Source organism: Gopherus evgoodei, chromosome 4, assembly GCF_007399415.2.
Source record: "Gopherus evgoodei ecotype Sinaloan lineage chromosome 4, rGopEvg1_v1.p, whole genome shotgun sequence".
NCBI classification, from domain to species: domain Eukaryota; kingdom Metazoa; phylum Chordata; order Testudines; family Testudinidae; genus Gopherus; species Gopherus evgoodei.
This window is the reverse complement of record NC_044325.1, coordinates 148,931,356-149,036,025: the sequence shown is the minus strand read 5'-3', so window position 1 is coordinate 149,036,025 and position 104,670 is coordinate 148,931,356. Positions and strand designations below refer to the sequence as shown.

The 104,670-nt window shown below is 42.7% G+C and overlaps 2 protein-coding genes across 2 annotated transcripts; both read left to right on the top strand.

Annotated features, from left to right (window-relative positions):
• Nucleotides 1-997: 997 nt before the first annotated feature.
• Nucleotides 998-10,785, top strand: BCAS2 (BCAS2 pre-mRNA processing factor). The gene is made up of 7 exons (XM_030561795.1): nucleotides 998-1,128; nucleotides 2,566-2,658; nucleotides 2,909-2,979; nucleotides 6,204-6,365; nucleotides 8,373-8,423; nucleotides 9,712-9,792; nucleotides 10,369-10,785. The coding sequence occupies exons 1-7, from the start codon at nucleotides 1,036-1,038 to the stop codon at nucleotides 10,493-10,495; spliced, it is 678 nt and encodes a 225-aa protein (XP_030417655.1). The 5' UTR covers nucleotides 998-1,035; the 3' UTR covers nucleotides 10,496-10,785.
• An 8,126-nt stretch (nucleotides 10,786-18,911) lies between these two features.
• On the top strand, nucleotides 18,912-91,279 carry TRIM33 (tripartite motif containing 33). Its single transcript, XM_030562222.1, has 20 exons — nucleotides 18,912-19,329; nucleotides 42,814-42,932; nucleotides 43,128-43,275; nucleotides 46,116-46,248; nucleotides 58,067-58,183; nucleotides 58,944-59,058; nucleotides 64,308-64,454; nucleotides 67,892-68,009; nucleotides 70,664-70,908; nucleotides 71,192-71,356; nucleotides 72,365-72,565; nucleotides 75,924-76,056; nucleotides 79,394-79,457; nucleotides 79,870-80,029; nucleotides 80,954-81,300; nucleotides 81,702-81,825; nucleotides 82,783-82,857; nucleotides 83,555-83,707; nucleotides 86,033-86,083; nucleotides 86,167-91,279. The coding sequence occupies exons 1-20, from the start codon at nucleotides 18,912-18,914 to the stop codon at nucleotides 86,377-86,379; spliced, it is 3,246 nt and encodes a 1,081-aa protein (XP_030418082.1). The 3' UTR covers nucleotides 86,380-91,279.
• The last annotated feature ends 13,391 nt before the right edge of the window (nucleotides 91,280-104,670 follow it).

The following is a 104,670-nucleotide window of genomic DNA, read 5'->3' as shown; positions in this document are numbered from 1 at the left end:
CAGAGCTGAAGTGGAGGTTTCAAGCATCTTTCATACCTGGCTGATATTTGTTTTGACAAGAAACTTTAGATGTTAACTCACTTTTAATCTTTCTTTTAAAACAGAATTGGAAAATCTTTTGGTTAGGTCAGAACTAGTTATCTGACAAGCTTAGATTTAATCAAAAATTAGCGTAAGTGTTCAGGTCCAAAGTGTGACAATACTTAACACATTAAAACAACTGCCTTTAGGGCCCCTGTTGACTTGTTACTGTGGCCTTTTGGGTAATGGTGACCCAGCATAAACTCAGCATGCTGGAGCTAGATCAGGGAGGCTGGTTCTAAATGGAGGCTGCAGCTACCTGTATCTTGACAGTCATCCTGCCACCTCCTCAGGCCAGCGTGATGGGGGTGGGTAAAATGAGGGAGATGTCTGCACACAGGGACTTATGTCCCTTTAGGAACTTTGTGAATGGAGCCTTTCCACACCGCTGCCTAGGAACTTTTGTGAATGGAGCCTTTCCCCACAGCTGCCTTGTGCGGCTACAGCCCTGAGAGTGGGGCAAGCAGGGCTCCTTCAGGCCAGGCCTATTACCACCAGTGGAGCTCTGATAAACCAGCCTCTGGGGGCTAAATAAAGTACCAGCTTGTGGGGGGCTAGCCACCAGCTCGTTTGTGCATCTCCCCCGTGCCAGCACTGACACTGGGCCCTGGCGCATGGGCGGTAAGCACAGAGCCCATCCTGCTGTCCGCAGCCCCTTGCTGCAGTAGGGCCGGGAACAGCCCCTCCATGGGCCAGCCTAGGGCAGCAACACACCCCACTGCCCCAAGGGCGGCTCCTCAACTCCCGGCCTCTGAGGAGACACCACGTGCGAGGGGCGTGGCCGCCCGGGAATTGGCGGGATGAGGCGCTCCAGGTTGCGCGTGCGCGTTGGGTAGCGACGGAGCTCGTGTCTGTGCGCCTGCGCACCGAGGGCAAGGGGCCGGCGCAGGCGCGCTGAGAGCAGTGGCGTGGGGCCACCACGCAGGCGCAGGGGGGCGCGCGGTCAGTGCTGCCATGTCGGGGCCGGGGCTGGTGGCCGGGGAGGTGGCTGTGGATGCGTTGCCCTACTTCGACCAGGGCTACGAGGCGCCAGGCGTACGGGAGGCGGTGAGTGCTGGGCCCCGCCCCCTGGGGACACTGCCGGTGTCGTGGGTGTACGGGGGGGGGACCTGGGTGCGTGTGTGTGTAGGGGGGACCGGGGTGTGTGTGTGTGTGTAGGGGGCACTGGGGGGGGGACCTGGGTGTGTGTGTACCGGGGTGTGTGTGTGTGTAGGGAGGACCGGGGGGGGACCTGGGTGTGTGTGTGTAGGGGGGACCGGGGGGGGACCTGGGTGTGTGTGTACCGGGGTGTGTGTGTGTGTGTAGGGGGGACCGGGGGGGACCTGGGTGTGTGTGTACCGGGGTGTGTGTGTGTGTGTGGGGGGGACCTGGGTGTGTGTATTGGGATGTGTCTGGGTGTGTGTGTGTAGGGGGGACCTGGGGGTGTGTGTACCGGGGTGTGTGTGTGTAGGGGGGACCGGGGGGGGACCTGGGTGTGTGTATTGGGATGTGTCTGGGTGTGTGTATGTAGGGGGGACCTGGGGGTGTGTGTACCGGGGTGTGTGTGTGTAGGGGGGACCGGGGTGTGTGTGTGTGTGTAGGGGTGTGTGTGTGTAGGGGGGGCCGGTGTGTGTGTGTGTAGGGGGGACCGGGGGGGGGACCTGGGTGTGTGTATTGGGATGTGTCTGGGTGTGTGTGTGTAGGGGGGACCTGGGGGTGTGTGTACCGGGGTGTGTGTGTGTGTGTGTAGGGGGGACTGGGGTGTGTGTGTGTGTGTGTAGGGGGGACTGGGGGTGTGTGTATCGGGGTGTGTGTGTGTAGGGGGGACCTGGGTGTGTGTGTATCGGGGTGTGTGTGTGTAGGGGGGACCTGGGTGTGTGTGTGTGTAGGGGGAACTGGGGGGGACCTGCAGTTTCACTCAAGGTGAGGGCAGTGTCGCTCCCTGTCATGTGGAAGGTGACTGGCGCTGGCCCGTCATTCAGCGCCTCCCCGTGGGCCTCGCCTCCCCAGGGTAGGAGCCTCCCGATTAGGGTGACCGGACAGCAAGTGTGAAAAATCGGGACGGGGCAGGTAATAGGCGCCTATATAAGAAAAAGACCCAAAATCGGGACTGTCCTTATAAAACCAGGACATTCTGGTCACTCCCAGTCGGGCTCTGAGGCCCTATGGCGGGACAGGTGTCTCTACTTATCTAGCTGGGCGGGCAGGACCCAGCAGTTGTGATACGGGGGAGGGACCAGTCGAGGCTTGGCGACAAAGGGCCATAACCAGAATGGGGCAGCCGCCCTGTGCGCACAGCTGTGGGGACAGAGAAATGGTGGGGACCCAGCAGCAGAGGGCGCAGGTGTCTGCGGCTCAGTCTGATTTGCAATTAGCAAAGAAAAATCCTGGACATTTCTTTACGTTTCAAAAATCGCACGGACAGAAATCAGAGGACCACTAAAGAGCTCATGTGCAGGAAAACCCAGTACGCTAACCCTGCTCCACTCTGCGCTCTCTCTCTAGGCTGCTGCCCTGGTGGAGGAGGAGACGCGACGCTACCGGCCCACTAAGAATTACCTCAGCTACCTGCCCACGCCTGACTACAGCGCCTTTGAGGTGAGTCAGGGAGATGCCGTGGGCGGCCAGAGCCAAGCCCTGAATTCTCCTGGTTACAGGCTCCTGCCAGGAGGCTGCTGCAGCACAATGCCAGCTGTGCCCTCACTGTGGGGCTGGGGTGCAAAGAGAACTGCCACCCTCAGTCACTGCGTTACAGTCTCCAGTCTCTCTTGCCATTGGGGGTGGGAGCACTCTGGGACTCTCCTTCCCCGTACTTGGCTGTGGGTAACTGTCTGCTCTGCACCAACAGACTGAAATTATGCGGAATGAGTTTGAGCGCCTGGCAGCCCGGCAACCCATAGAGCTCCTCAGCATGAAAAGGTGAGTGAGAGTCCGCACAAGTGACTTCTATGAGGCAAGTGGGCAAGGCCTGGTCTCAATGGGATCGTTCCAGACCCTGGCAGGCCTGCTCCTGCTGACGGATGCTGTGTAGTGCACAATTCTTAGGCCAGGTCTACAGTACAGACCCATATTGGTATAACTAAGTCTCTCAGGTCAGTGGTATGAAAAATCCACACCCATAAGCGACATAGTTATACCTACCTAACCCCCTGTGTTGACAGCATCAAGTCAATGGGAGAGATTCTCCTATTGATACAGCTACTGCCTGTTGGGGAGATGGATTAACCAGGGGAAAAGCTCTCCTGTTGGCGTCTTCACTTAAGTGCTACAACGGCGTGGCTGTATTGGTGTAGCTGCACCAAAGCAGCATTTTTAGTGCAGATCTGTCTTTATTTGTGAAGCTGCTTTTAATAATGCATTGTTTTGTTGTTGAAAATGTTGCAGCTTTAATTAGGGATACTACTTTTCTTTAAAACACATAGTCATCTTTTCTAACAGGAGGGACAGAGAAGCCAAAATCACATCTTTTTTTAGATGATGCAGCCATGGAGCCTTAGACTTCTTGGCAAGTTCAAATAGCTTCAACCCCTCTTTATTGGAAACTCAGGATTGCCACAGTGGAGAGAGATCCAGCCGAGACACACGATGGGCTGACCACCCTTAAGTTTCAGCAGATAACCTTTTCCATTGTGTAAATATACTGACAATTTGAAATGGGAAGCTACTATTTTATTTCTAGCAATAACATGCTGTACTTCACACATTACATTTATTTTGACAAGTAGTTGCACGTTGCATTGTTTCTTACTAAATAAAAGTGGACTACAAGACTCCTTCCTGTATTTTCTCTATCTTGATGGCTGGTTCTGAGCATTACTCTTTGGATTCTAGTCGCTGGTAAACAGTAGGTAACACAGACTCAGCGACGACTAGGCATGTGGTAACTTTTCTAGGCCTTAGAATTCCCCTTCCCATCTTCATCTAATATGATCATGATGTGAAGTTCGTGCTTTATAGAAAGTCTGTTTCAAATGTAATAATACTATAGGGCTTCATTTTTCAAATTTTAGCAACCTAAGGACCCTATTTTTATTTTAAAATGTTTGCGGACCCCCAAACTCCCTGCTCAGCTCTAGACCCCACCCCCATTCTAGCCCTTCCCCACTCTACCCCTTCCCCCAAGGCCCCACCCCACTTCTTCCAGCCCCACTCCTCTCCCTCCCTCCCAGCGCCTCCTGCACCTAGAATCATAGAATATCAGGGTTGGAAGGGACCTCAGGAGGTCATCTAGTCCAACCTCCTGCTCAAAGCAGGACCAATCCCCAGCTAAATCATCCCAGCCAGGACTTTTTAAGCCTGACCTTAAAAGCCTCTAACGAAGGAGATTTCACCACCCTCCTGTTGAAAAAGTTTTTCCTAATATCCGACCCAAACCTCCCCCACTGCAACTTGAAACCATTACTCCTTGTTCTGTCACCAGCTACCACTGAGAAGAGTCTAGATCCATCCTCTTTGGGGAGCAGCTGTTCCGCAGAGACTGCAGGGCTGGCCTTAGGGAAAGTGGCACCTTGGGCGAACTTGCATTTTGGTGCTCTAGCCCCCGTGTGCATGGCGTGCCCCCCATTGCCCCTGGCCCCCATGGGCTCCCCACCCAACCTTTATCCTCCCACACTATGTCCCTTTGCCCCTAATTCCTGTGCTCCTAATCCTGAACGCCCTTCACTCCTACTGTTGCACTTCCCTCTTGTGCCCCTAACCCTGCACTGTGCCCCCTTCACCCCAACTCCTGTACTCCTCTCCTGTGACCCTAATCCTCCTGCACGCCCATCACTCCTGTCCCTTGCACCTGGGGGGAGTGTGTGTGTGCCTGAGTGAATGTTGAACGCGCTCTCTTTAAGAAAGCACTCAAGGTCAGGTGCCTGAAGGTTTGTTCAGACACCAGCAGCTGCTGCGGGACCCAGAGAGGCAGCAGAGCACAGAGATTCCCCTTGTCCCATCACCCCAGCTCAGTGGAGACACCATGTACATGGGTGGAGGGGAGGGTAACACGCCACCATCAGCCTCCCCCTGCACAGCAGATAGGAGGGTGCTCCCAGTACAGAGTGGCCACGGGCTCAGGGAGGGTGTGGGGAGGAACAGGAGCAGCTGCACATGGCAGTGGAGCAGGGGGAAGGAGGGGCAGCCTTGCTCTGGAGAAGTCACATGGCTCGGCTTTTTTGTCCAACTGCCCCCCTGCAGCTTCGGTCCCCCCCCATCCAGACGCTGCTGCTCCGCCTGCTGCCTCCTCCAGCCAGGCTGGCTCTCTGCAGGTCAGATAGGAATCAGGCAAACCCTGCACACGGTGCCCCTTTGGCAGGCCACCTGGGCCACCAGCCATACTGCCCACCTGGTGTTGTGCAGAAGGTGCTGGGAGGGAGGGGGAGGAGTTGATCAGCAGGGTCCATGGACCCCACTTTGAGAGAAACTGCTATAGGGTTTATTTAAAATGCACACCTGTGGCTTTCAAAAGAATAAAAGGGTGACATTTAGGGTCTACATTATTAGTGCAAAAATGGTCAGTGTCCAGCAGCAGCTTCTTGATGATCTTTCCCTGCTGGAAAAAGAGTTTCCATAGGTTTACTGTGTGTATGCCTACACTGTAATTAAACACCTGTAGCTGGCCTAGGTTTGGGCTGTAAAATTGCTGTGTAGCCATTTGGGCTCAGGCTCTGGGACGGTTCCCCCCTCGCAGGGTCTCGGAGCCCTGACTCCAATCCAAGCCCAGTGTCTGTACCGCAATTTTACAGCCACATAGCGTGAGTCAGATGACATGGCCAGCCATGGGAGTTTAATTGCAGTGTAGACATACCCTGTGATTTTAGGAGCTGCCTGCGTCTGTTCACTGAGAAATGTTGCTGTAGAAAATTACAAAATCTCAGCAAAGAAGACTGACAAGAAGTAGAGAGAAATTAGGTATTTAGTGACTGCCTGCGGTTCTCAGCCAGCGACATTTGAAATCATAATAATTGAGCAAATAAAAGTTGTTCTGTATCCGGAGTGTATTAATGACTAGTTCTGAGCTGATGGCTTTCTCTGCATTAGGTTTGAAACTAGGTCAGTGTTTGTACCTCTGAGCAAAAATGGTTCTAGAAGGTCTAAATGGAATGACCTTAATTGTAGTTGAGGTGTGTGGAGACAGATTTTTCTGGTTGGCTTTATTTCAGGTATGAACTGCCTGCTCCATCCTCTGGTCAGAAGAATGATATCACAGCATGGCAAGAATGTGTTAATAACTCAATGGCTCAGCTGGAGCATCAGGCTGTTCGGATTGAGAATCTAGAGTTAATGTCTCAGCATGGCTGCAATGCTTGGAAAGTGTATAACGAGTAAGCAGTCCCTTCTTTTCTTCTGAAAATATTGGACAAAAGTGGTGTCAGTTTTCAGTTCTCAGGTGTTTTCCATACAACTTCTTCAGAATAATCATTGAATTCTATTGAAATGTCTCTCACAACTTCAGAACCTGTCCTGGAACCATAGTAGAGTTCATCTGATCAGGCTGTATGCTGATGATGATGGAAGGGAACTCTCCCCACCCTTCCTATTGAGACCACAGAAGTGGTTGCATAGCCTGCTGCAGTAGCCCTGCTACTGCCACAACCCTCTCTGTGCTGGAGAATGATCCAGTGGAGCCATGCACCTAACAATCACATCCCATATTCCAGCCTCTCCCACTGCTCCAGATACAGTGGGGTCCAGGGAGCCCAACAGAAGACAGCTGCAACGTGTGCTGGTTTTGTGCCCATCTGTTCAGGGTCCTGAGATCTTGCTCCTCCCTTTCTGCAGAAGAAGTTTAGTTTTACTAGATGGCAGATTGGAGGAGGGGGACAGGGTTTTAGCCCTTACAGTGAAATCTGTCTTAAGTGACTATCAAAGGAACCAGCCAGAATATGCTTTCCTCAGTGGTTCTCAAACTAATTTGTGTAGCCCTTCCTGGGTGGTTTGCAGAATGGAGTATGTTAAAACATAGGCAGAGGCAGGATTGAGGCATCTGCAGAGATGTCTGAGAGAAGCTCTGAGTTCTACAGAATGAATGAGGTTGGAGAATTCCTGGTAGATGTTTGTGTCCTTAACTGAAGTGTAAGGTAGGAAAGTGAAGCATGAGTCCACCCAATTTATGCTTAGTCAGGTTTTGTATTTGATTCTATCTGAAAAAGTACAAATATTGTCACTTACAGTTTCTGATCCTATTTATGTGACAGATGACAAACAGGTAAAAAGGAACAGGTAGGGTCCCAAGTTACTGAGTTCCAGGAGACCAGGAAGCTTTTCTCCACTTCTTGATGGTCATCTCAATCTCTGAAAGATACTCTACAACTTCAGTTCTTGTTCACTTTGTATTTTTTTTTATAATTTTCAACATCACACATGCATTAGCTTTCTTCCAATCAACATTAAGCACTGTGTCTTACATAACACATAAGTACACGTGCACAAACTTCAGTGGATGTAACTTATGTTGTCCACATTATCTTCGTGTCACCTTACTCCTGTTTTTCCCAATCTGGGACTTTTTAGCATGATGTTTTGTGTATTTTATGGTACTGATTAACTTTCTCTTGTCTGTGTCCTCCAACACAATACATTCTGTGAACAAAATAAAATGTCCTGTCAGCTGTGAACATCATTTAAGCCAGTCTTCCTAAGAGAGAAATTGGCAAGACTCATGTCAAGCAAAGACTAGGCCAAAGCCTTAGCATAAGCATTACACTGATCTATCCATCTCATTCTCTATACGTGGTCATAAACTATTAACATTAAACTAACAAAATGTAAACTCTTTTTTTTAACATTCAACGATTTTTCATCTTTGGATATTATTGTTCAATATGTGTGTGTCCTAAATTATTCATTATTCATCATAATCCTTTATTTTTCTTATTTGAGTAGGAAAATTATGGCGAATAATGTGCCCCGAATTTGAAGCATATTCTTATCTTTTCAAATGCAATGGACTTTTTGCTCAAAGTTTAGCATCATGCTTGTAAACCAATAAAAAGCCTTGTCAGTAATTTTTCCTGTTGCATTTTGAGGTGCATTTTTCAGCTTAGGGCCTATGTGTTTAATTGTTCCCCAGCAGCAGGTCAACCCAAATCATGCAGGTTTACTGTAAAATGATTGTATAAGATACAGTGTGCCTCTTCACGGTGAGGTACAAATATCAGACATCTTGGCCTGGTTGGGGAGTATGACCATCATGTTTGTCATTTTGGAGAAATAAATGACACACCAATCTTTGTTTTTCCTTGCTTCCCTCTATTGATCATATAGTGCTGAGTGAGCTGATAAATTCCATGTGTTCTCCTGTTTTTACACTTTTCATCTTTGTTTATTAGACACCTGGTTCATATGATCGAACAAGCTCAGAAAGAACTACAGAAATTGAGGTAAGTGCTGCCCTTTCTCATCCTTGTGTTCAAACTTAGAAGGAACTCTAAAGGGAATTCCCCAATAACAGGTATAGAAAGGCCTCCACTCATCCTTAGGCTGCTGCCAGGGTTGTAGAGAAGAGGACCTGGTCATATTTTGGTTTTGTGCTGAAGCAGCAGGTGGTGAATTAGTCCATCGTTTTTGGACAAACTCACTACAATTCCTCCTGTTTCCAGTCCATACAAACTGTTTCTTCCTGGACCCCTACCCAGCAGTAGTAGGATCCTCCTTGAAGAACAGCTACTGGTAATGGGTTCTGACTGCTTGGAGTTATTTTTGTCCAGAGGATTCCAGTAGTCTTGGCAGGTCTATGTGGTGGCTAGTGTGAGGTTTGGCTTGTTGATTGCTTTGATCAGGGCCACAGCCTTGAATAGACAGCAAATGCAGATTGGTCACCTGTGGAGAGTGTAGGGAACAGGGGTGATCTGATTATTACAGCTCATCCTGCTGAGATGGACTGGTGCATTCCGTACAAGCAGGAGCTTTTTCGTTGATTTTACCTTCAGACTCAGATACAGCAAATTACAGTAGTCCAGTCTGAAGGTAACAATCTCATGAAACACTGTGTGGATCCTTGTCAGAGGGAAGGGCAACGTTGCCTAGCAAGCCATTTCTCACCACTGCCTGTTTTTCTTGGGCAATTTAGGATTAGTTTCTGAGATACAGTGAGTGTGGGAAGCAGGGGTGATAGGGCTCTTTGCAGTACTTTGGGAAGTGTTCCAGAACAAACTTGGATATGCAGTCTGGGTATTGAGACTGACAAAAGCAAGAACCTCATCAGTGTTCTAATTTTATTTGATGCAAAATCTAAATGGTCTCTGTGTATCCAGTTGTTCCTAGCCTCAGTCTGGAGCCACTTCCATCCAAAAGTATCATTGTTGGCTTCATGAGAATGGTGCAGTTTTGTTTAAGCATCCTGATTTTTCTCAGAGTGGACAAAACAGAACTCTGAGCTCAGACACTTTAACACTCTGCTTTTCCTGCCCTACTAGCATATTTGAGTTTCATTTTACAGAATTTTATGTCCACAGTCTGCTTTCTCTTTGACTTAGTTTTAGTTTATATGCATACCTGTGACTGAGCTTCATGCTTCTGGTGCTGTGCATTTGGGTATCCAGGATCCTTTCCAGTAGCTGAGTAAGGGAGTTGGGCTGCATTTCAAGCACAATAGCAAATGTTAAACTTCCAGGGCAGCAGAAAAAGTGAATGCAATTGTGTTGTTAAACAAGTAACATTTTCTCCCAGGAAAAACATTCAAGATCTCAACTGGCAGCGAAAGAACATGCAGCTCACAGCTGGGTCTAAGCTACGAGAGATGGAGTCAACGTAAGTGTCTAAAATCTCCTTCTCTTAATCTAATTCTTCCCCAGATATACATTCTGCATGATTTGTTTTTTTCTCCGTTGGAGAGGATAGCCTCTGACAGGCTTTTGGTGACCCAGTTAGATGCCTTCACAGGATTGGCATCACCTTGCGCATCTTTTATCAGGTAACACTAGCTGCAGGTAATAGTTGTTTAACTGGGTAATTCAGGTGTGGCTGCTTGAAACAGTGACTGAATGGGGAGGGCAGAGGACACATTAGCAATTTGAAATCACGTGAAACAACTTACTTCATTTCTAAAACTCTTAGTTTTCTAACTGTCAGAAATCTGAATGCGTCAGGTTTTGCACATTGTGGTTTAACATCAAGTAAATAGAATGAAAGTTCCATCACTTAGTCTATTTAAATTGGTCATATGTAGTGGCTAAAGTTTATCAGATATTGAGAAACAACTTCCTTGTTTGTATCTAATGGATTGATCCAAAGGTGCAGCTACCTTCCTTTATTATAGAAACAGTTATTGCTCTGAACAGGTTTAATTGGTATTTAAACTCGGGGTTTTTATATGTTCTGTTCCAGGTGGGTGTCTCTGGTCAGTAAAAACTATGAGATTGAGCGAACGATTGTGCAACTAGAAAATGAAATCTTACAAATTAAACAGCAGCATGGGGAGGCCAACAAGGAGAACATCGAGCAAGACTTCTGAGGTCTGACCCCTACCATTCACCGCAGCACATTTGCAACTTTTTTTTTGTGTGGAGAGGCCACGTGTCCTTAGGCTCTCTAATATCTGCATGTGTAATGAGATGGAAAACCATCATCAGTGCTCAGTTTCTTGTTTTAAAGACTAGGAGGAGGTAGAGCAGATTCAGGAAAATCCTGCTCCATAGACTGAATGCACAAGGATTTCATGTGTGAATGAGTGGTTCTTGGACAGAACCATATCTAATTGTTTTTGTATTTCTTGTACCTGAAATAAACATTTTTTTAACTTTCTTTGTCTTCTGATAGCTGTAAACATCTGAGCATTGTCAGATACTAAACCTCATGCAGGTACCTGAGGCTTGTATGCATGCTTCATTTCATAAGAGCCATTAGAGGGCATTATATCATCAAGGCCATAGATGGAACAAGTTCTTTCTTGGGGCAAGGTTTTGAATTTATTGATGAAAGTGGATTCATTGCTCTGGTTACTACGTCCATGACCTTTAGAAGGAGCTTTTGCTGGTCTTTGCAAAAGCTGCTGTTTGCATTTCCTGGCACTTTGGCTTGTCTGGCAGATCCAGGGTTTGCTGCTTTGATCTCATTCTTTCTCTTGGCTAGGCCATCTGTCTTTTTCAGTGTATAAGGCATCTGTCCATAGTTCTAGCTGCAGTTTTTAAATGCACATAGGTTTTGCTGCAACTACCCAAAGGGCAAAATGCTGTCCAGCATTTTTCAGCCACATACGACATCATGGCACAGATGGAAGAAACAACCCTGACTAGTGACAGTGCAAGAAAAGTTAACATTAATAGTTTAGTGCAAGTCACTAGGCTGTTCTGTAAGAGTAACTGGAGCTTGTATGTAATCCAAAGGAATGAATGAATGGCCATATTCTAATAGCAAGTGTGCATCACGGATTCAAACTGAATAGATTTTCCTTAGTAATAAACAGGATGCAATTATGTGTAAAGCAAAAAGGGAAATATATTTGCTTCTTAACACTATAGTTAAAGCTTTCTAAAGAGATTAAAATTCTTGCCTTATTTATATTTGTATTATCCACAGACTTCAGCATAATGTCTGCATCTTTGTTTGCCATGTGGATGATGATGTCAAATATAGCTGTCAGAATATTGCTTTCCTGCTGGAAGCCTGGGTGACTTCTCTCCTATTGGCAGCCTGACCTTCTCTCCTGCTGGTAGCCTAGTGTGGTTCCCTGCTGCCCTCATCCCTTACTGCTGTGAATTGCCTCTTAATCTGCATGTCATCCCTTTTCAAAATATGAACAAAAAATCCAACTACAGTGGATTAATATAAAATATCCATGTTGTTAGCTTCTTAAACCAAGATTTGACATTAACAAGGTGCTCTGCTCTTTGTGAGTCAATTTATCTGACAGAAGAAAATTTTATGTGAGATCACTGGCTAAGTTGCCAAAGGTAACTTCTCTTCCCTCATGGGGATAGATACCCATCCCTTTACCCGTTTTAAAATACAGAATTCACTGCCTCAAACTAGTCTAATGCAGTCGTTTCTACAACTGATTCTTTGCTTTTTACTCAAACCCAAGTATTTGCTATGCTTGTTCCTTAGTTTCTGTTTCAGAACTAGCACTCTTGAAATTTTATGAAGAGAGTGTCTTACATTAATCACAGTTTGTCCTAGGCACTCTAGGATATAATGAAATGATCAGACCTTATACCAAAGTTCTATGCTTCTGCTTCAAAATATAACTGAAGTTTCAGGTACTGTGATGCTGTTCCTTCCTTTTTGTCCTGATAGCCATACACACAGTCATTGCATATGTGTTATTACAAGTAAGTCCTTTTCTTTCTAGGCATTTTAAAATTTGGCTTTCACGGTGGTATTTTGAATGCCAGAGATCTGCTTTTGTATGGCAACTACTGCTGAAAATTATTTGTATTGCAGCGGTGCCTTGGAGCCCCAGTCAGGGACTAGTCCCCATTACACTTGGCATTGTACCGACACAACAAAAATTGGTATTCAGTTTTCTTTAAGTCCACATGCATAACTGAAATGTGCAACTACTCCCATGTCCAATATCCTGTTAACTTTAGCCCTCCTACAGGATACAGGCTCCCTCCTATATCCTGAGTATTTGTAGATGGGAAAGGGAGACATGATAAACTACAGAAGAAATATAGTGCCCAGTGAGAGTCTTTCAGTATGCTGGGGTGAGGAAGTGCAAAGGAAGGTTGGCACCTCAGTGTGAACATATCTTAAATCCAAACTTAAGCATTCTTAAATGGAGTCTTTATCTCATTTGTGTTAATGAACAGGGCACCTTGCTGCTTTGGCTGCTCGATGGAGAAGTAGGTGATTGTCAGTGTAAAAGTATAGGGAGCCCTCTTTAATAGCCCCACCACACTTCCATGGAACTGTGGTCATTTGAATAGGAGGGGAGGAAATTTCCCTAAATCACATCAGGCAGCTTGGTAAGTTTTTGCTCTGAGACGCATCATTTTGGGATCTTCACCCATTGCAAGCCCCAGTTGATTTGCTCAGAGAAATTTATGTAATGTATTGCCAGTGATGCTGTGACTCTCATGGGAAGCAGAGAAGTCTCTCATAAGAACATAGGAATGGCCATGTTGGGTCAGACCAAAGGTACATCCAGCCTAGTATCCTGTCTACCGACAGTGACCAATGCCAGGTGTCCCAGAGGAAGTGAACCTAACGGGTAATGATCAAGCGATCTCTCTCCTGCCATCCATCTCCACCCTCTGACAACAGAAGCTGGGGACACCATTCGTTACCTATCCTGGCTAATAGCCACTAATGGATTTAACCGCCATGAATTTATCTAGTTCGCTTTTAATCCCTCTTATAGTCCTAGCCTTCACAAACTCCTCAGGCAAGGAGTTCCACAGGCTGACTGTGTGCTGTGTGAAAAGGAACTTCCTTTTATTTGTTTTAAATCTGCCCATTAATTTCATTTGGTAGCCCCTAGTTCTTATATTATGGGAACAAGTAAATAACTTCCTAATAATTTTAGTTGCCCTTTTCTGAACCTTTTCTAATGCCACTATATCTTTTTGGAGATGAGACGACCACATCTGTATGCAATATTCAAGACGTGGGCGTACTATGGATTTATATAAGGGCAATAAGATATTCTCCATCTTATTCTCTATCCGTTTTTGAAAATAAGTCTCAAAAATAAGTTTCTTACCTTGTCCATATGTATTCCACTCCTGGCTGTCATGTGCTCTGCCAATAGTTTCTGATCTCAGTGATGTCTATTGGAGCTGCGCCTGTGCCTTGATTGCCTTCATTCCCCTCCCCCAAGGGCATAAAGGGTGAAGTAGAACCAGCTATCGCTCAGTTCCTTTGCCAATGCAGAATCCAGGAGTTACCAGACTCCTTAGTAGTGGGAAAGGAGGCTGGATTATGGATTACATATTGACAATGCATCTTGAAGAACCTCAGTTGTTACAGAGTAGGTATCCTTTTTTTTCATATCGGTGACTAACAAACAGGGACTTGATGTGGAGGAGGTGAGTGCTCAGAATCTACAAAACCGGTGATTGTAAGACAGCTTTGCCAAAATGGGCATCCAACTGGAAAGCTTCAATGAGAGAATAGTGTTTTGTAAATGCATGTACTGATCCCCAAGTAGGTGCCCTACAGATGGTGGAAACACCTTTCAAAGAAACCACAGATGCTGCCTGCGCCCTAGTTAAATGGGCTGTACCCTGACTTAGTGGGTGGGTTTCTAAACTAGCTAGTGTTGAGATTCCCTCTGAGACTTTTCCATGTGGCTTATCCAGAACACCTGGCCCAGTTCTGGAAGAAGATTTCATCCAGTTCTCTAGTATCCAAAACCTCAGTTCAGCTCCAGCTCATCATTCAGGTTACTTTATTACAGGCCTGCACAACATGTGGCCCGGGAGCCACATGCGGCCCACGTGGGCTCACTGTGTGGCCCATGAGGGGTGAGTAGGCAAGCGGCGGGTGAGGGAGGGGGGCTGAAGAGGTGGGTGGGCAGTGGCGGGGGGTGAGGAGGCAAGCGGGTAGGCAGTGGCAGGGGAGGCAGGTGAGCCTGCAGCGGGGGGGGGGGGAGGGGCGCTGAGAAGGTGGGTGGGTGCACGGGCAGTGGTGGGGGCTGAGTAGGCGAGCTGGCGGTGTGGGGGGGCTGAGGAGGCGAGTGAGAAGTCAGTGGCTGACCTGTTCTACTCATCTGGTCTGGCTCCCATCCCCTCTCTAAGGGTTGCAGCTGTCTGGAGGTGCCTGCCTTCCACGCCTCCCTCAATCACACCTTGTTCATTCAACAGGGCAATTGATTACAAAGTTGGGAGAAGATCTTATTCTACTTCCAGCAAAAGACATTTTTCTTTTACCTTAATTATACTACCTTAGGGGCCCGCTATAAAATATTACCAAGGTTCAATACCGCTGTTTTGGTGGGGCAGTGCTGGGGAAGGAGAGTTTGTTTCTGCGGGGCGGGCGGTGCTTGGGGTGGGAGTATTTCAGGGGAGCTAGGTGCCGCTGGGGGGCTGTTGTGTTTGGGGGGGGCTTGGGGGCACTGGGGGGAGTCAGCGGAGCCAGGGGGGTTTGGCCCTCAGCTGTTTTCTTTGGAGTAATATGTCCCTCGCAGCTTTACGAGTTGTGCAGGCCTGCTTTATTAGGTACTTAATAGCTTTTTGCCCAGGCTGGCCAGACGAAGGTGCTGGGAGTTTAGGTACAGGATGAGCCATAATCCCAATTCGTGTGTCACATTACACAGTTTATATACATCCTTCCTAGCTACTTATAGCTATACTTTTTGCATGTGAGAACCAATCTGCAAAGTGATTGGTCAAGGTAAACTTATCAGTTCATTGTGTTTCTGCCTACTTGGTTTACTATAAACACACCTACAATAGTTTCATTAATTTCTCTCTTCCAATACTTACTGTAAACGTTCACAATAGCTAGTGGTGTCAGCAATTACTTGTTTGGGCTTGTTCTGTGGCAACTTGTTCGGGCTTGCAGAGACCCATTTTGAAAGCCTTTAGGATGATGTAGCTTGACCCTTAACCCTATTTGCAGTAGCAAAAGCAATACAAGGTAAGTGGAGAGAGTTCTGAGTACATCTAAGGTATGAAGCCTAGCCTAGCCTCCCCTTGTTCAGTATGTGATTTTAGGAAAGAACACAGGTAAGGTGGGCCATCTGGTTTAGATGAAGTCAGAGATCACATTAGGTAAAAACTCTTGTTGGGGTCCTGTGGAAGACAGTGTATGGTGGGTCTGCCACAAGTGCCTGCATCTTCCCTAACATTTGGGCTGATAGTGATTGCCACTAAAAAGGCTAACTCTATTAAAAGGAAGTTTATCGAGCATGATGCCAAGCACTGAGAGGGAACCCATCAAGCTAGCTGAAACCACATTGAGATCTCAGGCAGGAGGGGGATTCTAGGACTGGAAGATACACATGAACTAGTCCTCCACCTACTGTTAGTCTTGTGGAGTCTTTTCTGCTTTGAATTAGAATGTTGAAAATATCAGCAGAGCAGCTTCTTTCCACTGTGGTTAACCAGCCAGCATCCATGCTGAGATACTGAGGGGATGGATCTGGATGAAAAATCTGTTTTGGGAACTCGTCAGGAATCAGAGCTAGCGTTACTGGTGTGTGTGAGTTAATGAATTTGTTTGGAACAAGCAGTATAGCCACATTACGCTTTGTAATTGCTTCTTCCAAACAATGTCTGCATGGTGATATGAAGACAGAACTGCATTTTGTCTAATTTTGTATGTCTTATGGTTTAATTTTCTGCCTTCTGTATTATATTAATGTGCAGCAGAAAGATATTATGTACTGAAATGACTATATATTTTATTTAAAAGTGAACAGCAAAGCAACCTGTCACCAAAGCCTGTTCACAATATGAATATTTATGAAGCCTTAGATTGCTGGCAAGAGGGCCAGTATAACCACACCCATTTTTAGGTAGTTATGAAAAACTGTCTGAACCAGTCAGCAGGGAAAACAAAAGTCTGACAGCTGATGGAGAACATGAAACACTTGGTGGGATATGGGAAAACTGATACAAGCAGGAAGGAACTGAGGAGCGAGCTACAGTGTTGGTCCTAAATTTAACAGTTTTGATTGATTTATTCTAGACTAATTTTTAAGTCTTATCACTTGGATTAGTGATGAGGGACCACAACCCACTATTTCAATGCTGTACTCATCCAGTAAATTATTTTTATAACTCAGATAGTAATCTTAAAAGCAAGTCTGTTGCTTATTTTTAACCAATTAGTATTTATTCATTCACCACAGACAACAGGGGCTGTCAGTAACAGTTAACAGTATTTTAATCAAATGAGCAAATAAGCTAGGCGTATAACAAAATACAGCTTGAGACAGGAAAAAGACAATTATTATAGTTTCTTTGACAAAAATTAACTACAATAAAACCCAAATGAAAAATTATGTTGTAATCTATGAACAGGTAATGTCTTAGATGAGGTAATTTATAAGAAATAAGGAGCTGGTCAAATTGACCCATGGTAATTCACACTATTTATCATTCTCTACAAAATGAAACCTTTTAGGTTTCATCCTAATATGGGGGAGAGATGAATAAGTACAAGAAACTGCTTAAGAGGAAGTGGTGTTTTTCTATTCCCTGCCAAGTTTATCTAGGCTCATAAGATAGACAAACCACTACATGACTTGGCCTATAGTTAGCCCCCAAACTTACTCACTTTGTAACTGAAAGACCCAAATAGAATGACCTTACCTATAATTTAAAAAAAAGTGAACAAGAGGCAACTTTTAAATTTTACCATTCTTCTTCTCAACTGCTGGTTCATGATGCAGGGGTCAAATTCTTCTTTTTGGTTACTGCATGGTGGGGGTTTGGCTTCAGCTCATTTTTTCAAAATCCTTTTTAGACTTTACGCAAGCACTATCTCCCACATGTTGATTCAACCTCAAATATAGAACCAAATCCTGTTCATAAAGGAGCAGCCTCCATTAACCAAAATGAAATGCTAAATGTGTAGCCACTGTTTTTTTTAAACAGAACATCCAGCTTCACTTCTAAGAACAATGGTGCATATAAATTCATTCCAATAATTCCTGATATCTTTACATTAATTTTTATATATGTATTTTTTAAACATCGTATCACAAGTGAGCAGGAGTGTTTGAACTCTCAAAACCTCAGTACTTCCTGCTTCCCATTCAGCTATTGGAGCAACTAGTATGGATTTAAGTATCAGAGGGTAGCCGTGTTAGTCTGGATCTGTAAAAGCAGCAAAGAATCCTGTGGCACCTTAGAGACTAACAGACGTTTTGGAGCATGAGCTTTCGTGGGTGAATACCCACTTCCTCAGATGCATGCATCCTTCCACTACATGCATCTGACGAAGTGAGTATTCACCCACGAAAGCTCATGTTCTAAAACGTCTCTTAGTCTATAAGGTGCCACAGGATTCTTTGCTGCTAGTATAGATTTGTCATGCTGTTATGAACTTTATGGGCCACCCCAGGGGCAGAGCAGGGCAACATGAATTGCCTGGCCAGTAGGTGACCCACAGTGTGTAAGATGACAGTGGGATGCTGGGCATTGGGCTTGGTTTCTGTGCGTGGTGCAGGGCCTGCCCTGGCCTTGCCCAGCACTGTGATGCTGTGACAAGTGGGCTCCAGCGGTCACAGACAGCGAAGCCAAATGTAACTGTGCCCCTGGACAGGCCCAACTGATGGCAGGCTGGGTGGGCAGCCCGGCCTGGGCACTACCCACCCTCTCCTGGTTGGACCCTGCCCCTGGCGTTGCTGAAGGGGGGTAGAAAAACCCGCCTCCTCTGGGCCATGAGGGGGCAGTGCCACTGTCCATCACGTTCTCTGCGATGGCAATTGGCTGCCACGGCCAGGCAGCCTATTTCCACCCGGGGAAGCTGATTGGCTGCAGCCCCTAAGGGAGCCTACGGCTCAGCCAGTCGGGCGTCGAGCTGAGAGTGGAGCCTGGAAGAGGAAAGGAAGCCCCGCCCCTCATTGTCCCGCCTTTCTCCGTTCCCCGCTGCTGATGCTGAGCCGAAGAGCGAAGCCGCTTCGTTACGCCTCCCTGTTTCAGCCAGCGGGGAACACTATGCGCACGCGCCGCCGCTCCCCTGGGCCATGCCGTATGCGCTCCCTCCGAAGTCGCGTGCACGCTGGGCAGGCCGTGCGCGTTCCCTTGAAGCGGCGTGTCCGCCGCGCGCTCCACGCTGCCCGCAGGCTATAGCCGTTGCGTGCCGGGTGCGCGCCTCGCTTGGGCCCATGCCCAGCCCCGTCCCTAAGCCGCTCGCCGCGTACCTACCGGGCACGAGCACGCAGCCTGTGCGGGAGCCCCGTGACGCGGGGCGTGCGGGCGCAGGCGCGGAGCTGTGCGTGCGCGGAGCGGGGAGTCGGGTTCAAAGGAGGAAACATGGCGGAAAACAAAGGAGGCGGTGGGGAGGGGGCCGCGGAGCCCGGCCCGGACGGCGGCGGTCAGGAGCCCGCGGCCACGTCCCCCTCCGGCTCCGCCCCGCCCGCGCCCGCCGTCGCCCCGCCCGAGGAGCGCGAGAGCACCGGCGCGGCGGCCGAGAAGGGCCCGGCGGAGGCGGAGGCCGCGGCAGGCCCGGGCCCCGGCCCCAGCCCGGTGCCCCCCCTGCCGGCGGCCGCGCCGGGCCCGCTGTCGCTGCTGGACACCTGCGCCGTGTGCGCGCAGAGCCTGCAGAGCCGGCGGGAGGCCGAGCCCAAGCTGCTGCCCTGCCTGCACTCCTTCTGCCGCGGCTGCCTGCCCGAGCCCGAGCGCCAGCTCAGCGTGCCCGTGCCGGGCGGCGCCAACGGCGACATCCAGCAAGGTGAGGCCGGGCCCGCCCGTCCGTGGGGCAGGGAGCGGCTCGGGCGGCGCCTCGCCCGGCGCTCCTGGGGCCGGGGCTGTGGGGGTGCTGCTCCCCGCCCTTGCCCACAGCTGGCGGCGCAGGTCGGGGTTTGGTTCTAGACGCGCTGTTCGCTACCAGCCCGGGAACCCCCGGGCTGGGGGGATGGGCCGGGGTCCGAGCTGCCCGGAGCGCCAAGCGGGACCCGGAGATCCCTCCCCTGCAGTGTGTTTGCATGTTCAGCACCCCGGCTTGGGGCTGGCAGGTTGTCCCTGCTCAGCCTCCTTGGAGTCTCTGGGAAACACGCAGCACATGCCTGGTGTGCAGACCGAATCCCTTCCAGCAAAGCGCCCAGGGCTGCCTGCCTTCCTCGGGCCCCTAGTGCGGCTGCTGAGCCCTGAACTTGGTGGCGGGGGAGGTAAGGCTGAGTCCCTCTGAACAGAGGGAGAATCCCGAATCTGTCATGTGAGCCTTTGGGGGCTTATTAGCTACAGCTCTGTTGAGAACTACCCACTCATAGTCTCGAAAAATAGACTCGTTTAAAAGCCTAGAGAGCTTCATGCAGCTTGTTTTTTCAGTTTGGAACAGCCTTTGTTTGCAAGTAGCGGGGCAGGTTAAGAAGTAAAATCTATGCACCCTTATGCTGTTGTTTGGATGTAGTTTGTTGGTTCCATCATTTAAAGAAAGTACTGTAATATGCAATCCCAATTTTATGGTAATTTTATGTTTGGTTTGGGAACGATTAAGTGTGTATTTTGGGCTACCTTTAGTTTACCAACCTGTTCATTCACAGAGTGCTAAAACTGCATCTTTGTTGTCATCCATTTTGGCACAGTTAGATGGAATGAGGATGGCAAAACTCATGTAATACGTATGGTTGTTTCCTTATCTGTACCCCTTTTTTGAATGACCTATGTGATAGTATATATGACACTCAGTACTGTATGTCCCTGGAAGATGACAATCTTGGCCTTGTAGTTAAACAGACACTGAAAACTCTTGGCTCGTCTTCTCAAATAATTTTGTCTCTGGTAGTTATAATGTGAATGCCAAGCAGCAATTTGGAGAACTTAACTTCATTTGAATCCTGATTACTACTTGGTTTCTTTCTAGAGGAATCTGCATATGCTTGTTAGAGATGCTATGTCCATTGGTGTAATATTTCCATGCCTAATTAAAATGGGGATACACAATGGGATTTATTTCTAAACTTGATTAAAACTGTTTTGAAACTTTCAGGTTTTTAAATATTTAAATTACCATTTTAAAAGCAGTTTCTACAAATAGTTACTTTTGGTTTGGTTATAAGGAACACTATCTTGGGGGCACGTTCATGAAAGGGCCCATTTTCCAGTTTTACAACTGTTTAAAAAGTGCTCATTTAAATGAAATCTAATGCAACTTCTTGTAAAACGCCATTTATTTTCATCAGTATTCAACAATAAGAAATGATGTAGGGCTGTCAAGCAGTTAAAAAAATTAATCATGATTAACTGTGCTGTTAAACAGTAATATAATACCATTTAATTATTTGGATGGTTTTCTACATTTTTTTAATATATTGACTTAAATTACAAAACAGACTACAAAGTGTATTGCTCACTTTATTTTTGATTATAAATATTTGCACTGTAGAAAAATACTATTTCTTTTGTTTCACCTAATACAAGTACTATAGTGCAGTTCCTTTATCATGAAAGTTAAATTTACAGATATAGAATTGTGTACAAAAAAAACTATTCAAAAATAAAACAACGTAAAACTGTAGAGCCTACAAGTCCATTAAGTCCTACTTTAGCCAATGGCTCAGACAGACAAGTTTGGTTACAATTTGCAGGAGATAATGCTACCTGCTTCTTGTTTACAATGTCATCCGAAAGTGAGAACAGGCATTTGCATGGCACTGTTGTGGGAGGAGAGGAATAGCTCAGTGGTTTGATCATTGGCCTGCTAAACCCAGGTTGTGAGTTCAGTCCTTGAGGGGGCCATTTAGGGATCTGGGGCACAAATCTGGCTGGGGATTGGTCCTGCTTTGAGCAGGTGGTTGGACTAGATGACCTCCTAGGTCCCTTCCAACCCTGATATTCCATGATTGTCACTGGCATCACAAGATATTTACATGCCAAATGTGCTAAAGATTCATATATCCCTTCATGCTTCAGCCACCATTCCAGAGGTGTCACATCCTTCAAGATGACAGGTTCTGCTCAATAATAATGAAAAGCAGTGCAGCCCAACATATGCTCATTTTCATCATCTAAGGGTATGGCTACATTTGGAATTTCAAAGCGCTGCCGCGGCAGCCTTTGAAGTGTGAGTGTAGTCAGAGCGGCAGCGCTGGGAGAGAGCTCTCCCAGCGCTGCATGTAAACCACATCCCTTACGGGTGTAGCGTGCAGCACTGGGAGCCGCGCTCCTAGCGCTGCTGCCCTGATTACACTGACGCTTTACAGCGCTGTATCTTGCAGCGCTCGGGGGGTGTTTTTTCACACCCCAGTTGCAGCGCTGTAAAGTGTGAGTGTAGCCAAGCCCTAAGTCAGAGGCCACCAGCAGAAGGTTGATTTTCTTTTTTGGTGGTTCAGGTTCTGTAGGTTGTGCATCTGAGTGTTGCTCTTTTAAGACTTCTGAAAGCATGCTCCTCACCTCCTCCCTCTCAGATTTTGGACTGCACTTCAGATTCTTGAACCTTGAGTCAAGTGCTGTAGCTATTTTTAGAAATCTCGCATTGGTACCTTCTTTGCATTTTGTCAAATCTGCTGTGAAAGTGTTCTTAAAACAAATATATGGTGGGTCATCATCTGAGTCTACTATAACATGAAATATATGGCAGAATCCGGGTAAAACAGAGCAGGAGACATACAATTCTCCCCCAGGGAATTCAGTCACAAATTTAATTAACACATTTTTAAAACAAGCATCGTCAGCATCAAAATGTCTTCTGGAATGGTGATCAAAGCATGAAGGGGCACTTGAATGTTTAGCATTTCTGTGGCACGTAAATACCTTGCAACGCCAGCTACAAAAATGCCATGTGAACACCTGTTCTCACTTTCGGGTGACATTGTAAATAAGAATCAGGCAGCAGTATCTTCTGTAAATGTAAATAAACTTGTTTGGCTTAGTAATTGACTGAACAAGAAGTAGGACTGAGTGGATTTGTAGGCTCTAAAGTTCTACATTGTTTTGTTTTTGAGTGCAGTTACTTAACAAAAAAATCTACATTTTAAGTTACTCTTTCACAATAGAGATTTCACTACAATACTTGTATGAGGTGAATCGAAAAATACTATCTTTGCACTGTAAAAATGATAAAAATATCTGTAATTAAAAATATGAAGTGAGCACTGTACACTTTATATTCTGTTGTAATAAAAATCAATATATTTGAAAATGTAGAAAAACTTACTAAATATTTAGTAAGTTTTAATTGGTATTCTGTTTAACAGTGTGATTAATCACAATTAATTTTAATCAGTTAATATTTTTTAGTTAAATCACTTTAAATCGCGTTACCTGCAATTAATCGACAGCCCTAAAATGTTGTCATTCTTTTCATCACTGAAACTTTTCAGACATTTGTATTCACAACTCAAGCTGCTTCTTTTTAATAAAACTTAGTTTGGCCTTTGTCTTCAATAAGAATGAGTGCTTTGAGCATGTTTGAAGAATTTTAGATTAGAAATATCATTAGATATTTGTATATGGTGTGCACATGATATGTAATACGCACTGAGATGCAGAGCTCCAGCTACATACATATGATCTAAAAAGTAGTAGCTCTCAACCTGGGGTACCCCTAGGGGTACATCAGCTCATCTAGATAGTTGTCTAGTTTTACAACAGGCCACATAAAAAGCACTAGCAAAGTTAGTACAAACTAAAATTTCATACAGACAATGACTTGTTTATACTGCTCTGTATGCTGTACACTGAAATGTAAGTACAATATTTATATTCCAATTGATTTATTTTATAATTGTATGGTAAAAATGAGAAAACAAGCAAGTTTTCTGTAATGTGCTGTGACATTTTTGTCTGATTTTGTAAGCAGATAGTTTAAGTGAGATGAAACTTGGGGGTACAGAAGACAAATCAGACTCCTGAAAGGTGTACAGTAGGCTGGAAAGGATCAGAAACTCTCAACTACAGTATAAACCAATGAATACAGTAGTTCACCCTTTGTTTACCCGCTGGTCCACCTTAAGCTTGCCTGTTCTTAACACTGCCTATACATCTGTCCCATATGGTTATGTGAATGAGAGGGCTAAATTTGTGCATTCTGTGCTGTGTACTGCTGCAGTGTGCACAACTTGAATTTGATGTCTTCGGGGGGTACAGGAAAAGAGTAGAGCCTGAGCAAATGGCATCGGACAGTCTATCTTAAAATGAAGGTTCATTAAATCTTATTTAGACTCATAGAAGGACTCTGACACATCTGGCGTTTTGCTGAGGCCAGATTCTAAATCTTGCATGCTGTATAGGTTGTACTCTACTAAAGGATGTAGATTATCAAACCAAATTTTGCATGCTTTATCTAATAATGGCATGTTCAGATAAACAAGTGTCCAAGTATAGAGAATTAGTAAAGAGTAACTTCTGCAGAAAATAAATAATTAAGCATGGAAAACAAATTCCAGTAACATTCTCTTAAAGAACACTAGGCCATATTCTGTGCTGATGTAAAAGGCACCTTACCTATTTGATGAGGCAACTTAGACACCTAACTGATGTGTAAATTGACATGTGCAAACATCCAGTACTGTGGTTCATCTGGCAAAGGGTATATAAATGGATGGCTCTGAAAAATGAATCAACTGCATGGTCAAGGAAATACACCTCTACCCAGATATAGCATGACCCGATATAACACAAATTCGCATATAACATGGTAAAGCAGTGCTCTGGAGGGGGGGGCTGCACACTCTATTGGATCAAAGCAAGTTCAATATAATGTGGTTTCACCTATAACACAGGAAGATTTTTTGGCTCCCGAGGACAGCGTTATATTGAAGTAGAGGTGTATACAGCCCTGTTGGAAGCTGTGGAGGACAGTGCGCATCATTGCATGGTCAAGCTTCCATCAGCCCAGCAGGTTCCCTAGGAATTGAGTAAAACCAGAGGGCTTTAGATATTTGAACAATTCTAGTGTTCAATGGACACACATTCCTAGACACTACAGATGGAACTAGCTAGATGGCAAGAAAATCATGACATTTGTGGGAATAGAACATTCTTGCATCAGAGGCAACTACAGCATTGCTGAGCAGTGTGTGATGCAATCATGGGCAATGTAAGATACCTTTGCAGAAGCTCCATTTCTTTTATATATAATTCTGCAATCCATATGGTCTGTTAGCTTGCCATGAGCAGCTACTTTCCCTGTCAGTCTTGATAGTTAGCCATGCCCACTGCTACACTTGAAGCATCCTGTGCAACTGCAGGATACCACTTTCAGATTACATGCTCCATTGTGTTTATTTTACATATATCTTAGTTTACATCGTGCTTAGATGATATTTACAAGATTTTGCCCACCTAAGCTAAAAGATTCTTAAGGGCTAATGAAAACTATTGGTTATATATTTTTTCCTTGGGAGGAGTGGGGTAGAGTGACATTTTTTCTTGTCTGGTAAATTTGTCCTGTTACTGTTGCTAGTTTGTTAATCTCATTTTTTGCTCCTTAGATTTCTTAAAGGATCTGAAGTTTTAAACATTAAGTAGGATATAGGTCCATAATTTCACAAATTGGCCACGGGGCATGAGAGAGAATGTCTGGTTTTACTCTACCCTTGAGTATAAACGAATACTACAAAAGAGCCATTTTCATGTATTTCTGAAAATGACTCATGTGAGTTCCATTTTATTATCTAGATGGTAAAACAATGACCCAAACATGCACCTGCTCTATTTAAAAAAGGAGTACTTTGAAGCATGTTTAATTTTGTCCTTCCAAGTGATGCCTAATTCTGAGTGATATACTTGGGGGTTTAATATATTTCACAGTTGATAATGAGTTGAAGATATTTAAATGATGAAATGTTGGATTTCCAAATCTAGAACAAAAATAAACTAAAAAGATACTTGTTTTTAATGTCAGCACTTCAGTGCCTCATTGGGTGATGGTTTGAGTTCTTGTAGTTTTTACTGTCCAGATGGAGGCAGTTTCGTGCAAGACTGGGTTACTGGTCATCTGCACAACTGCTTGTTTACATTTTGACAGTGATATTTGAAATGTGGAAAAATAGAAACTTCTGTTAAATAACAGACTGTTGAAATTGCAGAAATGGTTGTAAATTAGTTTACTCAGTTTATTTGCATTTAATTTAGCTCAGACACTGACACAATGGCTGTTCTCTCTGCCTGGGTAGACAGACGATCTAGCTCTACCTGAACTAGTGCACTAAAAATAGCAGTTTGAACCTGGTGGCACAGGCAAGCCACCTGAGTGTAAGCCTGCCTGACCTTCTAGAACAGGGGTCGGCAACCATTCAGAAGTAGTGTGCCGAGTCTTCATTTATTCACTCTAATTTAAGGTATAGTGTGCCAGTAATACATTTTAACATTTTAGAAGGTCTCTTTCTATAAGTCTATAATATATAACTAAGCTATTGTATGTAAAATAAATACGGGTTTTAAAATGTTTAAGAAACTTCATTTAAAATTAAATTAAAATGCAGAGCCCCCCAGACCGGTGGCTAGGACCCGGGCAGTGTGAGTGCCACTGAGAATCAGCTCGCGTGCTGCCTTTGGCACATGTGCCATAGGTTGCCTACCCCTGCCTTAGAATCATATTTAGGTGGCTAGTCCATAGCAGCGGCCTTGCTGCAACATGCACATTGCTATTTTTAGGGTGCTAGCTTGAGCAGAGCTGGCATGTGTTTGTCTCCTAGGCTCTCAGCTGCAATGTAGACATACCCTCACTTTCTTTCTTGTGCATTATTAGGAAGGTGCTGTGTGCAATGTTGGCTAAACTTCAGTGGAGGGTTAATTCTAAAGAATGTTCAATGAAATCCTTTCTTTTAGGTTTTGTATGATTTCTTATACTAGTGAAATACAAATTTCTGAGCTCTTTCAGTTTAATACATTTTCATACATGAGTCTGATTATTTGTAACCTGTGTGTTGCAAATAATGTTTAAGATTACTATAAATTACCAGTTCCCATACTTTTTAATACGTAAGTGTCATGTGAGCCACCAGTCATTGCATTGATTGTTTTGTGGATAACAGCTTTTCCTGTTCACAATCACATAACATCCTCGTGGCAACTGTTTACATAAAAAAGTGATATGAGAACGAAACATGAAATTCTAAGTGTCTTTTAATGAATTTGGCAACTGGAAATCAGGGGGAGCGGCCAACACCACTGACCAGTCAGCCAGCTATCTATTGATGACACTTTGGGAACTTCTGATAATATAACTGATGTGTTTTTTCTCCTTCTCAGTTTACTTTATATATTTGATAGCACTTTGTGCCTAGTCAGTTTTGCTATTTCCCATTTGGGTCCCAGCCTCAACTGGGCTTTCTTGGACCTAGTGCGATATCACTGTTTCTCTTTTGTACAGGTCTTTCAAATAGCTGTAAAGGAAGGTAAAACTTTTTTTAAAAGATAAAGTGCAATACCATGAATATTGCCGGAGACATTTAGGTGTAGAATTTGAAATTACTTATATTTTGTTTAATGTCAGGCTGATGGTGTGACATTCTAGTGACTTGTGTGGGTTTATTTGAATGTCTAATCAATTCAGTTAGCACGGGTATTTTGATGTGTGGCTATCAGATATGTGCATTTGATGAGCCTTGTAGCCAGCGAGGGAAATAATGACATATTATACATGTGCAAAACTTATTCATTTTGGCTATCTCAAGCAATCTATCAAACTTGGAAAAATACTCATTCTTCAGAGGGCTACATGTATGCCAAGTTTCAACTTTAAAACAGAAGTTTGAGTTATTAGAGAACACAAATGTCTAAAAATGTTTCCTGAAGTGTGTAACACTATTTTTATCATGCTTATTAAAAAAAGTAAACAGCTGAAAGGATTTTCTTTAAATATTGTGATGAAAAATTCATCTTTGGGTTGAAAACAAGCTTGGGATATTTCAAAGGGTAAATTTGCTGGTTGAAAATAGAAGCTTAAAATGGGGGACCATTGGATACACAGCTATAGCTCTTTAGGCCAGTGTTAACTAATGTGGCATCTCCTATGCATCAGTGAAAAATTCGAATCCACTTCTCTAAAGTGAATGTTCTTGGATACTTGCTATATTAAGTCAGTCAGTCCTGAGAATAGGTCTCTTCCAAAATGTGTGATCTCATTTGTTTTCCTTTTTTTCATTTTTCCATTCTGTATTGGATTTTTTTGTAAAGTACAACAATGAAGAAACATACGAAGAAATGTTGTTCATTTTAATTTTGGACTTGTGTATATATATGTAAATAATTACAAAGAATAGGTTACATAAATAAGCCACATTATTCAATAAAATAAGAAATATGCATTTTACTTATATGTAGTAAGCATCTTTATGCAGTGAAGTCCAGGCTTGAATTCTTTACAAGCCTTATAAAAGGTACAAGACAAGCCTTATAAAAGGTACAAAACTATCTCTTCTGACTGGCCATACCATCTCTGGTTATGATCTCATCTGAACCAATGCCTAAGCATGATGCTGAAGAGTATGTGTTCTGCTGGAGAACATAAACTTTCTGCCAAGATGTCAAAGAAGGCCCTGACCACGTGTGATTTTACAAAAAGAAACTATCTTTAACAGAGAAGGAAATGTTAACTCTGTTGTCCTGCCTCAGTTTACCTTCTATTTAGAAGAAATAGGTGTGAGAATACTGGGATGTTAAGGCTTTGTTTGTAAAATATCTTGAGATCCAGGAATGCAAAGTACTTGTGACAGTGCTTTGCAGTCGTGGGTCCTCTTTCATTTTGCGTACAGTAATACATTCAGGAACAGGCTGCAGCATTTTCCTTGCCCTTTCCCCATATGCATACTCTCACTTTACCATTCTTTGCTTTTTAAGAGGTCAGATTAGCTTCCTTTGAGTGCTCCAGCTAGTAGTATTCAGGAATGTAAATCAGTGTCAATTCTTCTTGGATTAAATAAATTTCTTGTCAGTTTACAGAAGAACACACCTGATACATATGTCATGAAGTTTTAAGTGGAGCTGCATGTAAATTACAGAATATAGGTATATGTTCTGTGGGCCAAGGAATATTTCAACTCCCTAGCAGTTCCAAGTGTTTTCTCCATGTTGCAATAAAGTGTTGCTCTGCAAGACTAGATTTTTCCTTTCTAACTTCTTCCCCTGCATACCCCTTCTCCCCTGCTTCCTAAAACCACTAAGACCTTGTCTACACTGGCAATTTACAGTGCTGCAACTTTCTCACTCAGGGGTGTGAAAAAACACCCCCCTGAGCGCAGCAAGTTTCAAGGCTGTGAAGTGCCAGTGTAGACAGTGCACCAGCAGTGGTAGCTACGCCCCTCGTGGAGGTGGGTTTTTTAGAGCGCTGGGAGAGCTCTGTTCCAGCGCTGCGCCACCACCACACAAGCCACGTTAAAGTGCTGCCAGTGTAGACTAGCCCTAAATAAGTAAATTCCACTACAGAGTTCACATACAATAATGTATTTAAATGACCTTGGCACTTCCTCTCTGTGATCATGGGTTAGAAATAAATATCAGTAAAGTGATGCTCTTTGGCTTATTGCTGCTGTGGTAAAGGGAGGATCTCAAACTCTGGTTTTCCCAGCTGTCATTTAAATGTTTTTTTGATGGAAATGTGGCATCAGGTCTTAGACTCTGTCCTATGGGAGAAAAAAATGAGTTTCCTTAATTGAGTTAGAGGAACAACTTGAGTTGCTCCTCCTCTTTAGGGGAAAATTGACTTTGAATTCTGTTATGACCCTAATTGTGTCAAGAGGGAAAACTGGGAAGAAATTCCACTACATGTCACTAGTTCATGTAATCATCACTTACTTAATGGCAGTGTCCATCTGTCTTTGAGTTTGATCCAGTTATGCTAGAAATTATTCTGAAAACATATTCAGTGGAAAAGTGGAGTTCTTGTTCAGTTGACTGAGTCAGACCCATGGGTCTGAACTCTTTCAGAACTCTTTCAAAGCCATGTCCATCTCTTATGGCACTGAACATTCTGTGCAAGGCTGCTTAAAGGTTGGACTGGCTAATAAGATTTAAGAAGCTTCTGTAGTAGACTCTTCCTGGTGACTGAGAGACAAGAAAATTTTCTTGATTCTCCTGATCTACTATATTTATGCTTGTTAAGCTTCTGATGATTAGATTTTAATACTAAGACAGTGTAATTTTTATGTGGTGAAAGAATAATGGATGTGTGTAGTTAGTTACTAGGGAACAGCAGAGGTAGTTGAAAATACTCCTCCTTGAATGCTCTAGCTATCATTAGGCAGTGGCTATAGTACTCTAGTTGGAGCTGGTAAACATGTGGTATACTTTTACCCTGCTACTTTTTAGAACAACAAAAGAAAAATTATAAAGGCCATTATTACTGGAAATAAGCCGTTATATATTTACTTGTTTGGTTCCTTTGTCATACTTTGGTTTCAGATTCATAATATACTGCTTTATTTTGTGAATTGTAATTGTTGCACATCATGAGTTTTTAGCTACTGCCTGCTTTATGCATGTTCATGTCTAAAGTGACTATAACTCCAGTCTGCTATTGCATGCTACTTCATCCTGTTTCAGGAACGGGGAAATTTGAAACACGAAGAGGATCTGACACCATTTTTGTGTGATTGCAGCTAATTAGCTGTTACCCACTGTATTTAGTATTAACATCAAACTTAATGTTGATTTCTGTAATTTAAGCCCTTCCATCAGGGAGCTGTAAACATGATGGGACACCTGCTATCCAAAGTGAGATATGAGAGACTAGTATTGGAGAACACGCTAGTGAAGTTCATGGGAAGTGCCGCCTTTGCTGCTGTTAGTGAGCGTGAGGGGTGTGGGGGTTTTAAAGAAGGATGGTTCAATGCATGGGGCATTAGCTTAGGACTTGGAACCTAGGCTAGATTTAAGTTACTGCTCCACCAGATTTCCTGTGTGACCTTGGCAAGTCAATCACGCTGTGCCCTAGTTGCCCATCTGTAAAATGGGGATGATAGCCCTGTCCGGCCTCTTGGGCTTTGAGTATAAATACATGCAAGGTGGTGAGCAATCAGATACTGCAGTAAAGAGCTACCATACAAATACCTAATACATTTATAGCAGGGTGCTTTTCTGGCTCATGGAGTCTGAAATCTGAAGTTCCAACACCCCTCCTTCCTTACCCACATTCTTGCCTTTTCAGCAGCTAGAGCTTTATCTGCTCTCACATCTTCAGAGCCTCTTGGCTGCTGTCAGAGGGAAGGGAGGAGGTCTCTGCTATACCTCTTCCTTAGCAGATGTTGGAGCTGCTTTCCCAAGTAGTAGCAGCAGCTGTGTGAAACTGACATCATCCATGACATTTTCACTGGTGTTTGAGAGAGAAGCCCGAAGGTTGATCAGAATAAACTTCATTGAAGCAGGCTGTGCACATGCCACATACACTGGGTACTGTCATTGTACTATATTTAGTGTATTTGATTAGGTCAGGTTAGGAACATTTTACATATGAAAAAGAGGCAAAGAGTCTCGCCTTGTTCCTCAAGGAAGTTTGTATCAGCAGAAGGAGTAAAGGGATTCCTAATGTTTGGTACAGTACTCAAGTGTCCGATTGTTTCTCCTCTCCAGTGTGTTTCATTGGCACTGGTGTAATAGGAGCAGCTGAAATTATTTCTGTAGTGACTCTTTTTATATTGGACAAAATCCATTGGATAGAGAAGTTTTGTGAAACGCTTTCTTCCTTTAGTCTAGAATTGTAAGTACTCTTTGGAAGAAGTTTTCTGTTACAAAGATTCACTGATATGCAGTCTGTTTGCTATTGGATCAGGTATCACTCTGACTTGCTGAATCACTATAAAAATAATGAAATACTAAGTATTGTGATGCTGTTTTAAGTGGCAGCAGCCTTAAAGGGGAACTGTCAAAGTGTACTTTCCAGTTGAATTTCCAGTGTTTCTTTGATACTTGCTTTATGCTGTTCAATTTTTAGCTCCACTAAATGTTTAAGTCTCATCTAAAAGTAATTAAATTTTGAACAGGTAATATTTGTGCGTCCCAGGGATCTCAGGGTACCAACTGGCAGAGGGTACAGGAGGGAGGTAGGGATCCCCTGTGTTAGATGTATGCTTAATAGATCTCCAAAAGGTGATGTGAAGTCTTACTGAAAGCCAGTAGCCTACTTGTCGTAATCACTGTAAAATGTACTTATAGATAATTAATTAATATATCTATATTGAAAATTGTGTTAAGGTCTGGGAGTTAAGGCAGGTCATTCAGAAGTGACCTCTGGGTGACATGCCTCAGACATGTACCTTTCAGGCAGGAGGTAACAGACGCTTATCACCCTTTCTGGTCATATGTGAATTGTGTATTGTCTGCCTCACAATGGAGGCATATTTGCATACTGAGCCTGGTGCTAGCCAAAAGGTTGCAAAATCTACAAGAGAGCATCTGTAGGAAGAAACAAACGGGGGTGGGGGGAGGTCTGTCTCCTTCTGTGTCCCCTTTATGCATGAGAACAAAGGCTGGGACTTGTTTATTTTGGGAGGCAAGGGAACAGGCTAGGTCCTTCACCCAGAACAGGGGTCAGCAACCTTCGGCATGCGGCCTATCAGGGTAATCTGCTGGCAGGCTGTGAGACATTTTGTTTACGTTGACCATCTGCAGGCACGGCCCCCCGCTGTTCCCAGTGGCTGTGGTTCGCCATTCCTGGCCAATGGGACCTGTGGTAAGGGGCGGGCTGGTGCTGACCACCACTTCCTGCAGCTCTCATTGGCCGGGAATGGCAAACCGCGGCCACTGGGAGCTGCGGGGGGCCATGCCTGCGGAGGGTCAGTGTAAACAAAATGTCTCATGGCCCGCCAGCGGATGATCCTTATGGGCCACATGTCAAAGGTTGCTAACCCCTGACCTAGAAGGAGACAAGCTTAACTGCATGTCTGTCTCATGAGAAGAGGCTCACAGCCAAGCCTGGCTGTAAAGTTCTTCAAGGACTTTGGGTATGCATTACTTTATCAGACATGAGTGTCTAGTTAATTCAGTCTAGGTTCTGCAATGAACGTTCTGATTTTTATTTTATATGTAACCACTCTTGTTTCCAATACTACTTCTTACTTATCGCTAACCTATCAAGAAGCAGTGGAGCAGGGCCTGTGAAGCCTTGAGGGGAGTGCTTGTGTTACCCATGGCCACTAGGGTTAGGGAGCTGACCCCAGGCAGGCACAAACAAGGCTTCTTTACGCTGATGGCAGGTGGTAGCAAGGTGCCTCACAACCCTTGGTATACCCCAGGAAGTATCCTAGTGGCATGGTTGACAGGAACTACACCCTTGCTGTTTAGCCAAGGGTCACGCTCCACACACTTATATACGGGATAGCACAGATACAAAAAGATTCTAACGTGAGAAGGTTAGAAACAGGTAAAGAAAAAGATTTCAGTTTATTTTGGGTAAGGGAAATAGAAGAATGGCGAGGACAGAATGGCTAAGCCAGAGATATATGCTAAGCATACCAGACCCCAGCTGGGGAAAACTGTGTGCGGACTACGACTTGGAAGCTACAGGAGAAACCGGAGAGGGGATGAAATCTCTACTCGTGGAATATCATAAACATCAGGGACAACTGATTAATCCATTGAAAGTGCCTGTGGTCAAGGGAGGCATCGGCTTAGGAAACCAGCCTGGCACAAGTCCCAGTGGGGCAGTCCTGCAGTCGAACTGGACAAGATAGAGATCCAAAAGCTGGAAATAGCAGAGAGAGCTAGAAAGTAGGGAAACAAAGCAGAGTGCCCAGGACAGGGAGATGCTAGCAGAGAAGCGAAGGTGGTAGCCACAAACCAGGCTTCCTCAGGCTAAGGGCATGTGGTAGCAAAGTGCCTCACAATCCTGGGTACCCCTGGGAAGTCTGAGTTTAGCGTTGGTTTATATGGTCTCATCTAAGTGTTTGTATCAGTTCTAAACTGTACGGTCAGTTGTTTCTTACTGGGCACTTCACTAGTTTTGGATTGGGTTAGTGCTGTGTTCTGAATCTTTTCATAAGTTTGCTCTTGTGGTATGAATGGCATTGCATTTCACATGGAAAATTCATTACAGTTCCCCAAGTTTAGGTGAATACTGTTGTCAAGTATGTTTAGACTGTAGTTCCTGCTGAACACATTGTGGCAATTTAAGTAAACATATACATATAAATTGTTAAGGATGAAACTCTTTAATAGGAAAGAAGAAAGATAGATAGTTATGGGTTAGTCCTCTCTAATATAATTGAGTGGTTTAAAATGTAACAACAGTACTATTTCAACACTTAATGCATCTTCAGCCAGAATTGTGAAGGAGGAAGCCTTGGTTACCTATCACAAGTATTAATCTACTCTGTGTGAAACAGAGCCCTTGTTAAAAATGGTAATTATATTTAACAGGATGGACTTTAGTGCAGATGTCTGAAAATTGTTTGGTGCTCCCCACGTTTGCTATTCCCTGAGCATGTTGAGTAGACATTCTGGGAAGCAGCACCTTCTGTTACTGAATCAGTACTGCTAACATGAAATGGATTGTTTGCAGCAAAACTGGCAGCTCTTTTGCAGCCATCAAAGCTTGTGAAGTTCTGAAGCTTAAGTATATGGTTTTTATCTGAGAACAATTAAGATTAAATTTAATCAATGTAAAATGTAAACAGATTTTTCAGCTTTCTAATTGTGTTTAATTTTTGTGTTTATGGGATTTTTTTCCATCTTGGATATTATTGACATCTTGCTTATAAGCAAATATGTAATGGCCGTTTAGTCACATTTCTTCTGTGTTTTATTTTTACTGACATCATTTTCATTACATTTTTCAAAAGTTTAATCCAAGTTTAAATGTCCAAATAAAAGCAATTTAGCCAGGTTTATGCTCAGTGTTTGGACTCTCATAATTTACTTTCTATACCCTACTTTTATCAATACAGCAAATAGGTGTATTTTGTAGCCAGAGCTTTTTGTTCCAATCTAGTTTTGCTTTTAGTAGCAAGAATTTTTTATTTTTAATTCTTCTGTTTGCATGGTAAGATGAAAATTTTCCTTAGCAACACACTTAGCTTGTTCCCAGAGGAGGCGGAGTATTTAAGGTTTGAATTTTACCTTTCTTTGTAGCATAGTGCAGTGGTTTTACTTTGGTTTGAATTGTATATTTTGTCTGGTTTAAATTATAAGTAAAATTAGGTTTTTAAATAGAGAAAACTAGGTACCTTTAAGTTTGACTAATGTTGAGCTCATAATATTATCAGTACTTCACGTTCTGTTGTCAGCTGGATAATCAGTTGGATCAAAAATGAGTCTAGGAGCAAGCTTTAAATAAAATAAAGCTGCAAGGGAACATGGGAAACTTATCAATACTGAAATCATCTAGGGAGAAGAGAGGAAATGGCACAGTTCACATGATCTATTCTCTCAGGAAACAGATTTATGATGTTTATGGTTGACCAAAGTAATTTAAAGGGGGAATTCCCCTGAACAAGAAATTTGTCAAGGCACATGGTCTTGGAATGGGGAGAAACATCAGTTTATAGCTAAAAATGGTCAGACTTAACCTGCTAATCTTCTTATACCACATTTATGGTCAAAAGGCTCTACTAGGATCAGAAAATTCAGCAATTTTGAAATAACTTCTCAAATAATCTTGTGCCCATTGGGCTAAAAGTCCTCTTTATTCAAGGTCTCCTAAATGTTCACTGGCTCAGTGGGCAACCTCTTTCTAGGAAAAGAATCCTTATGTGCAAATTTCTTGTAAAGAGTTGAGAAAATCTTGTAATGAATCTTTTTGCTCCAAACTTTTTGAGGCTTTTAGCAAATATTCAGAGCTTTTCATGAAACAGAACATAGAAAATGGGATTTTCAGCTAAGTTATCTTTCCAGTCTCCATGAAACAAGATTCTAGAAGTCCTACTCATACTGATTATTCTCAAACAACTAAAATGGTCCCGGCCCATAGACTTATTCCTGTGCTAGCCTGCCTGAATTGCAACTTCTCTAGAAATCTTATTCACATTGACTTGGTCTGTGAAATCAGGGCAGATAGGACGGACACGGACGGGGACACACACAGTTTTTGGGTAAAATGTATTCAAATAGAGCAAGGTGCGCTGGTTTGGATTACTGTGTTTGTGGACTGGAACTCTTTTTCCTCCTTTTCATACAAGTGTTTCACAAATGCCTTAAATAACAGCTTGACTCTTTTTTACCCCTCGACCCCAAGTCAGAACATTGTGCTTGGTTGATAATGGGTAGGAGACTTACCCTAATGAATGCTGTCTTGAAAAGATTTAGCTAACTTTATCCCACAGCATGAAAGGTCTTTGTAGAATTCAGCTTTTTTTCTGGCTGTTTTTCAGATCTTCTAAAACATTAAAGAAATAAAGAACTTTTTATGAAGTCATAGTAAAGAAGGCAGAATCTGAGTAAAGAGTTAGATGCAGTTTATTTAAAAGGACAAAATTAATTTGAAATCTAGTAAATTTATAATTAAAAGTACTTTTGGGTGTTATACTTGCCACCTCTATGGTTTATGTAAGTACATTTTTTAATTAAAAAATTCTCTCCTGTATTTGTGAAAGACCCATACAAGCAGCTATCAGGGGAATCTGACTATTCTGAGAAAACGTTGATGCTAACTGTAGGCAAAATACTCATGTCAAATCACAAAATAAAATGAAAAATATGTTTAAAGACATTTTAGATGTTACTTGACAGTGGCAGGTAAAATTTCAGATGGGTATGGTTTTTATGTCAATGTTTCTTTAATACCCTCCAATGTAGGTTAGTGTGGGATTTTAGAACCTATTGTAGGGGTTAATGATCTTTTTTTACTTCTTTGAAAATAGGAATAGTGACTTCCTTTACTATTGTTTTGAATATTTTTGAATCCTTCTATAGTAAAGCCAAGGTTTTAATTTAATATACTCTGTTACCTGAGTTATAAACAATTAAAAGGGCTACAAAAAAAGCTTCATGCATTGATATTCTCTTAATAAAATCTTTTTGACCCCAACAAAATGAATGTGTAACATGAGCTCTAAGCAAAACTTGACTTTTCAGCCTTTTTGCAGTTATCTAACAATGTAACACTCCTGGTATATAGTAGAACTTCTTCTGCTTGCATCTTTTGCTTCATCTCAACAAGGCTTTCCTTCATCTGGATGTTCTATCTTCTATTTCAGTCAAGAAGGTGAGGAAATAACTTCTATCTCTTAAAAATATCATTCAGATAGCTGAAGAACCGTTAAGATGTCCTAGCTTCTCACGCTACCGTTTCAAGATTGTAATTCGTTATCTGATGGAGGCTCACATTCCCTTTCTTGGGTCTGGCAGTGACTGGAAGGATAGTGACAATTCTTAGAAAGTGACAAGAATTCCCTTCATCCATCCTCCAGTGGATTCTTTTTTTGAGTAGTTGTAATAAGTCAGAGCATTGTCAGTATGCAAAATCTACAGAGCAGTTACACAGGACTGAATTCCTTGATTAAACACTATGTACTCTAGGTCTTCTCACTCACAGGTGCCTCCTTGACCACACAGTTTTAGGGGCATATTTTCCCACTTTTCTTCCTTCATGATTGCCTTCTGCCCATATTAGTGTGTTAGGTGAATCACTTCTCCTATTGGGGGTCACTTGGCCCTTGTTAGGAACTTGTCACAAGGGATCTGGGAGTTTCTCTTCTCCCTCTGTTGCAGGCTTTGGAAACACTCTCTCTCCTGGTGCCATGACAGGGAGGAGTGGCTCATGATGCGAGAAGATGGCAAGTGAAACCTATCTCCATTTGAGTGTGGTTGACAGTGCCAGGCAGGCTTTCCCTACCTGCTGGATTGGTGACTCAAACCAAATTTTCAGGTAAGAAGTTATTCCTGCTCCTTGATTAGATCAGACTTAGCTAGGGTTACAGGAGAGAAACAAGAACCACCATTATCTGTGGTACTAATTTACATAGCAGCTGTGTGGTTTTGTGTATGATACAATGAACTCTTAAGGTATATCTATATTTTAGTGTAAGCCCAGGATTAGAGGGACTCAACCCAGCTGACCCTGGGTTAGAGAACCCAGGGCTTTAGGGTCTACACTGATTGTTAACTCTACGTTAATGAATTTTCGAACCTGTGTTCGAACCAGGGATTCTGGCATCCACACTGCAGCGTGCAGATCCAAGTCAAACCAGTCAGATCCCAAACTACCTAGTGGCCTCCCACAGTGTGGCTGCTCTAGCTATTTGACCGTGGTGCACTGCACGAAAACATCACTGACCACCCTGCACATTACAGGAAGTTTGAACAGCTGCTAACACATTGTGCCAAGCACTCAGTTCCGTCTGTGATGGTTATAGCATCAGCAGCTAGTTTGAGTCTGACATGTCTGTGTTCTGCTCCATCAGAAGCTCTGTTATGTGCCTTGGGTGGATCGGAAAACGCCACCAAAATGTCCACCACCACCTCAGGGAAACGGCCTGTTTCCTGAAAGCTCTACTTGTTTCCTGACAGGAGAGAAAGTTGCCTCCTGTTGGAATACTGGAAAGGAAAACCTCCTTGTGTTCTTCTGGCTTTGTGATTAAAACATTGAGCCATAGATAGCTTAAGTACTAAAATATGCTTGTTTTTCTGTTAATTTGGTTTTGATGGGAGTGACCAGTTCCTCCTGCTTTTTCTTTTCTGTAAAATTAACATCATTTCCACATTTTTCTTACACAGAAAGCTTATCAACGACATTTGGGAGAATGGAACTTGGAGTCTTAATAGTTAAGATAACGCATAGATTTACTGATAGATATGTATTCTGACTGGAAGAATGCGGGACACAGGCTGATGCATTTTGCATAATATTGCACAGGATGTATGAAAATCACTATTATTGAAATTAATGAAATCTGAAACACGAAAACGACATTTAATGCGGAGGCTGAGAAGATAAAAACTTTTTTTTAGAAGGACTCTGTAATCCACTGAGTATATGATTGCACTCTTACTCTGGCTCTAATGAATGTAATCAGGAGTATAAATCTAGTGTTTCAAGAAAAATTCTGATATATCCTCCATACCCATTACTTTGTGGGCACTACATATGCAGTCACGTCTTTGCTTGCTCTACAAGGTCCTTCTTGTGATCTGAAACTGTAACTTATTGTTTCTACCTCCTTTCATAGGTGGTAAGTTTTTTTTGTCTCTTTTTTAAAATATTGGCTTTCTGCAGGTCACCCTAAAAATGATGTGAAAATAGATTTTGTTTCACATGGGACCTCAAGAAGGGTTTGGCTCTTTACGTGAAAAATCCTTGAAGTACAACTGTTTTTCTTGAGTCTTGCAATATCACCCTAACCAAGATTACACATTTTTAGTTGGCTAAATCCTCTAGAAACATTTGATGCTTGTTTATTCCCCCCTCATTTAATTTTCACAGTGAGAACCAGCGGCTGTTTTTCAAGAAGTGTATTAAAGTGGTGGGACCTGACTACAGAAAGATCAGAGATTTGAGACCTCTGGTTTTATTAGTTGTTCTTCCACTGTCTTGTGATGAGCCTTGGAGAACTGTAGTAAAACCGAGGAGATATATGTGATCTGTTTCAGTTTGTCAAGGGGATGGTGTTCCACTGAGAATACTTGTAGTGGTAATTGTTTAGTGAAGCCATTTTTTTCCTCTGTAATCTAGACTCTTGGTTTAAGTACCTTTTTGGAATTCTCAAATAGTTGTCCATAATTAACTTAGTATGAAGAAAAAATCAAGGCTCTCCTCACCTTGGAGACTTCATTATATAAATAAGTGAACACTTGTGCACTTAGACAATATGAAACCATTGGTTATTTCTGCAAATCTAACCCTTGCAACAGTCCTGAGTTTGGGTTGATGCAAGATCTTGTCATCCTCAATTATTTCCCCAGAATAAATTCAGTTGCATGTCTGCATAATCCCAGCTATACATATAAAACGAGGGGGTCTAAATTAGTTATCACTCAAGAAAGAGATCTTGGAGTCATTGTGGATAGTTCTCTGAAAACATCCACTCCATGTGCAATGGCAGTCAAAAAAGCGAACAAAATGTTAGAATCATTAAGAAAGGGATAGATAATAGGACAGAAAATATCACATTGCCTCTATATAAATCCATGGTACTCCTACATCTTGAATACTGTGTGCAGATGTGGTCTCCCCATCTCGAAAAAAGATATATTGGAATTGGATAAGGGTCAGAAAAGGGCAACAAAAATGATTAGGGGTGTGGAATGGCTTCTATATGAAGAGAGATGAATAAGACTGGGACTTTTCTGCATGGGAAAGACACGACTAGAGGTCTATAAAATCATGACTGATGTGGAGAAAGTAAATAAGGAAGTGTTATTTACTCTTCATAATACAAGAACTAGGGGGTCATCAAATAAAATTAATAGGCAGCAGATTTAAAACAAACAAAAGAGAATTTTTCTCACAATGCACAGTCAACTTGTGGAACTCTTTGCCACATGATATTCTGAAGGCCAAGGCTACAATAGCATTCAAAAAAGAGCTGGATAGGTCCATCAGTGACTGTTAGCCAGGATAGGCAGGGATAGTGTCCCTAGTCTCTGTTCGCCAGAAGCTGGGAATGCGTGATGGGGCATAGATCACTTGATGATGACCTGTTCTGTTTGTTCCCTCTGGGGGACTTGGCATTGACCACTGTCAGAAGACAGGATACTGGGCTAATTGGACCTTTGGTCTGATCCAGTATGGCCATTCTTATGTACGTCAAGAATTCTGAGGCGGTGACCATTAATTCTAGACTAATCTGAAAGCTAGTCCCTCAAAAGGTAGATATAATAAAGTAAATTCATAGATTTCTAGGCCAGAAAGGGGGGGCGGAGGGGTATTGTGGTTATTCTGTTTTGACCTTCTGTAATGCATGGACCATCGAACTTCCCCAAAATAATTCTTTGAACATAACTTTTAGAAAAGCCATCCAATCTTGATTTAAAAATCATGAGTGATAAAAAATCCACCACGACCCTTGGTAAATTGTTCCAATGGTTAATGTGGTTAGATGTTTGGCTGCATGTGTGTGTTCTCCCTGTGTGCTGCCCCAGCTCTGCGCAGACAGCTGGCACAGCAGACTTAGAGCGAACCACCCAATGACCACAAGATCCGTTAAGGTACGAAGGCGCCAGGCCAGATTTATTGTCGTCAAATCACGGTAATAGCACCTGGCAGGCTCTACGAGGATGCTAAGACATATGCACGTGACAGTGGATGCAACTCTGTTCATGGCAGGACTTTCCATCCGCCACTCAGCAGGACAAAGATATTCCCTCTGAGATTCATCTTTATACCCTGATACAAACAAGTTAGTACTGCTGTCTGATATGGCTAGTTTTTACCCATCACCTTGTACATGGTGGTTCGATCAAAACATCTCTATTACGTACTGTCATGCTGACCTGATCTTCTAGGAGGAGTCAGTGTGTTCCTGTTATCCTTGTGGAATGTTTTTGTACCATCCTTGATATCTGGATGTGTTTGTGTTAGTACTAGTTTCTCGGGCCTATGGCTCATACCATGTGCTTAGCACTTCTGACGAATGTGTATTTCTGCAGTATTAGCCCTGTTCTCGCCAGATTTTGTGGGAAGGGCCTGCCTCATAACAGGCCTCTGATACAAGGGCTTATGTCTCAGGCTCTCTTCTTACTACATTCCCCTGCTTTTTGTCTTTCTATGGGGAGAATGTTTACCCATTTATTTATTAACCAGTTTATTAAATATTGCTGTGTTAGTATTGATACCCGGACACTGAACAAGATTGTTCTGAATAACATGTGCCTTACTTAGGATGAAGTGTTACTGATCCCAAAGTGTTACTGCTACTACCAGCGAATTTGTTTACCCTGTTTGTAGTTACCATGTGGCTTGCGTTTTTTTTTTTAACCAATTGGGGGTTTGGTTTTTTTGGCCTTTGTTTGCTTCCATTTGCTTGTTGATATTTATTTGTGTGTTGGTTAAACAGTTTAGCAATGTTATGCACATTGTAAATGGTGTACAACAATACAGTCAGAATTGCTAGAAATAGATCATGCTAGAAAACATCCCTTCTTGAAGTTGGGTGGAGTGTTGTAATGCCCTACCAAAGTTCCTGAAAACAGGAAATTACTAATGTGACATCAGATTATCTAGCTACATTCCCATTTAGTTTAAATTCTGTATCTTCCAAAACCTTGCTTCCAAGTGCTTGGACTTCTAGGTTTCGTTCTTGATGTCTTTCTGCTGTGGCAGTGACTTAACTGATCTCCACTGAAATAGCAACATCATCTTTTTTCCTAAAGTTCCCAGCTCAGTAGTTAAATATCAGTTTGCTCACTTAAATATACAGGATATTTCATCTGAAAATTCTTCCATCTAAAAAATGAAATAAAAAAATTTAATTTAACTCTGAGGCATGACCATCCAAAATGTCAATGCTTTATTCCAGTACTAACGTTAAGCTTATGTAGGGAACACCTTTAGTCTGCTCTGAGATTTCTTTTCTTTTTCTGGTAGTTTCATTGCAGTTCGTATTAATTCATAGTGTAGAACGTAGCAAGGCTAATACTGCTAGGGTAATGGCTGACTTTTGTGCTGTTAAGGAAAACGCTGGTTTGGGGCTTAAAAATCAAAAGTTTTTTAGAATATCCCTGTGGTATTCTGGTAAATCTTGATGGAAACGTGATTGAGGTTCCGTTGCCTGCAATATTGCAGCAAGGAATGGTCTGCTGGACTACATTGTAGGCATTTAAAATCCTTAATGTAGTGTGGAATGATTGTATCCATATGACAAGAATTCAGATTGGAGAATATGGGGACGAAGTCGCTTGGTCTTAAGGCTCCTTTGACATTTAAATTTGTGTAATGAATCTGAGATGTAGGGTAGGGATGCGATAAGTAAAATAGTTAACCTTGCTTAGACAGAAAAACCCATGTAGCCAAGACCAAGTAATTTAACTAAATGATGTACTATACTTGGATCTTGTTGGGCAGGTCTCTGAATGATTGCATCACAATTCATACCAGCTGGGCTTGGCCCCCTAAAGGGAGGAAAGTCTCTTTAGTGGTGTTTGGGCCTTCGTTCTAAAGTTTTGGCCGAAACTTCACCATGTTTAGCCCAGTGTGGGTTTGTTAGGGTGTTGATGTTAATCCTGGAGTCTGGTTTTCACTTAGCCAATCACATTAAGCACTCAGAAGATGGTTTTCTGTGTTCATTCTGGTCACTTGTCTTTTAAACCCACTTGATTCTGGCACATTGACTGTTATAAATTTAACTTTCATCGCTTTATTTCTTGATACCAAGGGAATGTAAAACATTTCTTTTGTGTGTTGCAGTTGGTGTGATCCGGTGTCCAATATGCCGCCAGGAGTGCAGACAGATAGACCTGGTGGATAACTACTTTGTGAAGGACACTTCAGAAGCACCAAGTAGCTCTGATGAGAAATCGGAACAGGTATGTCTTTCTGCTTTTCTTACTGCCGGTTAGGTACTGTTTGGTGTATGTATGTGCATCTTGTAAGTATATGTGATTGAGCATCTAAAGAAATGAACACTTTTACTGGACTTTATTTACATGCATATTAAAGCCCCACAGGGAAACTGAATCTTTGTAAATAACTATGTTGACTTGTTTTGTTCCTGGTTTTAGGTGTGCACTAGTTGTGAAGATAATGCTAGTGCTGTGGGCTTTTGTGTGGAATGTGGGGAATGGCTGTGCAAGACATGCATAGAAGCACATCAGCGAGTAAAATTTACTAAAGATCATATGATCAGAAAAAAAGAGGATGTCTCCTCAGGTAAGTTTGCTGATCTTTTGCCCAATCCTACCTGTAGCCTAGGAATAAAAACTATTTGGAGGTTTCTGGTGTGGGTGAGTGCATGTGCCCAGACAAACCAAGAGAGGAAGGATGAGTTGTATGTACTTATCCTTAGCCTATGTCTTCCCTGGAAGGTTTTTGAGAAAGGTAGGGGTAAGCCAACATGCAGTCAGTGAGCCTTGAAAGTGGAAGAAACTTGTACATGTTAAATGAATTAAAATGGCTTGGTCTGGTAATACTTAATACTGTTAAAAGGGTTTGTGAAGGAAATACATGAGTATAGAACAGAAAAACAGGGCAAGGCTTCTCTTTTTGTTTGGGTTTGGTTTTTTTAAAAAGTATGAGAGGTGCACCATCTTAATGAACAGAACTGACGTGTGTATTCTCAATCATACCAGATTACCTTAGTGACACATGTTTTTATTAACTCTGCAGAGCTAGGACAGATATGGGCGCGTGAACTGGGTTCTGTTTTGGCTTAAGTATCAATACAATTACTAAGTTCCAGTTGCAGAACCTTTCTGGTTCTCTCATTGCTAGTAGCAGAGCCAAAGTACATTTCAGGATTCTAGGATGTATTTTCAAGGCTGATAGTTTAAAAAGGGGGTTGGGGGAGTGTAAAACAGATGTCAACTCATCTGGTAGAGAGGATTGGAATACACCTTTAATTATGGTCTGTGGACCAGGGCTATGAAGTTTGTCATACTGTACCACCCTTTATATGCAGCAAGGCTCCCACAGGAGGTTTACATAAAGTTTGAGCATGGAATATGGCCCTTGTACAGGATGCCAAGTTACTATTGCATCAGTATCACTAAGTGGGGATGCAACTGGCAGCACACTTTCAGGACCATCACTGTTTCTGTTTAGTATCTTCGCCAATTACATATGCAGTTAGACAGTTTCCTGGTACTACTGCGTTAACTGCACAAATTTGGTGTGAAATTGCACATCTAAAGTATTGATGACAATTTAAGGACCACATTTCTCATTAGGCTTTGCAGCTCACAACCTACTGAAATAAATGAGGACAGGTCACTCCTCTTAGAACTGTTTTCAGGGTATGTAAAACTACTGCATTTTCATTTGGAAAGTTTTCTTTGCAAACAAGGCACAAAAGATTTTTAAATTGAAGCTCAGTTTCTGCAGAATCTAAGTCTGTCATGTCGGCTGGTCAAATTATGACAGACCGATGTTCTGTTCACAATAGTGATATCAAATAAGTTGAGAGTATGTGACTAGTAAACTTGTGATGGTAGTTTTGATCCCCTTTCAATGTAGTTGCACTTTAAGTGCTTTCCAGGAACTCCTGGTCTATGCCAAAACTGTATTATTAATGACTTATAATGCTTAATATTAATGAAAATTGGTTTGATTAGTCAAAAACTTGTAGTTCTAGCAGCAAAATTAAACTTATAAGAGGCTTTTTGATTTCTTCTTTAAATTTGACATCATTTACTAATTCATAAGATCTTACACTGGTAAATTTTCAACTTCTGAATCTGACTAGGTGGCAGTGTGTCCAGGTAAAGCAACAAGCACTGGCTACCTAAAAAAATGACATTCTTAATGTAACACCTACAAATATCATGACTTTGTCAGGATGGCAATACAGCCAGATTTACCTTTCAACGCTTCGCTGCGAATGTATAGTGTTAGAAAATATCACTTCCATATTTAGGACTGTTTTAATACAGTCATCGTTCCCTAGAAACCGAGCCACATAGTGATTCTTAGTGATGTTATCAGCTGTGGTGAATTATTTACTCTTCATGTACACCTCTACCCCAATATAATGCTACCTGATATAACATGAATTTGGATATAATGCGTTAAACCAGTGCTCCGGGGGTGGCGGGGCTGCACACTCTGGTGGATCAAAGCAAGTTTGATAGAGCATGGTTTCACCTATAACGCAGTAAGATTTTTTTTGGCTCCCGACCACAGTGTTATATTGGGGTAGAGGTGTACTTGGAAGAAATTATCTATTATATGTTTGTGATGGTTTGTTAGACCATGTGAAATATATCTTCAATACTTTAAAATTTCTTTAGTGGAAGACCCAACTTTATATTCATGTGTGCTATCTCTCCTTACAATAACTTGCATCATGTAACAAGCTTCAGACAGTACTTGAGGATACAAGGAAACTTTCACTTACTACTTCTCTTTAATCCTTATCTGCTTCATCTTCCCAAGACTGCTTTTCCTCCACAAGTGTCTTCAAAGGGTCATTGGGCAATTTGGAATCTCAGAAAGAATTTTTTTGCCTTTTATCCTTTATTTGCTTGTGTGTACATTTCTATTATCCAGCCCAACTGCAGCTCAGATAACTAGATGTTGACCAAAATGAAATTCCCTAGTAGTAGTAGGTGGTGGTGGTGGTGGAGACTTTGACATTTAGTTTTCCCATTAAATGTGATTTACTGTTATTTTGTCAGGGTTTTAAAGAGGTAATTTAGAAGGTCCTTGGGTTCTTGACAATACAAAAATTTGAGAGGTGTTTGAATCTTCAGATAATGAGGGTGAAATGACATGTGGCTTTATAGTCAAATAAAACAGCTTGATTTGGGGTTTTTTAAAGCAGGGAAGAGAAAGCAATCCCCAGCTTTTTTTGCTTAAAAGTAACACCCCTGGAACTACTGACGCTGTAAATGTTTTGATAAATACATATTTACAGTAATATGCACTGACTTGCCTGAGAATAGGTTTGTAATTATCCTTGCCTGACTTCTTAAGTCTTACCCAGCATGGCAGTTAGAGATTTTTCTCTTCAAACTTTATTTTAAAATGCAAAAATGGTTTGTTTTTAAAAACAGAGGCCGTGGGAGCATCCGGTCAACGTCCTGTTTTCTGTCCTGTACACAAACAAGAACAGTTAAAACTTTTCTGTGAAACATGTGACAGACTGACATGCAGAGACTGTCAGTTATTGGAACACAAAGAACACAGGTACAGTTATTAACATGTCTTACCTCCTTGGTGCATTTTCTCAGAGCAGGAGGAAGTGAAATTAATTTCAAGCATTTGTGTAATTAAATATTGCTGTATTTATTGTTCATTAGACTGGAATGCTCTTTTGGTGAGGGGAACTCACTAGGCCTCCTTTAAGGTCCTGAGTTCTACAGGTGAGTTAGGTCAGAAGTATAAATTAATATTTTAGTCTCATCCTCATCTGTGGTGGATACTTCTAACAGTCACATAATGCTACATGGCTGGCTGCCTGCTTATGTCTGGTGTAGCAAAGGGTCCTGCGATTTGTAAGGGTGGTGCATTGGTAGAGCTATGTGGGACATCTAGGACTGGATTCAGAGAACTGCTGGTCAGGGCTTGAGGTGAATTGACAGTAGAGGTTAAGGTGTAAACTTGCCTGGCACTCGGTGGAGCTGCCACTTTAAGTTGTACACAAATGAAATATAAAACTGGCACAAACCTTGGTTTAAAAAAGTGGTGCTTTGAATGAATGGAGGCTATAGTAGTGAACGATGGGTGAGGTAGTAATTTTCTGGAAAGGTCACATTTTAATATGATACATACTGTGTAACCTTTTAGGCTAAATCACAAAGCTTATATATAAGGTTTGCATCATGGATGAATGTACTTGCCTAATACAGTGGGCTGAAGTCTGATCCACTTGCCTTGGTGTGTTGCTTGTCTGAAAGTTATCTAATTCCAACTAAAAATGATGAGGCTGGTAACATATAAAGAATGTAAGTTTTCCTCTCCTTTTGTATTAGTCTTAAGAAATTATCTGATCCAGTGGAGAGAAGGAGCTGTTGAAGAGCATAAAGTCTTTGAAGTCTTATGGTTGTGCAGTGATTTGAATGATGCTGTTTGGGAATTTTGGTAAGTAGTTATGCAGTGGTGTAGTAAGGATTCTAATGTGCAAATATATATTTCAAGTAATCAACTATAGAAATAAAACTCTGCACGTTGGGAGCTTTAGCAGACCATTGCAGAACTGCTTACTGCAATCTGTCTCCAGACAGCACTTCTCTGTAAAGCTGCTCTTTCAGTTTATTTGGACAATGGTTTGAAACAGCTGATCTAGCCATTTTTAGTTCCTTTCCAGCATTGTCAATGACTTCATAGAACATTAAAGCAGCTTAATAGAGAAAACTTAACTTCTTTAACTTGTAACAGTTACTGACAGTTTCATAATATAAGCAATTTTGGCCCAATTTTTTTTTCATACTATTTGATTGTAAATAGCCTCAAAATACAATTACCAAGAATGTTGATGTCTAGGGTTTGTTGATAAGCTTTTTGCTTGGTAGCCTGTTTTACATTTCCACCTGTTGTGCACTTGACACTAACTGATTAACAATCCGTAAATAGACACATCTTGTTTTACAGTGTATTCTCTTCTAGAAGACTTCACTAGTAACCTGCTTTCAGGTGCCACTAAATAGAAACATTTATTTAAAATCTCTCTTCTGGGTGCAGCTGTAAATTACAGACGGGCAAGATGTCTGCCTCTATTTTAAAATAAAACTGGGATTTTGTTTATGGAGCTCTGTAAAATGTTTAAAATCATGTCAGGTGAACACACACAGTTTTTAATCTCCTGCTTATTCCTCACCTGAAATCCTAATCCTCTGAGACACAAGAGGCTGTTGAATCACTATCTGAAGAGCCACAGGGCACACTGTTCAAACTCCAGAGAACTTTGAGGGTAGGAGCTTTTGGGGAAGCTGTAGAAAGCTGAGATTCTCTTGTGGCAATAGGCTGACATGGACTAGTTGGTTTAGGTTCCTTCCAACCCAAATATTAGAAATTAGAGTAAAATCCACTAAAAACAGCAGTGGTGTGCCAAAAGCTTAGTAATAAATAAACTTAGTAAAATTTCTTTTTTGCCAAAGATGATTCTCTTAATCTTTTTATCAGAGACACTGCATGAGAACAAACAGAAAATTCCATGCAGATTGAGTGATTTTTTGGTATCTGTGGGCCTTTAATACATATTTCAGGATTTGTAAGGTTCTTTTCCTTCTATATGGAAAGTAACATTGTTATGCTGATTTTGAGGGAGGAGGCTCTTTTAATTCAAACCTGTCCATTGTTAGTTCAAAGTGGATAGCATTTTGCCAATGCAAGAACTGTTGTACAGCTGTGTAGGGAAAGCGTTGCAGTGTGGCCACACTGACAGCTACCAGCGCTGCAGTGTGGCCACATTTGCAGCATTTGCAGCGCTTTTGGGAATGGTGCATTATGGGCAACTATCCCACAGAAACCTCGTCCCATTTTGGCACCGTGGGTTGTGGGAAGGGGACGGAAGGGTGCAGGTCATTCCGCTTCCTGTCCCAACACCCCGTGATGCATCGCTTCACATCCCAGCAGTCACTGTTTTTCTGTCCACCTTTGGCACCATTGTGACTCTCCCAACGGTTTCTGTGCAGCGCGATTTCTGTGGGAAATGGAGCCCGAGCTGCTGAGGAGTATGCTGATGAGTGTCGCCAGCACATCACGTTTGGCAGTTGAGCTGTTCCTTAAGATCCAAAGTGACAGTGAGGAGTCCGACAATGATATTGAGTCACCTGATGCGTATGACACTAAATTGCTTGTGGCATTTACGGAAATGCTCAGCACCGTGGAACGCCGCTTTTGGGCTCGGGAAACAAGCACTGAGTGGTGGGATCACATCGTCATGGAAGTCTGGGATGACAAGCAGTGGCTGCAGAACTTTCGGATGAGAAAAGCCACTTTCATGGGACTGTGTGCTGAGATTGCCCCCAGCCTGTGGCGCAAGGACACAAGATTGAGAGCTGCCCTGTCAGTGGAGAAATGGGTGGCTATTGCAGTCTGGAAGCTGGCAACTCCAAACAGCTACTGATCGGTCGCGAACCAGTTTGGAGTGGGAAAGTCGACCGTTGGAATCGTATTGATGCAAATTTGAAGGGCCATTAATCGCATCCTGCTAAGAAGAACTGTGACTCTGGGGAACGTGCAGGACATTGTGGATGGCTTTGCACAAATGGGTTTCCCTAACTGTGGAGAGGTGATAGATGGGACGCATATTCCTATTCTAGCACCATCCCACCTAGCATCCAAGTACATTAATCGGAAGGGGTATTTCTCTGTGGTTCTCCAGGCGCTTGTGGATCACCGTGGGCATTTCATTGACATTAACACAGGCTGGCCTGGAAAAGTGCATGATGCACGCATCTTTCGGAACAGTGGCCTGTTCAGGAAGATGCAGGCCGGGACTTTTTTCCCAGACCGGAAGATCACAGTAGGGGACGTCGAAATGGCCATTGTGATCCTTGGAGACCCCTGCTTACCCGTTAATGCCTTGGCTCCTGAAACCGTATACAGGGAGGCTTGACAGGAGCAAGGACCGGTTCAACTGCAGGCTGAGCCGGTGCTGAATGACTGTGGAGTGTGCTTTTGCCCGTTTAAAAGGGCACTGGCGATCTCTGTATGGGAAGCTAGACTTGGGGGAAAGCAGCATCCCTGCGGTTATATCCGCGTGCTGTACCCTCCATAATATTTGTGAAGGGAAGGGCGAAACATTCAGTCAGGAGTGGACCTCCAAGGTTCAACGCCTGGAGGCTGAATTTGCACAGCCAGAGAGCAGGGCTACTGGAGAGGCCCAGCACAGGGCTTCAAGGATTAGGGATGCCTTGAGGGAGGAATTTGAGGCTGAAAACCAACAGTAATGTTTGGTGCCTTGCACGGGAGTGAAGTGCAGTGGTTACAACGTTAGTAGGAATCTGTTTTTCCTAAAATGATTTGCAGTGCCTGTTTTTCCTGGACTATGGTATCTTTCACTTTCTGCAATAGTAAAGACTGTTTTCAAAGCCAAGAATTCATTTATTGAAAAGAAAATAACTTTCTTGACAGACACACAACATTTTGGGAACCTAAAAGGGCAGTGGGGTAGGGTGGTGAACTGTACAGTCACAGGTTTGAATATGTCCTGTCTGGAGTGCTGTGCAATGACTGCTGCACTTCAGGATGCCTATACTGCATGGTGATGGGGGTTGAGTGCAGAGGGTAAGGGTCGTAGTTCTCAGGGCTGGTTGGTGAACGTACAGGTGTTGGAGGCAGCTGGTGGTGGTAAGAACCTGGATGCTGGGGAAGGGGGTTTGGAGCTGACATTGGGGCACAAGAGAGAGAGCTTTGGGATGAGGGGGAGAGGGGGGCCGGCCGGCACAGTAGTGCTCTGCCTGCATGGCTACGAGTGACTGGATAGAGTCCGCTTGGCATGCCAGGATGCTTATCAGCTGCTTTGTGCTTTTCTTCTTAGCTGGTGCATTTCTCTGGTGGATCCTGCTTTCCTTTTCCCTCCAGTCCTGCAGTTTTTTACTCTCTCTCTGGCAGAGGGATTCATAACTGCTTTCAGCATGTCTTTGCTTTTTTGTGGCTTCTTCCTGAGGTTTTGTAGCCTCTGAGCAGTCGATGATACGGGCAGTCGAGTAGTCAAGGACACTTTTCGAAAGGCAAAAATGGCAACAGTTAACAGAGGCAGCATTGTTTATAATCTCACCCAGACAGTTATTCCCACACAGTGAAGGAGTTTACAGTCTTCACTTAGCATACTTTTTCCATAACCCACAGGAGCCATGAAATGATGAGTAAGGGGGACTGATAGCTTCAGGGATGTGCAGGGGTTTCTGTGCGTTGGGGAAAGCAAACTGCTTCAGGGGGCATCTACATTGAAGTCTCCCAACATTTTCCACAGGAGTTAATCCTGGAAGATATCTTGCTGCTGCAGGTCACCTGGGAAGAGCGGGAGGGTCTTCTGCAGCAATGCGGATTCCGCCCTGGCCCCTATGCAGCTTGCCTGTGTGCAGCAATGATCCCCCCACCCCTCGCGGCACAGTGGTGTGGACGCGTTAGCCTGACTGGGACAAGGACCACAGTGGCCCTCCCTATAAACTTGCGCAAGCGCATTGCCCATGCTCTGGCTGAAACTTTTGAAGAGATTACCGAGGCCGATTACCGCAACGTGATAGACCACATCAATGGGCTATTCCACAGCTAGGCATGCATGCATGCAGCCCTAACCCCCCATACACCCCCCCCACGAAACATTTCCATCCTGAAAATAAAAGCCGCTTACCGGGTAACCAGCTCCTCTGCTTGTCCTTCACCAAGTACCGGCTCCTGCAACTGGCTACCTTCCTCCTGGCTTGAGAAGAGCTCCTGGCTGCATGCCTCCTTGGACTCCGGGGTGTGTCCCCCCCACCCCAGTACCCTCAGTCTGTTTCCTCCCCCCATCCCTCTCCTCCTCCTTCTCCCCCCCCCCGGCTCTGAAGTGGTCGTCGGATTGGCAGTGGAGTCACCCCAAGTATCACGTCCAGCTCCTTGTAAAAATGGTAGGTCGTGGGGGCAGTGCCAGAGCGGCGGTTTCCCTCGCTGGCTTTGCCATAAGCACTCCGCAGCTCCTTCACTTTAACCCTGCACTGCACCGCATCCTGGTCATGGCCCCTTTCCAGCATGGCTCTTGATATCTGCCCATAGGTATTGTAATTCCTACGGCTGGAGCGCAGCTGTGACTGCACAGCTTCCTCACCGCAAACACTGATGAGGTCCAGCAACTCACCATTGCTCCATGCTGGGGATCGTTTGGCACGTGGAGGCATGGTCACCTGGAAAGATTCACTGATTGCACTCCACACCTGGCTGAGCAAACAGGAAGGGGATTTTTAAAATTCCTGAGGCATTTAAAGGGCGGGTCACCTGAGGCTAGGGTAGTAGAGTGCGAACTGATGAGCAGAGTGGCTGAGCAGGCATTCTGGGATACCTCAGAATACCTCTGGAGGCCAATTACAGCACTTTTGGTGGCCACAGCAATTGTTATACCCCAGGCCAGGGAGATGCAGCGCTGTATGTGCCTTGCAAGTGTGGACGGTGAGTAAGTTGCAGCGCTGTAAACCCACCACCAGCACTGCAACTCTCCAGTGAAGCCAAGCCCTTAAGTAGCACACTTCTTACTGTGGTTTACTACACAAACGTAGACAGAAGGAGTTGAAGCAAGAAATGGGGTTTGTGCATACTTTAAACACTAGATGCAGACATTTCTCTGAATTGGTTAGACAGATCAGTTGCCCTTCTAGATTTCAGATGAGGCTCATTTACCCTTTTAATGGTAATCTTTGAGCAGAATATAAATTACTTTTGTTCCATCACTAGAGCTCCCTGATCTCTTGAAGAGTGCTGTAATTGCCTCTAGTGAGGGAGGGAAGACGCATATTCTGGGATTCCCTTGGATAGGTTTCCTAATGCTGTTGCTAAGCTGCACTTCAAAAGCTTGGGATTTATATCCAGCTAAGCCACAATAGAAGTAGCAAGTGACCCTCTGTCCTGTTTTATACTATGAAGTTAGGTTGAGGTAAGTAGCCTTGCATTGACCTATTTGTGGCTGTATTTGTCTCTGGCTAACATAAGTTCTGTGGTAAAATGATGCAACAAAACCACCTCCGTGAATGGCATAGAGCTATGGTCTATGAGTGTGGACACTGCATGGTATGTGTTGGCCCTAACAGACTCCAGCAGCTGTCCCACAGTGCTCTGTTCCCTACAACAATGACTGCAGTGGTCACAAGGTTAAACTCCACTGCCCAGGGATCACAGAGGCTGGAAGGCATACCCCTTATGCTCACCTGGGTGGGGGGGGGGGAAATACCTTTTCCTGATTGCCCCCCTTGATGAGCATACCTAGCGGTTCACCATTGTGTGCAGCTGACCATGCCAGCTCTGTGCAGACAGACAGGTACTACTAGAAGCTCTCCTGCCTGGAGTAGACAGGAAGTAATGGCTCTCTTGGTCCTGTGGGGTGAAGATGCTGTGCAAGAACAGCTGTGGATGAACCACAAAAACATGGACGTCTGCAAACAGACTGCGCTGGGGATGCAGGCAGAGACGTATGACAAGGATCTGCAGCAATGCCATGTTAAAAGTGAAGGGAGTGCAACAATAGATCTGATGCTGTGCCTCAGACCTGCCACTTCTACAACCAACTACATATCATACTTGGCAGAGACCTCACCAGCACACCGCCAGTCACTGTGGATACCTTGGAGGAGCCTGACACAGAGACCCCTGCCGTGAACAGCGAAGAGTAGAAGGAAAAGACAGTGTGGGACTCCAGCCATGCCATGAGCCTGGACCAGTTTGAGACTGTATCATAGTCTAGCCAGTCAAGTGCAGATGAGCCTGATGAAAAGGAAGGGGACTTGGAAAAGTGTGTGCATGCCTCCTTCCTTAAAATGTTCGTTATAGATGGCTTTAGGCCCACTCCCTAGTTAACAAGACACAGGTATCAACTTTTCATTGTTTTGCTTGTATGAGAGGAGGTAGATTTAGCATGTGATTATCATTCTCTATATTTGCTGAGCTGGGATATGTAGAAGACTTTGTTTAGGTACATAGGGATGTCCTTTGTATCCTCCTAAGAGATCTCGGTGGAACTTTCATGGAAATGGTCTGCAATCCTCTCCTGAAGGTTTCTAGTGATGACTCCCTTGTTTCTTCCTCCATGGTAGTATGCTTTCCCATGCTACCTGTGGTGAGTTTGATTGGCACCATTGCAGTAAACGGGCTAACAGCACTTGAGCCCAGGCAGCTTCGGGACGCCAGTAACAACTGTGTTCTCTGTGCCTTTGTGACCCTCAGCTGTGAAATATTCGTTAAAATCACCACCACCTGTGGAAAATAGTGCCAATATTCAGTGCTGTTGCCCTGTACTTGTACCCATGGAATAGGGCTTGAAATTTTATAGCTTCATGCAACAGGAAATCCTTCCACCCCCTTGTCTCTAGAAGGCCATACTCACAATGGCCAGGACTGGAAAGCAAAGCACTGTCGGGGCACTCTGAAGCCAAAGTGTCAATAAACGTCTTATTAAAAATGCTTATGATAATGAGGGATGGGAGTTGGGAAACTTCTCTCCCTTTCCCTTGTGACTGTAAATCCAATGACACATCTGTCTGTTTTTATCAGTAGTTGCTGCCGTTGGGGCCTTGAGGGGTGCCCCTCCACACCCACAGAACACTTCACCTCAGTGAGGTGGAGAAAAAAGACTAGGAGTGATACGCTCTGGGAGAACCTGTAGGCCAGTACTGCACTGAGCCATGAACAAAGGACTTGGAGCAATATGACCAAGAGCATGAAGAAAGATTGAGAGGACAGGGAAAAAGGCCTAGGAGTCCCAGCAGGAAAAGGAACAGGAAATGCACCAGGACATAAGGGATATGTTTACACTACAAGTAAACACCTCTGGCTGGCCTGGGTCAGCTGACTCCGGCTATGGGACTGGTTAATTGCTGTGTAGACATTCAGGCTTGGGCATGGGCTAGCCACAGGTGTTTAATTGCAGTGTAGGCATACTCAGTGGGTCTTCTCAGGCAGCAAACCCAAATGCTGCAGATCCTGCTTGACCTACATGTCCAAAAATACCTAGCTGTCTACCCTTTGCAGTCTGTGGAGAACTCCATTATCACTGCTTCCTACATACATGTGGCATCACAGGGCCTGTCATTACCCTTATCACTCCACGCCAGGGGACAGCATGGAAAACCACAGCTCCACATACACTGACCTGTGAGGGCCCCGGTTAGTGTGCGTGTAGCCACAATGGGTTACATTTGTTTACTCAAATGAGCGTAAATGTTTACTACTTTTATAATTTAAAATTTTCACCCTATTATGTTAAAAACTTGTATACCACTGCTGCTTGTTTTGGGGGGTTTTTTGCATAGTGATTTTCTGTATTGCTTTTTCTACTGAATAAATTTTTGAAGAATCAAATGATCTTTATTCCAAACAAATATTGCAGAATGCATAGCAGTTGTCAAAACACACCAAGCACAACCTAATTCATGGCTTCAGGAAAACACAGTCAAATTTATCAATGTATAGTAAGTACTACACAATTCTTAGCAGCACCCAAAGTATTTACCACTTTGCCTCATAGCTATTACGCAGGACACAACAAGCAGCTATAACCATTGGGATATTTTTCTCACCAATATCCAGTCTAGTGAGCAAATCATCCAATGTCCTTTCAGTCTACCGTTCTGCACCTGCTGAGCCAGTAGTTTAATCTTTCCTTGGTGTTGTCTGAGTGGTTGGTGTATAACTTCATAAGCTGAGGGAACAAGGGATAGACTGGGTTCCATTTCAGTAGTGCCAATGATAGTCTGTTGCTGAGAAAGAAAGTCCCTGCTTATAGCTTTCTGAACAGTCCTGTGTTCTTATGAATGCAAGCATCATGCACCTTCCCTGACTAGCCCACAGTGAAATCATTGAAGTGTCCATGATGATCCAATAACTCTTGCAGGACTATGGAACAGTAGCCCTTTCTGTTGATGTACCCTGTGGCACGGTGGGCTGGTGCCAAAATAAGGATATTCCGGCTCTCTCTCACCCAGTGCAGTTCGGGAACCCCCTTGCTGCGAATCCATTCACTGTGCCTTGCACATTACCAAGAGTCACAATCCTACATAACAGGAGACGATTAACGGCCCTACACAGTTGTATGAAAATATCTCCCACTGTGGGTTTTCAACTCCAGAATGACATCCTACTGACCAGTAGCAATCCAGCGCTGCAAGTTTCCAACATGCAATTTACCACTCACTTCTCCACTGTCAGTGCAGTTATTCTGTTGTCCCAGGGCTGGGGCGAGTCTGGCGTGTAAATCCAGGAGTGTCACCTTTAGAATCTGAATGTTACGCAGCCACTGCTTGTCATCCTAAATCTGCATTATAATGTAATCTCACCAGTCTGGGCTTGTTTCTCAGGTCCAGACAAGATATTCCCACCATCTGCAGCAGCTCCCTGAAAGCCATCAACAGCCTTGTGTTGTTTTCTCGCTGTATCCCTCAGCAAATTGTCCTTGAAGAAAATCTTGTGTTCTGGATGTTGCAGCACTTCCTTAGGGTCTGGAAAGACAGGAGAATCATGCATCCTGTATTTGCAGCATTCATGAGGCTAGCTATGTGGTTCCCATGCTTCTGTCAGAGGTTGCGGACACTGAAAAGGGCCATGTGGTTTCATGTGATTTTTTTTCTTTAAACAAAAATTATGGGCTGTATGGATGGCTTTATGGGGTGGAGAAAGTTGCATGCTGGGAACTTGACCCCTAGCTCTGAGATCCCTGGGCACAAGTGCTTGCTGTCCCACAAAACATGGAAAAATGTCCCCAAAGGGATTGCATTGTAGGGCGGCGTGTAGCACACTGGGATACCTCATGGTGTATTGTATTTTACATCAACCCCAAGCACGCTTGATGAGTACATGCAGCACCAGTGCAAACAGCTAAGTATGCATGCACTCAAGCGATACACAAATTTGGCAGGTGTACACTGATGTAACTTGTCAGCCAATGTTTGTAGTGTAGACATGGTCTTAGTAATGGGACTCATTAAGCAGAATCATGGAGGGTTTTGAGGAAGATACCTTACTAGCTTAGACACCTGATTGGAAAAGATTACAAAATCTTGAAAGTATTTCTTATTCTGCTTGCCAACCTTAAATTAAATGCAGCAAAGAATCCTGTGGCACCTTATAGACTAACAGATGTTTTGGAGCATGAGCTTTCGTGGATGAATACCCACTTCCTCAGATGCATGTAGTGGAAATTTCCAGGGGCAGGTATATATATGCTAGCAAGCAAGCTAGAGATAACGAGGTCAGTTCAATCAGGGAGGATGAGGCCCTGTTCTAGCAGTTGAGGTGTGAAAACCAAGAGAGGAGAAACGTTCTGTAGTTGGCAAGCCATTCACAGTCTTTGTTCAATCCTGAGCTGATGGTGTCAAATTTGCAGATGAACTGAAGCTCAGCAGCTTCTCTTTGAAGTCTGGTCCTGAAGTTTTTTTGCTGCAGGATGGCCACCTTAAGGTCTGCTATAGTGTGGCCAGGGAGGTTGAAGTGTTCTCCTACAGGTTTTTGTATATTGCCATTCCTGATGTCTGATTTGTGTCCATTTATCCTTTTCCGTAGAGAAAATTAAATGTTCTGCTTTTTATGTTGTCTATCTTATCTTGCCGTGCTCTGCACTAAGTAGTGAAGCATCCCTAGTTTCATCCCCTGTCTGATACTATAGCTGCTTGTACTCTTTTCTGGTAATACTAAGTGAAGGTGCTTTAGAAGTGGTGTCTGTTCAGTCAGAGAGATTTGGTGGGTGGGGAGTTGTGAAATAAAAAGATTCAGAAAAACCAAACAATTAAGCTGTTGGAATGTAACAGCTTTAAATTTACAGTACTGTTACTGAATATGAACGACATAGTGTAAAAGGTGAAATTACCTGTCTTAGGCGGAATCTATTCTAGCAGTCAGTATATCTTTAAGTTTTGACCGGTCTGTATGCAATGTGCATCTTGTCCATACATATGTTTTCTTAATAAAAGAAAATAACTTACATTTATTTCCCACATCATAGACTTTTAAAGGAGTTTTTTCAAATATTGACAAACGATAAAATGGTTTATTGTGAGCTTTATTCTGCGGTGTCCCCTTTACAGTAATATCCTGAAGCTTATTATCTTGTGAACAGTAATGTTTCTCATCTCCCAATGTATAGAATATTTAAAATCGCGCACAAATGACTTCTAAGGATTCTCTTTCCTTGGGAGCTTTATTGTGCCATTATCAGAAGTGTTGTAAATTGAACAGGTTTTGTCTTAAATCACTACTTAACTGTAATTCTGCTATAATTTGTCACGTTTTTACTAGCAACTACAGGTTTAAATCCATACTGAGAAGTTTTAGTTTCTGTGCACTGCTCCACAGTAATTGGTATTCTGTTTTGTGGCTTGGAAAGGTACCAGTTTTTGGAAGAAGCTTTTCAGAATCAGAAGGGTGCAATTGAGAATCTATTGGCCAAACTTCTTGAAAAGAAGAATTATGTTAATTTTGCAGCTAATCAAGTGCAGAATAGGTAAGTACCTACAAATAATATTCAGGCGTTGATATTTCATTGTGAATTTACTAAAGCCTATTGCTCATACTTTTGTAAGCTCCTAATTCGGTGGTTTAAATTCTAGTTGGTCCCTATATCAATTATACTGGATTTATAGTTGGAATGCTTTATACTTTATTGTGCTTGTCCACAACACACTATTGCAACTACATACACTAATGCAACTACATAAAAGATGACCTTTTATGGAACTGCTGGTACTATCAAAGATGTGGCATGGTTTATTTTAGAGTAAAATAACCTATACTGCTCTGGTCTTTGTCAGTGAGAATTCTGTGGTGAGTGACAGACATACTGGCCATACAGTTTAATATACACATCTTTCAGATTAGAAAAGATGAGCTGGAGATATTAAAATAAGAAACTAGAAGCAGAGAATTAATACTTCACACTAATTCAAGCAAAACATGAAAGAGCAGTTAAACATAAAAAGGTGGACAGAAAAGTCAAACCGTTAAGTTATCAAATCAGGGTGAGACTGTGTAAACTTTCTCCTTTATTTGTCAAGAATTAAATTCTAGATGGTTTATCTGTAGCACTGGGTTAGCAACTTTTTATCTGTTAGGTAGAAATAACTAAGCCATACAATTCTGCATTTATCAAATAACTTTAAAAAGACAGAAATTGCTTCTTTACTTTTTATGTGTGAGAAATTACTGTGTAGTATTTGGAGGCATAGTATAAAGTGATTGCCTGATGATACATTTCTCTTTTTTAGGATAAAAGAAGTAAATGAAACTAACAAACGAGTAGAACAGGAAATCAAAGTGGCTATTTTCACCCTCATCAATGAAATCAATAAAAAGGGAAAATCTCTCTTACAGCAGCTTGAGGTACAGTTAAGAACAAACAAACAAAAATCAGTTCACAAACTAGCTGTTTCAAACACCTATTGAGAACTTGCATTCCATACTTGAGTGAGGAGTTTATTCTGTGCAGACACAGGTGTTTCAGTGGTATGCCACTCAAGTGTGATATGCTTGGAGTTCAGTCTCCTGTGTTCTTTTTGTTGATCTAAAATGCTACCGCTTTCTTAACTTGTACATCTGTGTTGTATAGCCCCATTTTAAACTTGCTCTTTTTCATAGATAAATGTCTGGAAAAAGCTCTCTCTGACCCAAAATGCCTTGTTCCTACCCTAAAACATGCTACTCCTGAAGTCTGTAAAGGTCTAGTCCTTTTTAAAGAGGATAATGTGTACAGACTATGGAATTAACATGACTTATAATATCACTGCTTATTTGCTTTGTTCACTTCCTCTCTCAATGCCTTATCTAGGAGTCACTCTCTTTAGAATGTCAGCTCTTAGAGGCAGGCATCTGCCTTAGTTTTTTGTCTGAAACACTTAATTGGTGCTGTATAAATGGCAAATATTTGCCAATCATCTATTTGCTCTGCAGTTTGTGAGAGTTAACGCAGTCAGAACTGGATTCTCCCCTCTCACTCTGCTCTTGGGAGGTAGCTCAGAAGACTTCTAAAGACATCCTCCTTGCTTGAGGCTATCCTTCCCTACTTAACCTAACTTGAGCTTGTCAATATACCTCTGAGCGTACAGTCGGTGGTTGGGACTGAAATTGTTCTCACTCCGTAAGGCAGTAGCTGAATGTGGCTGAAATGTGATTCCTGTGTGTTCATAAATCTCCTTGTCTCCACCAGGAAAGCTCCTCACTTCAGCTTCAGAAATCCTATGTATGACAGAGTGCACTGCTCCCTGTTAAGCTGTCTCATAGATGTGGCTTGTTACATACTTTTAAAATGTGCGTGCTGACAAAAGGCTGTTTGAAAGACACCAATAAATGTCTCAATAAATTGTCATTAAAATTTACCAGCCCAAGCCAGGACCTACTCATCTACTCCTACAGCTCTGTTGGCAAATGAATATTTTTCACTCAGGGAACTGTTTTGGGAGCAGAGAAATGCACAGGGAAGGGAGAGAGACTAAAAGCAGGATTCTGCAAGGCTGCATTGTGTAACAAGCGCGTACTGCAGTAGAGGTCTTAATATCAGATTATGTACCCTTGGAGTTGTGAAAGTCATCCTTCAGAATTGACACTGTAATTCCTAGTAACTAAAAGCTGAGACATTCCAAATAATGGATTTAGAAATCTGGTAGTATAGGTGTTGCATATTTTTACATAAATGTGTAAAGCACCAATCTTAAATTATGTAGTTTAATTAAACTCTTAAAGCATCTGATGCCTTTATAGAATCATAGAAATATAGAAGTGGAAGGGTCCTCAAGTTTTTCCTAATATCTAATCCAAATCTCCTTTGCTGCAAATTAAGTCAATTGCTTCTTGTCCTACCTTCTGTAGACACGTAAAACAGTTGACCAGTCCTTTATAATAACCCACCCTGTTATCAGGTGCTCCTGTATCCTCCATCCTCATTCTTTCCTCACGACTAAACACACGCATCTAAACATTTTATCATTTTTGTTTCTCTTCTCTGGACTCTCTCAGATTTGTCCACGTCTTTCTTAAGATGCAGTGCCTAAAACTGGACACAGTACTCCAGCTGAGGCCTCAGCAGTACTGAGCAGAATGGGACAATTACCTCCCATGTCTTACATGTGACACTCCTATTGTCAAACCCCAAAATTTAGCCTCTTTTGCAGCTGCATCACATTGATTCATTCAGTTTATGATCCTCTATACTCTTTAGCAGTACTTTTGCCTATTAGTTATTCCCCATTTTATATGTGTATTTGATTTTTCCTTCCTAGTGAAGTACTTAGCAGTTGTCTGTTGAATTTCATCTAGTTGCTCTTTGACCAGTTCTCCAATTCATCAAGATCATTTTGAATTCTAATTCTGTCCTCCAGAGTGTTAGCAACCTCTTGTAGCTTGGTGTCATCTGCAGACTTTAGAAGCATATTCCTCACCCCATTATCCAAGTCATTAATGACAACACTGAATAGGACCAGACCCAAAGAAGACCCACTAGATATGTCCTCCCAGTTTGACAGCAAACCATTGATAATTCTTTGAGTACAGTTTTTCAGTGTTTTTCACCTCCACTCTTAAAGTAATTTCATCTAGACAACATATCCCTAATTTGCTTATGAAAATTTCACTTTGGACTGTCTGAAAAGCCTTACTAAAGTCAAGGTGTATAACATCGACCACTTCTTCCCATCCACTAGGCCAGTAAACCAGTCAAAGAAGGAAATTAGGTTGGTTTAGCACGATTTGTTCTTGACAAAATCCATGTTGACTATCACCTTGTTATTCTCTAGGTCCTTAAAATTGATTGTTTAACAATTTGTCCCAGTATCTTTCCAGGTATTAGGCTTGACGGGTCCTCTTGTTCCCTATAATTCCCTTCTCCAGTTCTCTAGAACTTCACCTAATGGTTGTGAGATTGCTTCAGATGGCTCCTTAAGTAGTGTTTGTATTAATTTAAATGTAATAGGCCCAAAAACTCAAAGATTTTAACATGACCCCTGAAACTGTCCAGCATTAAGCAGTTTTAAATGAAGTTTGGGATTTGATATACAGAGTTTTCAGCCTGCTTAGCCCTGTGGCAAAATCCTTTTTAATCTTTTATTAAATATACAGAAAAGAAAAACAGTTTTAGCCTTTGAAATGTAAAATATCAAATAAGGCTTTCTTTTTAACAGCATCCCTCGTTCCCTTTCCCTTCAGCCCTTTTGGAAGGAAAAAAGGGGAAATAAAAACAGCAAAGATTATTAGGCTGTTTAGGGCATTGCTTTTAGCTGCCCCTTTCTGGTCACAGCCTCAACAGCAGTGTAGCAAAATGTATGGCCTTGGCTGGCTGAGCCAGACTCTTAATAGACAGACGGAAAAAGGAGAGATAAGATAGAGAAAAGTAAGGTCAGGAAGGGAAAGGACACATTAGAGATGAGGGGGAGGCAGTCTCACATACACCTCTACCCCGATACAATGCGGTCCTCGGGAGACAAAAAAATCTCAGTGCATTATAGGTGAGACCGTGTTATATCAAACTTGCTTTGCGCCCCCCCCCCCGTTCCTTATTTCCTGACTGCCCCCTCCAGAGACCCCCATCCTTAATCACCCCCAGACCCCACCCCCTACCCAACTCCCCTTTCCCCTGACTGCTCCAATCTCTATCCATCCCCCCACCGCACCCCCTGACAGGCACTCACTGGCAGCGGCAGGAAGCAGAGCAGCCCGGCCCCAGCCCGCTCCACTCCACCACCTCCTAGCCTCGGCACTTCGCTTCCTGCTGCTGGTGGGTGCGGGGAGGTTGGGGAAATTATGCCCCCGTGCACTCACCTGCGGAGGTAAGCGGAGTGACATGGCCCTAGCCCGCTCTGCTTTCCTTTGCCCTGGCCCCAGCCATGTCGCTGGGGGGTGGCTGGGGAAAGGTCCTGCACTCACCTGCCCGGCGGGAATCGGAGGGCCGCGTTGCTCTGCTTCCTGCCGCAGGTGAGTGCGGAGGGCGTCCTTTCCCCACCTTCCCTGCACTCACCAGCGGTGGGAAGCAGAGCAGCCCAGCCCCAGCTAGCTGCATTCTGCCAGCTCCCAGCCGTGGCGCTCCACTTCCCGCCGGGCAGGTGAGTGCAGGACCTCTCCCTAGCCGTGCCCCAGCGACATGGCTGGGGCGAGGGAAGCAGAGCAGGCTGCTCCTGGCCCCCTGCTAATCCACCGGGCTACTCTGGGCCTGCGGGGCCCCCAAAAGTGCCTTCCCACAGCTCCTGCCCCCCCCCAGGCCCCGTGGGGGGAGCCCTTGACCGCCCCCGAGACCCTCTGCCCCTTATTGAACCCCTCAGCCCCAGCTTGGCCCGACACTCTTAACACGCTAAACAGAGCTTTACTGCCTTGTATGCGAACCTGCGTTATATTGGGGTAGAGGTGTACTAGGTGGTGGTCAGGATTTAACCAGAGCCAGTGGAGGTGACAGTGTCATCTGGCCCCCGCTTTCTGGCCCATTCTGATCAGAATGATGAAGGCAGAACAATGTTGCACTGGATTCCGGGGTCCCAAAAGACAGCAGGGGTAGCAGCCATGATGGTGAAGCTCACTCCTTCCCCTTTCAGTCAGTCAGTGTTTCGGTAACCTGTCTCTATCTGAATTTTCCCCCAAAGTCTCTTACTTTTTTTAAGAACCCCAGAAGGAAGTGATGGATGGAATAGCCCACCCCTCATTATTTTGTTCACCGGTTAGGCCTAATTTCTGACACACGAATTTTGGTCCATTAATTTCCTGTCCCACACTTGTATTGTTTTCCAGGCATGATCTTAACACAGATCTTGTATTCTATCAGTAGGCCTTTTTGTTTGAACTAATTTAGTTTTTTGCCCATTATTATAGGTTATTGTGACATTTTATAAATGTTCTTCTAGTTTTTACAGTTGAGCTCACAATTAGGGTAAATTTTTAGGCCCAGTTATCACAACGGTACCCTGTGATGAATTTAATTAGGCCCTGCTCACATGAATGCATCTAACTTATTTAAATACTCTTACGTATTTTCTCGATTCTGGCTTGTATTCCTTCTCCTTTGTTAATAGTATTAGTGACCTGATGCTGGGACTGTGTGCTGTCGTTATGGGGGAGTCTCTGTCCTATGTGGTGCTGAAATAGGCTCCTGGTCCATTTGTTGCTTCTGGGGATGAGGATTGTTGGAACTGGGGGGAGTCCCACCTTGTTCTCTTTCCCACTCCTCCCCCAATCACTACTGTACAGCTGATCTGGCTACAGCTTGGCTGGCTGCTCCCTGGGTTCCCAGTATAACAAGTTCTTTGGTGACAGCGTGCTACCAAAATGTTACTGATAACCCAGGGAACAAAGAGGAAATGACAGTTTGCAGTGGTTCATAACTCTGCTAAACCCAAATGGAATTTAGTGGGACCTAAAACATTCTTCTCTAACTTCAGGGCTTTTTCTCTCCTGAATTTTGAACACCTGCTGCAAAGAATAGGCTGCGTTAACACTTTCCTTTACGAAAGATTCTTGAAGTACTAAGTAACTTAATGATGTCACTGGCAGCTCCTCCTATAATGTATATTGTTTTTAATTGTGTGTGTTAGAATTTTGATATTAGTATGGATATTTTTTAAATCTAATAACCTGATTGAGCTTCTGTTTCTTCATAGAATGTGACAAAGGAAAGACAGATGAAGCTAATACAACAGCAGAGTGACATCACAGGGCTTTCGCGGCAGGTGAAGCATGTGATGAACTTTACCAACTGGGCCATTGCAAGTGGTAGTAGCACTGCATTGCTATACAGCAAGCGGCTGGTAAGGAAACCTGCCCCTTCCAGAATTTAGAGTAGAATATAGCAAAAATTTTGGGATCTTAATATGTTTGTGCCTCCAGCCTTGGCAGAAGAGAACTTTATGGCCAAAAGAATTTTCAAGACATGGTTTAGTTTCTCCAGACCACTTACAAGGAAAGGAGAGCCAGTTAATCACACTCCATCTAAAACTGTTGGCTTCATGATTTAATAGTAATAAAAACAGGTTTGTCAGCACACTGACCCCTCTCTCCTTGCTGAAAAAGTTAGGCGGGGATAGTTGTGTGGTTGTTTCTTTTGTAGAACTTTGTGCCATCAATGTTGTCACAGTCCCTGGGTAAACTGCCCCTTCTTGAGACCCTTTTCCAGTCCCCTGAGTACACCCTTTGAAGTGGCAGGTCCATGGTTCTAGTTTTTGGAGTGGGACCCTGTGAACCAACCATATCAAGTTACACCCAGTGGTTGCTAGCTGTGATACTTAGGAGGCCCAATGGTCTTGATACTTGTGAGAGTTTCCCTTCAGGAGCCTATAGATAACGTTCAGTGACATAGAGATGGTTTCTTCAAAACAAAGATGAATTTTGCACTAGAGAAACAAATTTAAAACGAGAGACATATGCACCTACTCTTACCTTAACTTGGTATTCCCCTTAAGCACCTAGGTGGACATAATTTAGTTTTTCTGCCATAGATCTTCCCGCCTTCTCTTTGGCACCAAGTTACAGCCTGTTTGCTGTGTGCCCCCAAGTCTGTCACTCTTTTAACAGAACATGGTCCTTTGAGCTCCAGATTCTCAACTGTGGCAAAAAAGCTGTCTCACCAGGATTGTATCTCAGGCATGATCATAGCTAAAACTTGACTTTTATATTCAGGTGTTTACTAGGACACTTTTTACATTTCCTGTTTGGTTTCTTTAACAACCCTTTTTGATCTAACTCTGTGCCTAATATATTACATACACAGAGGCATATATGTTTATAAAAACTAATATAAATATTTCCCAATTCTCCACAAGAATTGTGGAATTACATTTTCTTCAGTAGGAAATGCCTACTTTCTAACTGGAAAACAAGTTATAAAATGTTGGCTTTGGGAATTGAGGGACAGCATTGTGTTTAAAGCTGTCTTTATGAATGAAGAACATCTAGTTCTGCTGGGAATTCATTTATTAAGTTAGACTGAAATTATGTTGTTCTTTGAACTTGCTGGTAAATTATTCTTGCTATTGGAGGATCAGATGGCTAAATAAGAACATGAGAACGGCCATACTGAGTCAGACCAATGGTCCATATAGCTGAGTACTCTGTCTTCTGACAATGGCCAATGCCAGATGGTTCAGAGGGAATGTCTTTTGGCAGATGCTCTTCAAATTATTTTTTCACCTGCCTAATTATACTTTTACACTTGACTTGCCAGAGTTTGTGCTCCTTTCTATTTTCCTCCATACAATTTGACTTCCAGTTTTTAAAGGATTCCTTTTTGGCTCTAATAGCTGCTTCTCCTCTGTTTAGTCATGGTGGCATTTTTTTGGTTCTCTTACTAATTTTTTTTTAATTTGGGGTATAAATTTAATTTGAGTCTTTAGTCTGGTGATTTATAAAAAGTGTCTATACAAGTTGTAGGCATTTCAGTCTTGTGACTGTTCCTTTTAATTTCTGTTTAGCGTAGTCATTTTTGTGTAGTTCTCCTTCTTGAAGTTAAATGCTACTGTGATGGGCTTCTTTGGTATTTCCAGCCCTCAAGGATGTTAAATTTAATTATATTATGGTAGCTTTTAATGAGCGATTCAGCTATGTTCACCTTTTGAACCAGATCTTATGCTCTACGTAGAGCTAAATCAAGAATTGCCTTTCCTTTTGTGGATTCCAGGACTAGGTGCTCCCAGAAGCAGTCATTAATGGTGTCTAAAAATTTTCATCTCTGCATTCTATTTTGGGGCGATGTGTATATGGGGATAGTTGAAATCCCCCATTATTATTGTTTTCTATTTTTTTAGCCTCTCTAATCTCCCGGAGCATTTCATAATCACCGCTGTCATCTCGGTTGGTGTTCAGGAGTATATTCCTACTGCTATATTGTTCAAGCTTGGAATTTCTATCCATAGAGATTCTATGGAACATTTTGTATTTATGATTTTTACTATATTTGACTGTTTTCTTTTATATATAGTGCAACTCCCCCATCAGCATGACCTACTCTGTCATTCCTATATATTTTGTTTCCTGGAATTACCGTGTCCATTGATTATTATCGCTCCACCAGGTTTTTGCAATGTCTATTCTATAAATATCCTCATTTAATATCAGGCACTTAAATTCACCAATCTTACTATTTAGATTTCTAACCTAATGGCAGAAAACATATCTGCTGTTTTATTGACTTGAAGAGGGGGAGATGCTGTGGAGCGCATGCCTTTCTAGTCCGTTAGCATTGGAGTAGGAATTCAAGATGAACTCATTATGAATTCCCAGAACTACTTCTGTGTAATGTTAGAAGTCATATTTTCTGATGCTGTCAAAGGGTGAAAGTTTTTTAAATGATTCAACTGAAGATAATTAGAACGTGGTGAGTTTAGAAAAAGTTCAAACTGGCAGTATTCTAAGGAATTGTTACAGATCATCAAGCTGAATCACCTGGATTTATAATTTAGCATAATTTATTTCTAAAGCAAAAAGATACTCACATTAGTAAGTAAAATGTACTTGATATTTTCTAGGAGCAGAATATGGTAGCTATGCCCACTAATGAAATAGACCCTAAACTCTCGTGAATTGTATTTAAGGTTTCCTACATTATGATAAAAGGAGTAACTGTTTTTAGGTAAACTTTTTTCCCTTACAAAAATAAGAATTTCTAAAACAGTAGTTGGATTACACATTTATTGTATAATTGAGTAGAAACAACTATTTGAGAATGTTTCCAGAAAGCTGGTGAGCAAACTTAAAGGTGAGAAATTGGACGGTACTTCATAATACTAGCTTTTTTGGTTAATCATTACTGATTAAGTCCTGGGTTAATGAAAGAACAAGAGGCCTGAATATTTTGCATACTATCAGTCTTGCATTCAGTCAGCATTAAACAGATGGTGTAGTCTGCTGGGAATCTTAGTGAGGCGCAGGCCATCAGACATCAGAAATCACATCTTTCTGATTACTGCTATTCTCTTTCACATGTTTAGCACTGCTGATATGTGCTATGAAACTGTATGAAGTGAGATGGATGCGCTAACTTTTCACGAATAAGACTCTACTTGGATGATTAAGAGGGAATGCTATCCAGCAGTAGTTTTTGACAGTGACCTAACTGGCTATTGAAAGTCATAATTTTATGTGGTAACTGGCAGCTCTTTGCTGAGCAATCTGTACACTTTTCACTAACATGTTCACTCTTTGCTAATACATTGTGTCATAATCAATCTTAATTTGTTTTGTGTCCCATCAGATTACGTTCCAGTTGCGTCATATTTTAAAGGCCCGATGTGATCCCGTCCCAGCTGCTAACGGAGCAGTACGCTTCCATTGTGACCCAACGTTCTGGGCAAAGAATGTCGTCAATTTAGGTGAGAAAATAACATACGAAGTGTTTCTGGGAATACTGGATTGTATGGGGAGGTTTTCAATGTCATACTAGCTGGTATGAAACAGAATTCAATATTTTATCTTTTCTGTAGTCAGACCCTAAAGGCGATCATGATAGAAATAGCTTTGGTCACTTTGTATTCCATTTGAAGTATATGGTCACTGTAGCTGGTCAGACTGATGCCTGGTGTCTTCTCCTCTTGGGCTGACCTTGCTTGCCTGTCCATTGATACAGGATCTCTTTTTTCCATGCAAGAGTAAGAGTCTATCTAGTTTTGGTATGATTATCCCGTCCAATAAGATTTGCCTGCTATTTGGAGACTGAAATGTGCAAAACATTTGTGATGTGACATGCTGTTTGATGGTGCCTGCTGGCTTCGCTCTCTTCCTTTTACCAGCTGATGGAGACCCTCTTCTAATTGCTGAACCCAGACTTTTAGTTTGTAATTCTTAATAGATGTGTTCTGCAAACCTTTTCTTATGGCAGGATTACCTAGTTTTAGATTAGGGTAAACTTGGTCAAAATAGTGAAGCCTAAATACGTTCCCACTAAGTGGGTTCTTTACATTTCTGAAGTCTGTTTATTGGCAGGTGAAGATGTAAAAGTGGCCTTATAGGGATGAACTCTTTGGACTTATTATTCCCAATACACGGCTAAATAAGATTAGATTTGGTTTTATCCCATCACTAGATGTCTTACTGTGTTTAATATGGCTTGAGCCAGTGTAACTCTTAAGAGGTCTGGATGACCCAGATAACCTAGTTGACTGGTTCCAAGCTAGCCCCTGTCATATTGTCTCAAAACTCAAAACTTTGTAAAGTAGTTTTGGTTGCTACACATAAAAACCACAGGGCAAAGAAATGGAAAATTGAGCTATGAAGTAGCACGTGGCTCGTGGGTGAAGGAATAAAGGGCTGGCACCTCACAACTGCCTACACCCCAGATCATGCACTGCAAATGTAACTTTGCCCCATTTTCAGTCATTCTTTTAACTGCACCCAGCTGCTAGATGTTCCCCCAGCACTATTTGTTGTGGGTGTTTGGTGTGATGGTTGTGATGAGGGAGAGGCGAGTGTAGTTTGGGAAAGGGGTTATGTGTAAAAGGGTTAAGAAAGGTTAGCACCCTTGAAGGGTTACAGTTAATGTTGCAGTGCATGGCCTATGGGGTCCATTAGTTGTGGTAATAAGGTATCTGCTTGTAGATTCAGAGTATGGGCTTATGTACTGTTGAGTGGCTTAACATTCTCAGTTGTCACACATGGGGAGGTGGGTGTGGCAACACTAATTACTTACAAAAGTTTTCCAGTGATTAATTTCCTAATTTATGCTTATTTGGGGGTTGGCTTTAGAACAGGTGGGCACAGGCCTGAGGGGTAGAAATGCAGCAAGAGTATTTATAGGTTCATGCGCAGCTGCTGACCATTCTCTGTTGTAGGACAAAATCTGACAGGAAAGTGTAGCTCTTCATGGCAAAGGTTTTGTGCACCCACTACCTGCCCCCCATCCCTAAATCAACCAACCAAGTTTGTGTGTGCGCAGCCTCAGTCAATCAGGTTTGTGTGCACAACAAGTACACTTTGTTATAATGTGAATAATGGGTAAAAGTTACCCTTAAAAAAAACCTTTTCCCCTTGCACCAGTTCTCCTCAGGGGCTACCTCTCTGCCAGCTTTTGTGAAGATTAGTCAGCAATTAAAAGAACTATCAAGGAAAATTTCATCCAGAGCCCAAATTCAGAGGGTTCCTATTAACACTTTATGAAGAGAAACCAAAGAAAAGCTGCACAGAAAATTCAAGGAGCATAAAAACTAATTCTATGTGAAATTCCACATTGGCTATCTAAATTGATAAAAAAAAGCAGGAATTTATATCCCATTTTAAGCTCACTTTAGAGCAGAGCCCAAACTATTGAGTTGCCATAAGGTGTCTCCATAATATTCTTCCAATTGTGTGAAGTGAGTTGGTGGAGTTCAGTACAGTTCCTGGTATGTAAATTTCCACAGTGTATAAAACACTATCATATTCATAAGGCCCTACCAAATTCAAAGTCCATTATGGTCAATTTCACAGCCATAGCATTTGAAAATCGCTTCTCAGGATGGAGATTCCACCACCTCCCTAGGTAACCCATTCCAGTGCTTCACCACCCTCCCAGTGAAATATTCTTTTCTAATATCTAACCTAGACCTCCCCCACTGCAACTTGAGACCATTGCTCCTTGTTCTGTCACTGCCACCACTGAGAACAGCCTAGCTCCATCCTCTTTGGAACCCCCTTTCGAGGTTATAGAGGAGATCATTGGGGAAAAAAATTTTAGTGGCATAAATTTGTATGTAACTTTATCTGAGCTGCAATTATTGTGGAGTGATGCTGCCTTAATGTAAAAACTATGCCAGCTGAGTAACAATCCAAGCTCAGCCCTGGCTAGCCTGTGTTTAGACTAGATCAGAGATACTTGCAAATGGCTGTCGAGGAATTCACATTTTAATTTAGACTTAAATTGCTTTCTTTAATGTAAAATACTGAGGAAACTGAAGTAAAAAAGTTCAGAGATTTCTGTTATGAATCTTTATCAGTCATTGAGTTAAGGTGGAACTTTTGTAGTTCACCAGCTTGCTTTTCCTCTATTCCTTAGGTAACCTTGTTATTGAAAATAAGCCAACCCCTGGCTACACTCCTAATGTAGTAGTTGGACAAGTTCCTCCAGGAACAAACCACATCAACAAAGCCCCTGGACAAATTAATCTAGCACAGCTGCGGCTCCAGCATATGCAACAGCAGGTGTATGCACAAAAACACCAGCAATTGCAACAAATGAGGATGGGACAACCAGCTGGGCCCCTTCCTAGGCAAGCAGGCCCTCAGATGTTACAGCAGCAGGCAAGTTTCCTGAATACCTTACCTTACATTGCAGTGTAATGCTAAGACTTAACTCTGCTTCTCTATAGTGTGAGCAGATACCTGCTTATATTATACAGAATTAACTTAAAATGTATGAGCAATCCAGTTTTAGGAAATTTGATATGCTTTAAATAGGGCAATGTCTGGCTTTTCTAGAGACTATGGAAATTATCAGTAATTGCACCTACTTCTATGGAAGAAGATTTGCTTCTCATTTCCTTGTTAACAGCTGGAATTTTTAAATAAAACCAAACCCTTGTAGCCTCCTAGGTTGATCAGCATGCAGACCATGCAGAGGGGTAACTTGAACTGTGGGGCTTTCCAAGCACACCAGATGAGAATGGCTCAGAATGCTGCTCGTATACCAGGAATACCACGCCATAATGGACCGCAGTACTCCATGATGCAGCCACACCTTCAGAGACAAGTATGTACTGTGCATACCCTTTTTGTGCTCCAGCATACCAAACTTTCATTTAAAAGTCTACTTAATTCACTGATTGGTCAGTTCTCATATAGATAAAAAAGTGTGTGTTTGTGAAGAGATGAATGTATATATTTCAGCTGTATGGGAACTACACGTGTGAATGGCTAACCTTTTTCATGTCACGTGCTGTCTGATATTTCAAAGTTACGTAAGTGTGAAAAATCTGATAACTACTTTTCATTGTTTTCATTCTGCATTTTAGTCAGTTAAGAAGCTGAACCAAGAATGACTGGTTTTACTTTGTGGTGGCTGGGCAGTTGCTGAGTTTCTTTCTCAGATTATTGCATGAATAAAAATTTTCATGATTTTTGTAAGACTTTTTTTAAACTAAGTGTTAGTCCTGAGCTACAATGAATATGACCCTATATCTGAAAAAAATGTGATACAGACTTTTGATAAATATTCAGAATAAAAATTTCTGTAATAGTGGGAGTTCCTTTAATTAGAAAAGCAGAAGGAAAGAATTTTTAAAAAACATAACATCTTTATTAATGCTTTTAAAACATCACAACTATGAATACTGTGCACATGCAGGCTCTACTAAAGAAGTCTCGATTAAAATGCTGCATGTCTAAGAAAATACTCCACCCTCCCACCCTTTATTCTCCTCTCCCCTCCTCATGTGCAGCAGTAAGGAATTAGACAGGAGGCAATGGGAAATCCACATGGTACACCAGTATCTCTAGCAATTCAGAGTTGTTGGCTGGCTTCTTGTTACTCCCCATTCCATTCCAATGTTCACTGCTGATTGGTTGTTTACATTGTATTAGATTGTAATTTTCATACAGACAAGTGACTCCATATTACTAAACTAGCTTGAGGATAGCTAGTTGGGTGTCAGAGACCATCATGTAGTTTAAAGTCCTACAGTTTTACACCCGAGGTGAATATTTTGCTGCCTTTAGCCCTAACACAATAGTTGTCTATTTTTCCTGACTCTTCCAACAGCATTCTAACCCAGGGCATGCCGGGCCCTTTCCAGTTGTTTCAGTGCACAACACCACTATCAATCCAACTAGTCCTACGACAGCTACCATGGCAAATGCAAACCGTGGTCCAACAAGTCCATCTGTTACAGCAATAGAACTTATTCCTTCAGTCACAAACCCAGAGAATCTACCTTCCTTGCCAGATATTCCGCCCATACAGGTTAGTGCAGAAGATCAGCTCATTCTGCTATAGATGAGGTGATCACGGACTTTCCTTCATTAAAATCTTTCTTTCTTCACGTTTTTTGTATTTGCATCGTTACTTGCAGTTTTTGATACGGCTGTTACTGTTTGAGATCATTGTAGGTCGTAAGAACTGGAATTTGCAGTCTTGTGTTGGATATACCAACTGTTGAACCATCCAGCGTTGATCTACTCAGCTTTTAGTTACAGCAAACTAATGTTAAATTAGGCAGCGCTTTACAGAGTGATGTGTGATGCTTGATATAAAATATTGACACCAAGGCACACTTGGAGTCACAAGAAAATGTCAGTCTTATGTGACTGTTTTCAATTACTTATGGCTTGTCTACGCAGGAAAGTTATACTGGTATAATTAATGCTGGTATAATTAAACCAATAGTTATTTAAATGCCCGAAACTTGAGGCACCACCAGCAACCTTAGTTCTGCATTCATTTCCTTCCAGAATGTGCAGAGTAGCTAAAAACAAACTCTGGAAAGAAGGAAATATTGAGTTAAGACTGCATTTTGGGAGGTTATTTTAACTCTGTCCTATTTGAGCCAAGCCCCAGCACATCAGAAATACATACTCATCACTGTGCTCTCACAGATGCTACAGAACACACTGTAGCAGAACCATAGCATGTCCCCTTTAGCCATTCCATTACTGTGACAACAGATGCCTGGAAACTCTCTCTTGCTTGAACAGACCCCTAATCTTGCCGCACATATACATTTCGCTCTTTTAGGTATGTCAGTTTGGCGCACACTGACATACAGTTCATGCCAAAGTTTGTGAAAGTTTGAGTTAAACTTCATTAACTTTTTCTGAATTGCTTCCCCAGTACCAGCTGAGAGAGATCCTGAGCAACCGAGATCAGTTGGGGGAGGATCATAGCTATAGTTTAAGCCTAGTTGTTTGCGCAAAAAAAGTAAAAGATCATTTTGTAAAATGCTGTTATGTTTTTGGGGTCTATATCTCATAATCTACTGGCTCAAATGACCCCAAACTTGGTCAGCTAACACTATCAAACACCTCTGTGAGACACAGCAAGCTTAAGACAGTGAGTGCTTGGATTTCAGAGCACTTAGAATAGTCCACCATTAAACCGAAAGCAATGCTGAACCTTAACTGTAGAAGCTGGTGCTCTAATACTGGTATAACTTCCCATGTGGTCACTCTCATTCCAGTATGAGTGGCTTTTTTTAGTTTAGCTTAAACCCCTTCCAAAATGATCTAAAATACATTAAAAGGCACTCTTATAGAATCAGAGAAATGTAGCGCTTGAAGGGACTTCAACAGGTAGTCCTTTCCCAATGCTGACATAGGATTTAATGTACCCCGGTGCAGGGGGATAAGCTATATTGGTATAACTATATTAGTTAAATTCCACCTTCGCTTACTTCAGGATAACTTTCCCATAGAGACAAGCCCTAACTTAACTAGAACCTATTTTGCTATTTGGTCATCAAGTCAAGTAATTTACTTACCTAAAAGTCTATCAGGAAACAGAGAAATGTGCAAAGGCTCCAGGACAGCTGTAGCACGTTTTTGAGGTGATTAAATTGGTCTGCAGTGCTGAAGCTCATTACTGTTGAGCCACTGGAAAAAAAGAGCTCACTAGACTATGGCCTTGCAATTTTAAACAGGTTTTATGGCCACCGAGGTAGAAGAGACTGGTGGTATGATATGCCATAACATAAGCTTAACTGGGTGTCTTCAAAATGTAAAGTCTTCTGTAAATGCTGTATGTGCACCTCTCACTGTGATACCTCCACCAAATCTTTCTTCCTAGAAAAACAGGGTATAAAACTTAACTCATGACTACTCTTACAAATATTGGCTTTAGTGAAATTGAGGGCGATTTAAAAAAAAATCATGTTTCAGTCAAAATAGATTTTTATTTACGTTACACTAGTTTTTTTTTCATTTTATAGTTTTAAATTGTATTTGTTTCTAATTTTCTTATGTTAGTAAGAATTTAAATTTTACATGTCTTTTTTTCTGTTGAAGTTTTCACACTTAATTATTGTGTCTGGTGAAAAAGAGAAGTCTAGTGTTTCATTAGCATCCTTACTGTGAGAACAACACAAACTCTCACAATATTGATAAGCAGATAGCTGGTGCTATATGTGCAACTACCATTATCTTTTGACAAGTTGAACTTGCCCAGTCAAAGAAATGTGAAACAATTCGACCAGGCTATACTTTACCCTCAGGGCTAGCACCCTGACGTCAGTGGGATTTGTATTTCTACGTCATTTAAATGCTTTTGAAAATCCCATCCTTATGTTCCAAAGTATAGATTTAAGAGCCAAATTTTAGGCTCCTATTTTTGAAAATTTGAGTCGAACAAAGTTATTGTGAACTTTTTTATAATGTATTGAAAGTCTAAACTTTTTGTTAATTCTGAAGCAATTTTATGTTGAAGTGACAGTTTTTATGCCACTAAGTTTGTAATAAAGATACAATTTTAGCCCTGACATGGAAACACTTCTGCATATGCTTAACTTCAAAAGTATGTGTAGTCCCACTGAAGTCCACTGAACTATTCATGTGAGTAAAATTACACACCTGCCTAATAGAATTAGCGGCTTAGTTTTCAATATCTGCTTTTGCCTATAACAGTTTTTGTAAAAATCAAATAAGATAAATACTGGTAGGATAGCATTTTTAAAGAGCATTTTTAATTTAATCATTATATATTTATAATCTGAAGTTGTAATATAAATTCTCTAATTGATTTTACAAAGTCTCAACCTGATTTAATCAGGGATCTAAAAAAAAGTCTAACAAATTATATTAGTCATTTTAAATTGCCTTGATTTGGTGAAATTAGAGTTTCTTTCTTATACAGTGAAGACATTGAATAATTGAAAGGTGAACTTAAATACCAAGCCCCCTAATATGCTTGCTAGTGAGTCTTGACTATTAAGACTAAAATAAAAGCATATCAGAGCATCACAAATTCTGGTACAGTTTTTTATTAGGTTTTGTCCACAGTTCAGCGTTAACAGGTGTAAGAAATTAACTTGCAAGTACAGAAATGTTCTCTGAATGGAGGTTGTAATCCTCAGAAGATGAGCATTCAGAACATATGGTGAATCAATATTGCTTATCTTTATTAAGTGGTAGTAATTGTATAAGTGTTTCCTCATAAGTACTGATGAGTTACACTGGTAGAAAACATTCCCAAATTTAAATTTTGTAAAACAGTTGTCAGGTAACCTAATGTGCATGTATATTTACATGTGCAAATAGATGAAAAACTGGTAATGGTTTAATCTCATTTGACTTCCCCAGCTGAAGTTTGTTTTTGTTTGATTTGTTTTCAGCTGGAAGATGCTGGTTCAAGTAATTTAGATAACCTACTAAGTAGATACATCTCAGGCAGTCACCTACCCCCTCAGCCTACAAGCACCATGAATCCTTCCCCAGGACCCTCAGCCCTGTCTCCAGGATCATCAGGTAAATTGGAATGAGAGTGGTAGGTATTTGATATTTTACACTTACAATCATTTGCAAGCAATTTTCTCAATGTGCAAGGAAGTAATATTCCTCTCCTTTCTTGGTATGTTCACCCAGAGGTTCTCTCAACAATTTTTTTGGTGGCCTCAGAGTTTGTCCACCAACTGTTGCTGGTGGCTGCTCTGACAATTTTTGCTAAAATACTTTTCCCCCCATCACCATCCAGGAGGCTGTGGCTGCAAGAAAAGCCCCGATGGCCACATTTGAGAAACACTTGCCTTTCCTCGTAAATCAAACCCTCTAGCACCCTACTCTTTTTTCCCCAAATGAAGTTTTTATGGGAAGGAAGTGCCCAGAAGGAAACACAGTATTCCAGTGGCCCAGAGAGGGACCCGCATTTTTCTGTGCTGTGACGTAATACTTCTCAGTGTTCCTCAAAAGTCCATTGGTCCTTTTTGTTACCATATCACCTTGCAGACTTAGATCTGAGTCCACAGTTCAGTTCGAATGATTTGACTTGGACAGAAGAATCCCATGCACTGCTGCAGACTAGGGACTGAATGGCTAGGCAACAGTTCTGCAAAAAATGACCTAGAGGTTACAGTGGATGAGAAGCTAGCTATGAGACAACAGTGTGCCCTTGTTGCCAAGAAGGCTAACGGCATTTTGGGCTGTATAAGTAGGAGCATGGCCAGCAGATCGAGGGATGTCATCATTCCCCTCTATTCAGCATTGATGAGGCCCCATCTGGAGTACTGGGCCCCAAACTACGAGAAGGATGTGGAAAAATTGGAAAGAGTCCAGCGGAGGGCAACAAAAATTAAGGGACTGGAACACACATGACTTATGAGGCGAAGCTGAGGGAACTGGGATTGTTTAGTCTGCAGAAATGAAGAATGAGGGGGGATTTGATAGCTGCTTTCCGGTACCTGAAAGGGGGTTCCCAAGAGGATGGATCTAGACTGTTCTCAGTGGTAGCAGATGATAGAACAAGGAGTATTGAGCATTGGCCTGCTAAACCCAGGGTTGTGAGTTCAGCCCTTGAGGGGGCCATTTGGGGATTGGTCCTGCTTTGAGCAGGGGATTGGACTAGATGATCTTCTGAGGTCCCTTCCAACCCTAATAATCTATGATTCTATGAAGTTGCAGTGGGGGAGGTTTAGGTTGGATATTAGGAAAAACTATTTCACTAGGAGGGTGGTGAAACACTGGAATGGGTTACCTAGGAAGGTGGTGGAATCTCTTTCCTTAGAGGTTTTTAAGATCAGGCTTGACAAAGCCATGGCTGGGATGATTTAGTTGGGGATTGATCCTGCTTTGAGCAGGGGGTTGGACTAGATGGCCTCCTGAGGTCACTTTCAGTCCTAATAGTCTATGATTCTATGACTTGCGAAGCTCCAAGTCCATTCCAGGTTTTGTGAAGGGAACTTACTGAATTTCATTACATACCCCACTTAGGGAGTTTGCTATTTGTGCAATTCTTTTAGATGTACATATAATTGTGAACGAAGCTTTTGTTCTGCATCTGAACAAATTACATTAACCGAAATCACCTAACATTCCATAATGCAAATGGCCATTTCAGAAATCCAGGACACAAGAAAAACTGGTTTCAGCAATTCCTTACAGGTCTTTTCATCATTTAGGTCTTTCCCTGCAGTCCTCCAAGTTTACTTGGTCTGAATTGTGAGTTAGTGTATGCTTACAGTATAAATGAGTTTTTTCTCTAAGCTTACATGCAAAACGCATGCCGTGGGTCTGCCTTTCTGCTGACTTTATTTGCAATAGCCAACAATCCAGCTGTGTTAAAACAGATGAGTAGAAAGTTGGTCCTGAAACATGGGTTGAAAAGAAGATTAGAAACTTAAAACACAAGTGACAACTTTTGTTCAGAGACTTGCATATATTTGCAACAGACGTTGGTGGCGATGATCAGATCAGGATAATTCATAGATAAAAATAAGAGGCATTTAGATCAAGAATATGGCTCTTTTATATTTGCACTAAATTAAGTAGTCACTGGGATTCTAAATGAAAAGGCAATTGATACAGAATCTGGCATGTTTGCGTTAGTTTATCAGATCTACATTTCTGTGTTTGAGCCAATGACTAAACTAGCAGTGGTTCTCAACCAGGGATACATGTACCCCTAGGAGTACACAGAGGTCTTCCAGGAGGTACATCAACTCATCTAGATATCTATCTAAAGTAACTCCTCACTTAACATCATCCCAGTTAATGTTGTTTCGTTGTTACGTCGCTGATCTATTAGAGAACATACTCATTTAAAGTTGTGCAGTGTTTGCTTATAATGTTGTTTGGCCATGGGGCCTTGGAACCAGCGTGTGCCGGCAGCCCCCCATCAGCTCCATTCCCCACACACCCCCAGCACCTCCTGTCCACCAGCGGCCCTGCAGATCAGCAACTCCCTCTTCCCTCCCTGCAGCAATCAGCTGTTTCACGGTGTTCAGGAAGCTGGATGAGGTGGAGGAGAGCGAGGATGCAGCGTGCTGTGTGGGAAGGGGCTTGCGGGAAGGGGTGGAGTGGAGACAGACCTGGGGCAGAGCCAGGGGTTGAGCACCCCCTCCCCAGCACTCTGGAAAGAACAGCAAGAGGAGTAGCCAGACGATGCACCCTCTTTCACCATCTGACTGCACCACAGCAACCAAACTTCACAATCATCATTGCTGAGTACAGTATTAAATTGCTTGTTTTAAATTATTTAAAACTTTTATTGCATATGTATATAACGTCTTTTGTCTAGCAAAAAACATTTCCCTGGAACTAACCCTCCTATTTACATTAATTCTAATGGAGAAATTGGATTCGTTTAACATCATTTCAAGAACATAACTACAACATTAAGTGAGGAGTTACTGTGGTTTTACAACAGGCTACATAAAATGCACTAGGGAAGTCGATACAATTTCATAAAATTTCATAGACAATGACTTCTTTATACTGCTTTATATACTATACACTGAAATGTAAATACAGTGTTTACATTCCAATTGATCTATTTTATAATTACATGGTAAAAATAAGAGTAAGCAATTTTTCAGTAGTAGTGTGCTGTGACACTTTTTGTTTTTTTAATGTTTGATTTTTGTAAGCAAGTAGTTTTTTAGGTGAGGTGAAGCTTGGGGTACACAAGACAAATCAGACTGCTGAAAGGGGTACACTAGTCTGGAAAAGTTGAGAGCCAGTGGATTAAAGGATCACTGACATGCATGAATCACTGGCTTATTCCATTTAGCATCACTTTCATTTATGTTGTAGAATACTAGTTGCATATAACCTCCTGTAGATGTTTATGAAAAGTGTTATACTTTTTCAGGGTTATCCAATTCCCACACCCCAGTGAGGCCACCCAGCACCTCCAGCACAGGCAGCAGAGGCAGGTGAGTACATTCTTAATTAACAATGTGTGGCTGAAAAATCAAACGTAAAGAACATGTTAAAATTTAAACTAAAATCAACAGCAAGTCACTATTAGCTACAGTTATAACTATGACCTCTTAACTGAAGAGTGAATGCATATAGGAAAATAATTACTGAAAAATTATGTTGCCAGATGTCTGTCCTTATATTTTGTAAAATGTAGGCGGCATGAGAAAATTCACAGTAATAGCTTTGGCTTTGAAATGGCTAAATTGTTTTAAACATGGAAATGTAGGACTGGAAGGCACCTTGAGAGGTCAAGTCCATCTTGCAATGAAGAGGCAAAACCAAGTAAATCTAGATCATCCCTGACAACTGTTTTGTCAGTTACAATTGCAACTAAGCTTTCCATGTATTCTTGTGTCTTTCTAGCTGTGGTTCATCAGGCAGAACTGCTGAGAAGACTGGCATTAACTTCAAGTCTGACCATGTGAAAGTCAAGCAAGAGCCAGGGACAGAGGAAGAGATATGCAGTTTCTCAGGAGCAGTGAAGCAAGAGAAAACAGAGGATGGCAGGAGGAGTGCTTGCATGGTAAAGTTGCTTTGTGATTGCATGTTACCCTGTCCCCAACAGCATCTTTAAGAATCTGGAAATCCATAAATGGTGCCTAAGAGCCCTGGAGACAGAAGGGCAAGATAGCAGCCCCTAGTAATGTCCCTGAACTCTGTTCTGTATGGGCCGGTTCGAGAGATGAGAGGGCATTTCAGTTTCCTTGATACCTCTGCTGAAACGGCAGCTAACGCTGCCAGCTGCATTGAAGGGTTTAGTGACATGGACATCAGTCTACTGGCAAAAAGACTAGGATCCCCACTTGTTTGATACATGCCCCCATACAGACATCAGATCGTAGCCGTTTTGTTCACTGCTGAGCTGGACTGGATTTGACCTGTCATTTGTGAAAGGCGTCCGTCCTATCCCACCAAGTGTTACGTATATTGCGGTTGGGTAATACAGCAGTGAAAGCTGTACAGTAGAAACAAATTGGAGCTTAATCTCAAATTGGCACCTTACTTAGGACTTGATTCTGTCCTTTGGTGTACGTGCTGAACATCTGATGTGTCGAGCCAGAGGCAGGCTAGTCTCCCAGCTGGTGCCGTCTTTGGGATCTCAGTAAAACTACCATCAAGGGTTTAGTATGTTCACTGTTTTTAATCTCTAGGTTGTAAAGCTTCTGATAATTCACTGGCATGTTCTCTCAAGATCAATCTGTTGAATGTTTTTGTAACTCTATTAAAGTCCTATGCAATTTAGCACAGAAAATAAGGTATACTTGTTTTCCATGCGGTATGTAACTCAAATATCTGATAAGGAATTGTCAATGTTTGTTTGTTTGGGAAGCATTTTAATTTGGAGTGCTAGTAAGCAGCAGATGGTCTCTGATTCCCAGCATATGAGGAAAGATGAATTTGTAAAACTGATCTCTTTGCAGATTTTCATGCAGTAATTTTATTTCAGCTTAGCAGCCCTGAGAGCAGCTTGACACCACCTCTCTCCACTAATTTGCATCTGGAAAGCGAGTTGGAAGCATTGGGAAGTCTTGAAAATCATGTAAAAACTGAACCAACAGATTTAAGTGAAAGTTGCAAACAGTCTGGACATAGTCTTGTAAATGGGAAATCGCCAGTGCGAAGTCTAATGCATCGGTCAGCTAGAGTTGGAGGAGAAGGCAACAACAAAGAGGATGATCCAAATGAAGACTGGTGTGCTGTATGCCAAAATGGAGGCGATCTGTTATGTTGTGAAAAGTGCCCCAAAGTGTTTCACCTCACTTGTCATGTACCAACACTTCTCAGCTTTCCAAGGTATCAGAAATTAAAATAATGTTAGTGGTGCCCAAAAAGAGCTTTGTGGGCTTATTCACACATTGAAACTCAGGATCTGGAACCTCAATGCCCAGGAATAGGATAAAACCTTCCCTGCCGTGTATATTGCCTTCACTCTTAGAATTTATTTTGCTTTATAGTTATTCTTTGCTGATTCTGTCAGTCAGTATTTTCCAGTGATTTTTAAAGTGGTGCACAGAGTGTTTAGTGCATTCATGATTAACACTTACACCATGATAAATTCTACACATTAGAGGAGTCTTTAATGAGGTAGAGCTTTACTTTTGAAAGGCATAGACGCTATAGAAACATCATAGTAGTTGTGTAGTAGACGTAATCTCTGGTGGATTCCTGGACTAATTGTCTCTCTTCCTATTTAGTGGGGAGTGGATATGTACGTTCTGCAGAGATCTAAGCAAACCTGAAGTAGAATATGATTGTGACAATTTGCAACATAGTAAGAAGGGGAAAACAGCACAAGGCTTAAGTCCTGTGGACCAAAGGGTATGTGTCGAATACTGTAGGTATCTACATCTAAAAACTCATCTTTGACTTAACTGATTGTTATTGGCCATCCTTGTATTATAGCTGTACTTGCCCAGTAGGTTAAATATATTTTATTAGCTGTGTGCTCACAGAAATTTTAATTCACATTTAAAAGTTAACTTTATTTCCTGCAAGTTTTTAATTGGAAGCTCTTTTGTGGATTTAACATGGATATTTTAAGCTACCTACATAACACTATGTAAATTTGATGCCTTAAATTCACGGGGAGAGGTGCTGATAGGTATTTCTAAGAGCATATGTATGGCAAAATGTCTTGAGTGTGTCAGAATGATTTCTAGCTTTATATATGGAGAATCTATAAGGTGTGTTGAATCAGCAGTCAGAATAGTCTTAGAACTTCTTCACCATGAATAAATTCTTAAGAGGAACTTACCAACAAATTGAAATAAGGAAATGTTTGAGGGAAAATATTGAAAACAATTATTTGAATGGAATTTCAGATTGTTTAATTCTGGATTTATGAAAAAATACGTCAGACCTGAGTGTCGTCCAATTGCATTTAACAATATGATTAGTAACAGTGTCACTGAACATCTTCTGGTTGCTTTGTTCTAATTTGGTTATTTAATGTATTGGCTTGTTCTGCAACTTTTGTTTTATTAACCCCAGCTTTCTTTTGGGGAAAGGAAAGCCAGAAATGGAGTCAAGAGCTTTTATATTAAGTATATTGTGCTAGCCAAAGTAAAGGCACTCTTTCCTTCTCCAACAATATGCACTCTATAAATGTTACCTTTTACACTCGTACAATGAATGAAGAGGCGTCTAGGCTTGAAGGACTTAATTTCCTACTAGTGAGACTATGTAATCTGAACCTATTTACATTAGTTAAGTACCAACTTTTAGACTGAGGATTAAAAAGGGATATTCACTTGAAGTTTTTTGTTCCTTTGCAAGAAATGTGAACGTCTCCTGCTTTACCTATATTGCCATGAGCTGAGCATTGAATTCCAAGAGCCAGTCCCAGCCTCGGTGAGTGTCCTGCTGCATGAAACTATGAAAAAAATGTCGTCAGTGTCACCGAAAGGCCACCATCGTGACAATTTTTTTTTAATGAGTTGCTTGTTCTTGCCATATTTGTCACTGAGACCCTAAAAACCAGTCTGAAGTAAAACCAGTCTGAAAATTTCACTGATCTTACCTAGCATGGTACTTCTGAACCATTAAACCTCTTACTTAAAAAAAAAAAAAAAAAAAAATCCTTTCCAATAGCAATAACTGAATGGACTGGCTAGGATTAGGGATATCTTATAAAATGCAAAATATTTTACCATTATGCTTATCAAGAGGCTTTAAAAGAAACTGTCAACCGTTTGAATTAAACCAAAAATCTGATCTGCTTGACAGTCTTGTATTTTAAGATGTAAAACAAGTGATTTTAATTATTCTAGAAAAGACAGTGATGGTCTAATATAATCTTTATACACAGGTTTCTTTCCCAAATACTACTAATCAGCACTAAAATATAACAAAATATGTTGTGTTAATAAAACCTCGGATTGCCCTCTTTCCTCTCCCATAAAGTGAGGTAGTTGCTTCTGATTGTTCCCTCGTGCACATTTTTGATACTCTGATAAGTAGATTTAATTCTGTTCCTTTTGTGAAGTATAAAAATTGTATATCTATCTTTTTTTGGTGATTTGTGATTAGATGTACACTTTCTTCACAGATACCAAACTACTATAAAATTATAAAGAAACCAATGGATTTATCTACAGTAAAAAAGAAGCTGCAAAAGAAACATTCCCAGCACTACCAAACTCCTGACGATTTTGTGGCAGATGTCCGGCTGATCTTCAAGAACTGTGAAAGGTTTAATGAAGTATGTTAACTTCCAAACTCCAAAATTTTTTGGATTGAGATTTATTTAGGCCTGATTCCACAGCTGCCTCGCACAAAACTGCAACTTGCAGTCTGTGGGAGTTCCATGTGTGGAGCAGATGCAGAGTCGGGCCCTTTATAAGTATTGATGACAGATCTTGCCTTTGTTTTTTGTTAGAATAGGCTATAAAGTGCACTGAAGGAAAACTTTTACATGTGTTTGTGGGAAGTTCATGAACTCTGCAATAGCTGTACTTATGGATTAAATTCATGATGTGGGGGAGCAGTTATTTGATAAGGCCTTCTGGCTGGCCCATCTTGACTGGATTGTGGCTGTTGCTGAGAACTGTGGTGTGGCATAAATTGGGTGGTCCCCCAAAATATTCCAAATTATGTCAAAATGGAATATACTATTATTGCTTATCAATATTATGCCATAAATTTGTACTGATAAGGGAGAGAGAACCCCTACTGGTTGTCTCTTTCTGAGCTTCCAGAGTCAGGCTTTCATAACTGTAAGCAGAGCCGCAAAAGTCTTTCTGTTAGTCCCCAAAAGATCTGGCAGTTCTCTCTTCTGGCTCATAGGTGTCTAGTGTGGCACAGAAGCAGACATTAAATTGGTAGCCCACACAGGGATGTAAAACTTTTCTGGGGAATGTAGATAGATGCGCTAGCAGCTGTGGGATGTTTGCTCACCAGTTACTGAAGAACTTGCTCACATGAAGAGCTGAAGAGTGTGATCCCTAGTGGGGAGGTACCACTTAAGGTGGTGTAGAGTACAGCAGTAATAAAGTGGAACAAAGAAAAGGAAAACTTAATCTGAATGTCACAGAAAAGTCCTTGATGCTGAGCCCCTGGAATATGGAATAGTCCTGGAGAGAAGTGAGGGGAATGACCATCTCTGGGACACTTAAAGCAAGATCACATGAAGGCCTGCAGAATGTACTGTAAGGCATGATCTTGCATGGGCCCTAGTGATGGTGAAATGACCTTGATAGTTCTCAATGTGTAACTTTAGTTTTCTGATGTTTAAACAACATTTCTGTCCTCTGCCCAGAGAGAGGCCCTTTGGAGCGAACAAACCTATGTTTAAAACTGACTGAGCCTCACGTAAAATATTGGAATAATGAAAATAACCATTAAAAACAAGTTTTAGAATGAGGCACAATAGACTTAGACACAAGCACATGGGACTTGACCTCTTTATAACCATCTGTCAGGTGGAGGTTAATGGGGGAATATGGAAAAAGTGCATCTCTCAAAGCTGTTTGATCTAGAGAGTGAATGAAGCCTTCGCTCTGGAGGAAACCACTTCTGCTGCTCTTAAGAAGTATAGTGTAACTATGGCAAGAGTAGCAGGCGGCTCCAGGGAACAGTGGTTCTTTAAAAGGACTCTTCAGACTTAGCTGTTTGGAGTCTCAAGTACTGACTCTTACTCTGGAAGCTGAGGTGGTCTGACCACTCATGACTATGGATACAATTTTGTCACAGTAAAATTGTGCATAATTCACAGCACAGTCACAGGTTAAAAAAAGAGAGAGAGAGAATTTCATGCTATGATCGTGGCCACTTTGTGGACCCTCCTCCCGGGTATTAACAGTTTTAGTTCACACTGATCTAGTCCTCTTTGAAACAGAACTAGATCAAAGCAAAGTAACCAACTTTTAATGCAGGGCAACTGGGTCCACATGAAAAATTCATTAGCTGGCTTTAATCTAGTCTCAGAGAGGACTAGATCACAGTGAACTAATGAACTGTTAGTGTGGCAACAGGGTCTGTATAAATGGCAAAATCTACAGTCCCATAACAGTGATGACCACCATGACCTAAATCAGATCCTTACTCATGACACAAGTTCAAATACAGTTCCTGCATTTTTATAACTTGAGACATGAAGGTAACCAAAGTGGAAATGGATCCTGCAGGAACACACTATCATTTATTTTATAGACAAGATTTATACAGGAGCTCTTCTGTTATGATTGAAACATAGAGCACTTACTTTCCATGATAACATTTTGGGCAACTGAGTTTGATAATAAAGGAACATAGTCATGAGCGTTTATTATAATGTGTTTTAACATGACCGGGAGCATCTGCTTATACGATAGTTTCATATCTTGCCAAAGGTTCATGAACCATAGATTTTGAACGAGCCTTATAAAGAGGGTGACCTATACGACACTGAATTTTAGAACTATACTTATCTGGTCATAACAATCTGTTTTTCCTGTTATGGCTAACTTTAGTCATCCAACCCTATGCAATCTCATAACTTTAGAAAGGATTATAATTTCATTTTTTTTGACTCTGGTATCCTTTTTAGATGATGAAAGTTGTTCAAGTTTATGCAGAAACACAAGAGATTAATTTGAAGGTAAGCGTTTCAGACCATGCACACTTGGTGAAGGGATGTGCATTACCAACAGGTGAATATTCCTTTTTTCTTTTTATTTGCAGGCTGATTCAGAAGTAGCACAGGCAGGGAAGGCAGTTGCATTGTACTTTGAAGATAAACTTACAGAGATCTACCCAGACAGGACCTTCCAACCGTTGCCTGAATTTGAGCAGGAAGAGGATGATGGTGAAATAACTGAGGACTCCGATGAAGATTTTATACAGCCACGTAGGAAACGTCTAAAATCTGATGATAGACCAGTGCATATAAAGTAATCTGATAATATGGACCTAAACCTATTGTAAAAACTGTTATTTAAGTGTTCCTGGAATATCATCATGCCTTCAGTGGTCATTTTGAAGAAGCTGATAGCTTTTAGACAGTATTAGATTACAAAAAATGTGTACAGAAACATTCTAGTCAAAGGGGGAAAAGTTTGGTTGTAATTTTTTGTGGGGTTGGATTATTTGGAATTCCCTTTTCTTTTCCCGAGGACACTCTCGGCATGCTCTCACAGTTAGACATGGGTGAATGTTGATAAAGATGCAGAGTTGATATAGGATGCTCCTTGTACAGATAAGTGGACTGTCATACTGCCTAGTGAACTTTTCTGCAAGACTGGACCAATACAGCAACTGTATATCACTTTCACAATGGACTGTCGTCTAAACTGTAAGAAACTTCGCTAAAACATCCCCTCTTGTGTGAACTTAAGTGTGAATTGCATCATTGCTTTTATCACCTTCTCCTTTAAGTGATGTTGTGAGTAACTGATCTTCTGTGTTAATTCAGATTCTGCTTTCTTTACAACGTTTTATGTATAGAAACATTACAAATGATCATTAAACTGTTCTAAATTGGCAAGTGCAGGAGTGTGAGTTCTTAATACATGCAGGAATAGGCCTGGTTGCAAAGAATGCTTTTCAGTAGGGTTCATGCATATTTATTAATGGAGTCCTATACACAGAACACTTAAATGCATTTCTTGTTGGAATTCTTAGGATTTTATTCTCTTCCAAATCCCTCTGCAGAGGCAGATAGCGCCAATATTAGTTATATAATTTTCTATACTTGTACATTTAGACTGAGAAAATAACTGGTGATTTTCCAGTCTTCCTTAATATCAGTTTCCGATAGACCACTATTGGCAAACAATAACCTGACTACCAAATGTGTAAAATTTTCTGTATTCACTTTGTCTTATTTGTAAATAGTGGATTGAAATTTTTCGCAGCTCAGCAACATTTGCTGGGTTGTTTTTAAGCTTATATGTATTCTTACTAATGTTCCTATCAAGAACAGATTTGTAATATATGCTGTCTTTCTAACATTGCATTCATATTAAGGTTCTATCTAATTTTATTAGAGAGCCACTCAGAACTTTCTTCAGAAGCAGCTTATGAAATACCTAGAAAGATTAGAATAAACCTGTTGGAATTGGGTTACTTATCCAGCCACAAAATGGAGCACTTGCACGGACCAGGGTTTGAAATTTTGAGTGATTTCTGGTTGAATTCTGAAAATAGATCAGTCCCTATCCAAACTCCGTATAAAGTAGGCACCTCTACTTACACCTTCCCATTGAAAACTGCCTTGATTGCAGCATTTGTGGGTAGACATAACAGCACAATGAACTGGTTAAACTTCCTCTACTGGCCTGATTTGGCACTAAGAAATGTAATTTTTAGCCTTTGTACAGATGCATCTTTTGTTAGAATAAGATGACAGTCCTGTGTGTGACCGCAGACCAGATCATGGTGACCAAAATGTAAATTGCCGTGAAATTTTGCTTGAATACAGCAGATCTGTGGCAAATGAATTATTTTTGGCATGAGCGATTCATATGACAAATGTTGCATGTAAAGAAAGATTTAACTTAACCATAAAGTAGAGGTAAATATTTTTAGCAAAAAATGTATTGAATCAAAATAAATGATGCTCTAAAAAATTCTTTATGCAAAACACTTAGGATTAATTTTCTATCTACATAGAAAAAAAAATAAATTCACATGTGACTAAATCCTTTCTAAAATATTGGAAGGGCTCTGAAGGCATTTATAGCTTTGTCTTACTTCCTTAGGTTACCTTAGATATTACACTTGAACAAAATTGTTGGATCCTTTTGTTTTATTTTGTTCAAATGGTAACATTTTCTCAAAGGATTTTGCCCCATTAAATGGAGTAATTATAAACCATTTATATTTGAATACAAAAAGTAGTTACCCAATTTCTTTAAAAATGTACATATGTACATTCATGTAGTGACATTTTGTTAAATCTTTGAGTGTCAGAAGAGAAGGATGGGAAGTGTGCGTAGGAAATTCTAACCTTTTGGGTAAGATTAGATCACTTAATGACTACACTCATCACCTGCTCGTTGTGCAGTTTCTGGTTTATCTCAGAAAAACTTGTCAATTTGAAAAGGAATATTCACTATTAAATTAACAGTGGGAAATGAGATTTTGTGGATTGTCTTCAGTTTGTGTTGCTAGTTTTTATGGCATTTAAACACTACATTCTGCTGATGTCTTAACATTTTGAAATAACTTCTCAGACACTTTAGATTTGTTCTCTATATAAACAGGTAGATTCACTATAAGGAATTTTGTTAAACTTTAAAGTAGCCTGTATTCCATTAGTTCCATCTACAAACCATAGTTAGTGACATTGTGCTTTGATCCTGGTCACAGTTTCAAGTTTTATTCTTGCACGTTATCCAGTAAATTTTAAAAAGTTGGTTTTTCCTTTCATCTCTGCAGATGACCATAAAGATTATTGCTTTTGATTATATGAAATTTTGAACTGTTGGCAAGAAATCTTAAGTTTTCTTAACTTGTGTACAACAAATTAATGAGAACAGTCTAATCAAGTAAATGAGAACGAAGAACAATTCAATCAAGTAAATATTTTTCATTTTTTCTTTCCCTTTTGGTACTCCAAATATTCTAAGTCAGAATAACTTTTTGTAATTAGCTAGGTTCCATTCATAAAGGATGCTGACGGATATATAAGCTGCATTAACCTGCTTCTTATTCCCTTAGACTGTGATAATAAATTTATCCTACAACTGTTCAGAGTTCACTCAGCCAAAATGTATTTGTGCCGGGTTGCATATATTTTACTTAATAGTAAATCGATTAATTTTGTATTAACATCTGGAACGTTCGGAGCAGCTTGTTTGGGAGTTGATGGGTACTGAAGGATGTGTGTGCAATAGATGCAAATAAAAGTTGTGAGCTACATTGGAATTTAGAACATGGCCTTACATTAAGGATAAGCCTTGAAGCAGATATTGGGGTGCCCTGTGCATGCATCATAGTTTATCTGCACAGTTGCAATGTTCTGATGTGATAGCAAGAGGATATTTTGGCATGTGATGTAACTATATGCTCTGATCTTTAAATGCTCCTGTGAAAAGATCATTTGCATCTCACTTTTTGTTGTAAATGGTTCTGAGGTTTAAGTTAATCCAAAGAAGTAAAAGGTAATTTGCTTTTGAAACAGGAGTGAAAAGTGTGTACAGTGTGCTAATTGTGGACTTCTCAATTACCTCAGCAGGTATCCTGCCATGTAATTACTAGTGATTAGTGTTAATTTAACCAGCTGCATAGGTTCAGGTCTCTTACTTAACTGTGCCCTGGAATTAAATCGCCTACCATGTAATGTTAAGGCTGAGTTACTGTCCAAAAAGGGTGTTCCTCTAACTTTTAAAAGTAGAAATGCTCTGTTAAGTGTAGATAGCTTGTTTCTTGTGAAATGTCACCATTAATATTATGTGGTATGGCACTGATGTTATGTCAACATACACAACACTGGATCAGTGAAATGTTTTATAAACATTTCTGCAAGCTACCAGAACTGAGATCTTTAAAATTAACCCAAACTTACCATTCTGTTGTATAACCTAGTTTATTAGCTGATCCTATTTAAGCTTAGGTAATGGCAACAGTGTTTTAAAGTTGCGTGTATGATGTACTGGATGTAGGCTATTTTTCTTGTTTTCTTATTCTCTTCCTGGGAAAAAGCAATAAAACTGCTTTGTCTGTTGCCTATTAGCATGACAGGAATCCTTTCCTTTGGCTAGTGGTTTTATAGGAAAGTTTGTATGCATATCACCAAGTCTAGCTTTTAAAACAGAGTGTGCAGGAGTTATTGACAATATAGTGTGGCATTTTATTTTAAAAATTGGGGAAAGTTACGTATTTTTTTAAAAAGTAGGTGTTTGAGTAAATAATGGAGGTACTTTTTTAAAAAATGTATATGCCACAGTTTACAGAGACATATTTCAGACTAAACGTATACGTTGTAACTTCAGATATGGCAATTTCTTTTACTTGGTCAAAATGCATGTACAGTAACACTACCATCTTAATTCCTTGTTTGCCTACTCGGGTCCTCCTTTATATGCTTTTTAATGTATCTGAATCAAAATAGTTTTCAAAAATTGCAGTTAATTTGGATATCTTTATTGTAACTGAACTATTAAATGTATGAAATGCAGTTTTGCCCTTTTCTATTGAATGATCTTTACAACTGAAGGCTGCCTTCTTTAAAAATAACTGAATTTATACAAGGAAAGGTACTAAAAGAATTTTGTAAGTCTGCTTATTATAGCATTCACTCTAGAGTGTGACCTAAATTTAAAGGAATAAAAAAATAAAATGCATGTCAGGTAATAGTCTGCAAATGTGAAAATTTCTTAAGTTCAAAACATCCTGAAATATGTATATAGCCTATAAAGATTTGTGCAATTGCAAGCCTGTTTTAATTTTATATGTAAGCATACTCATGGAAGGGTTAAATTCACAGCAATCTCAATAATTTCTTGTTTCCAGCAATTAAACTGGTATTCTTTTTGCACATAGTTAACTTTGCTCATCCTTCAGTATGATTCTTCAAAAAGTGCTGTTTCTGTGGTATTGTATTATCTGAATAATCATATTTAACTTTAACAGTTACAGTTTCTGATTGTTCTGTTCCTGTGTTTTTTGCTGGTGTGTAATAAAGGCAACTTTTTTCTTTCATGGTTATTTAATACACTAGCTGCCTGTAAATTTCTTGTTAAATGCTCTGGAATGTGGTGTAGAAGTTGTACTAGATCAGTTTAAAGCATTGTTTGAAAACCACTTTGTTTTGGTTATTTCTATTAAATTAGAAAAATGAAGAATTTTTCAATTTGAGTTTCTTTTTTGCATATCTGAACTAGACCTTTAGAGGGCACAAATGTATTTTGATGAGTCATTTTCACGATAGTGGGAAACAGTAAATACTTGGAACAGAAGTTTTGTACAAATAAAAATAAATTCCATTGTTGGGGAAGACTATCAAATAAAGAAGAGAGCAGTATTTGGAGCATGAGCTAGAACGGGACAAGGTGTAAAGCTCATTCCTTGCATGATTTCTTTGTCTAATGGTCCTTGTTTCTCTCTCTCTCTCCTTTGGCTTTGCTGTTGCCACACCTCTCTCCATCATGGTTTGTGTATTTACTCATTTTAAAATGGAACTAGATTGGTTAGTACCAGAAGGTGCATTCTTGGCTTTCCCAATGCTTGTTTTGGAGAGGGCAGTCTCCAAATGGTGGCTAAACAGTAGGAACAGTTACCTAGAACTTAATTCTGGTGTGAGGGAAGGAGGTTGCATGGCTTTGAAAATTCTTCCTCTTGGACTTTAGAGGCTCTCATGTTTGAGTGCTATCTGCATGAGCACTTGTAGAAAAGTGTCTTACGTGTGTGCACATACATACAACACCAGGAACACTTCAGCATGGGTAATAGCTGCCTGGTCATGATGGTGGTTGAGCCAGATAGTTTGGCTGCTATACCTTGCAGTCAGCTCCATCCTATTTGTAGAAGAAAAGTCTTGGAAAGAGAAGAATTGTTTGTTGTCATCCCAGGTATGACCACAGGCCTTGTCACATGCAGAACTAAATGCAAAACCACTCCTACTCAGGTATGCTCTATTCAGCCACAGCTGTTAGTTTTAAGCAAGAATTAATTCTGGTAAGTCCTGTGGTTGTGGGTTCTGCAGGAGGTCAGGTGATCACAACGGTCCCTTCTGGCCTTAAAATCTAGGATGGGGAAACACTTGGGAAAGCCAAGTTCTCCACACGTAACACACCATTGCTCTGCGCATGCATGCACACACACCAAAGCCCCAATGACAGTCTCCTGTGGGTGGGCAGGATGGAAAGAGATTGATTTCTTCAAGTGTTTGGTGGTGACTAGGTACCTTGCAAGCATCTAGATAGAAGGTGCTGCATCTCTAGCACTAAGCAGTGTTAATTTAAGATTTTGCTGAAATATGAGGTATTCCTTCTTGCAAACACATCCATTGAAAATCTGTGCTCTCAGCTGAGCACTGTCCACCAACACATCTATCTGTTGTGGGCTGTAGTAGAAAGATGGGTGGATCTGAAAGCAAACTCTTCTTTTGGGTGAGAGTATTTTGCTGCCAGCCCTAGCATTTGTCTTTATAGAGATGACATTTGTGTTCCCCGTGATTCCCCATTCCCACAAATGCATATGGAAAGGTTTCCAATGCTGCGCATTTTGAGATGCTGGCTCTGTAATCTGCCACTAGTCATAGAACTGGGGGGTTAGAAGGGACCGCAAAGGTCATTTAGCCTAGCCTCCTACCAAGATGCAGGATTTGTTGGGTCTACACCAGTGGTTCTCAGCGAGGGGTACACATACTCCTGGAGTACACAGATGTCTTCCAAGGGGGTACATCAATTCATCTAGATATTTGCCTAGTTTTACAACAGGCTACACTGGGGGGAAGGATAGCTCAGTGGTTTGAGCATTGGCCTGCTAAACCCAGGGCTGTGAGTTCAGTCTTTGAGGGGGCCATTTAGGGAACTGGGATAAAAATCTGTCTGGGGATTGGTCCTGCTTTGAGCAGGGGGTTGGATTAGATGACCTTCTGAGGTCCCTTCCAACCTGCATCTTCTATGATTACATAAAAAGCACTAGTGAAGTCAGTAAAAATTCATACAATTTGTTTGAAATCTAAGTACGTTATTTATATTCCAATTGACTTATTTTATAGCTGTATGATAAAAATGAGAAAATCAGGAATTTTTCAGTAATAGGGTGCTGTGACATGTCTGTATTTTTGTCTGAGTATTGTACCAAGCAAGTAGTTTTTAAGTGAGGTGAAACATGGGGTATGCAGATCAGACTCCTGAAAGGGGTGCAGTAGTCTGGAAAGGTTGAGAGCCTCTGGTCTAAACCATCCAAGGTAGATGGCTACCCAGCCTCCTTCTGAAAACCTCCAGGAAAGGCGCTTCAGTGACCATCCCAGGCGTCTGTTCCATTGTCCCACTGTTCTTACAGTTAGGGAGTCTTTCATGAGATTTAATCTAAATCTGCTAAAATGTCCTGCCTTAAACAGGCACCTCCCCAAGTGCTGGGACTTGGGGGTCCCAGGGGTAACAGGCCCATGGGAGCTTTGGAGGTGAAGGTTTTATTGTGCACATCTTTCAGCTAGTCTGTAAAGTTGAGGGCATTCTCCCCTCTGCATATTGAACACAGTCTCAGCCTTCTCAGTGCTGCTGATGCTACTTCTGCCAGACCATCTGCTCCATCTCCTACTGTGCTGTTCATTTGGCCTCCCCCTCATCTGTCAGTTTCAGCACCACCATGCCGCTCTCCATTCAATCTCCTGGGAACGGACTTCCTCTTTCATTCTAGCTTGTATTTGTCCTGGCTTGCTTCAGTGAGATTCAGAATCTTCCCTACAGCAGAAAGGAGAGTTTGATTTCCCATTGTCAAGGTTTAGGGCTTTTAACCCTGTACCTCCAAAACACTAGCAGTTGAAGACACTTTTCCTCATCACAGGGCTAAGTGGCTGAGTTTGGAACCATGGCACGGTTACTGCTGCTGGCCGAGACACTCAACATTAGAAAACTATTTCCATGGAGAGAACGTGATTTCAGAATGCTCTTATCCCCAGGTGGAGATTAGCTGGTGTCTGCAAAGTGCCTTCTTTTACTTATTCCCATCCTTACTGCAGTCTGCAATTTCAGAGATCAGCGTGGGGTTGGCAGTTGTCATGGTTGAGTATTCCAGTGCTTGAAGGCTGTATTTAGGCTTGGGTTGTGTGCCATTATGCTCCTGATCACTCTCTTCCATAATACAGGAACAAAGCATATTAAACCTAACTCCTCCTGCTAAAATAAAGTACTCTATGAACAAGTACATTGTAGCGGTGAGTTACACAGGCTAATTCCTTAGTAGGCTTCAAAAATAATTGGACAATTACATGAATCAAAATACTTAGAGGTGGGAATTAAAATAAAAAGTGATATTAAACCCTTCTGCTTGGGGCTACTTCTCTGCTTTGCTGTGCAGCCTTTCAGACGGGATGTGCCAGATTAGTGTTGCTGTGATCTGTACTACCAGACAGACTCTGTATTGCCCTCCAGGGTCTAGACCATATACAGAGGTTTGACTCTGCTAGGGCTGCCCTGGCAAGGGCACACAAGCTGTTTACAGCACCAAAAAGAGAGCCCATGAACCCCAGTGCCCAGCAGCCCATGGTCATCTCACATACGGGGAGAACTCACTGGCCATGCAATGTCTTGCCGCATGGCCTGGTTCATAGAGAGGAGAACAGCATGACTAACTCCTCCCACTCATGCCTGTGGTGCAACAGGAGGTCTGTGGTGTGCAGCTGAAGGGGCTGAGTTCAAGGCAGTATAGGAACCGCAGTGACAGAACTAGTGTGATAGTATTTAGCAGTGAAGTTGGTCATTTTCTAATATTTGTCTTTCTATTGCATTTTTCTTATTTGTACTTAACAGAAGCTGGGCGTGGCACTGTATGGGCCAGTGTGTGTGAGGCTGAGCACCAGGAGATGGTGCTTGTGACCAGAGGACAACCAACAACTGGGCAGACCAGGAGCAGGGACAGGAGTCTGACCCCACCCCGCTTGCCCAGCTCAGCAGGGGTTAATAGTGGTCCCCATCTAGCTGGTGTGCGGCTGGCCCGAGATGACCCAGTTCCACCTCCTACTGCTGCTGCCTCTCTGGGTCCGGGGCTGCTTTTGTCTGAACACTTCTTCAGGCTCCTGAAGTGTATTCTTAAAGTGTATTCTTAAAGTGACAGCATGCTTATACACTTGCATACACACACTCTTCTTCACACAGTCCCCCCCAACACACACACACCAGGGCTCCTGCATCCAGGTCACTTTCCCCACCTGTGCTGTGCTGAGGCATCAGGAGCTGCTGCTCTTCTGCCCTCCCCTTACACAGCCAGCGGGGAAAGTGACCTAGGTCCAGGGAGCCTGACATCGCTCCTTGCTCTCCCATCACAGCCTCCTAGGGCTGCGCAGGGTGGAGGAGCAGCAGTCCAGTGGGAGAGCGAGCAGCAGTGCCAGCTGCTTTGTGCATCTAGGTCAGTTTTTGCAGGAAGGGGATGCAGGGGTTGGGGTGAAGGGGACATAAGAGGGTCAGTGATTGGGCTCAAGGAGACAATGCAGGGGTTGGGGGACAGGAGGGAGGTGCAGGGGGTAGGAATGAAGGGGGTGTAGGGATTGAGCCAGGAGGGAGGTGCAGGGATGGGGTGAAGGTGGCACAGTGTAGGGGGGACAGGTTGGGGGTGTAGATTGGGGCACTGGAGGGAGGTGCAGGGATGGGGTGAAGGTGGCACGATGTAGGGGGCAGGGGGCACAGGTTGGGGGTGTAGGGATTGGGGTATAGGAGGGGGAGCCGGCGTTAGGCACAAACGAGGCACAGTGCAGGGGTTGGCAGGAAGGGAGGGTGGGGAGCCCCTGGGCGGCACCAAAATGCAAGTTTGCCAGGGGTGCCTTTCCCCTAAGGCTAGCCCTACTGAACTCATGCTTGTTCCCCCAGGACTGGCACTAGACCGTAAGGGTGGGGGAAAGGAATGTCCCTCACCTCTCTTTGTGCTGATCTCAGAGATGCCTCCACCAGGAGCTCCTTCGCTGGGCCCCAAACTGCTTCACTCTTAACGTGTGAGGGTTGGTAACACTGCTGCCGCTGCCCAGACATGCATGAACCCATGCACTGGGCTGAGGGCAGGGGACGTTTTCGACAACCACAAGCTTGATCAAAAAACAATTTCCCCCTACCACCCATGATTTTGGATCCACTCTATTTTATTCGGGGCAGGGAGAGTGAGGGTGGCAGCACTAGGCTAGAGCCTGGCAGGTGCAGGGGTTGGTGCAGCAGCTCTCCAGCTGAAAACAGTGGTAGCTAGTGCTGGGTGGAGGCTTGGGAGGCTGCTGTCTGCCTGGGTGGGGGCTTGCTGCTGTGGGGGGATTTCCCCAGCAGAACTTGCAGTCCCCTTGTGATAGGTGCTAGCCTCAAACCAGCAGCACCTGGTTAGTACAAAGGGGTCAGAGGCTAGCACAGACTGGTTGCTAGTGTAGGGAGACCCCCATGTCACCCTGGCAGCCAGATGCATCTGCCAAGAGGACATCCCAGCTCCCAGAACCCTTCACTGAGACAGGCAATTCCAAAGCCCAGGCCTAGGGAGGGTGATTTTGCTCCTCATTAGTGCCTGTCTCATTGGCATTCCCTGGACAAGGACATACCCATGTCGGGCTTGGCCTCAGCTGAACTGGTTTCCGGCTCAGGGCATGTTGCTGTGTTGTTGTGCACACAGGTCAGCCTGCAGCAGGTGGAGGAATGCAGGAACGTTCCTCCGCCCGAACCAGTGTGCTGCTGCCCGAGTGCCTCTGCCTAGGCCCAGGAACTAGCTGGGGCTGGTGCCCCCACAGCTCGACGCAGGAGCCACACAGCGCAGCCTGAGTAGCCATCTTGGGAGTCCATGGTGACTGCTAGCAGCGTCTTGTGGGCACAGTGCAGTGCCTGTGCAGACCTGCCGTCCTGTGCACAGCGTCTCCCAGCCCAGGGGGAGAGTCCAGCGCAGATAGCAGGGTGGCTTGCAGCCAAAAGGCCATCTGTGCGCTGACCGGCTGCCTACACCCAGCCCTCATCTTCCCGCCAGCTGCCCTGCCAGGGCGAGGGGAGGAGTCATCACACCTGCCCTCTATGGCACAGGACAGGCCTGTCCAAAGGGCAATCAGCCATGGGCTGGAACACAAGAGGCTTCTGGCTGGAGTCTGGCACAAACTGGGCAGGGGGAAGCAGGGAGAAAGCAGGCAGAGATAGGGAGACCCCGCCCTTCCTGACTGAGGTCCCTCCTCACAGGGCAGTTTCCATGGAGCCAGCCCTGGCAGCCCAGCACATTATGCAGCCACACAAATCCATTGGTGTCCTAATGTCTGCAGGCGCTGACCCGTCACTAATTGCTTCCCGCAGGGACAGGCTCAGTAGAGCCCAAGTGCCACATGGCCTGTGTAAGTGCTAGAATCACTGTTACCAAAGAGGGATGTACCTGCCAGCCACACCCAGCAGAGAGGCACTAGTTGCCATGCCAGGAGCAGAGGCTGCATGGGGCTGGTTGCTGCTCCCACAGCCGGTTGGCAGTGGCTAGCAGCCTAGGACCACAAAGCACCAATGCTTTTCTCCCCAGGGTTGATTTTGATAGCAAGCAGGCCCATGGTGGGCAAGCCAGGCTGAGCCCAAGTGGAGTGCACACAAACAGGGCCCTGTGCTGCCATGCTGGGCTGCTCTGTCTGCAGTCTGGGACTAAACACCTGCTCCCATCCTGGCCTGGGGAGAGGTGCAGATTGCTCTGCTGCCCCCACCGCACTTCGGTCCCTCACTGGAAAGGGTGCCATAGCAATAGCCTGGCTGCACTCGCTTCCCCTGTGCTAGGAGCCTGCCTGCAAGGGCCTGCTTGGCTTTCACATCCAGGGCTGGGGTCCAGGTGGGGAGCCTAAGCAGAGATGACCTGCACTTGCTAATGGGGCGGGGGTGCACAATGTAAAGGTTTGGCTACCATCCCCTTACCCTCAGGCTCCCCTTCTAGAAAGCAGTGGCCTCTCCCTGCAGCTCCCAGCTGTTGCTCCTGTCTCTCCCTACACAGCTCTGGTTCCAGCAGCTGCTGCAGAGGGATGGGGGCGGGGGGGAGCAGCCACACCATGTGACTGAGCAGGGCTGGCAAACACTGGCAGAAATCTTGGGGGGCATGTGACCCAGTGTCCTTTCCACCCCCCACCCCTGCTGGATGTGGCTGTACAATAAAGATACCATTGAGAGACAGGCTGCTGACCCTGAAAAAGCTGCAGTTGGGTTGGACTGCACTTACCTACCTTCAAATCTTGTTACTCATACTGAGCAAGGACTACCTGATTCACCCACAACTTGGTTCTTTGTTAACTCTCTGATTAGATCAGGTCTGCCCATACCATGAATTCAAAGTAATGGTACTAATTTATAAAGCTGTCATTAGGCAGAGACAGGGCTACCTCCTAGAAAATCAGATCATTTTTGATGTGTGACCATGTAGTAGTAGGATTTTATGTTTGTATTTTGTATCATTTAGAATGAAGGCTAAAGAATAATAATGTAGCATGCATTCAATGTATTGATGCATGATTTGATCATATCCTTCCAGCCATCCTTTCTAAAAGCGGAAAGGAATGGCCTAGTGTGCCATTGGTAAAGATGCATCAGCCGGAATCTTGTGTCTGAAGCTGATTCAAGGCAGTGATAGACCTTTAGGGTCACCACTTTGTTGTAGGTTTAGCATTTTGAAATAAGTAAAAGAATGCAATAATTGTTTTCTCTTGCACTGCAATTTGATGTTCCTGTTCAAATGTTGTGTGTGTGAATGATGAATATGTGTGTTAGAAGATAAGTGTGAAGCCCATCACTGGACCAGATGTTCTAGGGAGGAATCGAGGACATACATAAAGGTGCCAGGAGATTGCAACACGCCCCTATTGAGATGTCAGAGGAGGGCAGATTGATGACTCTAAAAGATGTGGAAGGCACCCATCAATGGGGACAAGATAGCTGTGATCAAAACTAGCATGGGGTAACTCCCTGAGAGACTGATGAAAGAACAAGACAAAGGATGAGGAAAAACAATCTAAAAAAACAAGCACTCCTCAAATGGCAATTCATTACAGCATGACCATGCAAAACTCATTGGTCTCGGTGAAGGAAAATTATTATAAAACAGGGTGCTTTTCCATGAAACTTTGGGTTCGTCCTGCCAAGACTTCCCCAGAGCATCGTGTCGTGACGGACTGAACCCGGCTCCTACCTACCCATGATCAACCTAGCTGGCCGCTAGATTGATCTGGACTCTGGACTGGTAAGTATAACATCAACTGGCGGGATTGTGTGATTGAATGCATATGCTAATTATTGTTTCTTCAATAAACGCAGCGTATTGCCTTTTCCCCTGAAAAAGTTCCCGTGTGCTTCTTATAAGCATTAACAACCATGTCTGAGAGTTTCTGCTTCTAGCCTTTAAAACTGCTCACACTGTAGCTAATGGGAGCAGGCTTAAAAGTGACAGCCTGCAGTTAGGTTACTGATATTTCCTTCTGGTTTGTGGGATGGGAAGAAATCACTTTTCTTTTCCCAAAGCTGGGGTGGGGGAGGGGGAATGAGCAGTGCTCACCCATTGTGTGCATATCACTAGCCTTTCCTGGATATGACCAACACCCATCACCAATACCCAATAATCCCAGCAGTATTAAGATGTTCACGCTGGTTTTACAAAGTGGTGGGGCTGGGAGCACGCCATGGAATGAACGCCAACAGGCACAGAGAGACACAAGCTGCTAGTAGCATTTCTCTTTAAAGCAAACTTTCAAAGCTCTCTAAAGTGCCAATGCAAAGCCAGATTGGCTTGAGAACTGGTATGCCAGGAAGACCCCCGAATAGAATCATAGAATATCAGGGTGGGAACAGTCCTCGGGAGGTCATCTAGTCCAATCCCCTGCTCAAAGCAGGACCAACATCAACTAAATCATCCCAACCAGGGCTTTGTCAAACTGGGCCTTAAAAACCTCTGAGGATGGAGATTCCACCACCTCCCTAGGTAACCCAATCCAGTGCTTCCCCACCCTCCTAGTGAAATAGTTTTTCCTAATATCCAACCTAGACCTCTCCCACTGCAACTTGAGACCATTGCTCCTTGTTTTGTCATCTGCCACCACTGAAAACAACCTAGCTCCATCCCCTTTGGAACCTCCCTTCAGGTAGTTGAAGGCTGCTATCAAATCAACGCCTAAGGTACACATGTGGGTGTTTTGTGGTGAATCAAGCCTTCCTTACATGTTGATTTTACAATGGGGCAAACTAGCCAGGCAACTCCAGCAGACTGAGCAGAATGGCAGGTGGAGATACAGGCAGCAGGCATCCAGTGCTGAGCTGGGGAGTGAAATGAGACTATGTATGCACAGTACATGCCACAGGCACTCACATAGACTTATAGGGAAGCCAAGAATGGGCACACTTGTGCCACTCCATTGTCACACAAAGCCAGATCCACATAGGGAGTTAGGTGCTGCCAAACTCCTGCTCAACTGGTGCCCAAGCTCACCTGGCATCAAAGTTTGCTCCAAAAGTTAAAAAAAAAAAAGGGAATTGAACAATGGTGGCTTTCTGGTTGAAGCGGTTCCACTTTAGTTAAGTGTTAATTGGCCCAAAGGAAGCTTCTAGCAGGGAAAGCCATTCTGTGATGGAGTGGTGAGGGTGCTCTGCTAGGCTATGAAGTTCCCTGGTTTAATTCCATTATCTGCCAGCTGGAGTAAAAGGATTTGAACAGGGAGCTCAGCTTTTCAGTTGAAGCTGTTCCACTTCAATTAACTATTAATTGGGCTAAAGTAAGATTCCATCATGGAATGCCATCTAGGTTGCAGTGGTTACAGTGCTCACTGGGTTTCTGAACTATGCTGGTTCAGCTCCCCTAGCTGTAAGCTAGGGATTTGAACAGGGAGTTCATTAACTATTAATTGGGTCAAAGCAAGGCTTAAGCCTAGGAGCCTCTCTATAGTGCAGTGGTTACAGCACTTGCCTGGGATGTTGGCGTACTTGGTTTAAGTCTATGCTCTGCTAGTGAAGGTGGCTCATTTGAAGAGAGAGTCCCCCCCAGGCTTGCCTTTGTTGGAGTGGTTCCCCTTTACTTAAGTATGAATTGGGGCAGCCCAGAACTCTTGATCACTCTATATTCCAGTGGTTAGGTGCTTGCTTAGGAAATAGGCAATCCTTAGATTTCCTGGTTTGAATCATGCTTCTGGCTTCTTTAGAAGGGGTTTGAATGGAGAAATCCTATTTCCCAGGTTATGGAGGAAGTAGCAGATTCCTGTTTAGGTTCCCTCTCTTTCACAGGACCCCTTGAGTTCCTGGGAAAGGCATGTGCAAAGCTGCTACTCTTCTGAAAAACACAATGAGCTGCTCCTTGGGTGTTTTTAAGCCAAACGCACAAATGACCATGACAGAGCAACAGCTTCTGTGTATGGGGATTAGAATACAAGAGAACAGCAGCTACCATTTAGCACCAACAGAGGGAGCCCCTGGCATTCAAATCCCAGCGTGCAGCCCAGAACCGCTCTGACTGAGGGAGGGCCCAAAGAAACTAGCACAGGTCTGCAAACGCCAGGCTGGCAACCATCAGGGCTGGGCATGTAAGACACTCTCATAACACCCCCTCAGGGCCGGCCTTAGGATTTATTGTGCCCTAGGCGAGATTATTAAACTGGTGCCCCTGTGCCTGATCTGCTCTTAGCAACACAAACATAAGCTTATAGTATTGGAAAACTTGCCACACTCACATTATTAAAACCAGTTTAACTTAATTAAGCACACTGTAATGCTGATGGACTAGAACTAATGAAGCAGCACTACAGAAAAAGTTCTGATATGACAGAATGATGCAAATAATATATATTTTTTAATTTATCAACATTTTATTGGAAATTATATGAAGAGGTATTGAAACAAAGATTTGTTTTTAATTAAAAGCAATCTTTCTGGCTTTTTTGGCTGCAAAATCAGTAATAATGTCATCGTATGACAAAGACAAAGTCGTATCTTGTTCGATCGCAAGAATAGCAAGACCAGTCAAGCGTTCCTGACTCATTGTAGAGCAGAGATAGTTTTTAATGAGCTTTAGTTTTGAGAAACTCCATTCTCCTGATGCTTCTGTTACAGGAATTGTCAGTAGAATACGAGTGGCAATGTACACGTTAGGATATATGTCAACAAGTTTGCGGGTCTGAATAAACTGTACAATATCCATCACCGATTTTGCATGTGGCAACATTGATGACAGTGTACTCAATTCTTCGTACAGTTCAAGTCCATTTAAATCAAAACTATCACCGTGCTTCAGGAGGCTCTCTAGATTCTTGCACTTTGTCATTAGTTGCTCTTGTTTTCCTATTTTGTTGAATTTAGTTATGTCATACAAAAATCCAAACTGTTCATGGTGTACTTGCAAGGTATTAAACCTTTCATCAACAGCAGATACTGCTTTATCCATCACAACATTAAAAAATTCAATCTCAAATTTCTTTTCTGGATCGTCTATGGGCATGATCTGCTGTACAGATTCTTCACAAAGAAGTGTCCCTGGCCTTTTTAACTCATATTAACTATGTATTTACTTTATGAAAGTTGGAGAAAACATTGTGAAAACGTAAAACATTGGCTGCCCAACTTCTGGGCTGGCAAAAGTTATACTGACTCACAGGGAAAAAAAAAAAAAGCAGGAGAATCTTAGTACAACATATGGTCACTCTATACCAGGGGTCGGGGTCGGCAAACTTTCAGAAGTGGTGTGCCAAGTTCATTGTAATTTAAGGTTTCTCGTGCCAGTGATACATTTTAATGTTTGTAGAAGGTTTCTCTCTATGTCTATATTATATAAATAAACTATTGTTATTATCTGAGGTCTTGGCCACCGGTCCTGCTTGGGCCACTGCCAGCTGAGTAAATGAAACCCCAAACCGGCAGCGAACTGGTGGCTGGAACCCTAGACAAGGATCCCAGGCCCTGCTCAGCCCGCTGCTGGTCTGGGGTTCTGACCACCAACTCCTGCCAGCCAGGATCCCGGCTGCCAACCCCCCCTCAGCCCGCTACCAGCTTGGGATTCTGCTCATCCAGGCTGGCAGGAGGCAGAGTGGGGCTGGCGGCTGAGCTCCTGACTGGCAAGGGGCCGACAGCCGGAACCCCGGAGTAGCAGTAGGCTGAGTGCTGCTGGCACCCCAGACTGGCAGCAGACTGAGCCACTCAACCCCCCACCGGCCCTGCTCAGCCCGCCACCAGCCCACTCAGCCCGCTGCCGGCTGAGTGAATGGAACCCCAGGCTGACAGCAGGTTGAGTGGTTCAGCTGGCCTGCTCAGCCCACTGCCAGCCTGGGGTTCCTTGGGGGTCCCCAGGCCAGCAGCAGGTGCTGAGTGGGGCCAATGGCTGGTATCCCAGCTGGCAATAGGGCAGCAACCGGAACCCCCGAGTAGTCATGGGCTGAGCTGCTCAGCCTGCTGCTGCATACCATCAAAAATCAGCTCACCTGCCACCTTTGACACGTGTGCCGTAGGTTGCCGACCCCTGCTTTATACACTAGTAAGGAGATGAGCATATTATAGTTGTTGGAGGGCTCTTATCAGGAGTAACAGGCTATAGGAAAGTCAGTCAACATTTTTTGTTTCTCTGATGAAAACTGACCCACTCCCTCAAACCAAACCTGTCACTAATAATTGTCAACAACTTAATTTTCTGTTTTTGGCTAAGATATTGATTTTAAAAAAAAACATTGAAATTGGATTCAGGATTGTTAGCCAGAATTTTTGGCAAACAAAGTTGTTAAATGACAATCTAAATGGCAACACAGTACTGCTTTCATGCTTGGCTCACCCCCCAGCCTGCTGGTCCAACAGCTGCAGTAGAGGAGGAGATAGGTGGAAAACTGCAGGACCCCAAAATCCACCTCTTGGGGTGCAGAGTGGCAACAGCAGCAGCAAACCCTCAGGTCCAATCACGCCAATGGGGCACCGCCGCCAGCCCAACAGACCATGGTGAAGTTAGCACAGCATCTGATCTCAGGGACGGGGCACCCATGGAGCCACAGCAGCTCATCTTGCCCTGTGCAGCTCCCCCCGGATGAGATGGATCACTGGCAGCTGCCAGCCCGGGGGAGAGGCGCTCCCCAGTTGGGGTGATAGATCCAGATGTCCTGATTTTATAGGGCCAGTCCCGATATTTGGGGCTTTGTCTTATATAGGCACCAATTACCCCCACCTAGAGTGACCAGACAGAAAGTGTGTAAAATCAGGACAGGGATAGGTGGGGGTGGGGTGGGGGGTAAAAGGAGCCTATATAAGAAAAAGACCCCAAAATTGGGACTGGCCCTATAAAATAGGGATATCTGCTCACCTTACTCCAATCCCCTATCCCGATTTGTCACACATCTGGCTAACCCCAGCCAAGCCCTGTGTGACATTCCAATCCTGGCTGCCTGCCGAGGAAGTGAGTTACTTTCACTTTCATTCCTCAGCAGGCAGGCAGCCAGCCTCCCCTCCCCACACCTACCCCCAGCACCTCACCCAACCCAGCCCTGACGGAGGGGAGGGAGGAGAGAGAGAGGGGTGCTCCTGGGGAGGAGGGAGAAAGGAGGGGGTGCTCCGTGGGGCAGGGGGGAGAAGAATGGATGTTATGGGAGACAACAAAGGA

Excerpts from the sequence above, each read along its gene's own strand:
- TRIM33 (XM_030562222.1), top strand. The coding sequence starts at position 18,912 with ATGGCGGAAAACAAAGGAGGCGGTGGGGAGGGGGCCGCGGAGCCCGGC. Across the intron at positions 71,357-72,364 it reads AGCCACACCTTCAGAGACAA|CATTCTAACCCAGGGCATGC; the intron begins GTATGTACTGTG and ends CTCTTCCAACAG. Across the intron at positions 80,030-80,953 it reads GCAGGAGGAGTGCTTGCATG|CTTAGCAGCCCTGAGAGCAG; the intron begins GTAAAGTTGCTT and ends ATTTTATTTCAG.
- BCAS2 (XM_030561795.1), top strand. The coding sequence starts at position 1,036 with ATGTCGGGGCCGGGGCTGGTGGCCGGGGAGGTGGCTGTGGATGCGTTG. Across the intron at positions 8,424-9,711 it reads AAAGAACTACAGAAATTGAG|GAAAAACATTCAAGATCTCA; the intron begins GTAAGTGCTGCC and ends ATTTTCTCCCAG. Across the intron at positions 9,793-10,368 it reads CTACGAGAGATGGAGTCAAC|GTGGGTGTCTCTGGTCAGTA; the intron begins GTAAGTGTCTAA and ends GTTCTGTTCCAG.